Genomic DNA, 144,179 nt, shown 5'->3' on the forward strand with positions numbered 1-144,179 from the left:
ATTTTTTGCTTATAATTCCAAGTTAGGAGGACAATAGATGCTGAAATACTGGACCTTCTGAATTTCTGAAGTTTTGACAGTCTTAATCTTTCAGGGCTACGTGAGAGTATGTTCCATGATTTTAGCCATATGGCCACATCTTACCTATGTAACAACATCTTGTTAGGTCCTAATTCCATGTGTTAGTGCAAATAAGTTATTTTTTTGCTATTAATAATATAGACCAGAATATGATAAGCTTGCAAAACCAAATGTTGTTTCTAATTGGAATATGGACAGAAGATCCAGACAAGGATTTTTATTAGGATAGTATCAGGTTAGCTTGGCCTTGATATTTGAACTCTCTAACTGAATGTTAGATGGCTTGTACCAATGTTTTCCTGGAGAAGTAGAAATGTGTGCTCTTTTTTTTATTTGCCCTGACTTACTATTTAGGTCTAATGAAAGAGCAGGAAGTCAGCTATGGCTTTTGTAGCTGAGACCAGTTTCCTTCTCAGGAAAATGCTTTTATTTAAAAGTTACATATTGTGTACACACATACTCACGCATTGTATTATGGCTTTAAACTTTGTGTTGGCCAGATGTCTGAAATACAAGCTTTTTAGCTATTTTTATGGAAGTATGTCTTCTCAACTTGTGAAGAGCATTTAAACAGCGTAGACCCTGTGCTTACCAAAACCAGCTTTTGAATTGCTTACCGAAGTCCAAGAACTTACAATCAAATGAATTATAGGAGTTGTCCAAGATACTTAAAGATTTATATTTGGTTTTGTTGTTTATGCAAGCATATTTGAAAAAGTGAAGCTTTCTTTCAGAATTTGAAAACCAGCTGAATTTTCTTGGTAATAGGATTTGACATTTTTTGTCTGATTAAAATGAAGATAAATGCTCTGTTCAGACTAAAAAGTTCCCTTTTAAAGGAATGGATGCATCATGCTAAGAGTTACTCTCAAATTGTAAATACATTTTTTGAGATAAACTGAATGTTTTGTTTCGAACATTTGTAATATATTTGTTTACTAAATAAAGTGGAAAAAAAATCATTTTCTAAATAGAAGATGAATACAGCCTACCGATGATTCTTTCCTCCTTCATTTTCAATAATTTCCCCTTTGCATCCAGAATGAAATCCTTTTTGTAGCCACTCTATCACAACTTTCTCCTGTTGCTTACCCACAGGAGTATTATTTTTCTAGAAGTCAAGTCACATGGCCACAGACTGGGCCAGAGGACCACAGACTTTGGAGAAAAGCGTTTGTCAACAAGGCTGCCACTTAAAGCAGTGAACACTGGCTGCTGCATGCCTGTGCTGTAACTGGATGGAGCCAGTCTTGGGCCTGTGCTTGTGTTCCAGCTTCCCTTGTTGGAAACAGAAACCTGAAATTTTGCTTGTAGACCATGAGGCAGTTGTGTTTTTTTAAAAAAAAGGTGTTCCTGGAAGCCAGCTGATTGGCAGGGCCTTGTAGATATTAAAGTACAGTTGCAAAATGAGTGAGCCATGCCAAGCTTGGCAATGCGCGCTGTAATTTATACCAGAGTTTTACTGGCTTAGAATTGCAGTGTAGCTGTACTGGTTCTCTAGTGGCTCAGGTAAATGAGACCTGAATTTCCAGGCATAGCAAATAAAACTTCCTTTATCTCTCCCCCTTTTTTGAAAGGGGAAGAAGAGCCTATCACACAGGCTCTCTGGTCTGCTTTAATGACTGCTGCAAATCCATTCCAACTTGTGTGCTAGTCTCATTGAGCAATGCAGCATATGGTCTTTTGGAGTAATATAAACAATGTCTGCCAATTTGTGTTTTGCAAAATTATTTGCATTATTTATGTTACACAATTGTTTATCATAGACAGTATTTCCATAGACTACAGAATATATGAAAACATACTTGTCATTTTGAGGTGTTATCATACAGGCTATACAGCAAGGAGGTTTCTTTGTTCTTGAGGTTTGTGATTTGTCTGTTCTAGAACTTCCTTATTGTATCTGAAGACCTACAGTGGAGAGAGCCATTTCCCCATCACACTTTGCTTATTCATGTGTCTCAAACCATTTTACAGTTCAGGTAATGTGGGGTGTTTTTTGTTGTTTTAAAGGGTATATTACTGTATTTGAGAAATAAAAGGGGGCAGTTTCCTCAGCACACAAACTCTGTGGATGCCCAAGTGATTTTAGAGTTTCTTTTCTGTCCTACCCAATTTATACTCACTGTACAAAATCAGGATTTCAACAATAAACCGACATCAGTAATTCAGCAGAATTTTTTGACAGCGGTTACTGAGAGCTGTATGCTAATTCTGAATTAGTGGCAAACAACATGCAGATATTTGGATTATGTATATTTAAACTTGCTAATATGGAAGCTAAGCTTTCCATACAAATCTTGTCTGAAGCTGAAAATCTTGCTTGGCTCATCTGATATTGATGGGCAGTGCCAAGTTCAAATACTTGAGCTTCAAACTTGTAGTTTTGATGTCATAAGCCCAGGATTAGGTGCATGTATGTCACACAGAGCTTTTGTTATCCGAGTGAATTTATTAGGATAAAGAATTGAAACGGAATTTCTGCCTTTATTATAATATACTCCTACAGAATCTCTTATCAGATGTTAAAGTGCTTACCCTTTCACAAGGAAACCACAGCAGTGGCTGTTCCCAGGCTGACTTGACAGCACTGCCAGAACGCAGCATGCGATGACATAGTTTTTGTCAGTAGTCTGTTTTGCAAAGGCTGTTCCATACATAACCCAGCTCAGTGGTACAATGTAAGCTGGTTTGAGTCCTCATGTAAATAGATGTCCACCGGTTTACAAAAGCTGCTTCTTGCTTTGGTTTTATCTCTTAAGCCGTTTGTAAACAGTGTTTAAAAAGGTACGTGCGTCGTCTGTGACAGTTCAAGCAAACCCATCTTAAATAATCAGTAGCAGTTTAGCTACTAATACTGCCTATAGATAAGGCTGTAAAAAGACTGCTTTCTCAACGGATCTTGTCTCTTCTCACAGTGTAGCTGCATGCTGAGCACAGCAACTTGTGTGAACGCTCACTGCCTTTGACTCCTGTTAGTTTGGTGAACACTCTAGTAGAGTAAGAATGAACGCGGTGGTCGTCCAGGATTGAGCAGCATCAGCAAAGCCGTTTTAGCTGCTCGTAATCCAGTACGGTTTCTAGCTTTATGTGGCTGTTAATGATCTGAACAGAGTGATATTGCAAGTATGTATCTGGGGTGTAACTTGACCTTTATTATGGTTGGGTGTCATCCAGGAGGCATAGGCCTGTTTCTCGCATTAAGAGGCAGGGTTTATTAGCTCTGAAATGGTGACAGCGGTGTCACAGTTATTAAATTTCTGTGCTGAAGCTGGCTTGTGTTCAGACACTGTCTTGCCACTGGTGCAGCAAGTGCAGGGCTGCGCTCTGTAGACATGCACTTTAGACTTTTGGACCCAGATGAATTCGCAAGCTCAGCTGTACAACCATATAAAATGTTTTTTACTTAACCCAAGAACAAAACTTACGTTTTATATGGAATCACTGAGACACAGTGTAAGGTCAACCAAATAATGCTGCTTGAATGCAACTACATTTTGAAGCAGGTTGTTGTGGTTTAGCCCAGCAGTCAGCTGGAACAACCACAGAGCTATTTGCTCGCTTTCCCCTCTTCCCCGGTGGGATGGGAAAAGAATCTAAAAGGAAAAGGTAAAATTTGTGGGTTGAGATAAAGACAGGTTAATAGGACAGAAAAGGGAGAGAAGCAGCAGCAGATGATGATGATCTACAGAACAAGTGACCACAGCACAGTTACTCACCACCCAGATCTGATGCTCAGCTAGGTCCTGAGTCACACTGCCTCCTAGCCGAACTCCCAGTACTGAGCGTGATGCCATATGGTATGCAATATCCTGTTGACCAGCTCAGGTCAGCTGTCCTAACTTTTGCCTCCCAGATTCTTGGGCACCCCCAGCCTCCTTGCTGGCAGGCCAGCACGAGAAGCTGAAAAGTCCCTGACTGCTTGGCAACAACTAAAACGTTAGCATCTTCTGAATGTTATTCTCATCCTAAATCCAAAACACAGCACTGTACCAGCTGCTACTAAGAAAATTACCTCTCAGTCAAAGCCAGGACACAGATATAAAAGAGCTCTTTCAGACATAAGATAGAGAAAAAGAATTGCCTTTCTTGAGAATAAAGTAAGCTTTGAGAATTAGGAAAGTAGAGTGTTTGGGTAAATAAGATCGGCATACTATAAGAGGGTAATGATAACAAATTATTATCAAATGTTTGTAGAGTGGGATTTCACATTGACTTTGCTTACATATGTAGGCTTTTTTCATTGGTGGGTTAGTATACTAAGTCATAGTATAATTCAATAAACAACAGATTACAGTCTTTTTTGCCTAGGTAGTGCTTATTGTTATTCTGTTATGGCTTTCAGAAGTCAGACTTATTGACCATTCCCACTGTAGTAGCTTCTCTAGCATGATGTTTTCTTTCTGCTGCTCTTACAATCTTAAAATCTTGTTGGGGTAGGAAAAAAAGTGTCATTCTAAGAGTTTGTCTGCATTGGGAATCATTCCATGTAGATTGAAGTACCTGGTCATTACCTCAGACTGACCCATAATGATGAATAAGCAGCCAGTTCAACAGAGAAGAAAACTTAGCACTGATTGACACATACAGGTGCTTATGTAGGGCTTATGTGCATGACTACAGCAGCATGGGCACATTGTTTTTATTTAAGGAACTCTTCAAAGGAGGTAGACAGTCCCGAGTTATTTGTAGGGTGAGAGGAAAGGGCTGGCGACCTTGTGTGTTAAGATATCATCAGTTTTCCAATAATCTGGCACATTTAAGGTGGGAACATTCTCTTTGGAGCAAATGTTCACAAATTAATCAGAGGCTCCAGTGGAGGGAAAGGTGCTTATCGCAGCCACACCTCTGTCAGACCTGCATTCAGCATTATTTCCTCCCTTTTTTTCCCATGGGATTGATTTCTTCTGTTGTTGTTGTTGTCACATACATTCAAAGGTGAGCAGCCAGTGGTGTCCCTGAGCTACTGTAGGCTTGTGGAGAGCATATGAGAGGAGCTGTTGTGTGGCTGGAGATGCTGAATGGTATTGTTGGAACTCTATGATCCTTGGGGTCTCTTCCTATCCAGACCATTCTATGATTCTACTTGGCTTTTCTAGGACAGCCACAGCATTATGGAGGATCCATATAATTGAGCACACCTCCTGTGGTAAAATAGACTAGAGGTAACAGCTAATAGGAATTGAACTTATCATGGGACATGAATAAACGTCTTTCCTTAGTGTACATAACATCCTGTAGAGCCACCTGTTGAAACAAACTGCAGGAAAGTGAACTAGTGGCCTTTCTGGGAACTTGGTGTGTATCTCCTGTTTTCCTTTGGATCAGACTGTGCCCAAGTTGGCTCTTTAAGTCAGTGTTGGCAGTCTTGATTGACAAGAAGTGCTGCTTCTGTCAAGTTCAATCACCTTCTGTTTCCTTCACTTAGCTGGCTGACTTTGTGCTTTCATAAATTCGAGAGCTTGGAATCTTCTGTAGATGTAATCATACCTAGCCAATTGGCTCAGCTCTAACTGAAGACCTATTTTTGGTTTGGTTTTTTTCTTCCCTATTTCATACTCCTCTTTCATATGGAATGTGGTTGGGATCTTCTCTGCTTTCCTATCCATCCATGACCTACATCTCACTCTTGCTGGGGTCTGTACTTCCAGGCTTCTGAAAACCTGGAAAGAGTTTCCATGCATTCCTTCACTTGACTGAGTGTGACAAGTTTTTTGAAATCTGATGATCAAAGACTTCACGTGGGTGAAGTCTTGCTTGGAGACTGATTGGTCCTGCTTTTGCCTGAATTTTCATCGTATGTTACGAGTCCTCAATAGGACTTCCAGTAAACAGCTGTGGATTTTTATTTCCCTTTATGCACACGCTGAGAGGCTTGCTGATAATTGTCTCTGTTTTTTGATGCAATGACAGGGCTACTAATGTTGTGTGAAGAAAAAAAAAGAAGTATGAGCCTTCCATGATGTAGGATAGGCTTGCTCTCTGCAGAGTTGGTGTGAGCAGGGAGTAGGGATGCTGACAGGAGTAAATTCTCAGCAAGAGGCACAACAGAAGAGACCACAGGTGAAATGTTCCTTCTGAACTTAAGCAGATGTGGAAGAGTCATGATCAACCTCTCGCTAGGCTTTTCTTGCTGCCACTCTTCAGCGTGGAAAGGTCTAGTCTCTGGCTTGAGAATGGAAAACCAAGGTATAAAACATTAGGAGCTGATTCTTGGATCATCTGTGGATTTATTGGGTCAGCTAGAACTTGGTTTCTAGAAAAGATACTTGGTGAAGACTTTCTTCCTCCAGTAATGCCAGAGTGAGGAGAATGTAATTCCCCCTCTTAAAGAGTGTTCAATGCAACAGTAGTTTTCAGCAACACGTTGGCCGCTACTTGTTCTCTTCTTTGGTAGCAAAGGATTGTGCAGAACAAGTAGAACGCTTTGTCCCAGCCTACTGAGGCAGTGATGAAGTAACTGACTTGCTGTTCAAGGCCGTTACCTATCTGTCTATGAGGAAGTAATCTCACTCTGTGTTAGTGTAATTAATAGTGGGACTGCTGGAGGAGAGCAAGAAATGCTCAAAAGTTAGCAAGACCTGATGCTAAAGTGGGAGTGACTAGATGATGCACCCTTCCCAGTGGTGTCCTGCAACTGATTTTATCAGGGAACAGGCAGAGTGCTCTCTTGGTAATTTTTTTTCCCTTTTCCCCCTTCTTACCCTCTGCAAAGCACTGTTCTCAGGAGCAGTAAGATTGTGTGATGCTGCTTTTCCTAGTAGCTTCATTCCACTGCTCTGAAAAGTCTGTCACAAAGCAGTTGTTCTTTAGCAGTTTTAAATCACTCTTTTCTTTATTCTTGTCCCCCTACCTCTCAGTCACGAATCCACTGTGGCCATAAAAGAATTGAGAGCAATAATTCTTTGAGCCACACTTAAGTTGAAATACCTGCTGTCAGCTGTACTGTCATGTATTATATTTGATGGTGCTTGCTCCTAGATTTGCATTTGTTTCACTTTATATCTGGATGAAAAGACAGTTGTAGACACACAGCAACAGCATAATAAAAGGGTGTTTTAGCAACATACTTTGTGAGAACCGGTGATGTGTTAAATTCTTCAGCAGTTAGAAAAAGAAGATTTTTTTTTTTTGTGAAATACTGAAGAGTCATTCTTCACATAATGGTACCAGGTAAAATGTAGATCTTAATAGCAAGGATACTCAAGTGCTCTTTGCCTTGGGAGTCATGACAGGTCTGTCATTAGAGGCCTTCGAACAGGTTAGGCAAACATCTGTCAGGATGACAAAGCTGTAGTTGATTTTGCTGAAGCAGGAGGTTAGTCTTGAATAGGCTTTCCAGGGTCCCATCTGTCCTTTTTCTACAGCTGGGATGATTTTGTAATTTCCTTGTGACTTTTTCCTAAGTATTCTGCATAGTGTGCTGTACAAATTTTTCAGATGTATTTCTCTTAGCGGCTGTGGAGATTAAATCACTGAAGAATATGTAGTAATTTTCCATTACTTGCCATAAGACTTGTCTGTGCCCCTCAGGTAATAATATATATATTGCAAATAAAGAGCTGCTTGCTTTACAAAGTTACCTCAAAAATAGCAAAGCTGTGGGCTAAACCTCATTATCGCTTGGCTAGCACAGTTTTTCTCTGAAATCCCACTTAATCCAGAGCATTTATCTCTAAAATAAGTTGTCTGACTAGTTAGTATGTCTTCTCCTGCTCTAGTATTGGTAGCCGTGGACCTTTCAAGGAAATAATTAATTGCTCTTTTGATGGACAGCAAAAAAGCCAGAAAACTTTTAGCATATGTTTTAAGCTTGTTCTTCTTTTTTAAATAAAAATAGCACTGTAGCTACAATAACAGCAAAACAGACTTGTGGGGAGAGATATAGCTTTTCTTAGACAAGCTCACACAATTGATAAAAGTAGATAAGCTTTCAAGCCTGATCTGATACTTCAGCTTGCCCCCTGTAGTTTTCCAACTGCATTAGTTGATCTAATGAAATATGTTATTTAAAAAGAAAACAAACCCTTAATTTTCTTACAGGATTCTTTGGTAAATATTTTGCAAACCAGGAATTTCATATTTGGTGATCTTCATATTTATGCCTATGGGATTTCAGGTCTATAATGCCACTCCATGTGAAATAGATTTCTGCTCAGAATATTACTAATGGAAGGCACATAATAGGGGAGAGACGGAGTGGATGTAAATAGGACTTACCCTCTTCTAATTTGGCCAGAATCGGGGTGTAGCTGTTTCTCTGAGACCACTGACAGCTGGACCTACCCATTCTTGATTTTTAGTGACCTTCTGGTAGATCTTGTGAATAACCAAAGGCTTGATTTTCCTGTCAGTTTGACAATAAGTAATACCTACAACAAGTAATATCTACTGGTTTAAGCAAGAAGGTATGCAAATGTTAGTAACTTCTTTTAAAGGGTTTGAACCTTTTTCCTCTTTCAGAATTTAAATTCAGTTTCACTGTCGCGCCCAAGGAGATTTAAATGGTATTTCTCTAAAACACATTGATGGGGGGAATCTGCCCTGTTCAAACAGGGCACTCTGAAGCACCCCCAGTTCTTGCCCATAGCAGTAGAACACTTCCGAATGGAAAGGGGTACTTGGAAAGGCAGGTTCCTGGGTGTGGAAATACTGTTTAGGAAGGCTATTCTTCAGAGTATGGTGTGCTAAATTACCACAGTAGCAACCCCCTTCTTTGAGTGAATCTGTACATTCCATAAATTTTCTCTATGGGAAATTTGAGGGTGGGAGAAAAGCCCCCCTCCCCCCCCCCCCAAACCCCCTATTTATGTGTTTCCAGGCAACACAGTAAATATTCCTCATAGAATAACCTGAAGTCCGCTCAGAAGCTTGACATATTTGTGTGGCTGGGCTGTGTTTACACAAGCTGCCTAGGTGAGATCACTTGCTTTGCAGCGGGATTGGTACATGACATGCTATTAGCAGCTCTGCTGCATGGAGATCGGGCTATTCATAAATGCCCAAACAACATCATGAGGTTACAGTGACGGAGCCAAACTGCACTTTTTTAGATCATAATCCTCCAACTACGTGCACCGAAGCAGGAGACCTGTGACTAAGAGTCTTAAGGAGTTTCAGTGAGGCAGCTGCCTGACTGCATTCAGATGCAAGGTGTCTTTCAGTTTTTAAGGTTCACCTCATCTTTCATAGCCCTTATGGTCTGGCAGCCCAGTCCTTTTGTTCCCATGTAAGTGTGCAAGGGTGCTAATAACTAGGGATACCCAGCTATCTAACCTGCACTGACTCTGCAGCCCCAACAGGAATTAGTACAAATAAACCCTCATATTTTCAGCAGTAGGAACTGCACAAACAAGTGATGAGCTTTAGGGAGGGGTCGTTTCTGCTGTGTTTATTTCCATCTCCTTGATGTGGATACCCTGGGTATGTCATCCAGAGTAAGGACTGAGCTGTGAGCATGTTGCTGCAAAATGAATAGTCCCGGGCATGATGTGAACGGCAGCATTTGTCTTGTTCTAGGGAACATAAAAGCCACACTTAGAAAATGCAAGGGAAAATTGTCATAAATGTAGAGAGTATACAGTAGACAGATAATTGTATCATGAACTCTGTTGAAGGAGAGGCATTTGTCAGACAATTTGTGCTAGGGCTTTGGTTTTCTCACCTACGTGAAGTTAAGGGAGAGCGAGTAGATTGCTGCTATGGTGGTAGTTTCATGCTCGAGCAGACCACTGAAATGGGGTTGTGTTGACTTACAGTAAAACTGCATTAGCTTTGCAGCCATGAGAGTTAGGTCAGTCTATCTCCTACAGAATTTGAGTGTTTTGTGTGGTTTACACAAATACAGGGAGTAAGCTGATGAGCTATTTGGATCTCCCTAGGGCTACTGTATATTGATGTTCTTCATTTCCGCCCTAGATTTGCATGGAGGCAATGTACTCCCAAGCATCTGTGGCTTCTTTGTTTCTTAAATGTAACTCCTCTTCCCAGTGGAATAGCTGTCCTCTTCTACAAGTAATGTTCTGGTTATATTTATGGAAAGATTTGTGTGAGCCCCTGAAAAAAGCATAGGCTGATAAACATGACAGATAAGCAATCGGAACGTGTTTACAGTGTGTTTTGTGGGGCTGTGTCGGATGCACCTCAACTATCTGGGGCAGGCTGATACAGCACAGTGAAGGACTGTACTAAGCAATGACCCCAAGTCCCAGAAGCCCCCCAGCTTTTGCTGCCTAGCCCTGTGCTACTGTTGGAGCCCTGCGCTGAGATGGTAATACTGCTTCTAGAGCTGGCTTGTTGAGCAGTTCTCTTTGGTGCTGTGTGTCACAGCTAAATAGTCCTTGTGCAGATCAACGCCCCAGATTCTTACAGGGCTTTTTCATAAAGGTCTCATTGTGTCCTGAACGACACCAAAGGAAGCAAATCAAATGTTAGGCTATGTTACAGGCTAGGGAAACCAAGACAAGACATGGTATTGTACATTTTCACCTTGAATGCTCTTTGGCTTTGGCCGTCTTACAAAAGGCACATCACAAATAGGCAACTTAAGTTACCACAATAGGCTGGATTTTGGATGAGATGAGAAGATGAGAAAGGATAGGGGAGGGATTAATGAATGAAAAGAGCTAGTTGTGTGTTCCTGTCTGTCTTATTCTAAGAAATTATACATAAATTAAAAGCCATAATAACTTCTGTGTACAGCAGAATGCTAACAGTATACTTTGGAGGCAAGAGTGGGGAAAACCTTAAAGCCTGGTTTTCATCTCCCACCCTTTCCTCCTCCCAGAAATCCTCACTTGCCTCCCCAGTGTCAATATTTACACTAGTTATATGGAAGGTGTACAGTTATAAAAGTCCTGTGGAGAATAGCAGGATCATCAGTTACATAAAGGAGGGAAAACACCTAATCATTCTAGCATGCCTGGACAGACTCCTGCAATTTGTGTCCGTCCCTGCTATCTGCTAGCTGTACCTGCTAGGGATGGTTAATGGTGATTTTTAGTGTACAGGTTTAAAAGGGGGAGAGAGGGGAGTGAGGGGACACTGTAGCTCAGAACACTGCACAATTACTGAACACCCCTAACACGGAGCCCACCTCACCAGCTACTCATAAGGCAGCCTGGTTTTACCCCTGCTGTGTGCCAGAAGACTGAAACAGAGAGAAGGTTAAACAGCTTGTACAAAATTCAAGGGCACAGTTTCTCTTTGCTTTCTTATCTGTACGGGCTTTTCAATTGACTTTTAATCCTTCTTACATGGGCTGTTTAAATCCCATCAACACTGTTTATAAATGGAGATTTTTATTTTTTTTTTTTTAAATAACTCAGCCTTACCCAAGCAGACAGTTCTCAACTTGCCACTGAACGTTGCTGTGTTCATTAAATCTCTGCCTGTTGCCAGCTGTTCACTATTTCTTGCCTACTGAAAAGCTTTGAGTGTCTCTTTACTTTTGGGCTTAACTGTTTTTGGTAAATTCTGTTGACAGGTACTCCTACAGCTTCTGTCACTGGCCTGGAGGTCAAATGGCAAAGTGAGTGATAGTTACATGTCTCTGAAAATCTGTGTGATAATTAGATGCTCTTTGTAACTGTAATTTATTGTATTTGTTCTGAAGAGGAGAAACAAAGGCGAGCGTCTGGATTTTCTTTCTCAGATGCTGTCTGTTTAACAAAACATAAGGTTGTCTTTAAAGCTGCTGATTTTAGGAGAAAGTCATCATAAAGCCCATAGAGTTCCACTGAAGACTAGTTTTTGTATCTAACTGCTTCTGTGTGAACCCCTGATGTAACCAGCTGGAATTGTCCCAAGCTTGAGTGAGTGTTTGTTCAATGAGGGAAAACAAATACAGTAGCTGCAGTGGAAGGAATAGATAGGCTACTGGGTGGTTTGTTGGTTTTCTGTTTTGTTTTGTTTTCACATTGCATTTGTGTGCTGCTGTTTGCTACCAGCTCTGCTTAATAATAAAACTTGAAAGCTCAATTCTAGGAATTTGGATCCATCTGGAGAGGTTACACACTGCAGCTCTCAGGCCATTGGAGAGAATTTAGTTTCGGGTTGGTCAGAGATTCGAGTAAACCCATGTTTTTCTGTGAAATGCCTGCCCTATCTTAAAACTTCCCTGTTTGAAACTTTGGTGAAGTTGTTCTGTTTTGCGACCACATACCAAACATCACCCCCTTGAAAACTGCTTCTAGTCTGAGATAAGTGGTTTTGACTCGTTGGTGTGCTACACAGCAATTAATGAAACTGCTGCCATGGGTGAGGGGCAGCTCATACTAAGGGGAGCTGTCCCGAAGCCAGACAAGAAGAGGGATGCTTTTCCATAGGAGTCCTTGGCCCCAGATGCTTTCTTACTCTGCCCACCTATAGGCTTTGCCATCCTTCATTTCCAGAACCTTCTGTTTCTGGCATCACACTCTCCCTTGTCCTAAAAGACTAATGGATCCAGCTGCCAGGCACTGAGGAGGAGTGCAGCCTGTTTGCTTCTACTTCTACGTGTATATAATGCACAGGGAGAGTTTTCAACCTCTGCCTCCTGAATTCTTCCAAGGTGGAAGAACGTTGAGATACTAGCTGAAACTCAGCCTGCATTTAGTGAGCGTGTGCAGGTTTGGAGTTCGTTAACAACAAGTTCAAACCCAGATAAATTCTGCCAGACTTTGTGTTTCCTGGGGCAGTCTAGACGTTTTTCAGTTGTGTCAGTGGCTTTGGTAATGAGCAGTTACCAAAGCAGTAACCTGCTCTTGCAGAGCTAGAGGCCTTTTGGAAACAGCCACAACCTGTAGCACAGCAGCACTCAGGCTCTTGCGTACCTTGAAAGAAAGCCTTTGCAGGTGAAGGTTTAGAGGAGCACTGAGGCTGGCTTTGCTTGAAGGGTGTTCTCCTGGAGCTTTAGTACATTGCAAAACCCTATTACAGTTTTAGTTCTCATGTCATGGAGTAGGTGAGCTGGCCTAGTTTGGAAGTGTGGGCAAGAGAGACTGAAACAATAGAATCTTAGAATTGCATTGGTTGGAAGGGACCTTTCAGATCATCAAGGACAACCATCAACCTAACTGGCCAAACCCACCACTAAACCATATGCCTAAGCACTGCATCTGCCTGTTTCTTAAATACCTCCAGGGATGCTGACTCCATCACGTCCCTGGGCAGCCTGTTCCTTCTCCATCTAGATTCCTGTTTAAACTCAGTTTCTCTGCCCTCCACCTTCCCTCTACTGCTCTCTGTTGAAGCCTGCAAACCAGTAGAAAAACATTATCCTATTATTGTGGTCTGTAGAGACAGGACAAGGGGCAATGGCTGCAAGTTGGAGCACAGGAAGATCTGCACCAACATGCGGAAGAACTTTTACACAGTGAGGGTGACAGAGCCCTGGGACAGGCTGCCCAGGGAGGTGGTGGAGTCTCCTTCTCTGGAGATATTCAAGACCCGTCTGGACGCCTATCTGAGTGATATGTCCTAGGGAGCTGCTTTGGCAGGGGGGTTGGACCCGATGATCTCTGGAGGTCCCTTCCAACCCCTACGATTCTGTGATTCTATGATCCTGATTTCTGCCTGGTTTTGTATAACAAAGTGGCTGGTACATGGCATAGAGTGGCACATGTCTGCTTACTGGAACCAGCACATGCTCTGAAGAGAGAACATCCTCTGTTCTGCATGTGACACCACTATGAAATCGCTGCTGCTTATAGTAGTGCTGCCTGGAGTCAGGCAAGCAGGTGTATGATTCAGTGAATTCCAGCCCAACCAACATAACAGTAAGCGACTCAAGACAGGGTAGTAGGAAAAGGAAAATCCGATTTGTTCTACGGTAACTTCTGATTCTTTGAGGCAGAGAAGTAATGGAGGGGAAGGTGGTAAATGATCCTAGGCTGAGAAGAGGGAAGTCAGCTTGTGTCTGAACTCTGAGTTTGCACCAGTCTGAATCTTAAAGCCCCAGCTGTTCTGTATGTAGATTCTCATCTCTCTTACGTGTCTGCTTCAGTAACTGGCTTTCAGGTTCTGAATTTTAATTGTATTTGCTGACAGAGCTTCCTACCAAGGAAGAACTTGGTGTACAAGCCCAACTGGTACATGTGTACTAAGAGGACACACACATAGGTTGATACCATCTAAATGTAAAGAGTTCCGGTATGAACATTTGATTCATGTTTAAACAGATTTCAGTTACATAAAATAGGTCATGAACCCAGGGTCCTGCTGAAATGCCTTTCAGTGTGCACTCTTCTGAGGCTCCTCTCTGTGCTTGGCTGTACTAGCCAGTTTGCAAAAATACCGGGCAAAGGGAAAAGTTGGAAAATAATTTCACAGTGTGGAACAAACATGCAGATTCTCAGGAAAAGTGTCACTTTCCCAGCCCACTTTTCACATAACTGCAACGCTGCTTTAGTAAGTTTTAGAGCTGTTTCAAGGGCACCTAAGATGGGATCCTCTGCTAGATGTAAACTGTTTGTAAGCAGCAAGCCGTGGAGATGAAGTGCTCCTTATCCACACGGAACTGTATGCTTTCCAGGGTAATGTACACAATAGACCAATGTAGCGTTCCAGGTTGTTACCAGACTAAAAATATGTGCTGTATCTCCAGGCAGTTTGCTTAAATCTTCAAATCTAACTTGTTGACTCCAGTTCCCTTCCTTTCACAATGTGCTGTTAGTTACAAACTTTCTGAGCAGCTGCCCACTCCCTTTGCCCCCTGAGACAACTGGGAACGTGGGCTAAAGGTTGTAGATGGTCTGACCGGGGAGTTCACGTTAGTGTCAAATGCAGTTGTGTAGCTTCTCTGACAGTTGGTGGAAGTTTTGTGTGAGGAGAGGAGGAAAACATATTTAGGGAGAGACTCGTATAAAACATATGGGATAAATGGATGCAGCTGTATTCCTTCAAATCTGATGGTGACCAAAATAGCAGGATAAATGCCATTAACATGTAGTTGATACTTTGCTAGTTGACGGAGAAAACATGGAATACATTTGCTTCTAGAGGTTTTATTTACTGTTTGAAAACTATAATGTAAAGTGTTGTTGCTCTATTCTGTCAGCAAACTTCATTATGCAAACAAGTTATGTTCTTGTATTTTATTAAAGAAATGTTTTAACCGTGCATATCTCAGTTAAGAATTTAGTAGGATACTCAAATGCAAAATTCAATTACTTTAAAACAGACAACTCCCATGGAGTGGAAAAGGCATTTACTTGCCAAGTTCAGACTTCTGTTTCCACTGCTGCTTTTGATGACATCCGTAACTTTTAAACAGACTGCAGTCCTTCCCGTGCTCTAGGTGCTTGGGATTGAGAATGTTTTCAGCTACCGCCTGTAACTCTCAACATGGAGCTGGTCACTTTAAGACTGGCTTGGACACCTCTGTGTCCAATGTTCCTTAGTGCTGTACTTTCAGAAAAAAGTATTGCCCAGTGACTTGTTTGTGGTTGTTCTCTCTTTTTTTAATAGCCACATAAATGTCAGGGAGCTGGCACGCCAGGCAGGATGGCAGGGTTGTTGGATAACTGCGGCCAGTACCTTTCTGTCATTCTTGCATCCTTAACTTAACCTCTCTCTTGCAGAGTATGCTTGTGATCCCGCTATACCCGGCCCTGGATTTGTGCCATCTATCCCAAACATGCTGGTTGCTAATTACTAAGTGGGGCTGTCAGTGCTGGAGGATGGAGTGTCCCTCGTTTGGGAAACTTATGGCTGGTAGGGCTTTCTTAAAAATAATTTTTAGAAAAGGATCATTTGTTGACATGTAGAACAGCAATCCAGAGGCAAGAATGTATGTTTTGTTCTATGTGAATGTCTGTCTTGTTATGAGGCAGAGCAGTTGCCTTGCATTTGTTTTCACCACCGAGCACCCATGCAGGGAGTCAGTTTTTAGGATCCCATAAATAGTGCTGTCATTACCCACACACATTCCTGTCCCTTCCACCCCTGCCCTGCCCTCTCCTCCCCTGCTAGAAGATTTTTTCAGATAAGGGGAAGAAAGGGAATTTGGTCACTTGGGGCTTTCTGGTAGCTGGTTACATCATCTCTGTGCAGTGACTGCCACGTGCGTACACCCAGGCGGCTGATGGGCAGGTTCAGGCCTATTATACATGGTGATACTTTGATACTTGGGAGGTCAGAGGCAGTGCCTGGTGAGCTAGGTGTGTTTTAGATCTACTGCAGTTACTTCTCATCGGGTGTTTTTATAAAATTTGTTGGTTTAACATGATGTATGCTGGCCGCCTGGGCTGTGCCCACATTCCCCTCCCAAAATGTGGGGCCCCTATCTAGTGATTTCTTTTACAGAGTCTTCCCCTGCGAATCAGCTCCCCATCTTCCTTTAGCTACTTTCTGCTTCCTTCTGGCCCTCAGAGCAGCTATGTCTGAGAGGTTCCAAGCCGTTAGGAGAAATTGCCCAGTTGTTGTTATTGTGTGAAACAGGGCAAAGTCCTCCACTTCTAACATATTTGCTGTACAAGTTTATATGGGGTTTATCTTTCTTTCCTGGTCAGGTCAGCTTAGGCGTGGTCAGACGGTGAGTTATGATTGCCTGTACAAGATGATTTCCTTCAGCCAGGGCAACGTGCTGCCAGAAACAACCTGAAGCCTCGAGTGACCCTGCTATAAAGCATTCCTTCCCAGCAGTGACTTGGTTGCATTTGAGCAGAAGACTTAATGCAGGACAGCTATTAAGAAAGTGCCTGCCTGTGTGTGTAATGCTGAATTGATGTTCTACAGCCCTGTAAACTAGTTTACGGTGGAAAATATGGCCCTTGCATCTGAAAGAAAGAATATAAATGATATTGCAATATGAATTTGGGGTTTGCTTACTTATTTACTCTGAGAGAGCAGAGAATCAGCCTCGTGGAAATGACAGGAGGGGCCCAGGAGCCCCTCCTTTGCCACATTTGAACCTCCCTTTCTGGATCCTGGTTAGTACAAGCTCTAAACTTCACCTGCTGACCGTGCACATGCAAACACTTTGACTTAGCAAAATGAGGCTTAAGTTTAAATCTAGACAGATGATCCTCAGGAATCCTCTCTCTTTCTCTAGCCCAATACCTGAATCCTGCCCCTCCAGTCTTCGCTGGTTCAAATCCTAACACAGGCCCTGGCTCTGGTTTCTTTGTCAGCCTCAGGTCTAAACCCACCAAAATGATTGCTGCTGGACTCCTCCCAGCCTTGTTTGTTTTAGCCATCATGCAGTGATCCTTGACAACTCCAGATCTAGGCTTTGCCAAGTCCTTATTTGTTACAGCTGTAGGAGTTGGTCTGTGGCCCTTGTTGGCTGCAATCCAAACCTGGCTTAGCCTCAGCCCTACCAGCTTCCAAAGTGTGTGATGGTACCTGTTAATTTCTTTCAATTCAAATTTCATGTTAAGTTGTAAATGATTTGTTACTCTTATGAGATATGTCTTCTAAATTAGATGAGTAAATGCAAATTGTTATGTCCATTTTTTTTTTCTAAAATAATAGAATGAATTATTTTTGTGGTAGTTCTCATGAGGAGAACTTCTCAGGAAGGTAACAAACATGCCCTATGAAAGAGAAATAATCTTCTCTGCTGTTAATAATAAAGGCATGTCAGCAAATAAACCAGAGTTTTTTTGCCAGTAGTTTAGTTTGCAGGCTTCATTGATTGTTGTGGTGTCTTCCTTGCTAGTGAAAATGTGGTCAGGTTCTGCTCAAGCTTCCCTTTGCTGCCTTGTTTTGCTGCCTTGGAATCCCTGCTGAGCATTTAAAGGGCACTTGTCAGGCCAGTGAGAAACAGAGGGATAGGTATAGATGTGCAGCTTTACTGACAAACCCAGAAGGTGTTTGAAAGTTGTAGCTTTGTATCCAGTAAAACAGATTTATAAGCTCAAATGTCAACTGTAGACACCAGACCCCTTATTGACAGACATTATCCTTACTTGTGTGTTTGGTGTGGTGTGTGTGCATTCTTGCTTATTTGCTTGTACTTTCTTTGTTTACTTTGCATTTGAAAAGTGCTGTAAATCAGGCTTTAATGCAAGCTTGGTTGCAAAATATTGATTCTGCTATGGAAATCTGAGAGCACTACTGCTTCTGCAGCACGTCTGCTGCGTGTCTGTTGTGTGTGGTTCCAGCGCGTTTGAGTCTGAGGGGCTACACATGCAGTGCTGGCCTTTCCCAGGACTTCTTAAACACGTGATACCTCAAGTGCTGTATAGTAAGTAGTCAGGGTGGTCTGACAACGGTAGGTGGCCTTTCCTCTCTCACAATAGCAAGTGGTTGATTTGAAATTACGATTGTTAATAAACAGGGAGTTTAAGGCTGAGTTCCAATATTGCGGTTAACAAAAAAAAAAACCCAACCCAAAACCAACAAAAAGTACAAACCAAATAAAAACACTCAACAGTATTTGAACAGAAAGTGCTAGAATTGTTTTCAAGCCTGTTCTGACTCAGTTCCCTGAGCAGATACGCATTTGAGAAGGTAGGTGGGGGAAGGTATTAACAGTTCCACTGTTTGGATGTCATTGTTGCCAACATCGGCATTGCAAAGCCCACAAGGGTTTGTGGTTTTATTGATACCCCAAGCAGCTTGGTTGCAGCAATCTCTCTGCGATTTTACAGTTATCCTGCAGAGTCCCAAAGCCTCTGCGGCCTGTGGAAAAGTGCCAAGGTGGCAGTGGGGGTAGGAGGGTAAGGGGATGGCCCTGCTGGCTGTTTGGTAGCAGGCCAGCTTGTCCCCAGAATCTTGGATTTCTCCAGAGTTTGGAGAGCGCCCCGAGAGACCTCTTCAAGCTCCGGAGAAATTCAAGATTGCAGAGGATGGAAGAAGTGATGCTTTGTTGAACAGGCACATGTTGGTAGTGGCATTGCAGCTTGCTGTGCCCATTCTGGGGCTCATCAGATGGAGTGGTGGCTGTTGCTGACCTGGTCATGGGGAGGGGTGGCCCCCGATGAGCTGTGAGGCTTCTGCTCCCTGCTGTATCCCCTGGACAGTTGCCAGTGTCCTCTTCATTTACAGTAAGAAATGGCATATTAATGCAAATGTCAAAATACTAAAGCATTGTAGGAAAGGGTCTTGGTTGCTGAGTAGGAGGTGGGCCAGATCTTTTAGGATTTGTGTCAGCAGGAAAGCAGTGCTCTTTTTCAGTTCTGTTTCAGAATGCAGAGACCAATAAACTGATTTGGGTTGAAATGTCTTACCCACGTCATCTTCTCAAATAGGGAAGAATGAAGAATGTGGAGCTGTCTGAATTGAGACAAAACACCAATAATAGCTGCTAAAAATGGCAAGAAATACATGATTCATCTGTTTTGTTTTGTGGGGTGGTTTTTTTTTTTTTCATGGTTCTCCTCAGGCAGAGTTCTTGATGGGTTTATCTTTGAATATAAGAGTAAAAAAACCCAGATTTGATATGAAAATGGTGGGTCTGGTATTACCTCTTTTAACTTATAACAATCAGGTGTTGAATAGTACCTGAGGATGATCTGTTTTCTTAACTGCTATCATTAAATCAGTGATGTGGGATGATGGTACATACTTATGTAATTAATTTCTTGCCAAGATAATATTTTAAAGGAGTTGATAAATCCTATAATATTATTGTACTTGGCTCTATACATTAAACAAATATGGAGAGAGATTCAGTCTTGAGGAACTTGCAAACTTCCCATCAAGATAGGTCATTACAGAAAATGCAAGGGGAATACAACTTTATAGGTACTTAGATTTTTTTTCCTAATTAAAAACCCCTTTGGTTTTCCAAAGCTCACAAACTCAGATAAATAATGTCTTGGGTAACAAGTAGACTGTGAAAATTGAAAACTAAAATAACTGATTCTTCTTCTTCCCCCCACCCCCATCTGCTGCTCTGAGGCACAGTTGAGTTTGTACCTAAAAGTGGCAAGAGCAAGAAGCCACAAAACAGTTCCCCAAACTGCAGTTACTGATCTAAGGGTTCCTGAATCTCTACCAGTACTTCCCATATTCGTTTAGTACTATTTCACTTGATTTTATCTCATTGTAACAATCAAGCTATAGAAAAACAGCTGAAAGTCATCTTGAAGTGCATTAAATGACATGACATGCTTTTGTTGCGTTCCATTCTTGTCTTTTTGTGGGGAAAACGTTGAATTTATTTTTTTAAAAATCCAAATCACTGAGGTTTAGGCTGTGCTGTGGACGTATGTGAGATTAAGCATTGACCTGAAGAAGTCTAACAAAGCATTTTATAAATTGCTGGCCTTGTTGCTTGGTGAAGACTCTGCAGAAATAGGCTTTTCATTTGTTGTACCTGCAAAACCAAGTCAGGCTGAGCCCCAGGTCAAGAGTTTCAAGCAATTTTCTAGAAGTACACCTGAGCCCCCAAGGGTAAAGATGGCTCCAAAAAAAACCTCCTGGTGAGAGGAGCTTCTGGGTCGCTTGTCCCTCTGCACTGGTGTATGAAAGTAGGTTTTAGTTGCAGCTTCTTCACAGGCCACTCACACAGCATTTCCTGCCTACTCACTGTATCTCACAGTGATTCAGCTCAGGGTCACTTGCTGTCATGGTCTCACCCAATTCCAATAACCCAGGTGTAACACTCCAGTACTCCTAAAGGCAAAAAATGCTTGCTGGTGTGCCTGATTTCTGACAGAAGCTAATGATGAGAAGCATTTCATTGCTTTTTCTTCTCTTTTCCTGTAAGACTTTCTAAGGTCCAATACAGGTAAAAAAAACCAGAAGCCTTAAACTCACACAGAGAATTCAGCTGGCCTTCCTTTGCTTTGAAGACACGCATTTGCATTGTGTTAAAGGTTTTGTTCACAGTGGGTTGCCCAGAGTGAGAAGGCAACCTCCATCCATGGGCCTTCCAGCAGCATCTTTGCAGGATAGTGGTGAAGTATGGTCAGACAGCATTCCGGATAGCATAGTGAGTAAGGTACTGTGTTGTCTCATTGCTCTTCACAGAATCAATTACAAGGACTAGGAGTTGCAGGAAGTTCCCAAGGGTGAATTTTCCCACAGCTGAGAAAGGATATTAATGTATTTTTCAGTATACATCTTGGGGAGAGGGGGCCTGAGAGAAAGATGGCAAAATGGATCCTGGTTCCGAGGACCTGCACAAATATCTTGGGCATTGGTGTGACCCCACAGTTTTAACTGAAGGGAAGAGGGAAAAGGAAAACCTCTTTAGGCCAAACTAGTTCTAGACAGCTGTGAGCAATGCTAGATTTTATTTTTCTTGATTGAACTCCAAATACACTCTTTTATTAAGGTTAAACTAGGGATTTTTTTAACCTTAATGTTTATTTAGTACTGAGACTGCAGATTGGCTGGCAGCCTGCAGATGTTCCTTTCCCTGGAGAGAGGCAATCTGCAGCTGCACAAGCGATCTTCTCTCCATACACCCTCTAGCCACCAAAAGATCAGAAGTTACCTTGAGTTACCAAGGTCAGCTTTGGAACTACTTAACACAGACTTTCATTTTGGGAGAGCTGGGTTGGGGGGATTTTTGTTAACCAGAGTATCCTTGTGTAGTACGTGAGCCCAGAGCCACCTCAGAATAGTACCAGAAGAACTCAGTTCCCTAATGCTAGATGTTCACAGAAGGCCAGACAAACAACTTTTATGGTTCAGCTACTGTTTATCAGCCTAGGAGGAGCTGTGTGCCCTCATAAAAAAGGGGAAGAATAATCCCGTAAGACATTCTTTCAATCTACTAAGCTTTAGATATGCATCTTTAATCTACCTATTTGTAGAAGTCTTAGAAACCATAAATCTGTTTTCCTGTCCTTGCCAAAGCATGAATAATCTCCAGATCTCAACTTCTTATAGCTCCCTAAATTAAACTTTGTACTCCTGCTACCTAATAACTGGAGAAGGGAATGTTAAATTTGGACAAGCTTTGGGGAGAAAAAACCAAAACAACTTGTGGTTTAGAGGTGGGGGTGAGCCGTACGAATCTTAAAGGCAGAAATTCCCAGAATTACTGTTTCAAGGGGAACTAGAGTCCTGCCTGATCATCCAAATAGTACAGAGAACAAGTAAAACCACTGGAGTTCTTGGAGCTTGGTGAGTAAAGTCAGTCATGTGTGAGAACAACTCAGGTGTGGCAACCAAGTCTCACAGCCTCTTGCAGCTCTGAGAGAAGGGATGCCGGGTCTTTCAGTGGGGATACAGGGTGCTAGAAATGGCCTGATTTGTAATTAATTACTCACAAAACCCCTTTGATTACAAGTAAAGTCATTTGCCCATTAAAGCCAAAGGTGTGGCACATAAGAAAGAGCTAGAAATAGAAAAATAGGGGTTTGAGGATGAATAAGGTTTGAAGAAGAGACAATAAACACAGGCTCTGAATATTGTAAAGTGTTCAGGCTTAGCCAGCTTTGCAGTCCTAAAGACTACAAAAGGAAAGCTTCTATACTGATATATAGAAAAACTTATTTCCTGATGGGGCCAACTGTCAGCCATCCATTCTCCTAAACAACATGGGTTTGTTGTTATTGTAAAGGTGTCAGGTGCAATGTCATTCCTAAAGGGCTGTTCCTTTTTGACACATACGGCAAGAATTCAGACTGTACAAAGAATACAGTTCATCCTCCTCCCTAGGATTATGCACTGCTGCTAATAATAGCGTGTGGTTTTTTGAAGGCTGACAGATCAGACTGTTAAGGTTGAATCGAGAAGAATGCATTGAGATACTGACCGTTTCTTCTCCACTCGCCTGCTGGGATGAAATATTCCATTTAATTTGAATTCCTTCGTGGCTGTAATGAATGGTTCAATTGCTGTGCCTCCCATATTGTTAGCATGATAAAGGTTTTTGCTATTTCAGAAATAACAAGCGTATAATAAAGGGATGGGAGAGAGATTAGGAGATACATTTGAAATTTGTTATGAAAAGGGTAGTGGCTGTGGACAGCGAGGAACGAGAGGAATCCACAGGGAACTGTGCAGAGCGGCTGGTGTGGGGCTGCTTAGTCACTGCTGAAGCACCTGATGGCTTCCGGCCAGGCTAGGTGGAGCTGCTCTGGCTGTTTTGCTTGAAGAGATTCTTGCCCCCCTGCTTTTATGGCTGCTGCTTTGCTAGGAGTTCCATCCCCTGAGATCTGGTCGTTGGTTGTAATGCCTAATTGACTTCATTTTTAAAAAAGCAAACAACCCCCAACCCCACACAGCTGACCGAGCGCTTGCTTTGAAGGTGGGCAGTACTGAGACCTGTTCGCAGCGGCTGGGAGGGCAAGCCTTGGAGAAGAGACCTGTCCCCCCAGGGATGGGTGAGGGGGTGGCGGAATGACACCCAGGTTAGTGCTCTTCATCTGATGAGAGACACCATGCATCTGCAGCTGTTGGGTGTCTCAGGAGTTCAAAGATGCTCGGACCCGAATGCTGGTATTTACATCCGTTCTGCTAAGCTTGCTGCGTCTTGCTGGCACTACCATACCAAACCACAGGAGAGAGAAATCCAGCCCAAAGAACTAGTACAAATCATGTAGCTTACAGCCCTGAAGAATTTTCTGGGCTTACTTGTAAACGTTCCTGGGAAAGAATCGTCTGATCATCCCCCAATACATTAACTTGATGTCCAGGGCATTGCAGTAACAGGCATTCTGAGTGTTCCTGCTTGGATAGCTTTTCTGTGGAAAGAATTCGAGATCTTGGTTTGCCAGTTCTTTGGAGTCATCTGTTTGTGCTGAACTCGACTCAAAAAAGTCGCCCTGTTGGACTGAACTGGAGCTATTCCTAGTTACAGCGGCCAAATGCAGACATATGTGTTCCTGGGGTCGGGCTTTTCACACTGTAATGGCTCGGTCTCCTGTTAGCTTCACCGGGATACTTCTTTAACTGTAGCTATAAAGAAAAACTGCATTTCTGATGACTAAACGCAGAGTGCACAGATGTTGAATGCCATCCTTCTGTGCAAGCAGCTTTTATGGAAGAGCTTACTTGGAAAGAGTATGCTTCCATGCTCAGGTGGTGTTTGCTGTAAGTGGCTGCACGTGTATCTATCACACACTCTCTGGGTGAAAGGAAACTTGGTATCTATCGATATTTCATGTTAAACCTTTGTTGCTGTTTTTCCCCCTGAGGAGCATTTCACCCAATCCTCTGTTTACTTCCATCGGTACATGGTCAAACATACTGTTGTGCTTCCCTGGGGAAGCGCTCAAGTTATGCAAACTGTACTATAGATGTGTCCCCGTGCTCCCCGAGTGCGCTGGCTTCTGCGCTCGTGAACACCCAAACGAGCCCCGTGCCAGTGTCAGACTGTATTCCCTCGGGAAATCGCTTGTGTAGCTTGTCTTACTGGCCCCCAAATGGAAATACTTTCAGTCTACACCTGCGTGCTGATTGATTGATTGATGAGCACATGGCTCAGCTTTTGCTTGTTCTTCGACGTGGAGGAGCTGAGCTTCAGAAATAGTTGGGTGAGGGCTGTGGCGGAGGGAGTGCTCACACCAGACTGGGGTGATGAGATTCTGCTAAGGCAGAGGCACACCTGGAGCCTGAGCAGAGCTTGTGTGCTCAGGCCATATGGGAGAGCTTTTAAGACCATTATTATTTGTTTGCTGCGGCTGTGCAACTTCTTCTTCCCCTTTGTACACACTTATTTTTCCTGACATGCTGTCACTGCCTTCATTTACCCTGATATAGAAAGCAAAGAAGTAGGTAGAATTCCCTACTTTCTGCTGTCGAGTTGGCTGTTCTGTGAAAGATAATTTCCCTTGGACAGTGTCAGAGAAAAAAATCTGTATCTGCCAAGGTTCTTTGTATAGGGACAAATGTTAATGTAAACAGGCTGCTCGCAAATACCCAGGCAGGGCAGTCAGGGGCAGTAGCGGGAAAAGAAAAACACTTCAGGGAACTGAGGACTGAGGAGTGCTGCCTCTTTTTTTTTTTTTTCTCCTTTCTGGGGTGGGTTTTTTTTTTAGTTCTCTCCCCCCTTTTTCTTCCAAGGGTGTTAACAAATTCTCTGGAGGGCTTAACCTTCCATCTGACCTCCAGGAAGACTTCTTATGGTGAGGCATCTTCTTGCATTTCAGCTCTTCAGGTACTTACTCTTGTTTTTAAGAGTTTTCCTGAGTACAAGCCAGTTCATTGCCTCTGATGCAAGAGGAGCCCGTTCCTTCTCTTTTCGTTATGTTTTGTCCTGAAGTAAGGAAGTAGCCAGTGGGAATTAAACAGTGTTCTTCATTAGTTTTTTATTAGCTCACAAAATGCAGCCTTCCTTGCCAGAGTTGCATTCTTCTTTTTCCGTGCTTCTGTTGAGTGTTTTATGAAGAGCAAGTAGGTATGAAGCACGCTTCATTTCTCCTGGAGAAACGTGCCAGCTTAAAGCCAAGGCCCCAAGTAAGGAGCTGTGGTACCCAGGCATCTCTAGGTAATGTAAACGTGTAATTGCTGCTAAACCTTCAGAAGCAGAGTGTCCTTTCCCTCTCCCGCAGTTAATTACATAGCCCAGAGAGGTGGTGGTATTTGGAAAGTGGAGAGGAAAGAGAGCCTTTCAAGCTTTAGCCTCAGAAACACGCAGAACAGCTGCCTTGAGTCACGTTGCCACATTTCCCTGACAGCGCTGTCCTCCGTGTTTTCTGCGTTTCGCTGCGGGGTCCGGACACCGTCGCAGTAAGAGCCTGTAAACAGTTCTGTTCAGTGCTCAGTTTTACATTTAACAGAAGTGTAAAGTTCAGCGCAATGGAATTTCCCTGCTCGGTTGTTGATAGATTGGTAGGGCTCAAAACCCATCAGCAGGGCTCAAAACCCATCAGCCTGAATTGTCGGCAGAAGCTTTCCTCCCCCAAAATGAGTACGTTGAGGGGTTCAGAGCTATCCTGGCCTCCTCCCATGAAAGCTGCAATACACGTTCTCTTGGGCCCTGTCGTGTTTTATTTTTACTCAAAGATGTTTGAAGGAAAATGATCTAACAGAATTCAGCTTTATAAATCTTAGATTGCTTTGGAAGACACACGCACACACAGAGAGAAAAGAAAATACCGTGTGGGCCAGCTCAGGGACTTGTTTCTTTGGAAATAATTGATGCCATGTAATCCCAGACCAGAAGAGGTGGGAGATGTAAGGCATCTGGCAGCGTTTACAGCCCTGGGGGGTCGACCAGAGAAGTACAGCCTGCTGCAAACAAAGGCTGAGTGTTTTGCTGATGTGATTGCAAAACATATGTTTGCCCAGGACTGTTATGATCTTGGGAATAGGCAGCAGGCCAAATTTCTGCAGCAGCATACTTAGTCACACAAATATCTGCAAAATGTGAGCCTCCTGCGATTTCTCAGCTTAAAAGCCTTAATTACTTTGTTGCCTGAAGAGAAGGTAGAAGCTCTTGCATCAGGGACGGGGGAGAGAAAGGGCGGGGGGGGGGAAGCGTTGTCCAAAGCGCTTCTCCGCGCCGGGGCGGAGAGCAGAGCAGGGCAGGCCGGGGTCAGGCGGAGGCGGCTCCCGCACCGCGGCCGCGCTCCCCAGCCGGGCCGGGGGGCAGCGGGGACGAGCGGACCGGGGTGGCCCTGGGTCTCTGCGGGGGTGCTTGTCCCGAGGCCGGGGCTTCCTCCGCGGCAGCGGCTGCTGTCCGGGCGGCAGAGGCGGTCCCGGCGGCTGGCAGACACCAGGGAGCTGGCGCAACCGCGAGCGGGGCCGGGCCGCGGCTAGCAGCTGTCTCCCAGCCGCCGCTCCGCCCCGGCGGGGCAGCGCCCTGCCCGCCGCTCCGCCCGCGGGGAGGGAGGGAGGCCGGGCCGCGGGGCGGGGAGGGCCCGCCCCGGTGGCGCTGGGCAGTACGGCGGCGGGGCTGCGAGCGGAGCGCGGTCAGACTCAGCCCCGCGGCGCTGGCATGAGGGTGGCGAGGCCGGGCCCGCAGCACCAGGTACCCCGCGGGTGGCGAGGGGCTGGGGCCGCGGGGGGCTCCCCTACCGCCTATGCCCTGCGGTGTTGACTCTCCCCGGGCGCGGCGGGTCTTGCTCTCAGGGAGAAGTCCCTCCTGGGAGGTGTGACGGGAGCCCGGGCAGCCCCCACGCGACGAGCCGGTCCCGGCTCAGCTGCGGGGCTGGGGAGGCTGCGCTTCCCTGCGGGCTCCTCGCTCGGCCCATAAAGATGCCGTTCAGAGCTACTGGAGGGGGAACTTTTGGGCATTTGCAGGTCCTTTCTAGCTCCTTGCTACGGGATGCCCAGGTACTGCCTGCAGTGACAGTGCAGATGCTGCCGTTAGCCTCCCCGTTGCCACCCCGTTCCAGAAGCCGCTCCCGTGTGCGGTGGCGGGGGAGCTCTGCTGGGTTTCCAGGCTCGTTCAGTGAGTTTTTGCCTCTGAATTTCCCGGTGTTCGTTCCGTTCTTGCGTGGACTTGGATTGTCCTTTTGAAACGGGGGAGCCCGGTCTTGTGTTCCCGATAGAGGAGAGCTTGCTGTAGCTGTGAGCAGACGCAAGCCGGTAGCCTTCCTGCGGACAGGAATTCAAGCGCTGCTTTGGATCTCTTCTTGTTGCGGGTCGTAGTGTCACCACGTTAAGATGCTGCTTTGAAAGGGAACCTTTAAATCTGCCAATTGCTTCAGGTTGTCACAAAACCGTTCTGTGGGGTTTTTTTCTGATTTGTACGGATCTTGTACCTCTTGGATACAAATTGCTTTGCTTTGACACGATCCGGCGGTACAGCCTACGTAATGCAAACAGGAGCTGTCACGTTACAACTTGTTTCTTTCTCTGTCACTGATTTATTGGTAGTTAATCAGTATTTACGGCATGGAAAATGTTCCTTCCAAATCCTTTGCCCCGTTGTTGTTGTTTCCTTGTACACGTTAGAGAAAACCTGGGCACTGGCCATTGAAATTCAGCCTTGTGCCTTCAGTGAGCTTGTATCAAAAGCGAATTGGGTTGTGGTCTCTGGGCAGTTGTGTCACGAAACCACTTCAGGAAGAGAGATTGCTGCCGAGGAGGAATAGGTAGCACTTAGGGGCCTTGAGACTATCCGGTTGGACCTGCTCTTACTGCTCCATCCTTCCAGATGACCCGGGAAGCGGTGTTAGAGCTTGGAGAGTGAGGAGTGTGGGCTTTGTTGTTATTCCTGTCGGTGGGAACAGGGTGTGTGACTTTGGGGAAACCCTGGCTTGCCTTGATTTCTCCCTTGAATCAAGTCACATAAACTAGTTGGGGATGTTTTTAACAATCTGGTATTTCAAAGGACTTCGAGACAGAGAAAGCACGCTTACTGATACCTCAATTAAAAATAATTTAAGTATTTAAATTCATTTAAGAATAACGTATCATCTGTGAAATAGCAACAGTTCAACCTTTGCTGTGCTCTGATTCCAGTGAAGAGCTGTAGGGCTGTGGAACAAAGTGGTGCTTCTCAGTTCTTTAAACCCATGCAAGTACAGACATGTCTAGTGCTTCAGTTGAATGATGGTCTGAGATGCCCTGAAAGTGGAAGTGGTGCAAAAATGTAGAGTACATGGGCATTTTGGAGATCATTTTTCTGACGGTTTAACATGAATCATGGCTTGTTTGTGAAAACCACAGCAATTGCAGCTACTTCTGGATTAGGTAAAAGCATAAACAAGGAAAAACTGCCAGTTGTGCTCAGCCCTGAGTTTAGAAAAGGTGCAGGATTTGGGGGATTTTTTTATTTATTTGTTTAATTTTTTTTTTAGTGTTTGTAGGAAAAAAATCCTATCGAGTCACTGGCCTTTGTTTCTTAATACCCTCATTTCCAAAAGCTACCCATCTCATAAGGAAACTACAGCAGCTGCTGTATTTAGCAGTGCTGAAAACACAGCTTTTGAACAGAGCATGTATCAGCTTGGTGATGGATAGGATAGCTTGTCCTCGAGGCCAGTTGTGCCAGTCGTTGTCTTTAATATCCTAAACAAGGAAGCTTCAAATCTGTAGCCTGTTAGTGTCACCACCAGTCAGGTTTCACTCTGACCTTTAAAGGGGAAGTAGGAACCAGTCGCAGCGAATGCAGCGGCAACAGCAGCAGCACGGGGCTCTCAGGCTGGTAAGTGCCAAAGTGGGAATGCAGCTTCTTGGACATCCAGGTGCTTTGGGGCATAGTAGCCTAAAGGTCTAAGTGGGTATTTTTTACATCAGCTTCCAGTGAATACCACAGTATATTTTGGCATATTCAGCACTGGCACATTGGGAGGTGTGAGGGGGTGGGGTGTGTTAATTCTGCTAGGAGACTGTGTTGAAGAGCGTGTGACCCGCAGCTCATCGTGCCTTCCTTAACCCTGAGCCTGGATGTGAGTGTGCTTGGAATATGTAAAATGATCGCTGGTCATCCAGGAAAATGTTACCTCCAAAAAAGGTCACCTCAAACTCACTTCCCATCTCAGGTTCCTTCTTTTAGGTTGTTTTATATTGCATTAGAGTGTGTGATTTTCATAGGATTTTGTTTGAACCCAGCAGTATTTACTGCCTCACAGGGGCACACTCAGAGGAAGATGTTAATCCAAATGTGGTTTAGTGAAGTAAATTGAAAATTCTATTTTCACTTTGCCTGTGGCTGGTCTGTGATAAAGTGTTCTTTTTGCCATTTAGAGGAGGCATAAGTACATATGCAAATAAGTGTGTCTGGGAGATATAACATTTGATATTGGTACTGACTGTACTTGAGGGGAGCCAAATGACTCACCGTGCGAACACCAGGGAAGCAGTCTGAAGGTTGTGGTTTGTAGCTCGTGCTCAGCTCATGAATCTTGAGTGTCTGAAAGCCAACAGTTTGGTAAGGGTCCCTGTACTCCTGACAGAACTAGAACTGAGTTTTGGGAGAGGTTTTGTGGTAAGAGGCAGAGCTCTGGCTGCTGGGGCTGGGGGAGGAGGAGGAACAGGGATCAGAAAGGGCATTTTAGGCACAGTGTGGAGCAGGAGCTGTAGCTAAGGTGAGGTTCCTGCTCTAGGCAGAGGCTCTGCACCGCAGCTTATAGCTTTGTTTCTAGGTAGAACTTCTGATATTGGATGTCTGTTTAGAAGTGACTTTTTATTTTTTCCCCTCCTCCTCCTTCACTTACCTTTTAAAGACATTCAGAATGAAAGTACATGATGCTCTGTTACCAACAGAGGTGATGCAAGTTGTACTTTAGTTATTAAAAAACCTCTTCTAAGCATTTGCAGCTCAGTTTCACATTTCAAGCTTTCACTTAAATTTTATAGGAATGCTGTTCTTGACAAGACTCTTTAAAAAAAGTCCCCTAAAAAGTGGGCTTGGCTGGTAGAGTCTTAAGATGCAGAAAGAGAACATAGAGTGAGCTTATATGTGGTTGTGCTTTTAGTGTTCTTCTCTCCACGTTTAAGTAAGTGCATGGGGTACAGATTTTTGGCCTGGCTGGCATTGTGGAACTGGCTGTACTAAAAGGGCCAGACTGGTGATAGAGAATGCTAGCTGGGAAGTATATAATTAAGCTTGCAGGCCTGTCTCATTAACTCTTCTGTCTTAGCCCTGAAAGGCTGCTTCTTGGTGTAAATTTGAATAAAGCACATTTCCTGGTTGAGGAGTCTCTGAAAAGGTGCACAGCCTGATGGTTGGGGCATTGCCCTGTGACTTGAGAGAGCTTAGCTCAGGCTGCCAGTCTTCTGTGGCCCTCTCAGGCATCATGCAGCTTTTCTGTCTCTCAGGGTTTTTTCCTAAGTGGCAGATGATAATACACTTGCCCCACCTCACAGGAATGTTGTGTGAATTAAATGCAGTAGATGAGGTGCTCAGATACAGCAGTGACAAGGGACATGTAGATTCAGAAGTGGGAGGTACCCGGTGGACACAGTTCTCATGGAAATAACAACAGTGGCTGTTCAGAAACATGAGTTATGCTGCATAAAGGGAAAGAAGAGGCTTTTCTGTGACTTCTGGAGTCATCTCTGCCAGCATGGCAATGCAGCATTTATATGGCTAGAGTCTTGTTTCTCTGTCAAGGTGTGTCTGGGAAGGAGCAGCAGAGTGGGTTGCCGCCCGGCAAGGCCCACCTCTCTCCACTAGCCGTGAGCTTCTGGCTGTTGAAGGTGAAACCCATTCAGGCCTTGGTGCTCAGCTTTGCAGCCATCTGAGTGTTCTGGCTTCAGAGTGCCTCTGCTGCATTGCTGCTGCTGCTTATTTGCAGCTGAAGCCTCGGTTGTGGTTGGCTTTCTCCTGAGTTTGGTGCTGTATTCAGCTGCAGCGTTCCTAGGCCGAATGGCAGCGGTGTGGCAAGGTTAGGAGGAGGAAGGGAACCACAAGTCTGATGCAGAGAGCACAGCGCTGAGCAGACCACTTCTGTGTGCAGCTTGGTGATGGGGAGTCGCTGGGAAGTTGTTTATACTTTTGTAAGAACCAAAATAAACAGCAGTTGTGCACAACCACTGCTCGTCCTAGCCCTGGCTGCTTCACTGAGTGCTCCTTGGTGCTGCAGGTGAGGCCTTTAAGAGGAATGTGCAGGAGAGAGAAGTGGTGGTGTGGCTGGTCGGGATGCAGGTCTTGCCTTTGACAGGGAAAGAGCATTGCTCATTGAGTTTGGTGTCTTTGGAGGATGGAGGCTTAGTGAAAGGGCATCCTGGAGCATAGAAGGGTGTTCAGAGTGAAGGGAAGACGCTCTAGGACTGGTTTGAGAGTTACCACTGTGTTGTCAGTGCAGCATTCGAAGTGTTGGGATATGCCTGCTGTTTCTCAAGTACTGGGACAATTGATTGAGTGCTGCTTCTGAAAAAAAGAGGGGGAAAGGGTTTTAATTTAAAAGGCCTGGCATAGCTCGTAACTGAAGAGCAACAATTTTCAGAAGATTTTTAATGCATCAAGATTTATGAAACTCTCATGACTTTGGTAACCATTCAGCTCCTGGCAAGAAGCATATTTCTGTTCTCAGCACCCTCTCTGGAAGAAATGTATTTACCCCCATTTTGCAGATGGAAGACTGAGGCTTCTCCTCACTAATCCTGTGCAAGGTCTCTGGCAGAACAGAGCCTTCAGCCCAGGCCCCTCATGTACTAGGCTGGTGCCGGGGTTTCAGGGGGCTGCTGCTTCTCCTGAGGGAAGACAAAGCAACTTAACTCCATCCTCTGGAAAATGCTAAGTCACTTTGCAGAGAGGGCTTGGTCCCTTCAGCAGTGCAGCACGTTACAATGCAGTGCAATCACAGCAGTTTGACCTCTGCATGCTTTAAAAAAATGTGACGTGTATTGATCCTGCTCTATTTTAGATTGTGAGGCAAAACACCTTAACAGCCTGCTGATTTCAGGTTCTTAAATCATGGGTTGTGTTTTTTTCATCCTGTGCCCTGTTCTGGGAAAGGGGAAGACGGAAACATAGTTGCTGAGGAATTAAACTTCAAGGTATTTCTCTTGGAGTGCTTGTGTTGGCAAACAACTGCAGACATCTGATATGTACAGACCTTTTTTTCCTGCTGTCATTTGGATGTAAGATGATTTCTCTAATTTGCTAGTGTAGTTTGTAGCCGAGATAAGAAGTTGTGCCACAGCTTTGAGGAGGAAGGGTGCTGTTGAGCTACAAATGCCATCCTACAAGTGGCACTGCTGCAGGCTTGGCTGGTGGGCAAGGTTTGTTTGTGAATGTTGGGACCCTTGGCAGGAAAAAGCCACACTGCAGACTTTACTGTCTGAGGGAGAACGTGAAACGAATAGCCCTAAGAGCTGCCCTTTGATCTTGCTTCACCCAAATAAGACTTGAGAAATGAAGGCATCTGATTTAGGATTGAAGGAGACTGTCGGAGTCTGATGGGCTTTAAGTAGTTCTGACTTAAACCTACGCTGATTGTTTCCGGCTCTCTGAAGTTGTTTTTCAATCTTAGGGGAAAGTTCAGGGAACAGTAACTGATTAATAAAATTGCTTCTCGTCCAATGAACCCATGCAAACAGAAACCTCAGCCCAAGACAGAAAAAGAGCAGTAGTGAGTGGGAACCAGCACTGCTTGTTTGTAACAGCCTTGATCTGTGTGGGGAAAACGTGGCGAAGTTTGAAACTGCATTAGGCTGGGAGCTTTTAGGGGCTGCGCTCGCTCTTGCGGCCTAAGCCAGCTGAAGGTGCCTCTGCTCCATTCAGCCTGAACTGGTTCAATACACGGTATTTATTCATCTGAACCCGGCTGAGAACCTGGATCAGGCTGCCAAGGAGTGGTTTGGGCTATGGAACAGAGGCAGTGGGTCTGCTTCAAAAGGTGATGGGAGAAGAGGGACCAGTAAGAGTCCAAAGCTTTAGCTGATGTGCAGCCTCTGGGTTAGCGCTCGGCTCCACGCCCAGCTGTTACAACAGGCCTCCTGGTCTGTAAGTGCTGTGCTGTCAGCTGCCCTGCTGCTTCGTGTGGCAGGGCTCCCACCTCTCCTGGGGGAGCCATGCCCCTGCCAGGGGAGCTGGTTTGCAGGATGAGCTGTGTGCTCGAAGGAGGAGGAGCCTCAGTAGTGATGGGAAGGTGGGCACGTGTGACCATGCGAGGCCAGGCTGTGTCCTGCTGTGCTCCATGCCAGCCCTGCCTTCCCCAAGCTCCAGACGCTGAAGCTGCCCTTGAACCCACAGCTCTCCCCTTCCCAAGGGAGCGGTGTAACCGGCACGGAGGGCACAGATGCACCCAAGGCTTTTCTGCAGTTTGGTCCTTGGCTGCACGAAGGGCCCAGGGAGCTGCAGGCTGGGCAGAAAGTTTCATGTAGCTTAGGGGGAGAGGGAGAGCAGTGAAGTGCTGGAGAGGGATCCAGCCTCCCTCTTACCTGCAGGGCAGCGTGTCTGCAGGAGTGGCTGCTGCCCTTCTGATTGAGCAAAATCCCCTCCTCCTCCCCTCCCAACATGAATAGCTATTTATCCTATCTGAAAAGAAAGCAGATGCAAATGTAGATCAGGTACTTTCAGCAGTTGAAGAGCTCTTTGAGGTTGGGGAAAAAGAAATCTGATTAGGGTTACAGCTGTTTCATTTCCTGACAGATGCACAGAGTGTTATGTGCCGGCGTACTGCGGATGTACACACACACACACACACACACACACATCAGTCTCATTCTGTATCAGTGGCATAACCACAAAGCAGCCGGCTGTGTACTGAACTCCTTGTCCTGGACAGCCTGCCAAAATATGCTTTATGCTGATTCTGAGAGCCAGGTTGTGGAGTGTGTGTGTGTGTGTGTGTGTGCGCCTATAAATGTGTGTGTGTGTGTGTTCTTGGGTTGGCAGGGCCTTTGTTGCTGAGTTTTTTTGTTGCTGGAGCAGGGCAGTGTGCTGTAAACAAGCCTGGCTAATTCTAAAGCTCCCGTGTAAAAAAAAAACTTGATTTGCATTTGTACAAATGGTACCAGTAAAAGTACCCGTCCGTAAGAGCACCGCGAGTGCCCCAGTAAGCCCAGCTCTGAATGCAGGATTCTTTTCTTTCTTGCAACCGCAGCTAAAAAGCTGTTTATAACCAAATGCTGAGATGGTGTAATTTTCTTTTCTAGGAACTTGGAATAAGAATTCCTAGACCACTGGGACACGGACCAAGCAGATTCATCCCCGAGAAGGAGGTGTGGTAGTGTTTTCAAGTACACCGTGAACTTTATGCTTTTAAGGAACACCCTTTGAGTAGTAACCCACATTTGGTTTCAGGACAGCTGCTGAGCTGCAAAACATTTTCAGTCCTGATCACATTCAGTCCTGGTGAGAGTTTGGCCCCAGTTCTAGTGCACAGAAGCAGTGGGAGCCCTGGGGAGCTTTGGAATTGTTGACACCTCCTGTACTGCTGTCTAGCATCAGAGAAACGCAATACTGTTTGCTGTAAGGGTTTCCTTGCGAGCCTCCGGATGTAATTTCCTACTGGTCCGCAAGGCACCTGCCCCCTGGGCTGGGGTTACTTTTTCTTGAGCTGCCTCCACCGTTCTGAATAACATGAGAAGCCTCTGAGTGCTGTGGCTGGGCACTGCTGGTGCTTCTCTTCTCACGGCCTGGTAAGGGAATGTGCAGCGGAGGAAGAGTTAGTGATATGCCTGTGGTTTTCTAGGAATTTTGGAGCCTTGTGTTTCAGTTTCCTGTTCCTCTCTCTTGTCCTCTTGGCTTGTTTTTTACTTTTTTTCCCATCTTTTTCCCTTAGTAAGAATGACTCTTTGTGGGCAGTCATGATAACGAAGGGAGAGCAATTTGGGGCAGCCAGGAAGGTGCAGGCGACAGTTAAAAGTTAGAAGTCAGTGTTGTGCGAGAGCGAATGTGAAGCCAGAAATCTCCTTTTGCTGATACAGCCGCTCGTGACACCTCAGTGAGGGTATTAAGGGGGTTTTATGTGCTTTGCCTTATGCACACTGATTTAATGCCATTAACAGCTTTGTAACGTAATTCCTTTCCCTGTGCTGTGGTAATATATTTACTGTTTTATTGGTACTTCTTGGGCAATGTTGCTAATTGCTCTTTCCCTTCAATCAAGACGATTCAAGTGGGAAACGAAGACGCCATGATGCACGCGCTGTTTGCGGATTCTTTCGCTACGCTGGGCCGACTGGACAACGTTACCTTGGTGATGGTTTTCCACCCACAGTATCTTGAAAGCTTTCTGAAAACTCAGCACTATCTCCTGCAAATGGACGGTCCGCTCCCGCTTCATTACCGACACTACATCGGGATAATGGTAGGTCGGCACGTACAGCGGCAAGCAGAAGCAGCCCCTGTGGCAACGACAGTCTCTGGGCTGGTTTCATAGCTGTGATTAGGGTGTTTTGCAGCTCCTAGTTGGGGAGGAATTTCATGGGGAGCGAAGGGGAAAGGCAGAGTAGGTTGGTTTGTGTCTGGTTTACAGATTGTTTCATAAGAGCAGTACTTTATCTTCGTGGGTTTGGTAGGACTGTGAGAAAGAAGGAGAAAATCTGTTACAAACATAAGACAATTGTTTATTTTTTGTTTCCTTAGTATCTCAGGAACTGTTTTTCAAGAAAGCTTATTTGTGTGTGTGTCCTGTTGAATACACCTCCCTCTGATTCAACAGTCCCATCATCTGTTCCTGAATCTCTAAATTCTACGCACATTTTCTGCCAGAAGTGCTTGATTTCCTAATTTCCAAGCTGTCAGTCTAATCATCTTTGCCTCCTGCAGCCAAATTAAAGTTTTGGGCTGTGTCTTAGTTTGACAGGGAAAGTAAATGGTACTGGGCCTGTGCTTTGCCAAAAGGCTGCCCTCAGCCCCTCTTGCTGTGCGTGTTCTAAACACTGCTGCTGTTTTAGCTGGTCTGGATTCACCCAGAGGCAGCCTTGCTTCTTCCCAGTGCAGCAGGCTGCACTTTCTTCAGGGCGTACAGGAACCTGTGCCCGTGCTTCTGCCTGGATACAGGCACGTAGCGCCTCTAGCCAGGCACCATGTACACCGACGAGGACTATTTATCTCATGGTAACAATAATCAAAACAGGCTGATGCGTTAATCCCAACTTTTTATTTGTTTTTTACTTTAGCCTTTGGTATTCTTGGATGTTTTGAGGAAATGACGACTTAGGGTATTTGTCATAAAGCACAAACTTACTGTAACTGCTTTCTGTATCACGTTTCCTCTCTAGGCTGCAGCACGGCACCAGTGCTCCTACCTTGTTAACCTCCACGTGAATGACTTCCTTCATGTAGGTGGAGACCCTAAATGGTTAAATGGGTTGGAAAATGCACCTCAAAAACTGCAAAATTTAGGAGAGCTGAACAAAATGTTGGCTCATCGACCCTGGCTTATCACCAAGGAACATATTGAGGTAAATCTTTTATGGAGCACTGTGAATGTGCCCGCGTAGTCACAGATTCTGTGGGGGTAAGAGCCAGACAGGGTGAGAGGTGTTCTGTGTTACTGACCTTCCTTTCAGTGCCAAATCACTGAATGATTCTGCATGATATAACATCACTCGTGCCATTGTAAAACTAATGTGATTGTAGCTGGTCTTCAGTGACCAACAAGTTTAACTTAAAACACAGTGATATTTCAGAGTTGCCACTGGTGCCCTGAGCATGTGCTCAGATGCACCCTCAAGGCATGCGCTTCCAGTAGCCAGAACCCCCATGGCATTGCTGCCAGAGGTTGGGCTGACCACCCATCACATATTTGTTTCAGTTGCTGCTGGTTCCAGTGCTTCAGTTTTCAGGCTGAGTTGGAGGGAGCGGGCTGGCAGAACAGAACAGCCCAGGAGAGAGTGATGGTGGTCCAAGCCAGCCAGCACCAAACACCAATAAGCCACCAAGCAGCTGCTCCTGCGCCCCCCCTCCTCTGAGGGCTACCTGCTTCCAGGGACCTGTAGCACTGGCAGCTCTTCAGGGCAGGGAAGTGCCTGCCCCAGGCCTGGCTGTGGCTACTGGAAGAAGTCCTCCTCCTCTGCTCCTTTAACCCTTAGCAAGGAGGAAGAGGGTGCTGGGATGCTCTGGGTGCTGCCTGCCAGGTGGAGCGGTGGTGGCAGGTCATGGTGGGAGGCAGGATGCTGGGCTGCGGGGGAGGCCGTGCTCTGCCAGAAGGCACCAAACCTCCCACACTTTCCTGCCCAAAGCAGAAGTTGGGGTTTGAAGCTTCGTGTCAAACACAGAGCATTCCACCCACAGGGGCGAGATGGAGGGAGCCCGGTCTTGATGCCAGGTTTTTAGAGAGCTGATCTGTAAGGATTTGCCAGGGTTTTCTGAGACTGCAAAGACCAGTTGGAGAAACACGGGACTGTTGTGGTTGTGTCTTCATCAGAGGCGTGAAATTTCAATGCGAATTGGTCTGACCTCAATGCAAACCATATGGTGCAAAATAGAAACCCCAACGGATTCGATAGCTGAGGGCCAGAGAGGGGGGAGCAGTCAGCTTCTGTGTGGCTTAACCATGTGAGCTGTGGCTCCAGGTAGCCTGGGAATGGGACACTGAGCACGCCGGTGCTGGCAGAGTTAGGGAACAGTTGTGGGAAAAGTAATTTTATCTGGTGACTGCACTAAGGTGGGATCATTTCAAGGGCTTTTAAAAATCAATACTTTTGTCTTGCATGACTTTTAAAGCAACTTTTGAAGACTGAAGAGAACAGCTGGTCCCTGGCAGAGCTGATCCACGCCGTCGTTCTCCTTACACACTACCACTCCCTCGCTTCCTTCACGTTTGGCTGTGGAATCAGCCCAGAGATCGACTGTGAAGGGGGTCACACCTTCAGGCCCCCTTCCGTCAGCAACTACTGCATCTGCGATATTGCAAACGGCTACCACGGGGCGGATGACATTCATGCCAGCCCAGCCACGAGCGTGCCGGTAAGTACCTGCCCGGGCAAACAGTCTCCTTCCCTGGTCGCTGCTTCTGTGTGAAGTTAATATGGGGAGGGTGCATTTGGTGAGCGTGGGATTGATTTCCCTAATCCAGGTGAGGGCTAACCAGTGGAAGAGAGATGTTCAGGGGAGCTGAAATGACACTGGCAAGCTGGGAGAAGCTATGGAATGGAGACACACAAATACTATCTCTCAGTTGTCTATTTTTTTTTGCTCTCTTGTCATTCACACTGGCAAACTGAGATGACTCCTGGCCTCAGCTAGTTCATGCTACGTGGCCTGAGCAGCAGCAGTGGCCAGGAATGCTTGCTCTTTTGTTTTGGTTTAGTTTTCCATGGGTGCAATGGAAAGTTGGCTCTTCCTTCAATTCCAGTCTGTGACTTTGTTGCCTTGAATTGTTTGTCAAACATCACACAACAGATCAGTCACAAATTTCTGTCTGTTTCTAGAACTATTTCCTGCCTGCAGCACTTCAGCTCGCTGTTCTGTACTTGTGAACGAAGCGATAGTTAAAGAACAGTGATAAGAGGGTATTTCCCTTGCCATGAGAGACTCTACTGCAGGGGCGTGGGTGGTGGTTAAATTTTGTCTGCTGGAGCTTGCTGGCTCTCTGCAGGAGCAAACCAACTGCAAAGGGTAGAGAGGAAAGGGGCAGAGCTGCATAAATTTAAGGTAACTTTTATTTCACTTTGTGCTGGTGGATTTTTACAAGCCCAGATAGTGAATTAATGGTGTGTTGTGAAATACTCTCTTGCACGAGCCTTCCTTTGAAGCTTTGTTCAATCTGCGTATATGCTCTTCCTTTTTCTTTCAATGTGTTTCTCCTCTCTGAACAGAGAAGGGGAAAAATTACAGTTGGGTAGTAAATTGTGGTTACTTCCTCTGTTGGAATTTCTGTTAGAGCTCCTTGTTTTTCAGTTGTGAAGCATTTAGATTAAGTAAGAGAAATTAACTTTAATGTCAGAACCACTTGTTCCCAAAGGTTGTGATTCTTAAAACATGCTAAAAATGACTCTGAAAAGATGATTGAACATGAACTGTTGGGTCAGTGCAGATTTCTTTCAAGAACTCTTTTCCTCTAGTATTGAGAGATGTAAATGAAGGACACAGCTTAATGTTTCTGGCCTGACAATTTCTGCCCTCTCTGTCAGTTCTTGTGACATGGAAATGAAATGTTTTTCTCTCCTTTTCAAGTCCACGGAGTCTGTCTGTGAAGTTGAAGCTCTCATGGAGAAAATGAAGCAGCTACAGGAGTGCAGAGATGAAGAGGAAGCCAGCCAAGAAGAGATGGCTACGCGTTTTGAAAGGGAGAAGAGAGAAAGCATGTTCGTGTGTTCCTCAGGTAGCGCTGATGTAGCATGTGTACATCTTGACTTAGACTTTTCCAAATCACTTGAAGAAATACTTGCTACCACAGAAGGGAAAAAATATAAGTGGTGTTAGATGTCCCAAAAACATTACCTTTCTTTGAAGGGATCAAGATTTAGGGGTGCTTTGGTTTCTTCTGGGAACACTTAAAAGCAAAGCAGTGCCAAGATCTGTGGCTCCTCTCAAACACCATAATACTCACTGACCTATTTTATGTGCATGAGAAACTTCCAACTGAAATGGAATCTCTCTCTTGAGAGATTTAAAAGTTTCACAAGAGATTGAAGCCTGTCTCCAGGTGATGTAAAAATGAAGTCTGTAACACACTTAGCTATTCCAGTGTATGAAACATTTCAGTGTCATCCAAAAAGTGAGACTCCTTCATCTGATACAAGCTTAGGGTTCCTGGGGCTCTTCAGCAGTGTGGCCCCTAAAATAAACTTGGCATGGAAGTCTTGGAGGTATCTCTAGTTTTTAAATAAGCTCTGTTCCAAACCGGATTTCCCCAGCCCCCTTTAGGAGCAAGGGACTGGTACACAAAGGAAGGGCAAAACACATGCTTGTCTGTTAGAACCTGAGTGGTTTTTACAGAGTAGCCTCTCAAACTGAGCTGAACTTGAGGAACTTTAATCCAGTGAAGCTGTATGTCTGTTTAAAAAGCCCAGAGACTCCCACTGTTCTGCAGGAGTTCTGCTGGCACACATCCAGTTCATTCTTACTGAAATGGGGTGAAATTCTGTTTGAAATTAACAGAAGATGAAGAGTCAGCACCGACAAGAGACGTGTCTCGTCACTTTGAGGATACCAGCTACGGTTACAAAGACTTCTCCAGACATGGAATGCACGTGCCCACCTTTCGTGTTCAGGTAACCAGGATGGGGCGAGCGGGAGGCTCAGCGCGCGGTCTCTTTGTTGTGCCAGATCCCAGACCTGGGGATGGCTGTGCTGTAGCCCCGTGAATGAGAGGGCTTACAGCCAGCAAATGAACAACCCCCCACCCTGCCCTGGATTATCTGCCCTGAGATAAATTCCATTACAGCACTCAGCCTTCACAAGTTCATTTCTGAAGGGCTCCGTTCTGCACTTTTTTTTCCTAAGGATTATTCCTGGGAAGACCATGGCTATTCCTTGGTTAATCGCCTTTACCCAGATGTGGGACAACTACTTGATGAGAAGTTTCACATTGCTTATAATCTGACTTACAACACGATGGCCATGCACAAAGACGTGGATACCTCAATGCTAAGACGGGCTATTTGGAACTACATTCACTGTATGTTTGGAATAAGGTCAGTTTTACTACTTGTTCTAACGCACCAGACGTGGTAGCCTGGGCTGTTGTGTGTGGCTCTTCCTCAGATTGAAGCAAAACTATTTATTAAGCAAACATAAATGTATTTTTAAACGTGTTTTTGTTTAGGGTGGCAGTGGGGGAAGGCTCTACAGCTGACACAGTAACTTATATTGCTTTGGGAACTGAGATGTGGTGCAAGTGAAATAGAGCTGGTTCTTGAAAATGAAAGTGGTTTTCTCTCCATTCTGAACAGATACGACGATTATGACTATGGTGAAATTAATCAGTTGTTGGACCGCAGCTTTAAAGTTTATATCAAGACTGTGGTTTGCACTCCTGAAAAGACCACAAAAAGAATGTACGATAGCTTCTGGAGGCAGTTTGAACACTCTGAGAAGGTACGGTTCTCGGGCGTGGGGAGGGAACACGGGAGGTAGATCTGGTTGCCACCGCACAGCCACAGCTACCCTGTTACCACTTGAGCTGTAGCTGGTGTTACTGGTGCTACCGTGTTCGGTACACGCGGCGGGAGGTGCAGTCTTTCCTTTCTTACCGCGTGCTTGCTGACAGCTGATGCGGGCTGGGCACGCTCTGAGCTGTATCGTGGGGAGGTGAGACACATAAATGGTGCAGCTTCAGCTCCACTGCAGCTTTCTCCTCTGCTATGGGTTCCTGCTGCTCGTGTCCCAGAGGGGCAGAGAACTGCTGTGAGATCCAGCCCAGGGCCTCAGACCCAGTGCAGCTTCCTTGCAGTCCTGCCATTCTTTTTGATGCAAGTTCGCCCCAAAGCAGCTCCTTTGTGCTGAAGTCCTGCTGCTGGGTCAGAGCCTGAATGGCACCTCCCAGTGACACATCTTGCTGTTACCTCCCGGGTGCCTACTCCATCGCCTTCACATCCTCTGTTTGTTCTGGGGAAAAATATTTCTAGGCTCCACTTAAAATGAACACTGTGATAACAGTGCTGAAACACACATGCACCTTAATCAGTGTCTGTACCAGCAGAGGCTTTTTCTTGCTAAACTCCCTGGGCAAGCAGAGATGCCCAGTTGTAACGGGAGTGCTGAAACTACAACCATTTCAGGTTCTTAAGTAATGCTACGTAGGTTTGGTTAGGTTAGACTAACTGATGGACACAAGCTTTTCAAGCACACAGAACCCACTTCAAAGCCCAAAACTCTGCATCCCCATAGCCTTCAAAGTCCAAGGATCGTACGTGTCACTGAGTGCAGTTGCCAGCCACCCTCATGGAAGTCATGCGAATGATACCAAACACAGCTGCTCCATGACAGAACAAACTCACTGCCAACCTGCTGTCAGTGAGAGAATACTTTTCACCCCCTCCCCCCTGTGGTTTCTGATCTCATCCCTAAAGCAGTACAGACGCTTGAGAGGGGCAGGGGAACACAAATTTTTACCTAGGGTAGCTACCTAACACCTCTGTCTCAAAGAAGAGCACAGTTTGAGTGGCACATTACACTTTGTCTTGGGCTTTGCCTCAGCTGTCCACACCACCTGGTTCAGGTGATCATTATCTGTGTGTTTCTCTCACTGTCCCATGGGGGCAAGCGACCTTATGGCCTCTCCCTTTGCTAGGTCCCCCTCTGCTACACAGGTACCAACCACCTTTTTACCTTCAATGGATTAACTTTAGCTAAACCCAAGCAATTCTTTCCAAGCTGTGCATGGTCCGCTGCTGAAGAAGGCCCTGTGTGCTTGAAAGCTTGTCTGGCATTTTCCAATGGACCCAGTTATCTGGTAAAGGATGATTACCTCTTCCCATGAACTTGGCCCCACTGAGGTGTACCTGTGACCCCTCACAGCGCTGTGCCGCAGCACTGCACCTGGTGCTTGTTCAGTCTTCTCCTGCCTCAGCAGGCTTGACAGAGCCTATTATCTGGGTACCTGAAACACAGAGTGCTCCCCCACTGCTATTGCAAGCGCCGATAGGAAAACCACAGGCTCCCGGGGTTCCTCTGGCCAGAGCACGGTACTGTGAGGGTGCTGTTAAAGCCCAACTTCTTTTCTTTCCCAAAGGTCCATGTAAATTTGCTTCTGGTAGAAGCTCGGATGCAAGCCGAACTACTTTACGCTCTGAGAGCTATTACTCGCTATATGACCTGATGTCTCGGGCTGCCTGTCGACGTTGGAATGTTCTGCAGCTGCAGCATGGCAGAGGAAGATACGAAGCCTCAGGACCAAGAGTAGCTATAAGTTAAGATGCCCATTGTGCCATAACTCCTTTAGTTTCAGCTATTTCCGTGTTTGGAATATCACTGCTGCCCCTCAGCAGTGAACGCTTGGCAGTTGAAAAGACAGGGCTGTGCAGAAGCGCTGCCTGCTCGTGGTGTGCTGGCTTTCGGCAGCACAGGACACCACTCTGTGAACTCGTGGCAATGTAGCCGATGATAGATAAGTAGGTCTTGTGTTAAGGCAAATACTACGGGAGTCGGAGCGTGACCAGAAGTGGGACTTGATGACATTTGCTTTCCCTACGAGAATAATTTTAGAAAAATCTTGATGCTGCTATTTGTGCTGGTGGAGTGAACAGACACAGGCTGTTCCGGTTAAGCTAAAAGTGAAAGTGAGCACTGCTATTGTCTGAGCCTTTATTGTGTGTGGTTTCAAAAACAAACAAACAAAAAAAAGCCTTGTTATTTAGATTTCTTTTTTTTTTTTAATCAGAACTAAACCTCTTCTGTCCACACTGATCATTTGAAAGATAGCAGTCAGTTTTCTCACACAGTTCAGCCTTAAAATACGACAGGACACTTGTTCAGCATTATTCAGTGAGCTCCAAAGTGCAATGGTCTTCCTCTGGAGAGAAGAGGACCGGCTCCTCGGGGCTTTTTAGAGCTCTAACTGCGTGAAGTGTCGAGTAGCTTTTTGTCCTGTTTTTCAAGGATGACCCACTCGCCGTTCAGGAGCTCGGATGAGGTGTGGGAATGTTGTTCTAGGCTGCCAAACAGTCCTACTGCATTACCTGCCCAATGCTGGTCTTACTGATTTTTGCAGTTGCTTAAATAACTAGGCTAAAACCCATCTATTTTTAGTAAATCAAAACATGATTACAATGCTGACGTTTAACAGCCGGTGGTTTTGGAGAACACATGAATACTTTTGTATGAGGGTGAATTGCTTTTTAAATTTGTCAGTATTATTGGTATTTTTTAAATAAATAAAGGTAACAACTTTTTCTCTTGGCGGTTTTGCATGGTTCAACTTTACGTTTCTGCTCTTACTGGTTCACTTACTGGTTCAAAGACCATTGAAAAACGTTTGCAACAGTAATTGAGCAACTGTTGTTCGAATGACAAAGCCTGACTCCTTCAACTCAGTCTAAAATAATGGGGGGAAAGCAGAGTTTAAACCACCAGACTGAAATCTTTGCTCAAGTGTCCTCTACTACTCACATATATGATGAGTGTTCCAACGTACTCCGGATGATCCTGCCCAGACCTCCAGCCTTTCTTCATAAACACAATGTCACGTAGGGTTTTTGCTTTCCTCATGGGTGTGATACAATTGGAGATTCCAACTGCACATTTATACTGTCCCTTCTTTCCAGTAACTAGGTCTAAATAGTCTTCTGAGAGTCAAACTGATTCCAAAATCCTTCAGTTGTGAACCTAGTTCCAGATTGGGCTGCTGCTGTTCTCAGGCTTGTGCCAGAAGGGTACCTGACATCAGAGTGGGTCGCAGTCAGGCTGGGGAATGCATGCCAAGAGGCAGGGGATGTGTGTGAAGGAGGGACATACCCTTTTGGATGCACTCCTACAACTGGCTGTAATGGGGGTCACAGCGCAATCCCGTGCGGAAACTCCAACCTGCTCACAGGAAGGCAGGAGCCTGATGCGTAGGGCAGGAGAGAAAGGGATTTTCCCAAGCCCAGGGTAGAATGGAATTAAGGGTCTGCCTAGCTGGCCAGGTCCTCAGTTAGCTCAGACTGGTTCCTCTTATTACAGAGGATTCTGAGAAGAGTTTTAAGCTTGCTGTCCAAGAAGTGGAGAAGATCCGGGGGTGAAAGATTAATAAACTGTCAAAAATTATGACTAACAGGAAGCATCTGCCATTTCCTCTTAACTAAAAATACGGGATTTTTAATGTTCAAAAAACCAGGGAACCTTCCCTCTGTAAGGATATATCATAAAGCTGTGCCTGAGGACAGAGAAACAGCGTCTTCCCAATCTGTAAATGGAGTCTCTACAGCACCTGATCTGCCTGCTGCTTTTGGGGGGGGGATATCAAAGGTAGACCCGAAATCTTCCCAAGAAGCCTAAGTTGACTGGAAGGTTCCTGCAGGTACCCCCCCTCCTTTTCAAGCAGCATCTACCACCATCTGAGTGCTGACAATGCCAACTACCCCCACAGCTACTTACCTTGGAGAAAGGGTGTGAAAATGCTGAGGCAGTTGTGGTCCTCAGTAGGTGATGACCAGCAAGGCTGTTGAGCACAGAACAGCAGAAGACAGTGGTGGGGGTTAAGCCTTTAGAAAACAAGAAAATGGTTTAGTCACCAGATGCTCCAGAAAAGTGTCAGTCACTGCACAGCTGCAGTGTGCAATAGCAGGGCACGAAGAACGAGTCACAGCAGGGCCTCAGCGGTGGGTGGTGTGAGCTGCCCTCCCTTGCTGCAGGCTGTAAGCCCGGACAGCTCCCAGGCAGCTCCTGTGGAGCCTCAGCCTGTGGCTGCCAATTGCAGGAGCCCACCTGTGTGCAGCAGCAGCAGCTTGAGCGCTGCAGAAGTGATGGGACACTCACCCCAAAAGACCACACAGGATCTTCTCAGGCTGTAAATGGAGTTTGTGCAGCACCTGCTTCTCTTGCTGTGCTCTGCCAGACATACCCAAGCTGCTGGGACACCAGGAACGTTGCAGATTTCATTACCTTCACTCAAGTTTTCTCCTCACCATTCACACAACCTTGATGATGAAACCTCCCCTCCCCTGCCCCATCAAGAGGAAAGAAGTCCCCAAAAAATAGAGAAGCGGGGACCCAGACTAGGAAAAACGTTTCTTGGTCCTTCTTATTCCTGCTCTACAACATCCCAGCCTCCTCCCCTTACCTCCTCACCTGGAAGCAGAGGGAGCTCGGACTTGCTACCTCAGGGTAACAAACCCCTCCATCCTCCCCGCAGGGGTTGCCAGGTGGCAGACTTGCTCTCCTGGTGCACACAGCACAGTGTGAGGCTGCTGCCGGGTGACAGCCGGGCGCCTCGCACAGCAGTTCAGCCTGAGGAAGCTGAGGTCAGAGCAGAGACACACGGGTCAGGTCTGCAAAGCCTTCTGTAGCCAGTGGGGCTGCTGGTGCTTGAGGCTGGTGCTGCACCTGCTGAGCTAATCCAGGGGCTACAGGCAGGGACTTCTATGCTCTGAAAGGACGAAAACTGAGCAGTAAACAAGCCAATGGCAGTCGGAAGGAACGCAAGGGATGCAGAACCTTGTTTTGCCCCATGGATGGAGACAAGGCCAGGGCAGACGACCAACCAAGACAGTGCAGGCACACAGGAGGCTTTGGGGGACATGGGAACAGCTGAAAGAAGAACACAGCAGACTAGCTGAAATCTCCTCTTACCTCAGGCATACAGGTGAGGTGTTTTGCCTTTAGATGTGAAGTTCCAATTCAGAAAAGCCGCTTTCCTGCACAGCCAGACTTAAATCCTTCAGGCACCAAGGCAGGAGCCGGGGTACCCAGCCACACTGTATCAGGTAAAGAGAGGGGGAGCCACTTTGCCCCTGACCACTGCCAGCATTCAATCTGAAGAGTGCAGCTTCTGATACAATGCAGCAGACTGGCCCCACAGCATCTGGGTTACTCTGTCGCAGAATCCTATGATGTAACGTAAAAGTGTGCCAAAGCCCACCAAATCCAAAGGTGAGATGTGGCTCCTGTCACATAACATTTTCTTAGAGTGCTCAAAGGCCTTTTTGGTACCACAGGGGTCCAGGCACTGAGGGGTAATTCACCTTTTAAAAATTACAAGTTCAGCAAACAGTTTTGTTTCCTTTTCCCAGCTAAGAAACTATACGGCTAATGAACAAATCACACTGAACAGCTGCTTGATCAGCTCAGATGTATTGTAAAAAATAGTAACACACACACACAATTTTCATACAAGCTTCTCAAAGGATAGCACCCAGCACAAACTCCAGGCTTTCCTGACTCTTTTTAAAGTTAATCACCATGCTCTCCAACGTGCTCACCAATGGTGATGTTACCGACAGGGAGATCAGGAATACAAAAATCAACAAACTACAGCCCAAAAGAAAAACACCCGACTGATTAAAGTGGTGTGATAGTCCCAGAGGGAAGGAAGGAGCGATGGTTCTGAATTCTGCTAAGAAGTTTTTCTGCCACGGGTTTGAACTCTCTTTCCCAGTACAGCTTTTGGCAGTCCCTTAAATCTCTGTCAAGGCTGTAATCCAATGCCAGCTCTTCATCTGTAATCAAGGAAAAGATCGTCATCAGGTCTGAGTAAAAATATACCCAACCGTGTATTTCTGGTGACCACAACACACACAACTTCTCAGCTGCATATGCTGATGGCTTAAAGACACCTCTGTGTTTAGCTAGGGCATCGCTGGCTGAGGGACGCGGCGTTAACAAAAAAGAAAGGGTAAGGTTAGTAAAGCAGCAAAAGGGGCATCGCAGGCCCCGGTATTCTTACACCTCAGAGGTGTAGCTGAACCCTGGCTCGGAGATCAGGCACTGACTGTGACTGCCAGCCTGGGAACTGCTCAGGATTTAACATGACTCACAGCAGGTTTGCTCGCGGAAGTCACCATGTTCCTCTAACTACAGCTATGCCGTTCCTTCACAAACCACCTTGCTCGTGTGATTCACAATGACTCCTTCCATGGAAAGAACCTGAACCACACTGGGTACTGTATTACCCATGCCCTCCCTTCCTCACAAACTCCCAAATTAACAGGACACTCGTCAGAGACAGGCAATGCTAGGAACAAGAGGAAGGCATCACTCATTATTCCCCTGCTGTTTTGCCTGGCATTGGATGTGGCAAAGAAACAAACCCTTGCAGATAAAAAGGTACCAGTCTGCAATCAGAAGCATGTTCCCAAGTGAGGAACCTACAAACAGAGCTGATGATAATGCTGAACAAACACTTTCATGTAGCTGAAGAGGATGTTTGATAGCCTCTAGGCCACAAATGGCTCTAAAAATGAAGGGACAATCCCACACCCAATGGGCAGCATGACTTACCTTTGTCCTAGGCTTCCAAAGAGCACCAGAGTCACCATCTGCTAAATAACCAACTTACTGAGCTTACTGCACAGTCACAGCAGGTAAAAGGCAACTCAGAACTGAAGAGAAACTTCAGTTACCCACATTTTGAGTCAAAATTTGTGTAGAAAAGAGATGCTGAAACAGTAACCATTCCCATGTCAAAGTGTGCCACGGTGCCTATGCAGAGCTGCAACAGCTACAAAGGAAGAGATGATGTTATTCTCACACAGAGATGGGCTCCGCTTCAGAGAAAGTTTCCAGTAAGTGCCAACAAGACCTGACTTCTGTGTCACTACAGTGTTTCTAAATTTCCAAAATCAAAGGGGATTGTGAGGTAGATTCCAAAAGGGATCTGTGTAAAGAGGAGAGGACAGCGAGCAGCTTTCTGTAATAAAAAGATGATTAAAAAAAGCCCAATCATTCATGAAGGAAGACATGTCCAGCCTCAGACATCAGCTCTGTATTCGATGGCATCGCAGGATAATTTAGGCTGGCCAGGACCTCTGAGGCAGAGCCACCGCAGGTGAGGTTGCTCTGGTCCGTGTACGGTTGAGTACTGAGCATCTCTGGGGACAGGGATACCACAGCCGTTCTGGGCAGCCTGCTCCAGCACCTCACCTCTGCCGTGGTGAGAGCTGCTTTTCCTACTGCTGAATTGGAATTTTTCTCAGGGCAACTTGTGCCCATCAGCTCTTGTCCTGTCAGCAGCAGTGACATGGCATATGTAAAATGAATTGCAGCAGCAGAGAAACAAGAGATCCTGAAGAGGGAGATAAGGGGTTATGGGGCTTGTTTTCAGGCAGAATTGCTTTCTCTAGTCCTGAAATGACTTTTCTACCCAAATGAACTCTCGTCTAGCACAGAGCAAGAGAGATTTGTCCCGCTCAGAAGGCAGCTGTGACTGAACGTTTATGGAATTGCTGAGGCTGGGAATTCCAACCCTCAAGAGCAAGGGTCAGAACCAGTTCAAAAGCTGAAGTGTTGAACCAAACCAGTACATTTCCCAAAGCAGAATGTGAGTAACACTGGGGATCAGTGGGGCTCAGTGTTCCACACACAAGCTGTGCATCCTCAGATAATTTAATTTTCCCACAACCCTCCTGAAAACTACTACACTGGGTACTGGCCAAACAGCACAGGTTCTGGCTGCAAGCCCAGGAAGAAGACAAGCACACTGGGCCGACAGGCTATGGTGGAAGCTGAAAACTAGAGTACAGACTCTTGTCTGCAAGGGCTACCCAACCCTGTAACTCCAACAAGACAGGGACCAGGAGCCCCAGAAGCTGGTATCATCGTGCCATGTGAGCATTCACATGTACCAGGATTCAAAAATAACCTCCCTGAATTGATAGCGGAGGTAGAGGTGAGCAGCAGCAAAGTCTGCAAAAAGAGAGGGAGAGAGGAGATCTCACTGAATGACCAAACAAAAGAATATCCTCAAGAGAGGCTCATCTCTGCTGCTGCTCCTGAGGGATGGGGGCAAGGCACAGCTGCTGCCAGGGGCCTGGGAAGACCAGCTTCCAGGACCTCTGAGCCAATCAAGTGTGATGAAACTCAAGAGAAGCTGAAAGAAGGCAAATGACAGTGCCCTTGGAAAGAAGCACCACTGCATCCTGGGCTGCTGGGTCAGGCGGGGAAAAACAAATGGTGCCTTTTGTCCAGCCTTTCCCAGGGCCTCCACTTCCTTTTGGCTCCTTTGTACCTTCTGTCACCTTGTGCCAGGTAGGGGAAAGAGAAACAAAGGGGAGGAGGCCAAGCACAGCAGGTGAACTGATGTACCTGCTGTGCCATGCTCCACTTTTTCTGCTTCCTGAGGGCGTGCTGATGAGTAAGTACAATCCACTGACTGGCAGCAGTTGCCTCTTGCTTCCTGAATGATAGAATCAGAGCAATGACAGTTCAAGGCTGTTACTGGATACAATGGGAGGAGGAAGATGTAGGACAATATTAACCAGCTGCTGTTACTGAAATTTGTTGGCTCTTAACATGCAGAGAAAACAGATCCAATAAATAGGATGTGCTTTTTCTATGGCTTCTCTTCTGACAACAGCATGACAGACCATCCTTGTGCTTTAACTCTGACCTATTTTTAATTAATAGTCATTACAGTTGCATCATGCATGCAATTACAGTTGCATTATACAGCTGCAACTGTACATCAACTTCCAGTTCACAAAATCTGTGCTAGTTAACAAGAGTTCTAATTACCGCCCAGCCAGGACTCTGCAGTCAGATCAACTGCTGGAATAAGCATTAAACGCAGAGGGACAAATAAGCACCCATTTCCCAAACCAAAGAGCTATATTCCTTGCTGCATGTCAGAAAATTCAAGCATAACTGTGGCTGTAAAGGCTGCAGGTCTGTTGCAGAACGTTAAGAAGTGAGCTGTTGATCTTGAAACACGGCGTATTTTGGGATAAATAGATGGAATTGCTGCCCACGTTAAGAAACGCTCTATCATAGCCAGGAATGGAACACAAGGAATGACTACAACAATGAGTAAGAGCAATTCTGCTGTAACTGGGAAAAAAACCCCACAAATCCACCCACTTTTCTGATTGTCTAAGAACCAAAGAGACCACAGGGATCTTGCTTTCTCCATGGGTCTGACTAACAAGCAGCCTTCTCCCCAGCAAGCACTGGAAATTCAGTACATTTCCAATTAAAGCCAAATACAAATTTGTTATGGTTTGTTTCAATTTCCTTTAGGTCATAAAGATTTTTAAAGAGGTTATTGCAAATGACCTAGCCAAAACAAAATCAAAACCAAAGCAATTCTCAGGAAGTAAAAGAGGAACATCAGATATAGAGACTACAGGGCTATTACTTAGCAATTAAACTCTGTAGAATTTGAAGCAAAGAGAAACCTGCAGGTGAAAAGATCCAACTGGGGAAGTGAATCAGGGTCTCAGCATTCACTTGCAGATGCCTTCCAGCCTGTGTCTGTGGTGGAGCACACCTTCCCTTAGCTTACCACGAGAAATGGCACGGATGTTGTCCTTGCCCCCAAGGGGATCATGGTGAGAAGAGACAGGCGGCCAAGGGACACTTGTCACGAGCAGCAAGCTCAGCCTGTTGCCCCACAGGGCCCTGTGTGTCCCCCAGACTGCCCAGTGTGTGCTGTGCAGTAACCAGGTGCATCAGAGCTAAGACCCTGCTTGTGGCACACCTAAGTGACCTCTAAGGCCAGAAGGGCCCACATCCAGTGAAAAGTGTGTCTTGCACTGAAGGTCTGCGGGATAGTTGGCTCAAGCAGACACAGAGGCAGCTGGTGACAAGCACTGGTGGCATGCTAACTAGACAAACCAGAGTGGGGAGTGACCGCGGCCAATTCCACCCTGGCAGCCTGTAAGAGCTGAGGCAGCGTGCTGAATGGCAATGGGCTGCTGTGCTGCTGGGTAGCCTACAGGAGCCAACCACTTAAAGCTGCAGCACAGACTTCCCACCCAAACCGATGCTGCTTTGGTTTTGCTCTTCTGGAGCAAGAGAGACCAAGATCATGAATCTCACCTAAGAGTGATGTGAGCAGCAGCAACAGCACGTCAGTATCTTCTCCAAAGCATGACGCTGCACTTGTGGTATTCTCACTGTAGTTCCACAAGGTTTTGCATATCAAACAAGCCAGCTCCCAGTCAGATGGTCCAAAGTCTCGTAAACAGTCAACTAACCTGCCAGTATCAAACAAAAAGAGTGGTTTGTTCCACATACTTTTCTCATGAGCCCTTCAAAATTGAGGCAGTCTTGAAATGCATGCAGACTTCACAAAAGTTTGCAGGAAAATTACATTGCATGACAATGTGTGACTGTCCCAAATCTGTAGCTGTGACTAGAAGTTGCTGAGTGAGCCAAACTTTATCAGACACAAATAATTTACCTGGAAAAGATGGTATGAATGCAGCAAAAGCTTCAATCAGAATTTCCAGCATATTGCACATCAGAGGATCCGACCAGAAGAGAAAGCCAAAGGAATCTGCTGCTTCCATGACTCACAGAATTACCTCTCACACTCAGTGAAGTCTGAGTATTTTGCAGATCTCACCCCTTTTCTTCAGCCTGCATTCCCAACAGACTCCTCTCAGAAATTCCAGATTTATTAAGGACCACTAGGTTGTTGACCTTTCCTCTAATCTCACTTCCTTGAAGATACCAAATTGCAGGCTAGATCAAAAGCAGGACTCTGAAATTAAGCTATAACTCTTCTGCCCACACCAACTGATGTACAGTAGCTACCCAGAGTTCGCACTACCAAATGGCATTGTTCACAAGTCTTGGGTCAGCAGGAGCAAACTTCATTTTTCACCGGCTGTCCCCAGCGCCCTCTCTAATAGTAACCTTTCACTGCTGTTCCCTTCCCCAACCCTGTGACCTCCTCTTTCCCTCACTTCTCTATATTGTTGTGAGGTTTAGAATCTGGTGATTAGCAAGGGAACGTGGGATAATGTTGTGTTCAGCCATACCTGAATGTCATCAGTAATTGAAAAGCAACCAAAAAGAGGTTTGGTTTTTCTCTGCTCTCTGAAGGCAGTCATCATGGGGGGCATCTAATGAAGAGCCAAAATATCTTGCCCTAATTTTTTGAAGTTTAACTCTCTGATAAGACTAAGTCCATGTTTTATTAGTGCCCCTGTATACTGGTAAAATAACCTCATTTCTTAAATCCACACATCTGGTTTGGCATGGTCAGGATGATCTCCTTAACAATCACTTCCAGATTATCTAGATTTATTCTGCAATGTTACTGTGTTTCCTGCATTCTTCACAAGTTTTCAGAAAGAGTCTAGAAAATTCTCTATGATTCTATATGCTACAGATTATTCCACATAGCAAAATTCTATATAATAGAAATTTCTCATATTTCATAGAATCACAGAATCATAGGAGTTGGAAGGGACCTCCAGAGATCATCGGGTCCAACCCCCCTGTCAAAGCAGCTCCCCAGCTCATATTGCACAGGGAGGTGTCCAGATGGGTCTTGAATATCTTCAGAGAAGGAGACTCCACCACCTCCCTGGGCAGCCTGTCCCAGAGCTCTGTCACCCTCACTGTGAAAAAGTTCTTCCACATGTTGGTGTGGAACTTCCTGTGCTCCAACTTGCAGCCATTGCTCCTTGTCCTGTCTCCACAGACCACTGAAAGGAGGCTGGCTGATTCCCCCTGCATCCCATGCTTAAGATATTTATAAACATTAATAAGGTCCCCCCTTAGTCTTCTTTTCTCAAGGCTGAACAGTCCCAGCTCACTCAGCCTTTCCTCATAGGGGAGATGCTCCAGGCCCTTCATCATCTTTGTAGCCCTTCTCTGGATTCTCTCAAGGAGATCCTTGTCCTTTTTATACCAGGGAGCCCAGAACTGGACACAATACTCCAGGTGGGGCCTGACCAGGGCTGAGTAGAGGGGGAGGATCACCTCCTTTGACCTGCTGGCTACACTCCTCCTGATGTACCCCAGGATCCCATTGGCTCTCTTAGCCACCAGGGCACTCTGCTGGCTCATGGCCAACCTGTCATCATCAACCAGGACCCCCAGGTCCTTCTCCAGAAAGCTCTTCTCCAGCAGGTAATCCTCCAGCCTGTACTGATACTATCAGTTATTCCTTCCCATCTGATTTGCCTGTAACTTATTTTTAGTCTTCTTTTCCAGCTATTTGGTAAGTTCCCTAGAACTTGGAAAGGAAGGCTGAACAGACTATGCATTGTTTACATTGCATACAAAAGTAATTACATGCTGTACGAACAGCAAAGCATTTCAAAGTTGGGCATATTGATTCATGAACGCGGGTTGGATCAACTGCTTTACAAGCACAGGAACATGATCCTTCATGTTACCCCAATTCAGCTGGATCCGCTATTATCCGAACATCAAAGCCACAAGTGCTGCACCTACAGCGCTTTCTCAAGCTCTAACACCACTGACAGTGTAAGAGCCTCAAGCTCACGCTCTGGAGAGAGGAGTCTCCAGAGCTGTTCATTCTCCACCAGGCACAGCCGCCTCCCAGAGCTCTCCCTGCAGTACTAAGTAGTCCCCAAAACTGCAAGAGACCGTGTGGGGTATCACAGAGCTTCAAGCAATCTGCACACATACAACAGGTACACGTGAATGGTGCCTACTACCTGCAGCCCACAGAGAACCCAGTTAAGCCAGGCATAAGCCGCCCTTTGCAGAGCCAGGCCTTAGCTGCTTTGCTGCAGGGTACTCTGCTCTGCTGTGTGTACTGGGGGGGGGGGGGGGGTCATTGGGAAATTATTCTGTGGTCCTTGGCTCTGCAGTCGGCTACACCACTGTAAGGCTTTTGCAAAAAAGATATGAAAGAACATAAAAGGCCTTTTCTTGAAGAACATACTGATTATCTATTAAGTATGCCCTATCAAGCATTATTACAATAGAAACAAATCTGATTGAAACTCTTGGGCTAAACTACTGGAACTTGCCCTTTTCTATAAGCATAATCAGCGACTTACTTTCCAATTACTCCTTCTTCCATCAGGAGAACTCCTCTGTTCTTATCTACCGTGAGATTGAGCAGAACTCCACAGGCAGAAAAACAGACGTCTTGGTTCTTGGCATCAAGCAAAGCTATGATGACCTTGTATACTGGGTTACAAAGGAACAGTATTACTGGGAAGGTGGACTTACCATACAAGTGGCCTTACAACATACTTATTAAACATGTATACCTCAAAAACAGCCAGATGCAGGATACACTACCCAAAAATTTAACCTTATAGCTGATTACTGTGACATACCCTGGTGTATGAGCTAGTGTAACGGCCACTGCTACATCACACTAAATACTGGCTTTCTTCAAAGCAACACATTGTAATTATCAAAATACACCACAAGTCTTGTGAAAATCCAATCAGAAGAGGTTTCATCCACCAAACTGAATGACAGCCAGTTTCTTGAATGCATCAACCTCCTTGCAATCACATAAGTGAGCAGAAACTGCTAGGACTTAGAATCTGGCACTCAGAGAGGGAACTTCTTACCTCCCTGAGTAGCAAGGTTACCCTAAACTGCAACCTGCAGTGCAGCTGGGACTGCTGCAGCCTGGGGCTCCTGTGGGAGACAGGCAAGAAGCAGAGGCTGGCTGTGCAGCATCTCGCAGCACTTGCTGACACTGAACTCCATAGGCAGTGGAAGGCAACCCCAATGAGGGAGTCAGGCTTACCTAATGGAAAGGCAGCCTCTTGGCTCCTCCTGAGCTCAGTGCACTGACATCACAGTCTCTCCAAGGTCGAAAATTCAGTCCTTTGCCTGCGACAGCTCATCAGCAACCGTAGCTACTGAGCGTCAGGCCCCCCTTTCCATATATCCCTGATATGTCCAGCCACAAAAGAAGGGGCTGTATATTTTGGCATATCACCTCACTTCGAGCACTGACAGGTAGGCACAAATTTTTTTACAATGAATTGCTGTTTAATTAAGCCCATGACACACCTTCTGTGGAGAGCAGCGTGGGGTTTTTTTTTCCTCAAAGTTCTTTAGACACCTAAAGCAAAACGACTTGAGAAGACTTGTATCCTACTTCACCCAGAAGCTAATAGGAGGTCTCTCTGTTGAGGTAGTCTAATATGTTAACTCTATGTTACAAAGGACTAACATGCTGTCGAAGATGGGAATCAAAAACCTGTGATTAGGAACCTAAATGAGAGTTAAGTTGTATTTTCATCCTATATCGTATCACTGCTAACCTGTAGGATTTGAGGAACTGAAGAGTAAAGGCACATTTCAGAATTTTAATCTTTAGGAAAAGCAGAGCATTTCTAGCATATACCTTTGTGAAGGCACACCATGGCACATTTTTCCTACTGCTATATTTGCATTTTAATGAAACTGAAATAAAATGGTGTTGATAATGACTACTATTGAATTCTAACATTTGCCTAATTTGCAACACATCAGAGAAGATTACTTCTACCCTTTAACTGAGACAGCTTATTAACAATCTTTCCTTTTTAGAACTATGGGCATTTAAAACCAGGACTCCCACAAATGCAGAAGTAACTCACTCTTTTTCTGTATGATGAAGTCACAGATCTCATGATACTGGGAAAGATTGCCAAAGACTCTGACAGCCTCCACAGTTCCATCCACATTGTTGCTCATTAACAGCTTTAAAAGCACTATTGGTTTGCAAAGAAATGACATAAAAACAATTACTTGTATATCACAAACATGTGCTTGGCTTTTTATCAGTAAATATCAGAATGCAAACTGCAATGGCAATAAATGTAATAAATGGGAACAGTTATCTAACTGTCTGGTTGCAGTGAAGGGGGTGAGCAGATGGTAGAACAAGAGCTAAATTGTGTAGGGCTTTGAAGATGAGACAAAGAGCTCCAATATGGGGCTAAATGCAAAGGAACAGATGAGGAGTTAGGAAGATAGCCTATGCACGGTTGTATTAATGGGAGCCAGTTTTGCTGTACAGTTTTGAGTGGGCTCATGTGAAAATCCAGGAAGACAAAGAAGAAAATAATGTTGCAATATATATATGAGAATTGATTTAGATCCTGAACAGATGGTCTTATGGTGGGATGTCTCCTAAAACTCACATTATTTTCTGACATTAGCTCTATTTTCTCTCAGTGCTGCTATAACAAGCAAACACATTTTCTCTGAACAGCGACTTAATATTGCCCCTGATCTGAAGCATTTACTTCCTTGCTGCTTTCCTGCTTAGCCATTTCACATACAATTAGCCTGGAACTTCAGCAGATAGAATGAGGCCTTCACCCTTTCCTAGGATGAGCTACCGTCATGTAAGTTTTTGGTGCATGTAAAGAAGCAATGTTAGGAAAATTACATCTTACCAGGCTTCTGTGAGTATGAAGTGAACCACTGACATCAGCCCATCACATAAAGGACTCAAGTCAGGGCACCCTTAACCTTCTACCACAGAAAATTGAGAGAAAAAAAAGCAGAGAAAAGAGGTTGGCTTCTTTCCCATTGCTTCCATCTTTGAGTGTTGCAATACTGAACATGCCTTGAACTTAGTCTTTAAGAGACATCTGAAGTTATTTTTTTGTCTTTGGGATCCACCACTTGGATCAAACAGCTAGTGTTGTCATAATGTCTCCTGGAGGAGGAAGCCTGCTGATCTTCCATCAAAAACTCTTCCCTCTCCTCAGGTCAGAGACAGGAAAGGTGATAGGACTGAAGCCACATGCTAACAATGAAAACAGGAGAAGGACAGCGAACGGGACACGCAGAGAGTTAATTTGTTTCCCTACTTCCCTGTCCAGCAATAAAAGACAAGTGCCTTATAGGGGGGTAAAATGACTTGTGACAGAACAGCAGAACTCACTTAGAAAATTATGTCCACCAGTTAGGGCACTAGGCTGATAGCCAGCATATTTTATCCTACTACTCATTCGACCTGTTGTGCAAACGTCAGGCTCTGTCACTCCCTCATGTCTTGTCTGTTCAGGGACTAAGATATACAAGATACAGACTCTCTACCTTTTGTGTAACATTAACTCAGTGAGTGCCAGGACACACATGCAATTTCTACACATCACTAAAATCTGACTGCTGTTGGTAATGTCAGAGGAGAGTGAATCACACAACTCCTACATTGGCAAGGGATTTATAACCCAGAAACAGGTGTAAGTTAGATTTTGCACATCTAGAAGGTATCAAGAAAAAAACCCCAACCTTCTTAACACACTCTTATTAGAACCAAAAAGCAACATTATTACTTCGGTTCAGGCACATGGATTTTGGACAAGTCTAGCAAAAATTGCTAAACTGAAAACAGTATGGCAAATTCTTTTGGGGGAGAAAAGAAGGGGTTTTGCCAACAACCTACTTCCACACGAGTCACAGAATCATGTTCCAAAAAACAAAGAAATCCCTGTGGGAAGAGTTTAGCCCTATGAACCTTTTATTTCTGCAATATGATACCACAACATACTATCAGTGTCTTTATGTAGTGTCAAAAATACATCATCAGTAACTTCCATTTTGAAAAAGCTATACAAGGAGTACTAGTTTAAAAGTCCCTACCTTCAGCAATGTGTAGCTTCCTGTCTTGAACAGCAGAACTCTTCACTTTGTAGTAGGATAAATTGTTGATTGTGGTTGCCGCATTGATGACCAACTCCTCACAGTCATCAACTGACTTGTATTCTGATAGCAAACAAACCCAACATGCATATGTAGAGACACACACACACACGTGAGTAACTTAGTAGTGCATCACAGCTCAGAAGCAAACCAAATCATAGTTTACACAGTCATCACTACAGACAACTATTTTGCTTTTCAGTGGAATGGCAGAAGCTAACAGGAACAGCTGATCCAATGATGGCAATACAAAGTCACTCTTTCCAACTCTTCATCTAAAGAAATCATTGTGACTAAGGCAACATGGTTTAAAACCCAGTTAGTTAAGACACTTTACAGATCCAATTTGCTGTTTTAAGATGGAACTGAGGAGAATCCATATGCAGAAATAGGCCCCTGTGATAGACAGAAATACAAAGGACTATTATACTGAAATGTCAGGTACCAACTGGAAAAAAAGAGACTTCTTTAACAACTTTCTCTCAGAGTTCCTGACAGAACATTAACCAACATGAAACTATGCCAACAAGTCTGAAAGATGTGTATAGTGATTTATCTGAGGTTTCTGCCCTCAGAAACTAAGGGTGAAGGAAATAAGTTCATAAGGAGAGAGAACATTTTGCGGTAAACTAACTCCCCTCAGGAAGAAGGGAGGGTGGCAGAGCGAAGCTTTGAGGCTTGAAAGCCCTTAGACAACAACTATGACAGTTCCAACCAAGGAAGCTCCTAGAGGCCTTAGGAGAGAATGGATGGAGTTGTGAGTGTGCCTTCTCTAATCCCTCACGGCTGGTGGGTAAGATTGGTAAAACAGCATATCATCAGGTTGATTGTCTTGACGTAATATTTAGTAGTCTCATTACACACTAAAATATACTGAGTTCCTCGAGATGGATCTTGTCACTGCTGAACTCTGTTATAACTCCTAGTCTACAATTAAGATTTACAAAGGAATCAGCAAGTGGCAAAGGAACTGCAATCCTAAACCTCTGTTTGGAGAGGAAAGGATACTACTTTCCACCTGAAAAAGATAAAAGGTTGAAAATCTGAAAAAGAAGAAAAAATAGGGGGAAATTTTTCAAGGAAGCTGAAAGTTATGAGTGTGGGGAACAAAAATAATACTTCATCCAGAACAATCACAAGACCTGCAAACCTTAAACACCCCACCACCACCAAACACACATATGAAGCATCTGTTAAGAGCCGGCTTATATGAACTCTCTGTGAGCTCTAAACCAAAACTTGTTTCCTTATCTATAATGATCATATCTGCAAATCTTCTCACTGAATGAAACACTTCTACATCTTTCCCCAGCCATTAAAATGTCAGTACCAAAGCAGCAATGCTTCCACTGTCTCAAACAGGTTTTCTACAGAAACCACGTCATGAGTATCAGCAGACTGACTTCGTTATTTCAGCTGTGGAACCAAATTAGTTACGGCTCAACCTAGATAAACTGGTCAAGTAAGGGTCAAGTAAACGGTTCTGACAAAATGAACCAAGATAACACACAGAGCATGGATGTCATTACCTAGGACTGTAACAAGTAATTCTACAATTCCATGGGCAGCTGCCAGAGCTGCTCCTACACTGAGATGAATGGAGAGATTGGCCAGCACTCTGATCAGTTTTATCAGAACATCTTCTGCTTCTGAAGGATGCTTTGGGTGGTTTCTTCCTTCCCCTTCTCTTTCATGGTACCATTTCTGTGCATTCAGATCAAGTTCATGGTAGGCTTGGAATAACGATATCAAGGTGTTAAGACTTCCTTTCTCTTTGAAAAATTGCTCACGGGCTTGGTTGTTATTTTCTGTTAAATTACCAAGAATGAAGAGGATACGGATAACCAAATCCTGCAATAAAATAAATAAACCATATTACACAGAAAGCATCAGAAGCTATTAGCTGCTTAAAAAGAAGATAATACTTAATTTGCTTCACAATTCAGTTAATAGCAGGTCCAGAGCAACTGAAGGAATGCCAAATACAGTGACTAGAAATAATTGTTTGTGCTATTTTTTCTTAACCCAGTTTACAGAAGAAATCAAAACCATCTGACAGAACTATTATAGCATTGGGGTAATTACTAATGTGCTGTACTTAGTATAGGTCATCTATTTTTACCAAGCCCACAGTAATCTTAAAATATCTTAAACCAGCACTTTATATAACTAGAATAACCATATGGGCCAAAGCTTACTAATCTTTCAAGTAAGCAAATGTCAATTGTGATGGCCAATGACCACCACCTTCCCTTTTTCTAGGTGCCTGTCATCCACCGTAGAGATTAAACTACTACCCCTTGATTTGTTACTGTTAAATCCACAATAAGTCTCACTCATTTCCTTGTTAAGTCCGATTGCTTACAGGCAGAAAATTCCACCTCCTTCTCCTTCTAAAGACAGGTGCCCTACAAACTTGCAATCCTAGATAATTTTTCCATAATCCCAGAGACATTACCTTCTTCTGTCCTTTTGTAAGCATCAAAGGGTAAATTTCATCAGGCCTAGCTGGTTTGAAAACACTTAAATGTTCTACAGCTCATTTTTTAACCATAAAAGAACTCAGGCTGAAGTGGAGATTAATCATTTGATCATAATTTACCCTTTCAGAAAAAGAAGCAAAAAAAAGCATTTCATACTTCACTACTCACAGTGGCATCTGTCAATAATTCTCAACTTCTGAACACTGCAGTAATTATTTCCTTATTATCTTCTCCCCAGTAGTGTACTATAGAAAGTTTTCTTTTTTTTAACGTCTCTTTCTCATTACATCTCATTTTGTGCCTTGTTTTTTTTCTGATTTTCATTTTACATGCTCTTGCTATCCTTTTATCATTGCTAAATGAGACCTACTTTGTATTTTTATACAGTAACTTGAGATCTCATGGTTTAACCAAGTTGCTCTCCTATAACCAAGCTGCATTTCCTATTCCTGCTCTTCAGTGAAATATATAATTAAATCTCTTGTTGCTTCATTTCAGTAAGACTGAGACACAGATATTTTTTGACAACCAGTGGATATTAACTAGGTATTCAACAACAGCCTCAACTTTTTCTTACCCATCTGGATGGAAAAAAGAAAAAAAAATAAAATTCTCAACTAACCCAAGTATAAATTCATGAAAACATTCCCCTCTGTTACTTGCATCAAATCCAACTAATTTCCCAAAAGAAATGCCCATAGCTTTATCTTAACAGTACAGTTAAGTAATAGCATTTCTTCAAGTACAGCACAGCCTTAGCTGCCAAAGTGCTCTACATGCACTAACCATTTTGCTAAACAAGTTACATGGTGTTTTTCTTCAAATACAATAGTTGTATTCTAATCTTCCATGGTATCTGTAATGTAGTTAAGCAGGCACAGCCCAAGTTGTTCAAGTACACATACTAACACTAAAGAAAAGGGATGTGTAAGCAGTGAATCATCACTGTCTTCACCAATACGTTTCAGCTCTCTGCCACAGGACACTGTCAATAACATCCTCTTAGGGCCAAGAAGATGAAAGCTGCTCCTGAATACAAGAAGCAGGCAGTCCCCTAAATGAGGAACAGGTTCTTGCATCCATCGTATTTAATACAATAGCTTCCTAGAACCCACATCCACTACTTTTTAACTAGGCATCATATTTTTGCCAGCATCTAAATGTCATCGAGACCAATTTTTATGAACATTCTTAATGACTAACCACTAAGAGCTTTCACCTTTGCTGGCACAACCCCCAATTCACAAAGGCTGTAAGAATGTGAAACAAACAAGTGATGAATCAGAAGAGAGAAATGAAAAAAGCAGGCAGTCTAGTTTGACTCGTTTATTTTGACCAAAATTAGAAAGTCAATACAGTATAAGCCCAGCAACAGCTCTACCCAATCAGAAAACAGACAAACAGGTACCATACAGCAATCAACTGATATTTTGAGAAGTGTGATCTCAACTGTGCTTTCCACCTACAGGCTAGCAAAACAAACTTATAAAATACTTCTTTTTTAGCTAAGCACATCCGGTTTTATTAGCATATAACCAAAGTTTCATTATCTTCCAATGAAAATTTAACCAGCAGAGGCAAAGTGAAAAGCTGGTACAACTTGTCCTGAGTTGTCTAACACTCAAGGTTTCTTATTATTTTTGGCTACAGTCTTCATGGGGTAAGCACCACAAGAGTCAGAAACACCAGCTCAGAGACACTGTGTAAAAAATACATGTAAGGACAACTGGCATTTTGAAACTGCTTGCAAGACTAAACTTGTACAAGGCCCACAGGCCTTTCTGTACATAACAAAAAATCAGTATAATAAATGAGATTATTATGCATCTCCAAATGCTTGGAGTATTAACTGCATATGGAATTTCAGACATTCTTGCACACTTACAGAAAAAATTACTTACTAGTCATTTATCATATTAATTTATATAATATGTAATTTTTAACATATACCACATTAAAGGCAGATGAAAGAGAGGAGTTACACTCTGTTATCCCTTTTTGTTTTTTTTACAAGGCACTCATGTGAGACCTGCTGTGCACAGAGTGTACCCAAACCTGATTGGAAGGTTATACATGAGACCACATAGCTTCACTTACACAAACAAATCTGAACAAATGTATAAAGAAATGCTTGAGAAGAACTAATTTTCTTCTTTGCTTCCACCCTATGAAGAAACTAGATTGGGTTTTAAGTGGCAATGGCACCATATACTCAACTCAACTTCTTTTTCTGACAACCAGAACTATATATGTTTAATCACTAATATGAAAGACTTCTTTGCTAATCTACTTCTACAATCTATTCCTTGCGCTGCCCTGGTAGCAAAGGTACCCAGTGTACTTGCTGAGTCACAGAAGGTGACAGCAGTTTATCTTGGCAATTAAAACGTACCTGCCCTTCCGTGTCAAGCATGATGAACGCAGAGTACAAACAGCAAAAGGCACAAACAGCATAGGTTTGCTCATCAGTAAGACAGAAAAACTAATTAGGTCATTTATTTCCAACTAAAACATGATAAGGGACAGGAGTCCCTTCTAGAGTTTGTATGGACCAGCCAAGTACCTGTTGTCAGTCTGTTTGGTATCTGGACCCTCACAAGGGGATGGGTCGTATGGGAAAAAATAAATAATCAGATGCCAGCACCTGGGTTCCAATCAAATCTCCAGCTATAATTGAAAAGTGCTTTCCATGTTACACAAATATCCATGGAGGAAGTCAAAATTCTACCACCTGCCCATAAGTATGAACTGTTTCTAGGAATCATTCAAGTCTAATTTACACTTTGTATTTCTGCTTTATTATGTACCTTGCAAAGAAAATGCAAGACTTCTATTTGCAGGGTCTGATAGTCTACTTATAAACAAAGTAACAGTGGTTATGCCATCCTGGACCTAATCTCTTCCAAACACAGTAAGGATTCACCTTGAAGTCATATTCTGGCTGTGAAAATTCCTGGTCAAACCTGGAAATAACAACTGACCTAAAACAAAACTTGATGTAAGGAAGAAAAAATGACGGAGAAGAGGGAGAATATCCTGGAAGCACCAAAAGCAAATGATGTTTTTGACTGAGACACCTGAAATGAGGAGAAGCTTTGCCACAGTGATAGCAGAAAGTACTCTGTCAGCAAAGAGGGAACCTCCTTCCCCTTCAAGTATGAACAAATTTGAGGGGAAGAGACCATCAGAAGCATGCATTTATATTTCTGTGCATCACACACCACAGGATGCAGCCCAATAGTCTCTACACCCAAAAAACTGATCTCTTTAGGGAAACTTTTCAGAAAAGGGTTCATTTGCACTTAGCTATGAAGAGCTTGTGTCCTTCAGTTTCTTTGTAGATCTGGGAAAGGTAATGAAGAAGAGCAAGCACGTCATCACCAGGACAACATTTGACAAAAAGCAGTGTAGACTCTCTAACGAAACACATTTCTGAAATCATTAATTAAAAAAAAGTTGAAAAATATATCCCCCATGGTATTGCTCCAATGATTAGTGATGTCTCTGGTTAAAATCTTTTTTCTTATTACTAGTTTAAATTTTTAGAGTTTCAGCCACTATTTCTTATTATCTGTTTTTTTCTAGATTAAAGTATGGTCTACTAAAAGAAATGTCTTCCTTGTGCAAATTCTATTAATAGGCAACTTCCTAATGGTCTGACCTTTGTCTTAATAAATAATTTTGCTTAATCTTGGGTTGTTTTTTTTAAACTCTAATTCTCTTATCTCTTTTCAGAGCTGTTCCCAAGCTTTCAGCATCTTTTGTAGAAATTAATACCAAAAAATAAGGCAAAATATTTTACTGACAGTTTCTGTCACACAAACAGTAATACCTCCTTATTATTCTTGTTTGATATTCTAACATTTACCTATCTGGTAATTACATTTACTCTCTTGGATCTTTTGATAAAGCAGAACAGCAAGTTCTATCTATATGTTATATGCCAGTGACAGCTGACTGACTGCAAACTATGAGCTCTACATTCCTGATCATTTTACACTCAGAGTACATACCACATATTCTGCAGTTTCCTTACCACTTTTACCTTCTGTCTCAGAAAAAAAATAATAAATCCAAACCAAAGTTATTAGGTAGATGCAAATATACTATCAGCTCAGCAGACTGTCAAAAATCATACCATAGGGAAAAGGTGACCCTTCTGTTACTCAGATTTATCAGCAAGGCAATTCCTTCAGCACTGTCAGAATATTTACCCTAACCCAGATAGTTCCTACTTGAAAGAAACGTTAATTCAGAGAGAATGAACAATCAATTATGAATATCCATGTGCACACACAGAACACAGGAAAAAAATCATTTATTTTCATTCTTTAATGGTCTATTGCTAGGTACCTTTCACAGCTTTTTTTTAATTGTCCAAGGCATGGTTAAACTCTTAAGCTAGAGGAAGAAGGAACACAACTGACAATACGCATTTGTAAATGTAGGCGAAAAGAACCGCATGATCTACGGATGTTCTTCATCAGGTTGCCCTGACAAGCATTTCAGCAGAGGTGGTGGCATAAACATCACCACTTTCCATTCAAGTTATAATCTACTGGCAATAAAATAGCAGGAAAAATTTAAATGCAGATAACCATGAAATGATGCATGTGGAAAACCACAGAACAAGCCATACTGCCATGTATAAAATTACAGCCCTTGAACTAACCATAGCCACTTGGAGAACAATCTTGGGGTTAATGACAGATTCCTCATGGGAGCTTAATGCTTACAGGAGGTAAAAAAAGCAAATGAAATTTAGGGAATTTCTGGGAAATAAAGTTATGTAGGCATGTAAATCTGTGATAAAGCCACATATGAACTACCATGTTCTGGTTTCTTCATCTCAAAAAAAGATACAGGACACATGACTGTAAAAATTTTTGAGAAAAGTAACATGAATGCACCATGGTATGGTACAGCCTCTGTATGTGAAAGGACAAAGTAAACAAGAACTCTTCAGCCTGGAAAAGACATAACTTGAAGAAGATATGAAAAAGGTCTATGAAGTCAGAAGTGGTGCGAAATTAATGACTTGGAATTAAGTATTCAACAATTTTTCAATATAAGTACCAGAGAGAGAGGGAATCAAATAAAGATAGTAAAGGCCAAATTCAAAACAAGCAAAAGGAATTGTTTGTGCAATGGGTAGTTGCCATGGCAATTCCTTGCAAATGGATATGTAAGATGTTAGAAGTTTATATGGGGTAGAGGGCAGACTAGAATTTCATGGAAAAGAAGTCCACTGAGGTTTATGTCATACACAGAGCATCACAGCTGGCTGAGGACGTTTCCAAACTGGAAAGAAGTGGAGGTTTTGTAAGTGTGCACAGGAAGTATCGTATATGTTTGCCCTGTTTTTACTGTTCTCTAGGTATCCGATGTTCACCGCTGCCAAGTATGGATAGTAGGCTGGATGAACCTTTCATGTGACCCAACGGGATTATTCTTTTTCTGAATAAGCAACTGCTGCATCCAGTGATGTCAGATACTTAACAAATGTTTTCTAATTTAAAAAGTAGGCTAGACTAAAGTACAAAGAGACTCTTCTCTACAATAGGCACAAGGATTTGTTCCACACAAATCTTAGTATCACATCATGTGTCTGTGCACTTAAGACTGAAAACAGACTCCTAATTGTATACTGATACAAGATTAGGCAGAAGTTGGCAGGGCCCCAAAATGCCACCTAAGCTCAGGTAGTGCCTGACATACTGATAAAAGCTACTGCCCTATTCAGCTAATCTCCTGGTTCCAAAAGCATGACTACCACCTGGCTTAGGACATTAACCACAGCCTGATAAACTCATCCTTTTATCTGAAAAGCTTGGAGATGATAATGATCTGTGAGAGGGGAACAGCATCTTGTTAAATATTTCTGGAGATGGACAAAAGACTACAACTCTGACTGGAAAAAGAAACATGCAAAGCTCATCCTGCAAGGCAGAGGCTCTACAAGAACACTTCTGACAGCTTTCATGGTATCTGGTAGCCCCCAAGGACTTTTTTGTTATTCCACAGAAGTAAGGTCAACCATAAGTGAAGTTCAACAGAACATGTGCATAGAAGAGCACTGCTGAATTCCCCAAGCCTACCTTGCAGATCCAGCTTTTCCAACCTTATGTACTCCTACCTAAGACTATGACATATGGAATTTGGCAAGTCTTGCCAACTCAATTCCCTCAAATGTGTGTATCAGAGTTAAATTACTACTCTCCCATTCTTCTTGACTCTTTTACTCAAGAGACCAAATGAGCTGAGGGAAAAAAAAAAAAAAAAAAAAAAGAGCTGAAACTGCAGTGTGGTGAGAACAACAGAGAGTATTTGGGTGGCAGCTGTGAAATTCAGTGTGTGGTGTAGTAGCAAGTCATTAATCCTATTTCCAGTGCTCATGTTTTTATCTTCACAATATTTAATGCTTATTTTAAAAGTCATAGTCATTAAAGCACTTGAGAAAGTCTGAATGCTGGTTTTCTTTGAGTTTTTTCCACAGCATGTTCCTGGCTGCCACAACCATCAGTAAAAAAAACCCAATCCCACAAACTTCCTAACCTGAAAATTCAGAAAACACACACACTTCTTTGCTTGACATAGCAGTTCTCAGTCCTAAGGACTTTTAATGCTTTGAGTTAATAGTACTGATTTATCCTCCTCTTTGCTGCTTCTTCCCACAGCAGACAATTTTACTCACACTGCTGTTACTTCTTGTCTTTTCAACACATACCAACTCACGCTATAACTCACTAGCTGTCAGCATTTTAAAAGAAAGATTAGGAGTGCCAACTACACCTCAGGAAAAACATTTGGACTCCTCACAGCTCAAGTGTTTATTACATACTACAGAAAAAAAAAAAGTGGTGCATTACATTATCCCTGTCCCTACTCTTGTTTCTCTAGGGCTTCACTAAGCTGACAGCTGACAGTTGCATGCTTGTTTAAAAACTGCAGTAAGAAATAATTATTCTGAAGACACTGCATATATAATCATCACAACTTAATAACTAAGGGTTGGGTTTTTTTTAACAAACAAGCTATTTCTTTGCTAATTTGTATTTTTATAAAACAACTGACAGTCTAATACAAAAAGCAATGCTGATCTGGTAAGAAAGATACATTTTAGGACCACTTAATAAAGTGGACAAATGAGGAGCTGAACTCTAAACACTACCTGGCAACAAACAATTTGAATTTATAAATGAGCCTACAACTCATTATGACACAAAGCTCAGGAGCCTACAAAAGTTCCCCATAAAATTACAGATAAGGGTTGAAAGAAAGATGTTACTTAATTTAAGTTCCTTATCCCCAGTCACTTTTTCTGTTGAGTTTCTAATGCAGCGCTCACAAGGAAAAATGACTAGTAAAACAGTGTGCCTTTGATATTCCTCATAGTATTTACATAGTGTTTACACAGCGTTTTACTAAAGCGTCTTTGAAGACTACACAATGCAAGAGCAGCCTGAACCTAGAAATACTCAAGGTATGCTGCAGAAATGTTAATCAACGGAGATTTAGAAGAATAGAAACAACTTAATCTTTGTTCCTCTTCCATTCCTCTTTCTCACAGAAAACAGGGAGGCAGGTAAACAGGAAAGGGAGAAATTATTTTTGTATTTGGCAAGAGAAAGAACAGATTGTTCAGCATAGCTGATCTGGTTACCTTCATTAACTGCCCTTAACAATAGCAGCACAAAAGGCCTCCTTCCAACAATTCTCTGGGAATTATTAACCCTGGGATAAATTGAGTAGGATAACTAAATGTCCTCAAACTAGTTCAGATGCTGAGGCAGCCAAAAAAGCACCTTACTTTTACGAATAATCTTAATGTGATTTAATGTTCCATGTGCTGAAACCTTGTTCCACCTTTGAACCTCTGGGCTCTAAATAAAAATTATTTTCTTCTTTAATCTTCCCTGTCAATAGAGCTGAGTAATTTACCAAACATGAGGCACTCTGCTCTTACCAATGTGGCAATCTAAACTCTGATCCTACACCAAAGTCCCAGAGCCTGGTGCTCCAGTAAATGAAGAAAAGATCACTATGACATAGCAGGACAATACAGAAACACCTGATCTTTGAAGTTCTAACAAAGTTGGCTGTAATTATACTCTTATTATGATACTTCATAATATGAGGCATTTGACAAACTCTCAACACTTATTTCTAGGTAAATGTTCCAAATGCAGTATTCTAGGCACACGATTTTGTCTGTAGAGAAGAGAGACGTTCTGATACCTTATGCAGATACCAAAGAGCAATTTTTCCCCTGCTTTCAAATTGCTCACCTCTGGAAAATTCACACTTCTTTTGCAGGGGAGAAGGGCAGAAATCCCAACTATTTTCTACTGTCAAATTTTCAAATAAACTATTTGATTTTAAAAGTATTTTTTGGAACTAAAAGAAAATAATCGAGTACTAAAAGGACTGTTTCCTCACATGCAAGGGACAAATTACTCAACTATGTCTTCTGTATTGCTTTGAATTTTTAATCAAAATTATCTCATTTCAATTGTTTACTACTTAGAAATGCTGTCAACCATTTAAAATTTTTATTTGGTAAATGCATAAAAGTAGGTCACTGCAAACAAGCTTATACACAGTAATACACAGATACATCAGAGGATTAATATATAAAAATCAAGAGATGAAAAAACTGACCTGCTGCTTCTGGTATTTGTTCAGTAGGGCTAAAAATAAGACGTAACATCTGGAGCAGTCTGCTAAAGCTGTACAGAAGTCATCGTATGAGGACAGTTTCCTACAAAGGTACAAAAATAAAATATAAATGAATGAAAGCACTTTTTCCATGCTAGATTAAAAAAAAAAAAACACAAACCCACTCTGCTTTTGACTCCCAAAGCCATGTTTTCCAACAAATGAAATGAATGCCAATACTTTGGCTTCTAGTAGAGGCATATGCAGTTACATAAGAGCACAACAGAAGTCTAGCTATCCTTGCCACAGTGAATTACAGGAACTATGAACATAAGGAGCTTCCCAACCTGCCTGCCATATGGGCACAGTATGCTAACACTAGCACTTCTTAGCAATAAATGGGAGAACTGTATCTTGAAGATGACATAGGAAGTCAGGAGAGGAAATAAAGGGTCCCTTCCTAGTGCACATCTAGTAGAGCCCAGCAACAGCACTAACAGAGCACACCTCTTCATAGCTAATACTGAGAACGTGCCTTCTTGCAGCCGCAACTGCTCCTGTCTTATGCTGCTCACCTTCACCATTACAAAAACTGAGAACCAGATATGCTTTGGTCACAGCAAAAACACTGCAACAACAGAGCAAACTAGGATAACCTCTTACTATGTAGTGAGTACCAGCAAATATCCGTGCTGATGTGCAATTACAGCAAGACTTACAGACTTAAAGAAATGAATAATCTGAGTAGATTGAACATATTCTCTACAAAGAAGCTGCCTAAAGTTACTATCTGAGAGAAAAGAATAATCATTCTGTATTACTAGAAGACAAAACAAAATTCAAATCCGTGCTCTGTACTGCAAAGTATTTTTTCCTTGTGACTGCAATTTCCAGGAAGCTAATTAAATTCATTTTATGGGTAATTTGTATCTTCAGAGCATGCAGTTCACTAAACTTAAGAAAAAAAAAAAATGAAGCAGTAGGAAACTTTAAATAAGACAAATCACTTTTCCTCCATATTGAACTCCAGATCAAGTAAATGTCCTTGTCAGAATTACAGTGTAAGCATCAATTGCATTTAATTACAAACCCATTACCCCACTTTTCATGGCATTTCTCAAGTAAAAGAAATGCTGTCTCCTCAGAATGAGTAAATAGACTCGAAGTACTGTAATCATTGCTAGAACTCAACTAATTTTTAAGAACAAAATTAGAGAAACAGATGTAGACAAGGTGGCATGGAATTGGGGAAGCAAGTTGAAGGCTTTACAGGTGGCACAAACGGCTAAGGACCAGATTTGCCTGGTTTTAGCTGTGGAGAGGAAGGAATGACAGGCCCCTATGCAGCTGCTCTTCAAAGCACCACCTGATCCTACCTAGCAAGGAGAATATGATGGATAGTTTTGAGGGGCTGGACAGGAACAGAAGTCCAAAGCAGAATAACTTCTCAATGAACACAGAGCCACAGGCAACATGACTCAGTACAATAACAAAGCAGCAGTGGCAAATCCTTCATCCAGAAGAGCACTCATAAATTGTGCTTACAACCCAACTCCTCCAGAAATTGCCAACAGTTAATTCCACAACTTCTTCAAACTCCTTAAATTGTTTGCAAATCCATTTAGCATTGGATATTGCAAGCTGGTGCTTGGTAGCTGGAAGATTTTTGACCGAGTATGAAAGGATCTTTTGGGGTGATACAGTCATACGGATCTCCCTCCAAAAACATATCTTGGGAAGCAGCAGCCACTGAGCAGCTCCTAAAACTGAGATTCTTTCAGCACTTCCATCTGTACACTCGAGCCCTGATCCAACAGATTAATCTCCTCAAACACTCTGTGACAGCTCAAAACAATGAACACTGATCACATTTGCTTTCTCCTGCATTTTATTTCACAATACACAGTCCCTGCTAGAACTTAAGCTTGTGGAATTTCTCTAATCATTTTTTTTCTAAAACCATGGCCTAAAATAGTATCAATAAAGACTTAATAAGGTATGCAGTTTTAAAATGTAAGAGTCAATGCTTTAAAAATCTCAGTCAGAATCTGGGATCACAGAACAACATAGAACAAGAACACATTTTTCACAGGGACAACGAATGCAAGTTCATATGGTGATGTTACACATTACACAAACACCAAGCCAAATATTAAACACCACACAGAGCTTTAAAGAAAAATACACCTCGATGTAAATGTTCCAACTTCAGTGCTTGATCCTGCCCCTCGCTGGGCTCACGTGAAGCAGTAGGGCAGCATCGTGTACCATACGTACCCGAGTATCCTGACGATGTAGGTGCAGACGTCCCTATCGCTCGTACGCTGCTCTAGCGCCACGCAGAGCTCAGCGACCGCAGCGCTGCCAGCGAGCTGGCGCCTTGCCGGGGGGAAGTCAGCCAGTCTTCTCAAAGTAGCTGTCAGCTGCGTGCACAAGATTTACAGATTTATTAATCGGGGCCATTTGCTACAGAATCCACGCCGTTCCTAAATCTAATAAAGCCCGTATCACATTTATAACGCCTAAGGCAGCCTGATGCCCTGTGAGCGTTCTGCGGGGAGGCGTCTACCAGCAACACCGGGAGATGTGGAAGTCGCCAAACCGTGCGCACTGAAACCATCTCTGAGAGAGCAAGGCTGGGACCGGTCTTTGCCTGCATGGCATCTCCTCCTCGGAGGGGAAACATGAATCTTTCAGAGGTTTTAAAATCTTGTGTGCATGTGTACAGCCATGTACCAATTGGAAATTAGGAAACCAGGTGAAATGCTGTGGCTGAACATACATTTGCAATTCATACAATTTGAGAATTACTGTAAGTTGCAAACTAAGATGAGCTTCTTATAAAAGCCAATTAAACTTATTTTTATTGAAACATGTAAAAGTCAATCAAGCTCAAGAGAAAGCCACTATCTGAAGAGTATAAAAATGAAAAGCTTAAATCTTCCAAGTTTATTTTGGAAAAACCCAAAATATTTCCACAAGCTACTGTTCTATTTCAAGGTGCTTTAAGCATAAAATATCTCTCACTCATACATGTACAAAGTGGAGGCTATTGAGCATTCTGAAATGCTCTGGTTCTATTCCAAGATAAGGGTATTCAAATGCCAAGGTCAGACAGGCAATGACATGTAAGCAAACTGTTGATCTAAACAGGAACTTACTATAAAATTAAAGTGAAGTCATTTAATCTGAGTATGGGAATTCTTCAAGTTTTCCTTATTCTAAGACTGAAGTATGCAATTTCAATTTGGTTTCAAATGTAGCTTTGTAATGCAAAAAGAGCATCCATTCAAATTCTAAGCACAAAAAAAAAAAATCTAGAAATTAAGTATTTTATCACTCAACTGGACTGCTTGTCCTGTGATACGTTATTGTTAATTTTAAAGGAAAAATCTGACAAAGAGCAGATTAAGTTGTGTTTGAAGAGCTTTTGCTCATAGGAGTCTATGCACAACACTGTCCATTCTCCAGCCAGTTTCAAATTTGGTGTCCTACTTCAAGAAATTTGACAAAAATGCACAAGTCTTCAGTTACCACACAAATGGCAAATGAAAACACAATTCAAGAGGTTCTGTAATGGAATGAGAGGAGACAAAATGGAGAAGCAAGGTACAGAAGAAAAAAAAAACTATGTGATAATGTGAATGTGATACAGTAACATGAAACATACACACTATTCAGAATAAGCAGACACTGAACCTATAGAAGCTATTTGCTTTTACTTCCTATGTTAAGACGACACCTGGAGTTTTTTGTCATTTTAAATAAACAACTGAAAAAAAAAAAATTCCCAGATATGCATTCTTTCAGAAGTCATGATGCTTCACAAATCAGCACAATACCAGAGAAATATTTAAGAATACAAATATCCTGATAAAATACTTTGCCATTCACAAGTTTTGGTGGAAAAATTCCTGCCAAATAAAACAGAGAGAGAAGACTCCTATCAGCACTCACATATGAGATGTTCACAGCCAGCCTAGGATGGTATTGTTGGGCTGTAGCTAAACGTCACAATGAAGAAAATAAAGGATAAACAACGTATTAAAAATGTTGTCCAAACCCAGACTGGGTCTTTCACTGCAGCAGAGACACTTAGATATTAGATGATGAAAAAAAATATATTTTTATCAATAGATAATGGTGCAGAGGTCTCCAAAGAGAGTAAGAGTCGTCACTGCCTGAGACAGATGGTTCAAAATCCTCCAGCAGTAAATTCTATCAAGAGGCATCCTCACACAAAGACAGGAAGAAAAAGCAATACAAAGTAACATATACACTTAAATGTGTGACAGTGAAATTCAGAGGTTCATAAAAGTATATATCCTCAAAAGAATAGCTAGCATACAAAGTGAAACTTGAAGAGTACAAATTAAAAAGTAACAGACAGCAGATGAATTCAAGAGATACCCAATTGCTTTAAGCAGACACCATGATGCAGGGAAAAACGCATTACAGTTGGCTCTGGCAATCCTCACCAGCCTTAATCCTTATGTTGCCAGGAGAAAGATCAAATTCACCCAAACAGAAAATTTAAGAGCAAACAAATGCAATTTTTAAAGGAGAAGATATTTTAAACATGGAATACGTAAGTCTTGTCAGTGACACTTCAAAAGCCTTGGCTTTTGAAAAGACACTACCACACTTCATATAAATACAATCAGATGATCAGGTAAAACAATATAAAATGAATTAAACATAACTTTATTTCATGTCCTCTATTAAGGAAAAGTAATTCTTATTATTAACATTGTTATTATTGTATTGTGAGACTTTTACATATCATGTAACACATTGTGTAACAATGAAGAAGAGGGTCTTCATTCCCACAAAAAGGACCCCGTGTAACAGGCCATCTGCTGATTGTGCAATTACACAGTTCAAGAATGAAGAGGTAGTCCCAGTTAACTGAGATACTTCAGGATTAAGAGATGGCAGAGCCTCCCTCAGAGACCACTGTGGCCATTTAGGGTGTTTTTCTCCTCGGGTGCAATCGTCTATTTCTCAAGACTTGTATTTATTCAGTGTATCTGTATGTCACTGGATATCCAACCTTTTGCTACAATTAAAGTATGCCACAAAACCTTCCTTTATTCTCAAGACGCTTTCTTTGACACTATATCCCTGAAAACACAAGTATTCCTACATCTGTCTATGATGACTGAACAATGAACTCACATGGAAGGAATGGTGCACATTAATGTAGATTTATTGAAGGAACTGACAGAAGAATCACAGAGGAATTCCATAGCAGCAGGAATCACTACTTTTCTTACAAGAGGAAGAAAAAAGAAGTATCTGCACTACTATAGAAGAGAATACAAGGGAAACAGTAACCTCAACAACTGGGACAGGTGTCAGTATTGACTTTTCCACAAAATACTCCAGGCCTTCTTGGAAACAGTCAGTGTATTCAAGCTATGAGAAACAGGTTTGTAATGCCTCCAATCATACTGGAAACAGCAGAGATGATAATAAAAAAAACCAAACTTGTAAAATGAAGTATTCTCCTTTCACACATTCGCAAATTAAAACTTTGATTAAAAAACCAATTTAACCACACAGATATAATGGAAGAAGAAACACTTCTGCAAAGTTGTGGGGAAGTTCAGGCAGCTAGTCAGACAGCTGAAAATAACCTGATTCATTAGCTTTATTACTTGAACATCATTTGTTATTTTTAAATGCCCCAACTTCTTTTTATTATCTACTTAACACAAATGTCCATCCAACAGGATTACCATCATATGCATTAATTACATAAGATTAATGCCAACAGCAGCCAGTAAATGTCAGTAAGTAACACACTTTGCTTTCAAACATCCCCTTCCTGCTTTCAGAAGGGTAAATATATTTAAACTACATAGATATTAAAAGACCTACAGGATACATGTCTCTAATTTAGGTTTTAAAATGCCTGCACAAAACTACCACCTACATTTTCACTCACTGAAATGACTGTACAGCTTCCACAGGCAAGGCATCATACTCTACTTTTCATCTCAACTTACTTTTCTTATCATTTAGGTGTTTTAAGTCACTGTCTATCCCCTCATAAATTACTCTGAGAAAAAAAAAAATCTATTCTGGACCCTCAATCCCCCCTCAATACTTTTCAAAAGGGGTTTCTAACTAAACTGATACAGCCTAAGGCAGCACTGCAGTGGCATCAGCACTTACAAAGTCTAACTAGCAGCATTTAAAAAAAAAATTTAAAATATGGTCATTGAAATCTTAACTGTGTGTACACCTGAGGTTTGTGAACCTTTCCAGCCAAGAAGGCTGGGAAATGCTATTTTTTGTTACAGAAGTATCATATCAACAAAATGGTACAGATTATTTTAGAATTGTTGAGAGAATTCACAAGAAAGTTAACAATCCCAGTTCTAAAGATAGAAGTGTATAAAGGAGAATTTTATAATTCATGTAGGAAGTTAATGATGACAGGACCAGGTAGGAAACAAAACATATTCCCCCAATCTTTTAACAATTTGCCAGTTTGGGGCTTCCTTAGCCAAATCTAAGTATTAAGCCACATAATTTCACTAAGTGCTTCACAGCATCTCTCAATCTGTTTATATCTGTTTTAAGATTATATAGACTATTTTGGAGAGACATACTTACAGCTCCACTAAAAGAAATAGAGAGAAATCAGTAAGAGTAATGTGATGACGTAAGCTACCTTTTTTTTTCATATAATTTCAAGCAGTATAAAATCCCTTGTTTGTAAGATAGTGGAGAATTAAAGAAATCTGGCATAAATATTAGAGAAATTCAGTGTAAACAGAAAAATCGTCTAATTCCTTTTCCTATGATGTCCCAAAAAATCTTAAAATTACACCATTCACTAATCTTTGTATCAGTAATTTCCAAGACACATGCCAGGCAAATTTTATTTACCTTGCAAATTGTTGACAAATACAGAAAACCCTTAAGCTGTGCCTAACTTCAGATTTAGCTACATTGCTTTTCTCTTTTCCTTCCCTAAAACACTAAGGTTTTAATAGTTTTAGGGCAAAGAATTAGTTTTCATAGCCACCACTCATCAAGGTACACCCTATATGTAAAAAGTTTTGTGTCTGCTACCTTCAAAAAGCTTCTAAAAGTATTGGCTTTTACAACTATCTTTTCCTCAAATTCTAGTTCTTCAAAAACACTTTGTCACAGAAATGTAGCTATATTTTCCTATGCATTTTTAAAAATGTGTTTTTCCTGTAATAAAAAGCTTTTTTGCAATCTCCTAGAGTATTGCAGAACAGTTTGTGTAATTCAGTTTAAAGAATTGAGACATTTTAATCTGTTTACTGTAATATCCAGAACACTGTCAACACCATAAGGTAGTAATAAGAAACTGTTTTTATTAGGTACCTAAAAATACTTCTATTAACTTCAAAATTTCTGGAGCCTTAAAAAATGTCTACACAAAAACATCTACGATTATTAAATTTAGGTCCTGAAAAGCTTCATGCAAACCTCTTAAAAAGAAGGTCTATTCAAATATAGGTTCAACTCTGTCAGTGGCATATGGGTTTAGCTTATCTCCTTTCATTACATTTTTAATTTGCCCTTGAAGTGTGCACTTTTAGAAATAAAAGTAAATGCTAACCTGGACTAATAGGTGGCCCAAGTTGGAGAAATGTGTGTCATTTTCTTTTATATTGTTAATCTGCTTCATTAATTCCAGCAATATATCAACAGCTCCTTTGCTGACCATTTCATTTAGGAGTACTGCATTTCCAGACATGAATTTTATAGCTCCCAAGCAATACAGGAGAGCTTCATCGTTTTTTTGTAGATCTCCAGTTCTCAGGACCTCCAGCAAACAATCTAAAAGGAAAATCATTATTCAGAAAGCCTAATATTAACATTTGTATCTGATACAGTCCAGTCAATTAAAAGATTAATAACTGGGGAAAAATGCCTATTGAACTCTTCATAATACATTTCTCGTAAGAAGAGTGGAGAAATTGAGGTTTTGGATTCAAACCAAGAAACAACTATTGATGAATAAGAGAAGGCCTGACTTTTGCTCTCCCAGTCTTCAACAACCAGCACCAGTTGTAAACACATAGTGATAATCACTAAAATCCTCAGTCAAGATCTGCAAAAGCGATTGTGCATGCCTGGAATTTTGTGTACTGAACATGACATTCTAAAGAGATTTATTCCCACTACTTCCTTAAAAATCTTACATCACCTCAAATGGAGCTCTAACGAGCACAGGTGCCTAATACGGATTTCACATTTGCAGTCTGTTCACAGCCTTTTTAGATTAACATTTTATATAGGTAAAAGTTTTGCTTTATGCTCCCAACCTCAGATATGGGAGATGTTAAAATTAGCAGTTGTTAGCACAAGACAAATATATCTTCCACAGTCAAATTGAGACATTCTGAATTTGGTGGGTGTATCTTAAATAAATAAGCTATTTTATACTTTTGAATTTCTAGTACCTGATTGAAACTGGTAATTACTACTGCTTCCTGTGTTCCAACCAGTTGAATAAAAAGATTATCCCATCTCATGAAACTTAAGAGCTGCCTAAAGTTTTCTGTCTCAAGTTGAAACTCTCTCCAAGTGTATGGGTGTGTATGGACAAAGTACCCACACCTCCAAGGCTCCTGCCCAAACTCTCATCCCCACCAACTGCCAAGCAGTCAGCTAAATCACTTGGGTTGTGACAATGTGAGAAATCAGTTTCAGGTCCCTGCTCGGCTCAGTATCAAACAGGGTACTGCTGTCTGTTTTGGGATGAATGATTAATTTATGCTTTCTACTGGAGCCACTCCACTGCACATCAGTCGTTCGCACAGCCAGAGAATGAAAGAGAAATCAAATATATAACTTAGTGACTGCAACAGGAATCTGGGTGATTACAATGATATCCCAGGTTCATGTCTTCAGCCTGGCTTAAAGTGGTTCTAAACCATAAACAGTGAATACACAAAAAACCAAAACCCCATGAAAACCTCTTTTTTCCTTCACTAGTTTTTAAAATAACAAGGAAAGAAGAACAAGTGAAATAAAAGTTGGAAATGAGAGAAAACACCCCAATGCTTACACAGACATAACCACTCAACTTGTCCAGAATTTTGTATGATGCTAATCTCTACAAAACCGTAGTTTTCAGTATCCAAAGTCAGTTGAACGACCTGAGCTGTTCGCTTTTCTCTGAATCTTTTCCTGTTGATCTTACTACTGGAAAAGCACTTCTTTATTTCTGACAACATTCATGTACTATATGACCATGAATACTCTCACCTATTTAAGCAGATATGCACATATGTTTTAACCTGTGTACTTAAGTATAAGCTTGCAAGGTCAAGTGCTACGTTAATAAAATGGAATGAAGTTTCAATGAAGGGAATGAGCATCAACTGATGCTAAGTATCACTCATGCACCGTAAGTTTCTTCATATTTTCTTCACATTGCTCTTATTTGCAAGGCATCTGGGTGTATGACTCAAACACAGTAACAATCATGGAAGCAGTCTTAGAGCCATTGCTGACAAATCTCCAAAACCATTGGCTCAATGTCCAGCAGCAGCTAAAAAAAGCTGATGGATTGTTCTCAATATCCTTCCTGATGATGGCCAACAACACAGAAAGCGTTGTTTCGCTTCTGTAAAATTTGGTGCAGACACATCTTGACTTCTATAGATAGTTTCATTCTGTACATCTCAATAAGGACCTACTGCAGTTGGAGAAGGTATACAGAAAGGTTACTAAAAGAACCCTAAGAGAATGACAAAATATCCTTTCAAAGAGATTACCTAAAGGGCTGAGATGCCTCAGTCTGAAGAGAAGGCAAAGAGAAATGATCACTGCTGTTTAAATAATAATGAAGGTGAAGGTTAAGCTGACTGTAGAAACTCTTACAAATCCTGCAAATCTACATGCAGGGGAATGATGAAAAGTAGATAGGTTTAAAACAGCAGATAGAAAACTTCTGTAACTTGTCACTCTATGAGATTGCAGAGGCAGACAGAATCAGAAAGTTCAAAGAGGAATTAGGCAAATTAATGAACAAAAGACCTATAAAACAGAGACTAAAAAGGATTAGGTGGGGAAGCACCATCTAATGTCTCTAACAGAACGTAACAATTCTGCATGCTGGGGTAGTGCAGGAGAAATGGATCATGGGTGGCTTTCATGTTCTCCCTAATCAGAATCACAGAATCATAGGGGTTGGAAGGGACCTCCAGAGAGCATCGGGTCCAACCCCCCTGTCAAAGCAGCTCCCTAGGACAGGTCGCACAGGGAGGTGTCCAGATGGGTCTTGAATATCTCCAGAGAAGGAGACTCCACCACCTCCCTGGGCAGCCTGTCCCAGGGCTCTGTCACCCTCACTGTGAAAAAGTTCTTCCACATGTTGGTGCAGAACTGCCTGTGCTCCAACTTGCAGCCATTGCCCCTTGTCCTGTCCCCACAGAGCACTGAAAAGAGGCTGGCCATTTCCACCTGCATCCCATACTTAAGATATTTATAAACATTAATAAGATCCCCGTTCTTTCAGCCTACCATCCCCATGTCCATCGTTAGACACTGAATACTGAACTAGATGGACAGATAGTTGGACTTAATAGGCAATTTTTAGTGCACAACTAAGTTACCTCTGAGAATGCTCAATCTAGCTACTGAATTTCAACATCTACCTTGTATACGAGAACAAAATACATACCAGATAATCTATCATTTTGAATGATGTAATCATTTTTTTCATTCCTGCAAACTTTAAATGCAAGCTTGCAAGCACTGAGAAGACTTCTTCCATCCACTTGCATCTGCAACAAAATAAAAGACATAAAAATCACTATTAAAATCTACATACAAATATGCACCATTACATTTTACAAGCTCGGACACCATGACAAACTGTACTGCCACAGTACTATTAAATTCCCACTGAAATTGACAGTACACTGAGCCAAACTGAAAAGTTTACAGAATTAAAGGACTCTGAAAGCAAGCTAGTTTAAGGTCTAACTGTGCTGACTTTAAAATAACAGGTGATATATACATTTTTCATGTATTTTCTGCAGGTAGTATATTAATAACTTTCCCCCTCTAATTCAGTCTGTATTACAAAGAAATTTTGTCAAGATACAATAGTTTGGCATCCATGGCCATCTCACAAACACCTCCAGTACAACAGTACATGTCATAATGAAAGTTATTCTCAAACATGAGAGAACAAAATCCTCTGGTGTACTAGTGGTCATTGAGAGATCATGACAAGGCAGTAAAAGTGTTAAAAACACAAGGACAAACCTCTTCCTTTCCTCTGCCTTTCTTCTCTTGTTAATGGTTTGTAAAAGATCCCACAGAAAAAAAAAAAGTCTGTAACAGAACTAGGTGGGTTGGTTGCTTTTTTTTTCATAAGCACCACTTAAAAACTAGTAGTATCTGAATATATAAATACATCTCCTGATTAAAGTATTACATGCGACCTTAAAGGACAACCTCCCCTACACATACACAAACCAGTAAAATGTTTAAAACACAATGCTAGCTGGCTTCCTTTCACCAGTGACTGTACTTAGCAGAATTTGAACCAGTAGGTTCAAAAGCACCAAAAAGATCTTGGTATTTTCAGATAAAGGTGTTAAAATATGATCAAGATACTATTCAAAAACTAAGCTTTATTTCCATGTGTGATTTTTTAAATTACTGTTTGGTTTAAATCCCTGCATGTGTATCCCAGCTTAGGGCACTGTCTCTTTTCCATAGCTAAGCAATATTCCTGCTAGCTATCCAATTTTGTCTCCCTCCTTCCTCCCTGATACATAACTCTGCAAAATACTGGCTACAACAAATGCCAATCTGGATGAATGGGAGACTAGTATCCATATGGCAAGAACTTGTCCTTTGGAAAGGGTTAGTTCAGACAGTTTAAAATTATAAAATGAGAAATTAAATGCAAGTTGTAATTCACAATTCTGTGCTTCACATTCTATCAAACAGAATTTTAAAACACTTACAGCCAGAATAATTCTTGCCACCTTCAGGCAAAGTGGATCTGAATCAATGTCTACAAGTTTATATAATGTCTTCAGAAGCACGCTGCTTCTTTGAAATCTTTTTCCAAGCATGTTTCCTTCATTCAAGACTTGATAGAGCTTGGTGCAAGCCAGACAAAGATTTTCTATATTGTCTTCTACTTGAAGGGAGCGAGAAGGGACAGGAAAATAAAAAAAGAATTACCAGTTTTCCAGAACATCCCAATAGACAAAGACACAGGAGAACAAAATAAAGAACGGGTTGCACAACAAAAAGCAAGGCACCCAGTAAATCTCTTAAAATGATAATGCAGTACTCAGAAACAGTTTTATTCTGCTCTTTTGAAAAGAGGAGACTCAAGCCAAGAAACCACAAAGCCAAAATAATACCTAAAGATAAAATGAAACTCACTTCTAATGCTTTATAATGAGACTGAGCAAATGTCTAACAGGAAACTGTGAATCTGAATATATGCTTTAGAGGGCTCCACCAAACATTACATGAGAGACACTTAAAAGTATATTTTTCTGACCATATACATAATCTAATATATCAAACCTTGCTGGGATTAAGCACAAGTGGATGTAAAGACTCATTACAACTCTCCAATGCTGAGCATGGCCTGGAAGTGCTCAATACTGAAGGAACAGCAGGGGTTGGTCTAGATGATCTTTCAAGGTCCCTTCCAACCCCTAACACTGTGTGTGTGATTATTCCGTTTCTACTCCCATCATGAAAATTCCAATTCTACTCCCATCATGAAAATTTAACAAATATAGCATGATCCTAAACCCTCTGCTCCAGTAAGCAGTGAAACAGGAACTAAAATTGAAAGGTCCCTACTCCTTTTCATCTAAATTAACAACAAAAATTATTCATTGCTCATTCCATGGGGAATTTTTGAAGTTTATCCTCCCTTGACTACTGGCATGTAACAAAATAAAGTATTTGCTCTTCTAGAAAAAGAGATTTTGGAGTTCTGTTTGATTTTCTCATATGACATCACGAGCTTAATAAGATTTTAGACAATAGTTCAGTTCCACATTGATTTGTTTTTGAACAAAAGTTTTCTGCCAATGTTTTTGAGAGAGAAAGAGGAAGAAAAAGGCTTGATATATCAAAAACTAAATGGGACCTAAATGCATGTGCAGGGAATTTGTTATAAGGTATGAGGCAAGTGACTGCACACAAAAATTAAAAGATTCTGAAATACCAACAGACCCACTCAAAACACTAGAATTATGGAATTCTAATACTCATTTTGATAGGGAAAAACACAATTGTGCAGTAAGCCTAAAATAAAGCAATATGACACGCAGCTGCAGGAGGCAACGATGCAATTCAGTTACAGTCTGTGTGAATACTCAAGCAGCAGCTAAACTCTTAACTTCAAGGTATTTGTAGTACAGCATTCAAGAAATGAGAAAATATCAATAAGAAAATATTCATAAGTATTCATAAGAAAGTATCAGTAGATAATTTCACATATTAGAAAAATGAAGCCATATTCAAGCTTTCTTAAAAAGCTAAAAACAACCCCAACACACTAACCAAATCAAGTAAGAACTGAGGAAAAGGAGCATGAAAGTCGATTTCCATAGTTACATTTATGACAAGGGAAAGGCATGATCAGATTTTACCTCTAAATAGTATTTTGCTCACCTATAAAGAACATTTCACTACGCCAAACTTTAAATTGGTGGCTCATATTTGACAATTTCAGCATTAACCAAGGAAAATGTGAAGGTGCATAGCAGTTTTCAAATTTCCTGATCACTGTTTTTCTACACATTAGTGGCAGATATGGGAATGAGAATCCTGTCTTTTTAAAATAATGATATATTTTGGGAATCACTCAGTACCTCACAGGTGTTTCATACTCATCAGCATCTGCAAAATTATGCAAAAAAGTATGTCTAATCTGTACCATGCTATAATGAACCCTGAAAAAGATCCCGTAAAACAGAATCAATCCCTTTATTTGACATTCACTTTTAACCATTTGTAAAAACAGAATCACAAGGTTGGAAAAGACCTTTGAAGATCAAGTCCAACCATTCCCATTCTAAGATAAACCATGTCCCTAAGTACCTCCTCCACCCTTTTTTTGAACACATCCAGGGAAGGTGACTCAACCCCCTCCCTGGGCAGCCTGTTCCAGGCCCTGACAACTCTTTCAGTAATTATTTTTTTCCTAACATCGAATCTGACCCTGCCCTGGCACAGCTTCATGCCATTGCCCCTTGTCCTATCTCCTGTCACCTGGCTGAAGAGACCATCGCCCACCTCTCTACAACCTCCCTTCAGGTAGTTGTAGGTGGTGATAAGGTCTCCCCTCAGCCTCCTCTTCTCCAGGCTAAACACCCCCAGCTCCCTCAGCCGTTCCTCATAGGATTTGCCCTCCAGCCCCTTCCCCAGCCTGGTTGCCCTTCTCTGCACTTGCTCAAGGACCTCAATGTCCTTTTTATGGTGGGGAGCTCAGAACTGGACACAGCACTCGAGGTGTGGCCTCACCAATGCCGAGGGACACAATTACTTCCCTAGACCTACTGGCCAAATCTACTTCCTATATTCCCAGCATTCAAATAAATGAAATGTCTGTAGAAATCACCTAAACAACCTGTTGAATGAAACAGTAAAATCAATTTCAAATCTTTCAAGCCATACTTAATTTACTCAATTTTCATTCGATATTCTGGATCATTGCATACGTTTTTAGATTTCTAACACTATAAGCACAAAGCAAAATTTTAATTAAGATTTCCTAAGTTTTCTAGAATTCATTGAGACCTTCAAAATACAGTCTATGCTTAAAACAGTAAATCTGTGCAGTCCTTTATTCTTAAAATTATTACCTCATCACTTACTGACAAGTTTGCAGAATTATGTTGTCTAAAATAAGGTAATTTAATCAGACAAGGTCGTCTCTAAATCCTTTTTTCTTTTTTTAACAGAATCAGAAAATGGTTGACATTCTGCAAGTTATCTGGTCCAGCACCCCTGCTCAAGCAGGGCCACCTACAGCAGGTTTCCCAGGCGAGTTTTACACTGAAAAGTCACTGAACATGTGAAAGCATAAAAGGCCACGTAGTTCAACTGCTGCTTGTTTGTAATATAGGAGCCCCGTGTTAACCTGCAGGAAACACTACAAAACCCCCATCCTTTCAAGAACAGTGTCACCCACCTTTATCCAGTTCATGCAGAATTGGTTGGATCTTTATATACCAAAATATTTCTTCCTGTTCCACTTCATTTATTCTTGTTTCACCCTCTAAGCCATCAAAATACATTCAAAACAGAAGCACATATTCAATCAAGATTTCAACTTCTACACAAATAACTAACTACTTGATTCATCAGTCAAAAAAAAACCCCCACACCCTTAAAATATCACATTTTGCTATATTCTGGGTTATTCTACATATTCAAACTTTGGCTTTTATTTACTTTTTCCCCAAAAACCAAAAGTTTCAAACAAAAATAAATGGATAAACCTTTTGATATGTAAAGCTCTGCTGTAAAGCCAGATTTGGTTTTCTTTGCTGACATCAATGTTTCATTTGATCACTGAATTGGGAGGTAATGACTACTTTTACATCAACAAGTCCTACTATTTTTCAGCTGTCTCCACGTGACAGCTTATTTTGTGTTAAAAGAACATCCATGCTGCAGACAATCATCCAGGATTGTGCAATTTTATCTAGTAGTGTGCACAATATTACACGAAGCTTGGTTAACTGACTCTTTGGTCAGTTAGAGAAAAAGAGTCTTGTTAGTTACCACATCCTGTTAGCAATCCTACCACTTCATCCAGTTAGTTTAGAGAACTTCTTGACCAAGATTTTATAAAATGGATGTTTGTCTCCTATTTTTGTTACAACAAGCAATTTCTCCCACAGCACCTTGGGAAACGACTATTAAACTACAAATATCTCAAAGATGTTTTGCCTCCACTAAGTATGGCAGAAGCCTTGAAAACAACTGACTCCCAGTTTTCTTGGCCACCTTCAACTAATTTCCTCTGCAGTGACTGTGAAACCATGTCCACTTCACAAAGAGATTTTTTTTTAATTATTCCAGTTTTCTGATACTTTGCTTCAAAAAGAAAAGGAGAAAAAAAGTCTATCAGCAGACATCAAGTTAAAAATGAGTAGAATAAAAAATCATCAGTCTGGAATTCCTCTGGAAAAAAGACTAGGAACATGGATCTGGACATGGGAGTTGGTGAAACATGGTTTGTTAAACAATGGATTCCAGGTTTGACTTTCACATGGGAATTATTCCAACTTTCTGAACATCCTTTTCACATTCACCTGGCACTACGTGAAGCAACAGAACTCTGGTCTTGACCATTGGCTGAAGAGTGAAAGTTTCTGCAAAACTTGAGTTCTAAAGGATCTGAAAATTGCTTACAAGGTGCATCTAGGCATATTTTGGAGTTCAATACAGGGTTAAGCTCCTTATCTTGCAGAATACTGGTGATTCTCCCCCTCTACTCTCATGAGACCCCATCTGGAGAACTGCATACAGCTCTGGGGTCCTCAGTACATGAAAGACATGGATCTGTTGGAATGAGTCCAGAGGAGGGCCACAAAGATGATCAGAGGGCTAGAGCACATCTCCTGTGAGGACAGGCTGAGATTTGGGTTTGTTCAGCCTGGAGAAGAGAAGGCTCTGGTGAGATCTCAAGGCAGCTTGCCAGTACTTAAAGGGGGCCTACAGGAAAGCTGGAGAGAGGCTGGTTACAAGGGGTACTGGCTTTACACTGAAGGAGGGCAGATTTAGAACAGGTATTATGAAGAATTTCTTCCCTGTGAGGGTGGTGAGGCCCTGGCACAGGCTGCCCAGAGAGGCTATGGCTGCCCTCTCCCTGGCAGTGTTCAGGGCCTGATTGGATGGGGCTTTGGGCAGCCTGGTCTAGTGGAGGGTGTCCCTGCCCATGGCAGGGGGTTGAAACTAGATGAGCTTTAAGATCCCTTCCAACTCAAAGCATTCTATGAGTCTACAGTAACTAATATTAGCATAATAATATTGCCTAACAAAACATATTTATTACTTGTTTTGCATACCTTTTTATTTTCTAGATCAAATGAGTTAACAGTCTTATTTAATAAGCAGCTTAATTAATAAAACACTATGCAGCATTTGCAATGATTAAGTGAAAGTTCTGCTCCGGATAATACTAAGAGCACAGCTGAAAATGAAAACACTAGAATAGTTTGCACTGTTCCTTCCTGCCACAAAACTCACATAATGACACAATGATTTCTTATCAATTTGTAGCTACCTCTCAAACTGAAAATGAGAGTGATTTTCTAACTACAGACACACTTACTTTTATTAACCAAGAAACAGACTAGTTCATGTATGCATTTGCAGATATGACCAGACTTCTCAGTAGAAAATAATTAACAAAGCCATTCAATTTTTAGTTCAGAACAAAAAGAATTGATTTTTGGTGCCACTCTGCAGCAGTAGTCTTTCATCAGAAAAATCTAGCAACCTAAATGTCATAATGGCATAATTTTTTTAAACATCTCTTGTAACTAGGGAAAAAAAAAAAAGATAATCAGCTTTCACTAAACAATATTAATCCTAGAAATAGCAATGAACAGGAAATACATGATTATAAAGAAAGGCAACATTAATAAATTGTAAACTTGCATGTCTCAGTCCTGGGAGATTTTTAAGGTGCTGATGAAAAGCTATGGCAGTAGTTGTATTTTAAAATATTGCAGAAGCTGTCCTGAACCTTCTAAATGAGCACATCACAACTCAACAGCAAAAATACACAAGCAAAAGAATTCAGCAAGTTAAAGTTCGTTGTCTCAGTTTTTCATAGGTCTTAACCACAGCTTTGCATTCTGGTCAAAAAAAAAAAATCTCTAATCAGTCTACATTTATTGGTTGCTGTTTTTAGCATGTAAATACAAGAGCCTTAGCAACACTGAGCTTTCAAAAGCTGTGTACTGCCTGACTTATCATGTTTAGCCTTTTCATGGAATACTGAGTGGCTATGAATATATCAATATTAAAATAGTCTACCTCCTATCGAAAATGTTAAAGCATAGTCACAAATCATATCAGAAAATAGAAATGATCTGTAAATGAGCAATCCCCTCAGGACCCCACGATAAAGAAATGACTGAGAATTTCTACTGCTATCCCACTATTTATTCTAGGATTAAAGACAAAGAAGGCACAAACTAAGGAAGCTACATTACGTTTAAAAAGTACATATTAAAAGAAGCAATCCTAATAACACACAATTTTTTTGTATTCACCAGCACCAATAAAACATCAGAAATACATTAAAAGGCTTAGAAACAGAAAATACAGTCCCACAGAACACTAACTCCTCTAACATGGTAAATACTCTCAGATCCTCTGAAGGAAAACAAAGCACATTACAGCCTTTGCCGGAATCACCAAAAACAATCAATTCCTCAGTTTTGGGGAAAAAAAACAGTAAGAAAGCATAAGACTAGCAGACTAGAGACTTCAGGTTTCCACATCAGACTCTCAAATATGTATTTGCCGTGTATCAAACATGCCAGCTATAAGGAAATATTAATGAAAATCTCTTATGTAAAATTAGCAAAATACATTCCTACAGGGCAAGCCAGAATCTGTATTTCCAGCTAATATAGCTTGGCATAACTTTATTAGTTTCTGTGCAATTATGCCAGTTTACAAAAAGTGATGGGCAAACAATGTGTTAATGGATTGGCAAATTCTTAAGCCTACATATGGGAAAAGCAAGAGAGAAAATACCAACAGATTTTTTTGATTGAAGCTCTCTCAAATATTATTTCTCTTTACCAACAATAGGAAAAAAAAATTACACCTAGAAAAGCAAAAAGACTGTTCCATGAATAAAGAAGAAAGAGACCTTCAAATCACAAAAATTAGAGTAACTGTATTTGACTGTACTTCACATTTTTTGCCCAGAGATTGAAATGCCTTACGAAGTACCTGTTACTCCTCTCTTCCAACCTGTACTCCTTGTGCACGTGGAACTTGTGCCAGGCTTTTTCCTCTGGTCACTACAAGATAACAGCACAGACACACACAAAGCGTGTTAGAATACAGTGCTCTTTCTTCACATGCACTTGGCATGAGATCTGAGGATTAATGCTAATTATTTTACTGAGTTAGTAGGCCCATTCAAAGTGACAGATAAACACAGCTTCCTCCAGTACGTGCCACCGTGCTCCTTCAGAAATACTGACGTATTTACACCACAAGAGGTCACCATTATGGAACACAAAACCCAAAGCATTTCCTTTCCCCACAATAAAACTCAACGCTGAACCAGACTAAAGACAGACACAATTTTTATTTTATCATCAGTTTCACTAATTTAGTATAAACTCAACTAGCTTAAAACTGTAATTTCATCCATTCTCAAGAACAGTGATTCCTTCTGATAGAATTAACACTTTAAAACAGATTTAATAAGAATTACCAAAGAAACAAGCACAATAGTAACCTTTAATGCAAATATTAGAATTTCCAGGCCTGCCTGTGAACTGCTGCTAACTGCAGTGGTCACTGGTTCTGTAAGTGAAAGAAACATACGTGGTTTTGGTTTTTTGTAAGGCAACTGTCCTGGATTCATGAGTAATGACATAATTTCTGCTGATGATATCATTAGTTTTTCTTTGGCTAGAGGAAACTGATATACACATCTGTGATAAGGCTATTCTGTTTGCCTAGCTACACCCTCAAACACCACTCAACAAAAAAAATACACAAGGTTTAGACTCTCATTGCTATTGAATGGGAATCTTTCCTCTAAAATCTGTACTAGATAGACAAAGGTCTTAATTTGTTTTCTCTTCTCAGTGCATGTTTAATTTAACACTTCTTATTCCATTTATAGTCCGTGTACCAATACAACCTAATCTCCTAAATTTCCTTCTAAAGATAACAGTAGTGTGTTAGCAATGTTATTTCAATTTTTTTAACCTGTTAATTTAGTTGCTATAAGGCTTAAAGCTAAACTGTTGTTTAAGTGGTTTGCTGGATTGGTGCCTAAATCCTGTCTGCCAGTCCAGACAGAAGATGTAAGTCATTCTATCAACAGATAGAGACAGAATAAAAGACAAAGCTCTTGTAAGATCACTTCCCTACAAAAGGGACTGGATAGCTCACTGTGATCAGTCAAAAATTTCCCAAGCAATCACATTACAGAGGCACACTTGCTTCATTATGGTTAAGAGTGAACAATGCTTTCTTTTTACAGCATGAGGATTTAAGTGCTTCAAAATCTAAATGCTTATACAAACTGTCTTGAAATTATTTCAGCTCATATATGGCAATTGTTACTCCTCTAGGGAAGCAATGCTTAAAAAAAGACAAATCCTTGCATCTCCAAAATAGACTGACATCTGTAAGAAAGAGGGTTTCTACAGCACGTATTAACTAGAGTTCAGTGTATTAACAGAAATCAACATTTGATGCCATTTACGTGAATGCCTTGTCCTACAAACTTTAAAAGTTGAAGAAACAATTATACAAGGTTCAGCAGTCCTTGAAATCAAGACCATAACATGAAAGGACACTGAATAAGCAGAATAATAACTTCAGTCAACTAATAGTAACCTGGTAATATTCAGAAATCAGTATCTTCAGAATTATATGTAGACATGATGATACTATCTGCTTATATAAAAATGTATGTTTGAGATTGCTTTCACCAGAAAGTTTTTGTAACTATATCCTCTCTATGCCTCTTCTCTTAAAATGTAAATCCACAGGATGAGTCCAAGAAACCTCAATAAAGACAATGCTACAATTTTTGTAGGAAACAAAAGCAGATGAATAGAAAAGATACTGAAACAAAGGATGTGGTAACCTGAACACTTATCAGATAGAAACACCACATATGCAAGATAAGGGGTGAGACCATGTCAAAGTCTGAACTGTGTTAAAAAAAAAACCAACAGTTTGGTTGGATTTGGATGATTTTGCAAGCACCAGTATCAACCAGTTTAGAGACCTATGTGAGTAGGCAAGCAGATTGTTGTGCTGCTGGTATTCACAGAACTATTTATACTTTTGCGAAGCATCCTTGTAAGTTAAACAGCTTAACTGGAATTCTCATTATTTTCAGGAAAAGAATACACTGAATACATACGTAAATGAGACTGACTGGTAGGCAGGCTTCTCTTTAGGGAGTATGTACAACTTAGGAATTCTGTGAGAGATTATAAAACCCCTTTATGTATCTTTACCAGGCTGCCAGCTCCATTTTAGAGACTTTTGCTTCTTTGTTTCACTTTCATGTAGGGCTAAAACTTAAGCAGCAGTATCTTGTTAAGAACTATGCAGTTAAAATGTAATCATCCTACTCTAAAAAATAAGTTACCTACTATTGAAAGGAACTGGCTTGTCAAGAGAGTGGTTGCCTTGGAAACAAAGTTAATTGGCAGAAATCTGATCATCTGATAAGGGACTCATCAAGAAATCAACTGACAGAGGCTCTGATGATTTACAGAGGAAAGAGAACTTGGCAACCGGATCATCTCTATTCTTCTCATAGAAGGGAGATCATAGCAGACCCTATGAGGAACGCTTTCCTGAACGTACGTAGGCTCTGAGGACTTCCAAAAGGAAGGTGAGCTAGCACTGCAGTAGTGTGTTCAGTGTTTTTCCCTGGTGAAAGCAAGCATAATTAAATGAAAACAGCATTTATTCAGAAATCCTGCATGTTTAGACGTTTACTTGCTTGTTCTTGCCCTGAGCCTCTTGTTAATGGTAAATCTGTGAACAGAGCTTTCTACACCCCAGAGGCAAAGAACTGGGCTAGTTCTCTCCAAAGAATCTGCACACAACAGCAAGGTTTGATTCACAAATGTGACCATAAAATCCCAAGAATAGTAGTGTAGACCCTTAAACATCTGAGAATCTGTCTACCTTGTTACTTGTAAAAATGTGTCTGAATTCTGGGCTACACCTTTCTATACAGTTAGGCCCTTAGTGTGATTCACTACTATGGTTTTGGCCAAAGGTAGTACTTTCCTTGACAAATGTCAGGGCACAGGGTACAGACAAGCAGAGGTAGGGACAATCATAGCCAGTACTTTGTGTGATAGGGTTAAAAACACTTCCACTGAATTATTTTCTGCCCAGAAAAGGACCTGGAGGTGTTGGTCAACTGCCAGCTGAGTATGAGCCAACAGTGTGGCCAGGTGGCCAAGAAAGCCAGAAGTATTCTGGCTTGTATCAGAAATAGCGTAGCCAGCAGGACTAGGAAAATGATCTTACCCCTGTACTCAGGACCTCAAGTTCTGTGTTCAGTTCTGGGCCCATCATTGCAAGAAAGACACTGATGTGCTGGAGTGTGCCCAAGGAAAGGCAACAGAGATGGTGAAGGGTCTCCAAAACAAGTCTTATGAGGAGCAGCTGAGGGAACTTAGATTGTTTAGGCTGAGGAAGAAGACCTTATCACTCTCTAGAACTAGCTGAAAGGAGGTTGTAGCTAGGTGGGTGTTGGTCTCTTCTCCCAAGGACAAGAGAAAATAGCCTCAAGTTGTGCCAGGGAAGGTTTAGATTGGCTATCACACATTTTTTTTCATCAAAAGGGTGGTCAAAGATTGGAACAGGCTGCCCAGGGAAGCGTGTGAGTCATCATCCCTGGAGGTATTTGGAAGACATGTACACGTGGTGCTTATGGACATGGTTTAGTGGTGAACTGGCCAGTGCTAGGTTTATGGTTAGACTCAAAGGTCTTTTCCAACCTAAACACAACCCATTACACAGCACTGGCCATCAATGGCAAGACTAAATGTTGGTTTTTTTTATTAATTATGCCAATGTAGCCCTGGTGCCCCATAATTTAGTTACCAGTTAAGATGGAGACATAGCCTAATACTAACAAGTTAATGCTCCTCTACAGAATTGTCTCTAACAAGCACCTTTTGTCAGTGAAGTAACAAAGCTTTAAACAAGGAAATTAAAATCAATTAACAACTTTGTGATCCAGAAGATAATAAGAATCTGCACAGCACCCTTAACTCTGTATTTGTAGGTATATTTTGTTGACAAATTCTACATGACTGCCTAAGGCAACTTTCTTTTGGGGAGGGGGGTGGGGAGGGGGGTGGTAGGGCAGTGATGGTGGTGTGGTTGAAGATATCAGAACCATCAAACTGCGTTCTACTGACAGAAATAGAAGTGATATTATTTTCTCAGTCAGCTCCATATAACTTTCCAAACAGTAGTAAATATCAAACATCAGCAACATTTAAACTAAAAAAGGTAACTTGGAAGATACTTGAAATATCACACAGCACACTGCTTCCTGAAGGTCTGACCCACGGAAACTACAATATTACTAAAAACATTTTTTAATAAGATGTATGTAAACATATGTGTGGCTAAACATATGTAGCAAAATGTGGCTGTTTGCGGTTTCTTTTCTCCTAAATGTGATTTCCAGAGGCTCTGTGACCATCACTGACAGGCTCGGCCTTGGTCAGCAATGACTGCGGCCTTGAGCCAGCTGGCGTTTGCTCTTTGGGGCCTGCAGAGAGCTTCTGGCTGCTTCTTGCAGAAGCCACCCCTGCAGTCCTTCCCTTCTCCACCAGAACCCAGCCATGCAAAACTATGACAACATAAACCAAAACATGGTCTAATTAGTCCAAAAGCTTGTTTTCAACTACCTCTTAGTGTATCAGAAGACAACATAAAGCTGATAAGTACAGACACAGAAAAAACTCTTCAGAAGTTCCTTCCTGATAAGAAGCCTTAGACTGTCGCCGCCACCACGTGAAAGATCTCTTATCATCTACGTGCTCCTGATAAAACATCAGCCTTACTGCTAACTTCTAGAAGCATTCTCTGAAGTCATATTTAGTTGGTGGGTTTATTTTTTAAATACACTAAGGCATTTGACTTGTTACTTTGATGCCCTTTTCTTAAGTCAGAAAACTAGTTGTGAGCATACAATTTCTACACATCTATATCTACAAAGCATTTTCTGTACCAATAGAACCACAACTCTAACCCAAGTTCCTTGGAGTATGACACACCCTATTCATAATTTAGTCTGTTATGTAAATAACAAAAATATGCAAAAGCTGTAATAGGTCACACTAAAAGTCTACCTTGCTCAGTGTCTTCTAACAGTGACCAAAAAGCTTCTCTGATGCCTCTAGCAAATTGAGAGTGCTATTGAGGTGCCCTGCCTCCAGTTCTCCTTCAGTTTCTATCTTCATGCTTTTCACCCTGATGCATTCCCCCACAATCTTTTTTCTTCCATTTTCTTCTGTTTCCCTTTAATTTCTCCCCAGTGTATTTATTTTTTCTTCATTTTCCCCCTTTCAGCCCCCACAAATTTCCTTTCTTCTAGTTAAATCAAAAGCTAAAATTATGGCTACAATTTTTACAAATCTTATTTAGGATCCTTGATTTACTGATGTCTTCAAACTTGTAAGAGAACAATTTCTAACTTTTCACAATACTCAAACAGCTTAAGCACTGCAATAAGTAAAAGATGCAGACATGCAAGCACTGAACATCTGATTTTACAAATATACATTGTGTGGATTGAAAAGACAGACATGATGCATCTACACCCCAAAAGATCACTATGTTTCACTAGGTGATGAGAGGAACAGATTCAGAGCAATGCTAAGCAGATCCTGGAGGCCTCCTCAGGCAAGCCAGGTGTATCAAAAAGGACTAATGGGTAGTTATTCCAGACTAGATCAGCATTCCGTCTCCCCAACCACAGATAACACATCTGTTTCAGAATTATCTAAAAAGACTGTTCTTTGAGATGTTACTGACATGTATGTTCAGGGTCTGACTACATCTACATCTAATCTGGGCTTCTTTCTGATGCTAGCAGTATTCAGGATGGCATGCCTTCTACTGATAAGGATCATTTGGCTATTTAATGAGTTGTGTATTCTCCTTTCAACCAAAGATTCCCAAATTCTATATGGACTACAAAGGGAAAAGCTGCAAGGATGCATTGTGGAAGCATATACAACCAAAACATGTCTAAAAATAAGAGTCACAGGTAAATAACTAGTTTTTCTTCTTTTGAGTGCTTGCCATAGGGAAGAACAAAGAGCTCATCACACAACCAGTGAAGGTATCACAATGCACCCACCCTTCAGATATCAATATGTATAAGTAAGACTCCCTCCTGAGCCTTCTCTTCTTCAGCTAACCAGTCTCAGCTCTGCCAGCCCTTCCTCATGTAAGGAACTCCATCATCTTAGTTGCTGGACTCTTTCCAGCTGCTCCATATTTCAAATGCACTGGGGAGCCCAGAACTGGACCCAGCACTCCAGGTGTGGTGAAGGTTTTCAAGATGCAAGTGAACAGGGTACTAGAAATCTCATCTAGGATCCCTTGTCCACAAAAGATTGGGCCAGATGATCTTCTGATGTCCTTTCCAATTTGAGCTATTTATGAAACTGGTATCCACCAGGATCCCCAGGTCTTTTTCTACCCAGCTGGACAGCACCAGGTATATACTGGTGCCTGAGGTTGTTACCAGGTGCAGGATTTTCCAGTCAATTCATTTCTGCAGCTTGTCAAAGTCCCTCTGAACAAACTGCAGAACCCCCCTGGCATACCAGCCAATGGGCTGCTTATATGCTGACTGACAGTTAACATTTTTCTAAATTATTCACAACTGTGGTCCCATGAACTGCCTGTCGGGTCTCTTGGGAGGAGCACTGGGGAGCACAGTGCAAAGATGCCTATGGCTGCAGACCAAGGGCACAGACTGGGTCAGCAGCTTTATCTCAAGAAGGATGGCAGCTCCAGGGAAAATTTAAAAGGAACTAATGGTGCTCCTGGAAATCAGGGCAAGAAGGATGATGCAGCAGACCCTGAGTCAGCAGCAAGAGACAAGGTGGTACAAGAACCCCAAGGCAAAGGGGAGCCAGATGCATAGCTGGAATAAGAATGACTGATTCTTTCAGACAATGTTCAGTTACACAATATTTAGGAACCACCGCTCTGGGATATTAGCCCTCTTCTACAATGATTTTTTCCATTGCAAGTGTTCAGCCATCAGGAAACAAGAATTCTAAATCTAAACTATAGTTACTGATTTCAATAGCAAGACATTGCACTGTAAAACTTTGAAGCAAGTGTAAAAACATCCTGGTAACTTTGACAAAGCAACTAATAGGAATTGTTTTGAGCTTTTTTGCAAAATGAGAAACATAGTATTTTGCTTTATCATTCACTCTCACAGAAATTAATTTTTCCATATGCCAACTAAGATGTGCATTTTTCATTAATCCATTGATTTGTATATAATTATACTATCCAGACCTCTTATGTTGCCAAAAAGATATCAGAATTAGATTCCTGTATTGTCTTCCATTGGTTGAATACTAGGTAATAAGTTATTGCAGGGTTTGTTTTGTTTTAAAACAAGTAATTGATTTCTTCCCAACACGTAACTTAGCACTTGAAAGGCAGTCTATCTTTTTTAGATGAAGAAGAATTGACCTGCAATGAGCCACTTAAGGAAATGTGTCCCTATTTTCCTCTACTACCACTGAACTTTTCTTTCCATGATGTCATCTCAGGGACAAATAAGATAGATACAAACAACGTCAAAATAAGTAATAGGTATGCCTCAAAGAAAAAAGAATTAATATAGCAGCTCAGTTTTTGAAGACTATTTTCCTTTCAGAAAACATAATGGAGACATAGTAAATTACTTGCATACTGCTTGAAGATATATAAATTAAACTACTAAACCAATTACAGAAACCTCTAGTCAGTCCTGTTTCTCAGCTACAAAGCTTTTCAAACCATGAAAATAATTGTAAAACTGATAAAATAGATGTCCTGCAATTATATCAAAAATTGTAGAGGATTAAATCATAAGTAACACCCCGAGACAAAAACAATAGGAATGAAAACTATAAAAAACTGTAAGTGATACCACTGATACAAGAAAGGATAAATAGTAGAAAGGCAACATATTTTGCAAAAGCATGTTGACAAATAGGCCAACTACACTCTGAGTCATCCTAAAGATGAGCAAAAACCAATTCCTCTATAAACACAATCACAGGCATAGTCCATTACCTATGACAGATCCAGCAATAAAAAAAAAATAACGACAGTATTTTATTTATACAGGTTGCTGATGAAGAACGTCATGCACATGTTAAACAGTATGGCTTAAAAGAATAATAGAGGTTGATGAAAAACTTATATCCTTATCCTTTTTATTCTTTACAGTCATTGCATCTGCTGCCTAATACAGAAAATATCAACAATATCTATTTGTATAGGGTATCTTTAAGAAAGCAGACAACTGACAGCCTAATTCTAACCATAAAAAACCACTTAAAATACTAGCCTAAATACATTGAGTCTGAAAACCACAGCATCTTCATTTTCCTATCCTGAATTTTGCATAAGCATTCCTATTCTAAACAAAAGTTTAATCTAAATCCACTGTTATTACAGTACTCCCTAGACTGAATTGGCATTTCTTCTTTACCAGCATACTTTCCAATTCTAGAATTATCATTCCATTGATCATAAGGGCTCTCAAGACCTGACTCTACCAGATTTGGAGACCAATGACGTTACTCTGAAACTACTGGCTTTGGCATAGGCAGAAAAAACAACCCTAAACTCCACACTCTTTCACAAGTGAGGACAGAGATAAAAGCTATCTGTTGTTCTTTTCTACATGTACTTTGTCTATACAAAGTTTTAAAGAGAAAGAATTCTTCATTACCAGTTTTCTCTCATACTCCCTAACCCTATGCAAAACCAGACACTTTCTTGGAAGGGCAGATATCCTACTTCCTTTGGAAACACTGAAGAAAGCTCCACCGGTGAAAACTTTCCCACTGCTAGATTGTTTCTTTCCTAACTTAGTCTTTTTGATAGCTAGTGGAACTGAGGCAGAAATACCAAAAGACTAGCTAGGAATAAAATAATTTCCTGTTTCCATGTCTTCATGTGAACCCCACAAGTGTGAATATAAATAACAAGACAAATCCTGAAAGCAACCCAGAGAATCTGCAGCAGTATCAGCTAAAACATACAACAGACTAATATCCACACCATGTCATTGATTTCAAAAATTCACCCAGAGCACAAGAGAATATGCATTCCCTTCAGCACAGAAGTCTGTCTCCCCTCTGTAGGAATCCTTTACTTTGAGGAGAAAAGGAATGAACATTTTGGGCACAGATGTGAAGCCAGTTTAAGCAATCAGACAGAAGTGATTTCCAGTATTCACTTGTCTCCTGATTCTATCATTTTCTTTTCAAGCATTCCAAAACAACAAGAAAGTAGTCTTATGGAAGTAGTTGATTAATACCTACCAAAGATTATGTTATACAGACATTTAATAAGGATGGCAATGCTGATAGAAAACAGGGCATAGTATATCTTCTTTACAGCGCCTTCTAATCCTTTTATAGCTATTTATAGAAAACCCTTATTAAATAGAGCAGGTCTCTTGGGAATCAACTGTTTGCCACCAAGCTTTTCCACACTGAAGGCACCTGTGTTTCTAAGGAGCACTGGAATGACACCTAAGCTTTCAGAATACTGAAAAATTGGAGGAGGAGAAAGAAAAATTCATCTTTTCTCACCAGGGAAACTGTTGCTCTTCATCAGCAAATCTGCCATCAGTGTTGACACATCTGTTGAAATATATGAATGCAGAAAACATTTTAGAAGTTTCATTTCTATAGCAATCACAATAGATGGCAAGGCACAATGGCTGGATGAAGATGTAAACCAAACTAAGCTTCCTTACGATTGTCAGAAATTGCTCCTTGTTTTCCTGAGGCAACATGTCAATAAATTCATTCTGCTTCAATTAATGTACCTATTCTATTATAACTAGACAGTTATTTGAAAAAACAGAATTGCAAACAAAAATGCCGCTCACAAGGCCAATGGTATCCTGGGCTCCATCAGAAGAGGGGTGGCCAGCAGGGACAGGGAGGTGATTGTCCCTCTCTACTCTGCCCTCGTGAGGCCCCAGCTGGAGTCCTGTGTCCAGGTCTGGGGCCCCAATACAAGTAGGATGTGGAACTGTTGGAGAGGGTTCAGAGGAGGCCATGAAGATGATTAGAGGGTTGGAGCACCTGCCCTACAAAGAGAGGCTGAGGGAGCTGAGCTTGTTCAGCCTGGAGAAGAGAAGGCTGCAGGGGGACCTCATTGCAGCCTTCCAGTACCTGAAGGGAACATACAAACAGGAGGGGAATCAACTTTTTAAAAGGGTAGATAATGGCAGGAAAAGGGGGAATGGATTAAAGCTAAAGGAGGGCAGGTTTAGATTAGATATTAGGGGGAAGTTTTTTTACAGAGAGAGTGGTGAGGTGCTGGAATGGGCTGCTCAGAGAAGTAGTGGATGCCCCATCCATGGAAGTATTCAAGGCCAGGTTGGATGGGGCCCTGGGCAACCTTGTGTAAATCCAGGCCTGGAGGTTGGTGTCCCTACCTGCGGCAGGGGGGCTGGAGCTCTATGATCCTTGGGATCCCTTCCAACCCATGCCATTCTATGATTCTTCCCATCAGAAGGGCCTTTTCTCTTTCCCCCACTATCTTTATACTTCCAGTATCTTTATAAAGCAGCAGTGATTTCATTAGCACTGTTCATTCTTTTCATTAGTCCTTGAGACAACAAAGGAACCAGAGATGGAAAGTGAGCAAGTCTCTTTCTGGAATAAAATACCTCCCTTTTGCTCCTTTTGAAATAACTGTAATAGCATTAATGGCAGGAATCTGCCATGCTATTTTAGCATGCTCTACAGTTTCATCATTAACAGAAAAACAGCTTTATTAGAAAAGTTATTTTGGTACACAAATAGGAACCGTGGGGAAAGGGGAGTAAGGAGTCTCATGCACTTTCTCCTGTACAAAGCGTACTATTTCTAGAACCCTCTCACCTAATTTCTGCAAGGATTTTAAATTACTGAGATATGGAATTGAGGCTGACAACTGGTTCATATGGAGAATGACAGGGCTCCAAGTAATAAAAGTTCTCTCATCCCTTTAAGCCTTCAGCCAGAATACAATGCACTTTAAATAGAAAATAGCTTTTAATTTCATATAAGATGCCTCAAGTATCTATGGCATAGAAGCAAATGTAATCTAATCATAGCAAACATCTTATACCTGTAAATGTGTTCTGTTGAGAAAGAATGCCAAAACTCTTTTGCTGCGATGACCCCTCTATGGTACTGGAACCTTTTATATACAACTCCTATCAAGACTAAACTCACCAAACTATATTGAAAGACAGGTTTGTGATACCTTTCAACTGCCTTGTCAGATGAAGAATGACATCTCTGAACTCAGAAAAGGATAAAACATATATCAAGGTCTGCCTGATTCATGTAGTAAGGTATAGGAATACTGAACCAACACATTCATTGTCATAAGCCTTAGCAATGAGCTGAGATTACCTGCAGCTGTTCCACTACACAATGGCATGAACTGCCTGGGCTGATATAGATGAGGGGTCTTTGTGCTTTACTAAACAGAATGCTTTTTGTATTATTTTTGTGCATATTGCAGCACTGCAGGTATGCCTCATACTCAAAGCCATACAAGGACCTAAACATTGTTAGTGATCCCTGATGCAAGGGTATAAAGCAGCACTGGTAAAAATCTTCTCATCAAGCCACTCACTCTCAAAAATTATCAAAGATAATCAAGGTAAATCATGACATTCTGTTATTCAGGCTGCCAGGAAACTCAACGATTATGGTCCACAACACCATATGAATGGGTGATTACAAGAAGCACCAGTAACAAAAACCCAAAATGAAAAATTTGCAGAGCTCTCAAGCTTATAAAGGAGAAGCATATTTTGAACAGATAGCAAGGATGCTTAATGAGTGAACTGTTTACTCATACCTGCAAGTTTAAAAATTATAACTCTGAAGGAAGGTAATTCTTTTCAAACAGTAAAGCACCATCTGACCCTTTCTTATTAGAGACACCTGGATAACATCAACTACCTATTTCAACAGTAACACTAAAGTACTTGATACCATACATTTACTGAATAAAAGTCAAGTTACAGTAACTTGTGTAGTATGACAATGCATACAGTCTAACTACAAAGTCTTTTGGATCACTGATTTTAATGGGAGAAAATGATTTTCTATTGAAGCAGTCTCCTTGATGTTTTTTTCAACCACATTTTTCGTTGCTGGGTGTATTTTCTCTCCCTTCATTCTCATGAACCTTTTCTTGGTCCCACAAGTCTCTAGTCTTTCAAAATCTGTTTGTTTGGTTGTGGGGAGGTTTAGAGCTTGTTTGTTTGTTTGTTTTTAAATCCTGGCTTCAAAGAGTCATAATAGCTCTGCTATGTATCATTTGCTGCGACAGCCTCAGTGGACAACATTCTCTAAACTATTCAGTATTATCATCAAATTAGCAAATGAAAGGCATTTAATTTTATAAAATTAAGAATATACTCCTTAATATCAAAGGTGCTTAAGAATATCCAGGGAAATATTTTTTCCTAAGCATAGGAAAAAGATGACATGTACCAGCAAACATTTATATTTAATAGTGACCAAGTGTTTATAGGATGTGTTTTGAAAATAAACTGTTATTCATTCTTTGTTTTAGAGATTGTCAAATCTGTCAATGTTATTAGCACACAATGGTTCCTTGTCCAACTACTAATGCAGCAACCAATACACCTACTGAACACTCCACCATAGATATTCCCACAGGCTATTCCTCCCTGTGCAAGAATTTAGATGTGAATCAAAAGAAATTTTTAAAAAAAGAAGATTTAATTGTAAATTACAGAATGGATGTAATAATCTAGGTTCAATAAAAAGTGCATACAAATAACTCATTTATCTCTTACACCTGCTTGATGATTGAAAAAAATGAACTAAAAATATTTCTAACCCACAAAAAAAAATCTGCTCCTACTGCCAATGAGTTTAAGTCTGGTGGTTGTTTTGTGTATGAGCACCTATTTCCCCAGTACCACAAACCAAAAACATGTCTCTCTCCTCATCTGTGGAGCTGAGGGAAGGAATACGTAGCACCTTAAAGCAACAGGCTTGAAACATAAAAATCAAACACACTGAATTCAAATGAGTATCCCACATGCAGTATTAGAAGATTTAGTTTTGAAATATTCATGATAAAAAAAATTAATGTTATTTCATATAAAAAAACTTCATATCAATACATTTTGGACAAATTAGTCTTTTGAGTGTAGAAATTTCCTCAGAACAGAAATGTAACTATTTTTTCCTAATAATCTAAACAGGTTTAATGCATAAATAGTGCTACCTTCAAATTCCATTAATTCAAACATTTTGATACTTGCATAACTGAGTATCAAAGAAGAGGGTTGTGTAGAACGTAGACGTTACCATAACTTGCACAATACTGACCCTTCTCCCAGCTGAAATGAAGATTTTCCTGCTTTCTCTTTTAGGAAGTCTTCTCTCTCAGATCTGTTGATAACCTTATCACAAATTAATTGTCTAGTTTCATCAGTATATGACCTTTGCTCTGCTAAGCAGTTATTATTACTTCCACAAAGATTATTCACCATAGCAGGTACTCCAGAATCCAGTTTCTCTTCATCTGAAATAGCCAAAAAAGTTACATTTTCTAGAAGTGTTCTTACACAATAAATCCATGCATCAGAGCTCAAAATGAATTACTGTTTGTCATGTTACACTACCAGAATTTGTTTGTGTCAGTTTAAAAGATGAGAAAGTCTAAGACTATTTAGAACAAAGAAGTCAAAATCTTCTCATGAATGTAATTTCTTAAAGCCTTTAGGTTTTGAGTTCTAACACTTCAATCTTTTTTATTTCCTTTTTACAGATAGGTGGATTTTACCTTGTGAAAAAAGTTATTGCATTTTAGGATCTAAATCTTATGATGGAACTCAAGCAAAACATAGCTGTTACTCTTGTACACGTGATATGTGCACAAAAACCACATTATGTAAACATTTGCATGATGCCCAAGGGGGAGAAGAAACAAACTACATTAGATTCTCAACTTCTCCAATTAGTAACATCAACTTCTTATGGATTAAACTACATACAGGAGTACATGATGTAAATATACATTTACAGAATACATATGTAATAATGGAGTATAGCTTCATACTTTTTGTATAAGACTTATTTTGCAATAAGGTAAAAGTGAGATGTTCAGTTCATCATGTAAAGTAACTATGCCAGGCAATGTAAGAATTGTCACTATTACAAATGAGTCTTCATTAAAGACAGACTTCCAGCACATTTTATTATCAGCCAATGTACAGAAAACCAAGATGTCAACTCATTTCCCATCTGCAAGAAAATTACTTTTAAACCCCACGTTTGGCGACCTTTATTAAGTCTCCACTAATGAAACTCTTAACAACAAATAGGATGCAGTTGGAAGCCTGTCAAGACATATTCCCTTTTTATTCCTCCTTTTATACTCAAAAATCCATCATGGAATCTCCTTAGACAATGCCATCTGATTATCCCTTTAAACATTTCAGCATTTAATGTTAATTTTACCCACTAAAGAAACCTTGTGGCAAAAATTCTGTTACTTAGAAACCTATAGGAAAAGAGGCACCTGAGTAGCTTTCAACTCACTTTCCGAAGCAAAAGCCAGTATCATTTTTGGAAATCACATTTTCAAAACTGCCTTAAAGCCAATTAAATATTTTTTAAATTCACTCTGAAAGAACATCCAGGTCCTTTAATATAACATAACAGCTCATGTAATGAACAATATTAAAACCCATCATGCAGTTCTTTTTCTAGGAAATAATATGTATCTAAGCATTCTTACTCTGAGCAGGAGGAACCATTTTAGCAGAAGTGAAATTTTGCTGACAAGTTCTTCTAAATAAGTGTGCCCGAGCACTGCTGACCTTCCTAACCTCTGCAGCATTGGCAGGAGGCTTTGGAAGGAAAATGGAAGCATCTTCATCTTCTGCAGAAATGACTAGCCTTGGTTTCTGTGACAGAGATAAAGATGATGTTTTAATAAAAGCACAGGTAATTTCATGTTAATATAAGGAAACATAATTTAAAACCCTACCCAGTAAACCCACCAAATAAGTTCTAAAAAGGGTTAAATTCAGAATAGTTATATAGGTTTTCTCATTAAGAAATTACTACATTCAGAATGTAATGGTGCCATTCCACTGAACAAGCCAGATATCTATACCATTATCACCACAGAAAGCCATTTGAAAGCAAATCTTCAGGGGTGCAGAAAACAAAAACTAGCCCAAGTAGAGCAAGTGAAACAGATTTATTTCATTCATAAATACTCATGTAACACCATCTGCAGTAAACTTAAAAAACTTCTGTGTCAAAGACTTGCACTAACAATTCTAGAGGAACATCTTTATGATTTCTTTTTGAGCACTGAAGTAGTATTTCCAAAATACTTGAAATGGTACATACAATATGAACACACTTCCTATGAGCTGAGACAAACCATGCAGATCCAGAAGCATGCAAGTTCTAGTTTTCTTTATGTCAGCATCTTGCACCTTAGAGGATGTGACCAACCCCTGAATCTCTGGTACAGAACACTTGTTGGGGCACTACATAAACCTACCACTTTCTATTCTCTACCCATTTCCTTACCATAAAGGATCCATTATAAAGTCTCCAGTCCAATCCTTCAGAGCTCTCCCCAGTACTAGTTGAAGATAGCCAAAAGTTCAGACCCACTCCCCACAACCACCCTGATGAATATAAGCTCTACATTTAGTGCACTAATTTAGCTTCAATGGTAAAGCAGAAAAGGCAATTTTTAATTGGTTTGAACAGTAGCCTTCTGTGTTCCACCCCCTCCATGATAAATAAAAATTTAATGCTAGTATTTAAATCCTGAAGATACATTTAATCTAAATATAAGTATGGCCAGATATATTTTTAATTCATTTAAACCCATTACCTTATTAAAATTACTGAAATAAAACATTTCTTGGAATTTTCCCCCTAATTTCCTACAGATTACTCTCTTGAAGAAATATAGCAAGCAAGTATACTTAACTGCTTTAGCATGCTCTGTTCTCTCAGCTACTAAACACATTATCATGACTGATCTTGTATTTAAAGTTTAAATATAAAAAAACTTAAAGAGCAGATACACTTATAAATGGAAAACAATTAAAAATCTTCAGAGGGGAAAAGGGACTCTTCCAAATAGCTCTATTTGTTTTTTAAATAAACTACAATAATTACATTTTATAAATGTGTAAGTTAAATAGAAAGCACAATCAACCTTACTTTTAAGTTACTGATTACAGAACCACCAAATAGTTGAGGTTGGAAGACACCTCTGGAGGTCATCTTGCACAACCTCCCTGCTCAACTAAGGCCATCCAGAGCCAGTTGCCCACGAAACTTTTGAACATCTCTGGGCAACCTGTGTCAGGGCTTTGTCACCCTCACAGTGGAAAAAATGTTTCCTGAAGTTCAGAGGGAAACTCATGTGTTTCACTCCGGTCATCACTGAGAAGTCCCTGGCACCCTCTTCTTTGCATTTTCCCCTCCAGATATTTACATACACGCCTGAGATTCCCCTGAGCCTTCTTTCCTCCAGGCTGAATGGTCCCAGCTCTCTCAGCCTTGCTTCAGTCTCTTCATCATCTTTGTGGCCCTTCACTGGACTCTCTCCAGTAGCTCCACGTCTCTTTTGTACTGCAGAGCCCAGAACTGAACACAGTACTTCAAGTGTGCCCTTACCAGTGCTAAGGGGAAGGATCACTTCCCACAACCTGCTGGCAACAATGCAGCTCAGCATACCATTAGCTCCCTTCTTAGTGGGAAGGGCATGTTGCTGGCTCACGTTAATGTTTATGACCTTTTTCTATTTTAGTAATCTCACACAAGAAAGCTGACTCAATTATCTGTCTTCTGATTCTTGTTAATGTCACTTAGAATTATGACATGACAGAGCAATATTTTTTAATAGTTTAAATTAGGGTTTGGGGGTGTGTGTGGAGAAAACTGACCTTAAGTTTCAGACTAACATCACAACAGGCTTCCATTTCTCCCCAACCTATCTGAACTGTATTTTTTTCCTAACACTACTGATATACATATTTTTATGTCAGTATGGCATGATTTATTCCCAGAGTACTCACATGATCCAGTGGGCTAAGACGAACACAGGACACTGGTCTTGATTCAGGCAAATCAAAACTGGATGCATGAAGACTAGCAAAAAGAAATTAAACATAATACAAATAAAGCAGACCAAATGTTTTCTGTTGTTTTGGGTTTTAATTGCATGCTTTTTCCCTTTGACAATGAATATAGGGAAGAGGAGGAAGAAAGGAAGAGTGACAACGCACTTCTACACTATCACTCTTCTTCCATGAATACTACTGACTTGGGTATCTGGAAATCCAGCAGCATCAAGGGAGAAGAATGACAAGATTGACTGCACAGCCGCCATGATACAGTTTATTTGATACATATCTATAACAGTCCTCTAATAGAAAGCTAAATTCATGCACAAACCCAATCCTGGTTAGTACTTAAGCCATCTGACACAAGCTGCAGAACACTGCAGGGCAGAAAATGCAGGTTCGTGCAGGCATGACACAGAACAAGAATGGATGTCAGCCAGAAGGACCTCATTACCTGGTCACCATCAAGCAGCCAAGTCATTATCAAGCTCTGTGAATTAGAATAAGTTACAAAACTCCACACAGAAATAACTCTGAAGTACAATTTTTATTTAAAAATTAGCCATTTCAAAGTTCAAGACCTACCATTTTATGTTTAAAAAGATCTGAGAAAGCTCTGAAAAAAGATCTAGCATACCGTTTACATGGAAACAAGCACGTTTTCACAGTTTCTAGGCAAAAGCTGAAGACTATCTCAAGTAAAAGCATGCATTGTCTTAAGAAAAAAGTGAGTTACAGACTATTTTCCTATACTAGTCTCCAGACACAAAACTAGTGTAATGACTGCTTCTGGTAGCTCTAATCCACAAGAACTTCCTGGACATGCAGATTAACACTGCTGGTTTTGGCTGGGATAGAGTCAATGTTCTGCATAGCATTTGGAATGGGGCTGTGTTGGGACGGGTGTTTTAGTCACTGCTGAGCGGTGCGCACACAGAGCCAAGGCCTTTGCTGCTCCTCACCCCACCCCACTAGTGAGGAGGCTGGGGGTGCACAGGGAGTTGGGAGGGGACACAGCCAGCACAGCTCACCCCAGCTGACCACAGGGATAATCCATATCGTATCACATCATGCTTAGCATATAAAGCTGGGGAAGGAAGGAGGAACAGGGGGATTTGGGGTGTGATGGTGTTTCTCTTCCCAAGTCACCATCATGCCTGATGAAGCCCTGCTGTCCTGGGGATGGCTGAACACCTGCCTGCCCATGGGAAGTGGGGGATGAATTCTGTGGTTTTGTTTGCTTGTGTGTAAGGCTTTTGCTTTACCTATTGATCCTGTTTGCATCCCAACCCACGAGTTTTCTCACTTTTACCCTGCCAATTATCTCCCGCATCCCACCAGCAGATGAGTGAGTGTGCAAGTGGCTGTGTGGGGCTTAGTTGCCAGCTGGGGTTAAACCATGACAAACACCAACTGTAAGGATCATTAGAATAAGGCAAAGGATGCGATTAGGAATACAGATTAACACGGGGGCTGGGGGGAGGAATCACTAGAAACATAATTACAGAATCAAATCTCTGGCTGCTAAAGGATATTTGAAAAAAATCTTAAAGCCACAGTACCTGAAAACTGAAGGGGGTCTGTTTTGAGGATCTCGTGAGGATCCAGATCCAAATAATTTCCTTTGATCCTCTGTAGGTGTGAATGGTCTCCGAGTTCTTACTGTTCGTAGAAGACTTCTGGCTTCACTTATAATCTCCGAACTGGTTTTCTGGTTTGGCATTGAGAGCCTGTAGAACGGTTCTGCCCTTTCCATATTTTTATTCTTTGAAGTGTGCATCCCTCTGCAAAGTAGTACATATGAAGAACACTGTACAATATACATGGCAGGTACAGAATATAATGCTAGTTTTCAATTACAAACTATTAATTCATCAGTGGTTATGCTACCACAAATGTAGTTAAAATGGATATCAATACAAAATCCTAGATAGTGCTGACACAGTGGAAAATAAAGCACCTTAATAATGCATTTCTCTATTTCTCAGAATAATAAGAGCAGAAAGCATGTGAGATGGAAGACCTTTAGCTTTGTTAGAAGGAGCTAAAATACACCACACTCAGTACCACACTGCTTTCTGGGCTAAATGTGGTACTCTTCAATACCACAGAAAATCTGTTACTTAATACTTGACCACTTAGAAAACATCATGGTCAAAACAAGAATTCAACAGTATTCTGTAAAGAGCATATTCTTTCCAATGAACTTAGGAAATACCTAACACAAGTTACCAACCTTACCAAGGGCAACTTTCTAATAATTCAAAGAGGTATTATTACCAGTAACTGAAGCGCAGTTATCAGTAATTGATAAGCAGAGACAAGGAAGAAAAAGCAATCTATTTTTTCCCCTCTACCCCAACCCACCCCCAAGCATGTGCAAACAAAGATCACAATAATAGAAGATAAATTACCAACACAAGCTTTCAATCAGCGAAATTAGCAAGCCAAACTTTCAATCAGTTTTCTGTCCTGGTGCATCTTCTGGCAAGTACAGTGGGCAAGGAAAGACTTGCTTCTTAATCTCTTGATTTCACCAAAATCAATCACTATCCTGGTGCAGTTCTCTGTAGAGACCATCCTTGTCATTTTACAACAAACTCGTCATGAGCCTTAAACCATCCAAAACTCCCTTTCTGCTTCTCAAACTTACCTAAAAGAAAGATGTGTTTCAGCACTCTGACTCAGACCATCTGGTAACTTCTATTCTCTCACGCAGTTTATGACAATGAACCGACAGTAGTTCAGACATTACCATCTTGATTATTTCTAAACTATGGAGCAAAAAAAATTCCTATCTATCTGGCTTCTTAGTTCATTTCTTCCTGATCTGCATTTTTGTATTTCCAACCACCTCTTCTGTTCTTTCCTTGAGAGCCTGTATGTTCTGGTACAGTTTCTTTAGTACACATCCCAATCACTTCAGCTGAACTATGCAAGATAAAACTGGATGCTAAGGAGCAGTGCACCAACCTCTTTCACTAAAAGATGCATAATTACAAAACACAGGAACAGATCAGAAGCCTGAGCCTGTCAGGGTTTTTAATCTTTTACCATTGACAGATTACTTTTCTTCACTGTGACTGAATTTGGTTCTCCAGTCTTCCCTGCATTACAACAAGATTCACAAGATTTAAGTAAGGAATTCCACTGCAGTAATTTCTTCAGAGCCATTATACAGCCATTCCTCACTGAATAGTGAGGATAGGTAGATGACCACCCCCTATTCCCCCAGCTACTGGGAGTCAAGATTCTGACCTTTAAGTGCAAGGTCTTCTGTGTAGGCCATATGTCCAATACAGTTATCATCCACCATACATGGAAGCAGTAGCTGTGAATAAACACTAAAACGTAATCAACACAATTCTACAGATCAGAAGTTTGAATTAATTCACATTTCTTCTTTTCTGGTCTATATATTTCCATCCACCTTGCTAAATTTTAAAATAAATCTTCTCAAGCAATCTAATATTTATATTTAAACTCAGAAAGACACAGTTTTCTTTAGTTCTTCAAGTCTCCGTGCTCTGACACTGAAACATGTATTTTATGGGATTTACACATGCATTGTTAAACTAAGAAGCAACCTAAGAGATATGATGTATTGCTTTGGAACAGCTCCATCACAATCAACTTAAGGTTTTGTTAACTCTACTGACAGCTGCAAAATTTCTGTCCTAGAAGTACACTGGTTTGCCACAGTTCCATATAATAACTTTGTATTATACCTCTTCACCTCCTACCCATTATTTTTTTTAACTAGCCAAAAAAAACCCCAAAACTTTACTACTATAAACTTAACTAATTACCAATTACTATTTGGGCACCGTTAGTCCAATCCATTAAAATCGTAATTGTAATAATTAGACTTGCAAAGGGGCCCATGAGTCAGTTTGAATGCCTGTCTGAGCTCACTGCTGCCTTGCTGTTTTTGCGGAGGGGGGGGTGGGGAGCGCGGCCTTGCCCTGGGGCTGGAGCAGCAAGGCTGGCGGGCAGCACCCTCCGCTCCCAGGCGCGGCGGGAACCGTCACCGGGGGGCGGCAGCGAGCACAACGTAACACTCCAAGCCTGACCCTGGGAGCGCGTTACCGCTTCCCGGCGTAAACTGCGCACCTTCAATGTTGTGGTACCAATACACTGTGAATCGACATCCCACAGCTATTGGCTACAGAGCGTAACAGAACACGGAGGAACACGTAAGCAACACCATAAAACGAGACGTGTACGTGTGTGTATATATATATATATATATATATATAACGGAATACGAAAGCTTACTCTTTCTTGCAAGCATTTAAGAACTACAAGTAATTCCTTAAATGTTTGGCTGCTGTGCCATCACAACACAATGACCACCTCTTTCTCAAAAGGAAAATAATTCATCCTCTATAGTGCCCAAGGCTGAAACATTTAAGCATCAAACAACTGCTCTGCTGCAGCCACTCAAGAGGTTTCATCTGCTCTCCAGCATCCCACACTCCGGAGGCTTTGAGGAAGCACCTCCACCTGTACTACACCAGTTCTTTTCCTTAGAAAACAGGGAAAAACCCTCCAGTCACCAGCTTTCTTGACTATGAGGAGTATAAGGTGCCTGGATCGTTCAACTGCAGTGCCAAAGACTAATTTAAAGTAAGGCGCAACAAGCAGAAAGTGGAAGCACAGGGTGAAGGAGCAGCACAGGAGTGGAAGGGGAATGACTGCACTGGCTGCTTGGCCTACAGTCTGGTTCTATGCTTGAGTTTTGTTATTTATATAAGACTAGTTCTGCCTGATTTGTAATTATTTGTAAGAATTTTAGTTTTTTTTTTCCACAAACTCTTCAACACACATTTTTCAAAATAAAGCATCTTAGTGCAAATAAGAAATAATTCTGAGATTTAGTGCTTCTTTTTGAAAATCCAGCAGCATTCCCATTTTGCTCCCCAATCCCAGCACAGGACAATACAGGAGTGTCAATGGGGACAGCGTAACTTGCATGCACAGATCTTGTTCCCCACAGCTGTCACCATCTCCCAGGTAGTCTTTAACTTGCACAGATCTTAGAATCATAGATCCTTTAGAGTTGGAAGGGAACCATAAGGATCAAGTCCAACTCCTGGCTCCACACAGGGACAGCCAGGTCAGAGCACGTGACTGAGCACATCATCCAGACACTTCTTGAACTCAATCAAGTTCGGTGCTGTGATCACTTCCTTGGGGAGCCTGTCTCATTGCCCGATCACCCTCTCAGGAAAGAGCCTCTTCCTAATATCCAACCTAAACCTCCTCAGTTGCAGCTTCATACTGTTCCCTTGGGTTCTATCACTGGTCACCAAAGAGAGGAGACTGGTGCCTGCCCCTTCGCTCTCCCTTGGCTGGAAGCCATAGAGAGCAATGAGATCTCTGTCCAGCAAGAGAACATGAGACACAGTATTGAAAGCCTTACTGAAATCCAAAGAAAATAACAACCAGTTTCCCTTGGCCAACCAGCTGGGTGACCTTGTCATAAATGGAAATAAGATTGGATAGACAGGACCTTCCTCTTCTGAACCCATGTTGGCTGGGACCAATGACTGTGCTGCCCTTTAGGTGTTTTTCAGTAACTCCCAGTATGATTTTCTCCATAATTTTACCAGGCACTGAGGCGAGACTGACAGGCCTGTAATTACCAGGGTCTTCCTTCTCACCTTTCTTGAAAATTGGGACGTTTGCCAGCTTCCAGTCAACTGGGACCTCTCCAGATTCCCAAGACCATTGAAAAATAATTGAGAGGTCTCACAACGACATCAGCCAGCTCCCTGAGTACCCTGGGATGAATCCCATGGGGGCCTATGGACTTACATGGATTCAGGTGGAGCCACAAATCGCTCACACGTTCAGGGTTCACTAGGAGTTAATCATTACTGCAGTCACGGTCCTGCAACTTGAGGCATTTGCAGTCCCAGAGCCCATCGACTGTGTTGAAGACAGAGGCAAAGGCGGCATTTACACATCTCTGCTTGTCTGTGTCCCTGTTAGTAAGGTGACTGTTCTCATCGAGTAACAGACTAATGTGCTTTCTGGTCCTCCTCTTGTTGTTAATGCATTTGAAACCCCCCTTTTTATTGTCTGTCACTGTAGTGGCCAGCCTCAACTCTAACTGAGCTTTGGCCACACAAATTTTCTCCTTACAAAGACAAACAGTGTTCCTGTCATCCTTCCACACTGCCTGACCTTGCTTGCATTTGCTGTACACTTTCTTTTTCCATCTAAGCTCTAGAAGAAGGTCCCTGTTCAGTCAAGCTGACTTCCTACCCTGCCTGCTTGGTTTCTGATGTTTTGGAATTGCCTGTTCCTGCACTTTTACAAGGTGGTACTTAAAAAGTGACCATCATTGACAGACACTGATGACCTCAAAAGCAGTTTCCCAGTGGACCTTACCGAGTAGTTTCCTGTGAAACTCAAAATCTGCTCTCCCCATACCTCATGTTTAAGTTTCAGAGGCAGCTTTCCTCCTCTCACCAAAGATTTTAAATTCCACTACTTCATGGTCACTACGGCCAGGACAGCCACCTACCTCCACTTCTCCTATGAGACCACCTCTGTTTACAAGCAAGAGATCTAGGAGGACATCTTTCCTCATCGGCTCACTTGATATCTGAACGAGGAAGTTATCATCCAGTTGTTTTAGGAATCTCCTGGACCTGTTTGTATTAGTTGTGTAATGTTCCAAGTTAACATCTGACAAGTTGAAGTCCCCCATAAGGACAAGACCAGACGATCTAGAGGTGTCTTTTAGTTCCCTGAAGAATAACTCATCAATGTTGTCATTCTGGCCAGGTGGTCTACAGCAGACTCCCACTACAACATCCCCTTTTTTTGTCTGTCCCTTAATCCATACCCAGAGACTCTCAATGGTGTTGTTGCCAACTGACAGCTCTTTGCAGTCTAACCCCTCCATCACATACAACACCACCCCCTCACCTCTACTGCCCTGCCTGTCTCTTCTGAAGAGCCTGTAACCATCCATCGTACCACACCAGTCACAGGACTCTTCCCACCAGGTTTCATTTAAACCAAATATGCCATACCTCTGTGGTCAAGCCAAGACTTCTGGCTCTTCTCACATGTTCCTCATGCTACGTGCATTGGTGTAAAAGCACATCAGATGTGCTTCAATGTATCCCACACCTCTTAGAGTGGACTTCAGGAACTCACTAAGACACAGCACCTCTGATTGTAGCATTCCATCCTGTATTTTATCACCAGTCCTGTCAATGTTCTTTAGGTGGACTTTTCGTCCCACCCTGACTTTGGGACAGGTGGACCTCATCTGCCACCAGCAATCCTGGTGCCAAATAAACCATCCCATGATCAAAAAACCCCAAATTCCACTGATGTCCCCAGCCTCTTAGCCACAAGTGGATCAGGTGTCTTTTTCTGCTTGGCTGCGTTTTTCTCTGCTTCTTAAGAGATAGAGGAAAACACCACCTGCGATCCCACACTTCTAACTGATCGCCCCAATGCCCTAAAGTCTCTTTTGATAGCCCTCAGGCTTCTCTCTGACACTTCATTGCTGCCAACTTGGAATACCAGGAGTGGGTAGTAGTTGGAGGGCCATACTAGTTTAGGGAGCTGCCTAGTCACGTCCTTGACCCAGGTGCCAGGGAGACAGCAGACTTCCCAGTGGGTAGAGTCTGGGAGACATATCGGCCCATCTGTTCCCCTCAGAAGGGAGTCACCTATGACAATCACCCTTCTTTTGTTTTTCGCAGGGGCACTTTTGAGCTGCTGGTATGACCAACTCACTCTAAGCAACCTCTTGGGTGTGCCATCATCCACATCATCATGTTCCTGCCCCTCGAGGTCCAGAGCAGAAAATCTGTTTTGCAAGGGTACCCAAGAGGGCAAAGATAGCTGGGAGGAGGCGCACCTGCATCTTGGAGTAGGGACCTATCCTCATTCCTCCCTGTCCCTTTGAAGAGATGAAGAGCTCCTCCTCTCTGACTCTCTACTGCAAAGCAGTACTACGCTAGTGTCTAAAAAGCCATACTTGAGTTCTTGTCATTTTTCCCCCAGTTGTTTACTCCAGAGGTGTGATCAATGCTGTACAGGAAGATCTGAAAGCAGAAGACAGCAGCACAGGATGAGAGAACCCCTGATTAGTCCTAACTATCTCCAGAAGTAGGACAGCTGCACCCTCACAGCACCTACCCTAGGTCATTCAGTGCATGAGAGAAGCACAGCTGACTACATCAGATCTGGCACCACGCTGACTCTGCCATCCTATCTCCCATCTCAAAACCAGTGTAATTTAATTGCTGACATACAGAGCGGGTACACTTGCAATCACTAAGTACAACGAGGAGAAACCCTGTAAGCAAGCCACAAGCACTGCACTCACCAACACCTGAATCCAGACCCTAACCCTGCAGGCAAACCTCTAGAATGGTTCGCACACAAACACAGGCTTAGTAAGAGCAAACTAATATTGGGCATTACTAGATATAGTTTTAAACACTGGCAGTTTATCCATCACAACTGATAAAACCTTCAGCTTGGTGAAATTTTGAATCAAAGAGAAATGAGAACGAAGTTATGAGAAACTGAGCCCGCGAGCCCCGATGGAGACAGATTTCCAGCACAGCCGCCAGATAACACGTCCAGGAACTTCCCAAATAAGAAGCACCTGTGGAGTAAAAGCTGAACCGGGCGCTGCAGAGTCACCATCCCAACCCAGGAGGCCAGACTGGCCCCGGACGCTGCAGACACGCAGCTGCCGGGAAACGGAGCGGAGGTCCTGCCTCTGCGGCCACTTCTGCAGAGCTTTCTTCCCCCTCCCCCCGCCCCGACTCACCGCATACCCCAGCGCGGACCTCCGCGCAGCAAGGCAGCAGCCCCCGAGGACGAGCATTACGGCCCTGCCAGCGTAACGGCACCGCCGACTTCCCCTCCCCAGTGGCGGAGCGTCGGGACCCGCCACCGACCCGCCTGGGCCACAGGTCCCCCTCACCCTCCCGCGCACCGGCGGCACCTGTTGTTCCCACGGCAACAGTACACGCCATTAACCACCAGATCGCGGGCAAAGCGCGACCGACCCGGCAGCCCGCCGGAGCCAGCCGGGGTCTCCGCTCACCTCGGCCAAGGCGCACCACGACCTCGCCTCAGTACCGAGACCGTTAAGCCCCGCGCACCGTCCCAACCGTACCTGCGGGGCCGCGAAACCCCCTGAGACGACAAAGCGCCTGCGCGGGCACCTGCTGGCGCATGCGCAGTGTGGCGAGGGCCGGGGCGAAGGCGGTTGAGCGGCGGGCGGGACGAGTAGGGGAGCGTCCCGCCGGAGGAGTCCCGCTGCCTGGCCGAGCCGCCCTCCTCCTGCACCGGGAGCAGAGACAGAAGCCATGAGAAGTCCTGCCCCGTAGGATGGCGTTTTTCTGGTGTAGGGCCCCTCCCCCGGACAGTTAGTGCGTAGTACAGGCGGGAAAAACTCGGGTGAGGGTCGGTTAAAGCGCATTGGGTTTGGAAAGGCTGGGTGTGATGTGTAACGGTGCTTCCCCCCGGGGCGCGGAGTTACAGATCGAAAGAGCTGGAGACGTTGTAAGTTTTCTTCAGTAAAACCAACCCAGGAGACTGGCAGGGTGTCACAGCAGCCATAAGCTCCCGCCCCTGGGTCAGGCTGGTGAGGCGCAGAGGCTGGGGTCGCTCATCTGGGTGGCTTCCCGCCGGGCCAGAAGCGCTGCTGCAGCCGCCGCTCACCTCCTGTCCCCTGGGAGGCCGGCAGAGAGCCGGTTTCGTGTCGCCCGTCAGCAGAGCTTGGCACAGGCAGGTCCCACAGGCTGGAAAGGCACGAACGGGTCGCTTGCCGTGTCTCCCCTGAGCGGCTTCCTGGGCAAGGTGCATCCACATCCAGGTGTTGGGACCCCAGTGTGCCGGGGGCAGTGGACACTTGCTGAACAGCTCCCTCGCGGGCCTCCTGCTACCAGGATGGGTAACACGATCGGGAAATCTCCAGGCAGATAACAACAAAGACAGGCCTGTTGCAGCAGGTGGGTTGTCCATGACTGACAAAGACAGACTTTGTTCACTATCTCTGAATGCATTTTGAAATTGATCTATAGGAGGGTGGTTGGTATCCCTTTCTGAATAACAGAGCACAATAAATGCAGCTCCATTTGACCATGCTTCTTCCCTGGTTCCTTTTTAACATACTTCAGATATATCTGAAAGCACTCTCCAAATAAATTAACCTTGTGTATTATTGAGCTTTAACCCCAGCTGGCAACTAAGCCCCACACAGCCACTTGCTGGTGGGATGGGAGAGATAATTGGAAGGGTAAAAGTGAGAAAACCCATGGGTTGAAATGCAGAAAGATCAATAGGTAAAGCAAAAGCCCTACACACAAGCAAACAAAACCCCAGAATTCATCCCCCACTTCCCATGGGCAGGCAGGTGTTCAGCCATCCCCAGGACAGCAGGGCTTCATCAGGCATGATGGTGACTTGGGAAGACAAACACCATCACACCCAACATCCTCCTGTTCCTCCTTCCTCCCCTATGAGGATGAGCATGACATGATATGGTATGAACTATCTCTGTGGTCAGCTGGGGTGAGCTGTGCTGGCTGTGTCCCCTCCCAACTCCCTGTGCACCCCCAGCCTCCTGGCTGGTGGGGTGGGGTGAGGAGCAGCAAAGGCCTTGGCTCTGTGTGAGCACCGCTCAGCAGTGACTAAAACACCCCTGTGTGAGCAGCGCTGTTTCCAGCTCCATCCCAACACAGCCCCACACCAGCTGTTATGTAGAACATTGAGTCTATCCTAGCCAAAACCAGCACACACACACATATATATATCTTCCTGATCTGAAGTTACTAATTGCTTCCTAACATTGTACCTTTTACTTCCTCATGTTTGTTAAATAAAAACCCTGTGGATATTTTAAATTTTACGTGTCTTCCTGAATATTGCTACAAGCTTGTTATTCTCCTTTCTTCCAGGAACATGTCCTCTTCCAGTTCCTCTTTTGATTATAACAGGCATTATGATAGCAGTAAAAAGATCTCAATGTGTAACCCTACCCAGTTTATATAGCACATTATTATCTCTGCTAGCTTCTGCTTTATCTCTAATTATTAGACACCTAGTCCTTTTTATTCTGCAGCCAAGTTTGATACCTCAGAAGTAATGAAAACCTTGTTAGTATTGTACTTGCTTTTCTTTGTATGTTCTTCCTTAAAAGCCAAAATGATGTGTGCGTGTGTGCGCACATGCGTGTGCATACACGCTATTTTCAGATCATTCCCAGTTACCTCATTCTCTGTTATTTTCTTCTGAACCTTTTTTTTTTCTAGGATAGTACAAGCAATGTTTCATAGCAAAATGTGTAGTTCTGTTTCCTGGCAAATCCAGTTTGAATCTCTTTTTGCTGTTATTATCTCATCATTTTTTAAACAATTTTTAAATCCACCCAGTTAAACCCACTAAGCCTTCCTTCTTGGCTTCTTCTTTAATCCTTTTCATATGCACATTATTTCCCTTCTCTCTATTTTCTAGGTCAGAAAATCGAAGAGTTAATTTTCATTCATTTTCTGAGCTTTGGCAATTATAGGAAATAGTTCTTTTGTGATGTCTCTCTGCTATGTCTCAACTGTTACAACTTTCTAAAATCCATTTTCTCATGTGCTTTTTATTGAATGAACTCTCTCACCACCTATTTTAAATTCAGGTACTTAATTAAATCTCCTTATTTGCAATAACAGTGGTTTAGAAGTATCATCAAAACATATAAACTGCCATGGTCTAGGCAAGCTAGTATTTACTCAAGATACTGCTGAGGTAAAAGCAATGTGTTCCAAGCAATTCTGTCCAAGCTACAAAAAACTGCAAAGTATTCAATTATGTCACATTCACTGAAATTATTTTTTAGATTTGAGAATCCTGAAAGGAATTTTGTGCTGGTATCCAGTCTCAATTTTCAGTTTGCCTAACTTAAAAGTTGCCTAGAAATGAGACTTCTCTGGATACCCAAGTGCATAAGGCCTGTATTTCAGTGCAATTCAGAATTAACTAACACTTTTAAACCGTTTGCCTGCCAAGCATTTCATTGATCTATTTGCTGCTTCTTGTTGCTGACCTGTAAGAGCAGCCTCCAGTGCAAATTCAGCAACATAAGTGGCAACGCAATCCCCATTTCCCCCTGTTTCTTTCCTCTTTTCTCAAAACAAAACAACAGTCCCACCTCCAATCTGGACAAAAATCTTCCTGTCATACTCAACTTTGCATAGACCATCTGGTATGTGCTGTTAAATAAGCTCTGTGTTTCGTATCACTTGTAGCTCATTACAAAGTCAGGTGAAGCAGTTCATTTTGCAGTAGTTAGAAACAACCCCTATACTAGGCGACCTAATAAATTTTAATCAAATATGTTTATGAAGATCTACGTTATATAAGCAGTGGGGAAATGTGGCTCAGGAAAAGAGCACTAGTTATATGATGAGAAGACTAGCTTGGTGGATAAGGGGAGAGCAGTATATGTTGTTTATCATAAGTGAGGCATTTGGCTGCCTTCCGTTATGCCCTCACAGATGAACTGCTGAAGCATCAGACAATGAAGTGGATAGTGAGAAATAAGGCTTAACTGTGGGCTTGAGGTCAGCAGCACAAAATGCAGCTCGAGGCTGGTCATCAGCACTCTGCACCCTCAGCAAGTTTTCTGACAATGCAAAACCAGGAGTAGCAGCGGATACACCAGATGGTTGTGCTGCCATTCAGAGGGACCTTGACAGGCTGCAGAACTGGGCTGACAAGTATCTCAAGAAGGGAAATGTAAAGCCCTGCACTTGGGGAGGAATAATCCCATGCACCGCTGGTATTCTGGGATCCAAGTGGATGGAAAGGAGCTTAGCAGGAAAAGACCTATGGGTCTCGGTTGACACCAAGTTGAACATGAGCAGCCAGTGTCCCCTTGCTGCAAAGGCGGCCCACAATGTCCTGGGCTGCATGAGGAAGGGCAGTGCCAGCAGGTGGAGCAAGGTGATCCTTTTCCTCTGCGCAGCACTGGTGTAGACCACAGCTGGAATACTGGGTCCATTCATGAGCTCCCCACTACAACAGAGACATGGACATACAGGACTAAATGCTGTGAAGTGCCACTAAGATAACTGAGGGACTTAAGCATCATTCATATGAGTAGAGGCTGGGAGAGCTGTGATTCTTCAGCCTGGAGAAGAGCAGGGTCTGGGAAGGGCCTTGCCAGTGTGTATAAATATCTGAAGGGATGGTGCAGAAAAGTTAGAGCAGACAACTTGGTGGTGCCCAGAGAAAGGACAAGAGGCAGTAGGCACAAATTGAAATACAGGACACTACATTTAACACTGAGCAGGTTGCTCAGAGAGGTTTTGTGATCTCCATCTTTGGAGATCTAATTTTGATTAGATTTTTTAGGTCACTGAGTAGGCTGCTGTAATTGACTGCTTTGGGGGGGGGGGTGGACTAGATGATCTACAGAGGTTCCTTTCAACCTTAAATATTCTGTAGTAGGTGTAATTTTAATTTCATTCCTTACATTTTTATTTAGATTTGGCTGAAATTAGAATTTTTGAAATTGCCATGATCAATCTCTAGCTTGTATTTCTCAGTATGATTTGGTCACTATGCCAACACCCTGCAAACTCTCCACTTCACCCTCTGGCCAGCACCTGATTCCCTCCGTGCTCACTGCTCAGTCCCATCAATAAAAAGCCAGAGCTCTCTTGGTGAGGTTACGCTAGTTTCCCAAGTGAAATGCTGACACATGGTGTGCAAAGGTTTCTTGTACCAACTAAGCGTGGTGAGACATTTACCAGCCGCGTGCCTGCTATGCAACTGTCCCTACCTCAGTGACAGCTCTCATCGATTTCCTGTGATTTCTGTGCCTCTGCCAGCGACTGGAAATCCCTGGTGCATCAGTGAAATGCCTGCTGTTCTTACAGTCTGCCTTTTGACCCAACTAGATGGACAGGATTCCACATGACTTTGGTGCTGATACTCAGTTTAAGACACAAGTATCTACAGCTGGAGTAGGAAGGGAAACTTGGGGAAACAAGAATGAATAGTTACAGAAAGAAAATAGGAAGATCATGGAGGCCACTGTGCAATGTAAAGCCAACAAGTCAAGATAAGAGCCAGTGCCAGGTGAAGAAGAAAAAGTGGCTGGTTTTCCCACAAGGCACAACTTAAGTGTACTGGTTTAAGCTGTTCCTTTTATGACCAGGTTGTTGTGCACACCTCATGATGGTTGTGCACTCCTTAGAGACAGGATACTGAGCTGGGATGCTGCTTCCATCATCCACATAATCCTGTGGGGAAGGATACCAAGAACTGGTGAAATCAGAAGAGATTTTTGGGAACAGAGACATGGACAGAGTCAAATATGGAGATACAGAACACCATTGTGATCTCACTGAACACGTGTGGCTAACTGAGGAAGCGAATTCACTGTAATTAACATGATGTTGTTTACTTTCTCAAGGTTTCTGCATCAGCATTGCTTGCTTTCCTCCTAATGCATTCTAGTGTCTACCAACTGCTGGTGGGAGAGTGTATTAAGGGTACCGAATGTCAGTATTCGCCTGAAGTCCAGAGTCAAACCCAAAACTTTCAGGGAGCAGAAACAAAGTGTTTGTGAAGCAGTGAGTGAGCACATTTGTCATTTACAAAACATACTTGCTGTAAACTGGTAACAAGTGGTACCATTGGAATCATAGAATCATAGAATAAACCCACATTACTTCAGATTATTTTTAGTGACAGTGGAACCAAATGGGTGAGTCTATATTTTCAATGATTTGTTCTAGGGAACTTAGCCCTCACGATTTTTATGCAGGAAATCTAAAGCAGCAGTCTCAGCACAGCACACACAGAGTCATGCCAGACCTGCTATGCATGTGTAAAGAGAGTATGTGTGAATATGTGATTCATTGGACATGTCCAGAACACATTGTGCTTACTGCATATATCCAGGCTGCCAAGCAGACCACAGGTGCTGCATGTCCAGAACAAGTCAGACTGATTGTTCTGGAACTCATATTACACGTGGTTATGCAGAGGCCCAGCAGATTCCATGCATGCATATGGTCTCTAAGCTCCATGTTTTTTCCATCCATCTATATATTCTGTATATATTATAGTTATCTAAGGAAATGCACTTGCCTCTAATATCTGGAAATGTCATGGAAATAAACAAAGCACTGCCCCTGACTTTGTGCTGAGTTCAGGAAACAGGATGAAACCCCACTCAGCACATGAAGGGACCTCGTAAGATGCTTCATGATTTTGCAGGAGACTGCTAAATTAGAGTTTTGTGATTTGGTGGGTATTTCTGCTACTTTGTTTCCAGTTAAAGGGGTTTTGTTTTTACAGACACCTTTCCAACCAGAGCTGCCTTGTCCCAGGGCTGGCTTTGTAACTCCATTAATGAAAACAGGATAGGATGGAGAGGTGAGCATGGGCTCTCTCCCAAACTACACTGTTGTAACATACTGTCTAGAGAGATCACCATGGAGAAGCACTGCTTTTATTTTATGTATTCAAAACAAGATGGGACCAAATTAGACGTAAATCTTATTTTCTGTTCCACCACAGTCAGCAAAGGTTCACCTCTTATTCCTAATTCTTTACCCTGCATGAAAAGACCTTACAGCAGGAAATACTTCATTTTATGTAGCTCACTGAAGACCAAGCATCCCAAATTATGTTCACATACCCAGATCAGCACAGCTTTCCAGAAAGATGGCACCATCTACTTCTATATTTTCTCCCCTTCAAGCAGCTTTTAACTCAGGGTACATGTGCTGTTAAGACTGGCACAAACTCGACGTCCAACCCTGAAATTTTCTCTCATCCAGTATTCAAGGTATGACTCCAAACTACAATTTGTTCCTGTTGTTTAGGAACAGGAATATAGTTAGCTACCATTCACTGTCTCTGTGTTCCACTTGCCTGCTGTACCCAGTATTTTAGGATGAAGAAGAGAGTTCTGCTGTTTGTCACAGTCTAGATTTCTGGTAGTGAGAAATCTGCAATATGGAGAAACAACACATATAAAAATAGGTTATTGCACAAGATAGAGGAGTTTTAGAAAATCTGACCCAATATTTACACAAATTTTATGATGTCCCATTGTGCTTCACAGTATACAATGCCAGCTCTGCAATATGCTCCAAAAAAATACCAGAAGGCAGCAAAAAAATTTACCAAACATGGCACAAGGTATCCTGGGTTAGCCTCCCAGAATGCCAGACTTCTTTTGCTGCTTCTCTGAGGACAAGCTGCATCTTTAAAAAGTGGCCAAATATGAACAGAAGAACTTCTGCCAGTAAAACTTTGCAGTTCAAACAAGGCCAGCAGCAGCAACAGCAGCATGTGTGCAGCCTTGGGGTGCCTTGTGAGCGGGCAGCCCAGTGGCTGCGAGCACTGTGGCAGCAGTGCAAGAGGCAAGGGGAGAGCCTGGCTGCCCTTCTCCTCACCAACACCCATGCCAACATGTTTTGCAACCTATATCTTGTCTTCCATAGGCTCTTGTTGCTGGCCTTGTTTGAACAGGGCAGTTTTACTGGCAGAAATTCTGCTGATATCTGCTGATCTGCAGAGGTCCAGGTAACACAGGTGTTATGTAGCTCTTCTCACTGGGCTGCAGTGCAGTGGTCCATCTTACTTTGCTGTACAGCCTCTGTACCCCCCCCTTAGTCCCCTCTCTGTGCTAATGCAGCAAACTGAGCTTCCAGTAGGTCATTCTCTGCTAAATATATTGCCTGTAGCAGTAGGATGAAGGGTAATTGTTTTAAACTAGAAAAGGGGGGGATTGAGGTTGGATATTAGGAAAAACTTCTTCTATATGAGGGTGGTAGATCACTGGAACAGGCTGCCCAGAGAGGTAGTGGAGGCCCCAGCCCTGGAGGCATTCAAGGTCAGTGTTGATGGGGCTCTGAGCAACCTGATCTAGTGAAGATGTCCCTGCTTACTGCCGGAGGGTTGGACTAGATGACCTTTAAATGTCCCTTCCAACCTTACACTTTCTATGATCTGATGATTCCAAATGCTAACAAGAGGCCATCTACACTGCTGGAAAAAAACAATATGTCTTTCACTCTTCTCAGATGGATCAGCAAAATAAATGTAGCTTTAGGCAAAGCTGAGACAGGTGTGAGCTTTGGTTTGACTGCTGTAAAGGAATCTTTTCTTCAAATTTTTTTTCACAAAAGATGATGTACTGCAGTGACAGGCATTTTGCAAATACTACCAGGAAAAAAACCTTAGAATTATTGAAAGATTTTCATTGATTTTACTGATACTGAACTCTCCAAATAGAAAATAGATACAAAGTAGGGAAGGGCTAGGATGCTGTAAATCCAGACGCAGTGTTTCCTGTGAGAAGAATGGGACAACATGGGAAAATTTGAACTTTCAGACCCACAGAGAACAGGAATTCATGGAGAATGTCATCTCAAGCATGGGGATCCTCTTCTCCGTGGAAGCTGTGATTTGCTGGAATAGTATGAAAGTGAAAAATGAATTAAATATAAGACTGGCTAAAGGGTAAAAATATCTTTAAAACAAATATTTTAACTACCAGAATCAAATGCTTAGAAACAAAGTGACCACAACACCATGAGTACAATTTTTCAACTCCAATTTTTTATAGCCATAAAGATGTATGTAAATGAAAATCCTTATTCTAATATTTGAAGTAGGTGTTATTGAATTTTAGGTATTTTCAGGTATGATATAGTTCTGATTTTTGAAGGCAAGCCTTTGGAAAGTTTATATCCACTAGGATCTGAAATTTGATTTTCACTGAGCTGAATTCTATTTCCTGCAAATGTGAAATAGAAGAATTGGGTTTCCACTTATGGTGATACCTGGCTCTGAATGTTATTTTACTAACAGAGCTCCTCAAGGATACATCTTCAGTAGTATTTTTTTTATTATTACCTTAAAACGGGAAGATTGAGTTTGTTACTGAAATTTGCTGATGATACAAAAAGTGGGAGACATCATTAATATAGAAGGGGATGACAATATGATACAGGAAGACCTGAATAACTGTGAGATCTAGGGGAATAGAATGAAACTTAATAGTGCAAACTGCAAGCCTGTGCCCTTACGAGCCAATGCACATTTCTGCCTTAAGTTGCAAGGAGATTGGTTCAGAAACAAGGATATGCAAGTTGTCCCTGGAAATACAAGTTAACCACCAGCTCTGAATGTTAAGGGGATGTGAAAAAGGCAAATTTGACCCGTGGGTGTACTGGGTGAGATATTTCCAGGAGACGGTGCAAGTGAGCGTGGCTGGAGCAAGCAGTGCTGGGAACGCCTCTGGAGCTCGGTGCCATCCACAGCATCCTCCTTTAGGAGAGCAGGATTGAGACACAGATGGGTACAGAGAAAGGTGGTGAGAATGATGAAAGGACAAGCCTGTCATGGCATGAGACTGGACTGCAAAGGCAGGGCTTGTCTATTCTGCCGAAGTGAGGGGTGAGAGAGAGATTCTCTCCATGCCATCTCTTTCAAGAAGCAAGTTATGCTAAGAGAGTGTTGATTCAGGAACAAATGGGTGTTATCTGACCTGGAAGATTCAAAATAGAAACTTTAAAAAAAAGGTTTAAAATTTCTGGAGAGGCAAGAATCTGAAACAGCCTCCCAGGAAGCCTGGAGGAGGCAAAACCTGAACTTTATGAAGAGCTGTATTAAAGCAGTATAAAAAGAATGGGGTGAGATAGTTGCCCAAAATAGCTGGAGCTGAGACCCTCAGTTGTCCAATTCAGTATTGCTGTGGAAAACTTTGAAGTGATTTAGTAGTTAATCACAAAAAAAAAGCAAAAGTGAAGAGCCTTTGTTTACAAATGAGCTCTGCATTAGCATGAATTAGATCCTTTTTCAATTGGTGAGCCAGTTCTTTGTTTTTCTTGGTAATATGAATAGCAGTACCAGGTCCAAAGACAAGATGAATACATGTGGAATTTTGTATTTCTAGTTACACAACTAAAAAAGCAAATAATATTTCTCCTTCAGGTAACACTGAAGTTCTCACTCAGAGCATTACTTGTTCCAGCAGATTGCTGTAAGGCCAGTCACCTGCCTTAGTCAAAGAGATTGCCATCTGAAAGCTCAGGAAAAAGGCAGCATAGCACTGTGAGCCTTGAAAAGAAAACAACTGTTTTCTCTCCCCCTCTCTCTCTGTGTCTCTGTGTTTTCTCTGTTATGGTTTGTTGTGCAACAGCAATAATCTCTATTGCTTTGTAGTATACTCACAATAAATGGCTTTTTAGATTGATTACATGCCTCAACTTTGCTTTGGCTATTAATCAATCTCAGCAGCTGTTTATTGCTTTGTACATTACAAAGCAATAAAGATTATCCCTTAAAGAGCTGTTAATGCCTCATGGAAAAGTTTGAAAACCATTATTTTTAGAAATAGTGCTGCTGATATATAATTTTCTGGCTTTTCATTCTTCCTCCCGTGTTATTTTAAGAGAGCTCAGTGCTTGTGAAATGCACAACCATGTGTCTAACCATCTTTGTTGCTTTTTTGGATTCCTTTCTATTGCCTTGCGTAGCTTTCTTTAAATTGCTAAGCGTGGTGCTCCATTGCCAACAGTGTTTTGAGTAATGGTCTGGATTCGTCCTGAGTCAGCAGTGGATTTTGTGCACGAGGATAACATCCCCAGCACATCCCAGCATCAATACTATTCCTGCTCTTCCTCAGTAATAGTTTTAGGGCTTGTCTACACTGAAAAATGAACCAGTAAAATATATTTATGAATGTGAGGCTCCCTGCGTGGACACTTTCATTCTATGATAAATAAACTGAGGAAGAAGTCATACTTTGTTATTTTGGACCAAGAACTTTCATGGGGGGAGTGATACTATCCTATGTACAAAAATATAATTCTTCCTGTACCATTACACTGGCAAAAAACAAAAAAAAAAACCCCTTTAATTTCTGGCAGCAGCTGCAGCTCAACTATTCATAAGTATTAGAGTGATATCTGTGTGACCTTGCTGCTGTCGTAGATGTGCTCTCTCTGCACCTGAGCCAAGCTCCCCTACTTTTGCAAACCTGCTGGCCTGCTCAGCACCACCTCTGAAGAAGGGTCGGGCTGCTCCATATTTTTGCAGCTGCTCTTTTTCATTACATCTTGTATTCTGCAACCTGCCCCTGAACACAGAAAAGAAGGTTTGGGTGAAAGAATTATTTTTTTCTTCTGTCCTTGTCCCTGTGCATATTTACCCAGCTAGACTACAGTCTGGCCCATCCCGTCTGTCTTAGTGCACAGGAAATTTATTGTCGCTGTTAAACCACAAGCTCAGGTTCTACAAGCTTTTCTGCGGTCTGCTGTCAGCGCAGCCTTCAGTGGTGATGTAAGCGAAACCATTTCTAGTGGTGAGAAGCTGGGTTACAAACAGTCATCTGCTTTGCCTACTCAAAGTACCAACAAAAGCCCAGGATGTGCAAAAACTTTTGCACTAGTTACCCTCTCCTTCAAGACTGGACTGTTACCTGCCCATTCTTATCACATGTACTAAGACCAATAATCAGCCTTTGGTTCAGGCTGAACTTGGTTTCAGTCATGTTAATGATGAATAGGTTTAAATTCATTTGACTGTCAATGCATGTGTAATAGGTACATGCTTATTAGTAATAAAAATACAGACCACACCTAGAAATACTCTCTCACATAGTAGGAGTGTTACCTAGGATATGCAAGAATAAAGAAGAGGGGGAAAAAAGACATACAAAATGGCAATATTAATTTGGTGACAGAAAGCTTATCTAAGGATAGAAATGATAAAATGGAAGCACAGTGAAGAAGAGGAAATAAGTATGAAAGGGTGGATGGAATCCCTCCCCTTTCTTTTTCCTTTTAATTGACAAAGAATGATAGAAGTCTTTTGGAAAAGACCTTTAAAATCAAGTCCAACCACTAACCCAGCACTGCCAAGTCCAACAATTAACCCATGTCCCTAAAGGCACCATATCTGTGCTTGTTTTAAATACCTCTAGGGATGGTGACCTGAGGATTTTTTAAATCCTCAGATATTCTTAGATGATGCAGTTTCACATTGTGTTAGTTGGTGAATGCAGCCCATTCATCTTCAGTTTTGTAAAATTAGTGGCAGAATTCAATCCTGCAGACTGACACATGCAAGAGGAAAAGACTCACTCATCTAAACCCAGCTATTTTTAGTGGCTATATCAAGTGGAATGGATAAATAAAGTAAGTAACATGCCATGATGAATTTTCCTGGTGAACCTCACGTACAACATCTAGAGAACTTACTGTAGACAGAGGGTATGTAGCGGAAGATTACTTATCTTTTGAGACATCACCTGTCATCATCCCTGCTTCTGAGAAGAAGACACAGAATACAGGCAGTGCAATGAATTGCTCCTAAATGATACAACAAATCCTGTTCAGCAAGGTTTAGTATAATCAGAAAAGCCCGTGTTGCCAGCTGCTGTGAAATGTTAATAGTCAATGTTGCATAAAAAGAGCCCTAAAATATGCCCATTCTAGATTAAGTTAAGATTTTTCAGGTACATTTAAGTCTAAGTATGATGGAAGTTAAGTAAGTGCAAGTTGCTAAAACCAACACTACAACATGATCTAAGTTAATTTCTGCAATATAAATACTTCAAAAGTAAATACTTCCTTTCTTTTGAAAGCTGAGGTTATGCATCTGATGGTGAGCCCCGGTCACAGATAATGTGTTTTCATCTTGCAAGGTAGTACTGCCGGCTGCTGCAGCGCCACTCAGCCTGGCCCAGGCAGGACGCACCTAGCAATCAGATTAGACTGTCGACAGAGATCTGTGCAGATAGGTTTTCTTTTGCTGTCCCCAAGGTGTTTACGAATTTCTGTTTCTTTACTGTGAAAATCAAGCAGGCTCCTTGGCATCAAACAACTGAGCCTTGTTTGCTCCACTCCGCTGGTTTAAAAAGTGATCAAGTCCTTCATGCATTAAAAGGATTTGGCACAGATTCAAGCAATGAAAATTTGTCCAAGATGTTTAATCTCTGTAGGTACAGGAGGTCAGCCAGTAACAAGACTATCATTAAGTGTACTCCAGAGTCACGCTAGAAAGATGACCTTTCCCATTTGGCATATGTTTAAACATAGTCGACAGACAGGAAATAAGATAATCACACCCTACGGGGTCTTGCAGCTGCTGACACCTTCATTCCAAAGCCAGGATAATTTTGAAAGGTAGGCATGTCTGGTAGGATAGACTCTGAGAAGCAGGCAAAACGAAGGTACAAGAAACAGCATTGCTAGGTAGGAGGGGTTTAAAACCCCCCCAGTTTTTCTTTTAGCTGTCTTCCTTTATCTCACCACTTTTTTAGATAGTTCCCTTTTACCCTTCAGCTATCCACATACTGCTGCTGGAGCAAGCCTGCACAAAGGGAAAACACAAGAAGTTGTGTTCAGTAGGCTCCCAAATATTCTCTAACCATCTCTGGCTGCGATACAAGCAGAAAAACGTAATATTAATACATGTGGGAAACAAATAAAGATTTCTTATCATATAGTTGCAACCTAAAGATTACAAGTATGTAGCAAAAGATACCTTACTGACAAGCCAAAGCCAGCCTGTCACGTTTTATGGTAACATAGAGTATTGACCAATAATTCTTCTACTTCAGTGGATGCCTAGTCATCTTCAGGACTGTGTGCAACAACAGTTGTAGGTTGTTTTTAGGATGGAACATTAGTTTGCTGGTGTGTTTATACAGCATCTCACAACACGAAGACCTGACCACAACTGGACTTCCAGAGTCTTATCAGTGTGCAAGCAATAGATGAACCAAATAAATGAAGCTGGACCACAGAGAATGGGTTCAAAGTGAAAACAAGGAATCCGTCACTTAAGCCAATTTTCTAACTTTATGAATTTTAGAAGACAATTGTTGGAAACTTCTCAGCTACTGAGGTTTTGTCTTTTGTCTGGGGATATGAAAGGAAAGACATTTATGAAGAACTGGTAGACTTCACTTCTGAAGCAGCTGCACCCTTCCCTTGGAAATTTGACTACTGGCTAGCTAATCAAAAGGGAATTTTGGAGCCATCAAGTTCAATACAGAAGTTCTTTCTTCATAGCCTGGCAGCAATGTCAAATGCTAATAAGAAAATACTTGTTCTAGTCCAAGGAAGTTCTGTGGGGACCCTGATCCCTGAATGATGCATGAATTCACTTTGTTAGGAGCATGTGTTTCCAAGAAAAGGACACACTGCAAATTTGAACTGCAAATTGAACAGTGAATCTAATGGGGGAAAAAAGTGCACAGGAATTAAAAAACTCCAGCATCTACCTTATTCTTACAGAACACTATTAAAGCAATGAAAGTTGCTCTACATACTTTATAAATTAGTCCAATGGTGAAACTTTTAAAAATAAATTAACCACTTACAGGCCATCATCTCACAGTAAGTATTTGTTGGAACTCACAGCTGAAGACAGAGACTTGGTGTCCCATCTCTTGAAGGCCAGTACAGTAACTCAAAGCCAGAAGTGGGGTGCACAACCACAGTCACCTTCATTCCGTGAATGTGAGGACTGAAAACTTCCTCCAGCAGAGAGTGGCAGAGGGAGATGCTCTGGCTAATGGCAGACCATGCAGGCAGCAGAGCCTTTTGTCCCCCACTTCACTGTGCAAGACAGTGCACAGTATTGGAAGCATGATTTCTACCCCATGCTTCCAACACTGAGCCTGTGGGAAGCCCTTTACAGGACACCCAGAGATGGAACAGGCAAAGCTTGCAATAGAAGACTTTTGCCCAGCTAGCAAGGGAAGCAGTGTTTGCACAAAGCTGGAGCTGGGGCAAGTATGAAAATCTTCCCCAAAGAGTTCTCACACTCAGTCTAATGCTTCAACCAAAAGTCTTCTTACCATGAGACCTTACTGCTGTTATGTGTATGCTTTTATAGTAGTTGGAAGCTTGCTCATTTTTTGTTCCAGCATTTCATTACTCTGAACAAACACTAATCAAAACAGTATTTCATGCCTGGCCATTGTTAATCATCCCACAACAATCTGTAGTCAGCAGAACCCAACCATATTTCATCTAAAATCTGGTTTCATTTCTAAAATAAAATTAAACATATTTAACTGATTGATGGGAGGCGCCAGCCCTGAAGCAGGTCTCGAGGCTCTTGTGGAAGATGAATTCTGCACTGGATGAGCAGATGTGGCTTTGGTGGATCGACTTTGCAACAGCAGGAGTCAGGTTTTTTGTTAGTAAAACTCTGACTGACTAAAGAGATAACAACCAGAAAGATCATAGCCTACAACACTACATGGATACTTCATCTCGCATTGACTTGATATGGTTGGGATTATTGGTAAGTAACAGATAATGAAACAGAATCTCATGTTTTAAACATGTGGCAGCAGCTCTTTTACAAATCAATATTTTGGAAGATTCCTCTACCCCCTTTTCTATTGTCCATCCTAATCTTTCCTATCACTGACATTCAAAAATTACTAATTCATCCCCCAGATCATAGCATCAGATCAAAAATTCTTCATGTTTACTGTATCTTTTAATGATTTTTTAAGTATCCTTCTACATCTCGAGCCTTTGTACATTTATATTTTTATCTTTTCTCCAGAAGAACAAGGCTAGAGACACATTATTCCTCAAATGAAAACTGAGAATCTCATGCAAGTCACTTGACCTTTTGAGCTGGTGCATTAATAACTATGATAAATAGCACAAGAGTCAAATACAGTCCCTGATAATGGACTTACCTTGGGAGACAACATTCTCCCTACAGTTCCTAACACTCCCCACTTGACCTTGCACATTTCTCCACCATGGAGTAACTTAAGAACCTCCTGCTGAAAAGCCACAAGCAAACAACAGAACTGGAACCTGAGCTCAGACTTCTGTTGCCACGCTGACAGGAACTTCCCTAATGCATGTTAATGTGAACTCATGAATAATGATCCAAAGGCCAGTTTTTCAGTGCAGCCTCTCTTCCTTTTTTGTACACATCTTCTGACTTCCATTTTTCCTCTGTGAGAATTAAAAGTTTGCACTTAACTTATTTCCTTTATATCAAAATACAAACTGTTCCACAGTGGTAATTAGTGGTGTTTGGAAAATGGTCTAACCTGGCACAAGGCCAAATCAAAACTTCAGAGTTAACATGCCTGTTCTTTGGGGTACTTAGATTGTGTCACTTTGAAAGACAAATTTAAAACAAACATCACCAGACAGGTTTTCCCTCTAAACAGAAGGGGTGAACATCATTACCATGTCTCTCACTGCCACAACCATTTGTGATTAAAACAAAGGAAAGAAAGGGCATGTAGTCTGAGAAAAGGAAAATAAGCTCTCATCTCAGTAATAAACCATTCTAAGTACGTTGTGTCAAATGATGGTTTGTCAGCCCTAGCACACAGGACAGATGCAATGGAACAAACAAAAATACCCAATAATAAAGGCAACTACCTACAATAACACTGTGAGGCTCAGGAACTTAATTTTAGGGGCTCCTTTATCTCACGTGGGATGTGCTACTTAATTACCAGCATGACTGCAGGAGTACATGGTAAAAGATGTTCACTTGCTACACAACCTTTAAAGAAATAGTCAGACTAGTCAATCCTAGATCTCCTGTTACAGTGTCCACGAAGATTTGGATGAACATCTGGAGATGATGGGCACCTGGACACTGGATTCATATATTCCCTGATAATGGACATAACAGCTTCCCTTGCCTATTCTCATCTCACTGTATAAATTTACAAACTTTGTAGCAGCACCTGTATTGCTGTTCATGGAAAGGAAGAGGGTGTGTATGGGGGTGTACAGTCAAAGGCCTAGTTTCTGCCTAAATTTTGCCCCACATTTAGGCAGGTGAGCAACGCTGCAGATGATAGGTCGTTGTTGTTTCTGAGACAGTGCTGATGTGAAGAGGAGTAATATAGAAAACCTTGTGTAAAGGAGACTTCACATGTAACTTGAAAATTACTGGGTTTTAAATTCTGGATCCTGAAAATTATCTCTGGACAGTATTTACTGAAGGATCAGGTTATTTTACAGTATCCTGTGTTTTTTTATTACTTGAAGTATCAAAATTGTCTACATTTTTTCTTTAAAATTTCTTAAGCTTTTAACTGGTGCTGGATGTCACCAGGTACAGCCAATGCATCAACAGCTGTCATTTATCACAGTCTTGGCTCGTCCTTGTAGGGGCCACACAACCTTGTCTACATGAAACTCTGGCCACTTCTTGGCCAACTGGCCCATGGCAAGTGCTAAATAAAACATCAGTAGCCTGATGTAGATGCTGTTCTAGTTCTGGCTATGGTCAAGGGGAGAGATGGGAAGTATGGCAGCACTCAGATTAATAGATTGGGCTGAAATAAGGGCAGGAAAATAAAACACTGACTTGAGCCAAGGTCATTGTCCAGGAATTGCCAAGGGGCTATTATGGGACTAGGTATGCAACTACATAGCCATAAGGAGATATGATCAGCCTCTGTTGTGGTGCCAACTGGTGTGTGCCTCAGACAAACAGCAGAGAGAAATTTGTGTTGGGGGTGGGGTGGGGGGGTGTTGTTTTTCTGAAATTGTACAGTATCTGAAAAGGCTAAACTTGCCTGTCCATTTTAGGAAAGCAATATTTTGGGGTAAGGAATATATGGATTGATATTTTTGTTAAAGTTTAAAACCTTTTCTTTCTCCATTATATTTTCATTCCAGTTTGAGGCTGAATGGTATTTTAGATAAAGTGAGTTTACCACACCACTAAGTGACAGGCTCCCAACAAGAAACCAGTTGGCTCTCTGAGACAATTTCTATACTGGTAAAGTATTCAGGGACAGCATTTAGCCTGGATTCTGGCTTGCCACTATTCATACTGACTGATAGCTGCCATGACTTTTGCTCAGGCCTCAGCACTAACCAGGAAGGATTCCCACTGGCTGTTTGGCTGTTTTTTGCTGTAAGCAGCACAAAATGCAGCCATGCAGCACAGTTACAGACACATCTCTGGGCAGATACTACAAAGCCAGTCATCTAACGCAGGGTTTTTGGTGTGAGAGATTTGCTTGCATTTACCCAAAATACTTGGGGTGAAACTGTGACTTCACTATGTTGAAAGACTTGCTACAGGTTTCAGTGAGACCAGGACTCATCTGATGGACCTGGAGACATTTCAACCCACAGTTGCAACATGTTTCCCCTATCTGTGTGGAGCCTGAGTGCCTCTGCAGGGTGAAAGTTCTGCAGCATTTGATACAGGGTATCTGCCTTGTGGCATAAAGATGTGACTGGAGATGACCAAACCTCAGACACAAGAAAAACCCATGTCCCTTATATTCCTCTTATCTTTTTGCATTTCAAAAGAAATTCTGGTATTTTTTGTTTCCTAACCCCAGAGAAATATGGGCTGCTGAGCAGTAATTCCATTCTGGTAGCTCATCCTAGCAATTTCAAGTAGCAGCATTTCTTATGTAGCCATGTTTATACTGAAGTAACGAATTATCTAAATGCACCATATTTTAAATAATTTCAATTATGATGCTGTCACTTTTTATAATGGATGGTAGCACTGAAAAACAATAGTCCATCAGTGTACCCATGTAAAAAAATTAGTTGTGATTGTGTGAAAAATTGAGCATTTTTTCCTGTGATTTAAGACAGTGGAAACTAGGTTTTTCATATAAAAAGTAAAATTTCACCAATAAATCAGTAAAAGCAGCTTTCAGACATGTGCTCTATACTTCCATTAATACGTTTTTTTAGACTGGGCAAGCATCTTTCTGGTTTGTAATTAACTTATCAAGGAGTAATGGTCTAATTTTAAAAAGCCGACTGGATGACAGAAATACTATTTGTTTTAAATTGAAAATATTTCAGCATCTGCCAAGATTAGATTTCTTTAAATTACCCTTTAAAAACATTGATTTCTAATACAGTATTTCCTTTTCTCAATAAAACAGAAATATGTGTTCAGAGGAAGCTGTTTTTAAGGAGACATTGCTGAGAAACAAAGCAATTCCAGTAATATTAATCCCTCTCCAATGAGCTGCCAAAAATATAGTCTCCATTTAATGCTACAAGTTTGGTGGGTAGTCATTTTTTATTATCCACCAGACTGAGGATCTGAAATTAAATGTTCAGCAATATTTGTATAAATGAAGAAGCCCCCAGCTCTGTACTTTGACATAACTAGGACACTCTAACATAATAACTGTATAAAGATTAATTTTCACCAAAATTAGTGCTTCATAAAAACATATGGCATGGTGTTTACCAGGAGAAAGAGCTCTGGTCTCATATATAGGCGTGTTGCATTCATGGCATATAACCAATGCCACTTGAATGATGCCCTCTGGGTGTTTCATTGCTGTTATCAAGGCAATACCAAACTGAACATAATATCTGAAATATCCTTTACCTGTGCTAACTTCACACTATGCAGCTGAAATTAGAAGGCTCATTAAAGTACTTTATTCTGTTGGGAAAGTATAAGTTAAAATGTCTGTACTTGGACAGACCAAAGGCCTTTGTAGCTTGGTTCTCTCTTCCCCACAGTGGCCAACTGTGGGTGCTTATGAAAAGCTCATTAAATGTATATACTGAGAAATTAATTTTTTCCCCCCAAGTAATCCCAAACTGGAGATTTCTTTCCAGATCACTGTACATATATAGTCTTCAATGAGCCTGTCTCTCAGATGGCACCCACTCCTTTTTTAATCCATTCCCATTTTTGTTACCATAACAGGATGTGTATTCTACAGCCAATTCTGCATTGAGGGATAAATAACCTCCTTGTGTTTTGAACCCAAGAATTTTATAGTCTCCCATTCAGTTTTCTTATTGTGAGGAATCATACATGATTGCTCCCTATCTGCCCTTCTCCAGTCACCTTTCTTCAAACAGAAATGCCTTAGTTTGTTTAGTTTTCATTTACTACCTCCTCACAGGGAAAAAGTTCCACATCTTTGATCATTCCACTTGCTCTTCCTTGCAACCTAGAGAAATAAGAGCTACAGAAAACCAGAGTGGTATACCAACATTTTTCCATTTGTGTTCTCAGTTTCTTTCTTTAACTGTGACTAAGTATTTTTATCAAACTGATCAAAATTATTGCACTCCCTCTTTCTTGAATGATAGCAATGTTAGATTAGAACCCATCAGTCTGTATGGAAAAAAACAGGATTTTTCTAAACTTAACCTAATTTTGTCAGCTCTTCTCTCATTCAGCTATTCACAGTCTGCAACACATCACAGCTGGCTTTTGATTTCAGTATCCTAAAGGACTTGAAATCATCAGTAAACTTAACCACCTTATTCTTCCCCTATTCAACATCACTTAAAAAAAAAAAAAAGACAAACACAGACCCCCAGTGAAATTACAACAAACCTCTGTTTTGAAAAAAAAAAGTAAAATTATCCATTGCTGCATAGCTTTTAAACAGTTACTGACCCACAGAAGACTTTCTCTTACCTTGTCCAAAATTCTTTATGAGCCTTTACAGAGAGGCCTGGTCAAAAGTATTTTGGAAATTTAACTGGATCACTCTGAGCTCCTTGTTCACTTTCATATACTCATCATAAAGAACTCTAAAAAATTTTTGAAGTACAACTTCCCTCTGACAAAGCCATATTTACTCTTCTTATGCTATTCTCTTACTGCATACACTAGCTCTAGCTTTGGTTTCAGCTTTACATTATGTTCTTGGTACAGAAATCACACATACCAGCTTATGCTTACCAAACACATGACACCCTCCACCTTCAATTCATCTGTTACCCAGGCCAATTCAAGTGGCACACCACAAAAAGCAGTACAGTGATTTTGTATTTTGGCTATGATGGAATTCAAGAATGTTTACTGACAAGTCCTGGTACAATTCATTTTTATCAATCTGTTTTAATATCTTTGTTAATGAGACATTTTACCAGTTCAAGTCACTTGCATTGCTGTGACTTTGCTGATAAAGATACAGACAAGCTTATGTCCTGCCCCACAGGACACACGTCCTTATGTCCCATTCCTGCCCACACAGTTTCCTCCTTGCTGTGTGCTAGGACTGGCTCCAGGGAGGTTGTACAGATGGGGAAGGGACCTACCTAAGATGAAAACAAACCCTACCCCCTCTCCAAAAGCAGCTGGTTTTATCAAATCAGGCAGCTGATCTGTGAGTCCACAAGTGTAGGATTACTCGTGCTGCTGGCAGGTGTGGGGCACCAGGGAAGGATACAGCAAAATAGACTGAGAGCAGCCTAGGCTATTTGTGAAACTGCATCCTGATACTTCAGCTTGAGGCAGTTTGCTGTCATTATAGTTTTACTCATGTACGTGCATGAGGGATTTCCACAGAAACCCATGCCAGCAGAAGATTTAAAGATACTGTTAGGAGAGGAGATCAAGTGATGGTCTCCAAGAGCGTGGGACAACTCTTTGACCAGCAACACCACATATAGTATCTCCCTTTGCTACCATGGGCACAAAAGAAATACACTTAGCCAACAGCTGAGAAAAGGAGGAACTCTGCCCATTCAACTGCCAGTTCAAGCAGAATCAGACGAGACATTTTGAATGGGACTTTTTTTCCTGTGCATCTTCCTGAAATCCATAATGAGAACTGAAATTCACCGTAGCAGAGCTTTCATGGTTTGTATGGATACTGAGAACAGGCTTTCAAGCAGAGGTCTCATTCTACTGTTCCTGTGAATTCAGCTATTAATAAATACCCTACTCTTCCCACCTGCCTACAGAGGGGTTCTGCGTTTTGATCACTGGCCTAGGACTATCCGTAAACATCAGTTCATCTCTCATTTGCTCTTCTTACCCATGTGTGTATATAAACCCATCCCTTCTAACACATGCCTGTGAACACATAGGCTTTCATGTACACATAAGTGTGTGAGAGTCTTGCAGAGAACACTTTTGAGCATACTAACAAGATTTCTTTGATGGAAAATAATGGGACTGTACAAGAGTAAAAGGAGTTTACATTAGCAAAACAGATGCATGCACAGGTAGGATGGAGCATACCTCATCTCCAGACTGGGTTATTTTCTCATCTCTCAGGGATGTTAATGTAAGCCAGGCCCCTGATGCAGCATGGCTAGGACTTAGGCTGTGATCTGTGCTTGATGGATCCTGGAAAGCCATAGGTTCATAGAAAGACAGCTGATGAGAAAGCTCTTCTTTATAATCAGATCTAACATTAGGAACAGTCCTAATTCTGGAAGTTACTAAACAGAGTGGGACTTGGAGACAGGGAAATATTTAATATCTGTATCCTGCCCTGTTATCCCCACAGTACATCCAGTATTATGATTTTTGTCAGTTGTGCAGGAAGAACAGTGCTCCTGAGCTGGGGGAACAAAGGACAAACACTGCTCACATTCCACATTCCCACCAGCTCAGGGATTTTCAAGTATTTCTAGGGAGGAAAGCCCCACAATTGGCTTTCTTGGTTTTGTTGATGCTCTTTTATCTTCAAATACATTGATACATTTCTTTAATAGTGTCTGCAGATGCTCAGATGATGAAAAGGTGATGAGTGGTCTACATTGATTTTTTTTTTTTTGGAATGCAGGACTTCACCTATGCCCTGGGAGACAGAGCCTGCTGTTCTAGCCTAAACAACTCTCACCCATCTTCTGCCCCCTCTTTGCTTTGTATCAAGAGTCCTCTGGCATCCTCTTCTTTTCAGCAATGAATAATTAGAGGCTACAGCAAAGCCACGAGGACTTTTTTTTCTAGTCAGAACTGAGTTGATAGAGGAAGACAGATATGAGGTGGGAGACAACTGTGGGCCTTGGAGACAAGCTCAGAACTCCAAGAACATGAGGACCCACCCCTGGGAGGAAGAGATGGGGGCAGGCTGAGAAAGGGAAAAGAGGCTGTACACAGCCTACCCCTCTCCAGGTGTGCCACAGACCCATGACACCTTGATGCTTTCTCCCAGATTCCTTCCCCATCCCTACCTGCATCTCTCAAGCTTCACAAATTCCCTCAGATTTTCCCTTTTACCCCCAGGAACCTGCTACACTGCCACAAAAGCTGCAAAATGGCAACTGCTGCCAAAGATCTTTAAGCTGCAAATTTCTAACAGCATTCCAGCCTGGAGGCTTGCCCCAGGCAAGTAGGTCTGAAGAGTTTTAACCCAAGCTAACTCCCAAACAAGCAATACTGTTGTTTGACAGCTATAGCTGATTGAACCAAGTGTATTGTGGCTGCCTCCTCCTCTGCTAAGCTTCCTCCCGTCCTGCTACCTCTCATCTTGCTGTTATGAGGGACCACAGGCATCAGCATCTGCAGATCCCTGCAGCTGAACTGCCTTTAGTGCTTGCCTCCATGTTGCAGTACAGCCTGCACGTGACTTGTATTCTAGAAATACAACAGATAAAATAATTCTATAAGCAGGTCACAGAATCACAGAACATTAGGAGTTGGAAGGGACCTCAAAAGATCATTTAGTCCAACCCCCCTGCCAGAGCAGGATCACCCAGACTAGATCACCCAGGAACACATCCAGGTGGGTTTTGAATGTCTCCAGAGAAGGAGACTCCACAACCTCTCTGGGCAGCCTGGGCCAGTGCTCTGTGACCCTCACAGTGAAAAAGTTTCTCCTATTATTCACATGGAACCTCCTGTGCTCCAGCTTGCACCCGTTGTCCCTTTTCCTATCACTGGCCATCACTGAGAAGAGCCTGGCTCTGTCCTCCTGACTCTTGCCCTTTACATATTTATAAACATTAATAAGGTCACCCCTCAGTCTCCTCTTCTCCAAGCTAAAGAGGCACAGCTCCCTCAGCCTCTCCTCATAAGGAAGGTGATCCACTCCCATCTTGGTTGCCCTGCACTGGACTCTTTCAAGGAGTTCAATGTCCTTCTTGAACTGAGGGGCCCACAACTGGACACAATATTCCAGGTGTGGTCTCATCAGGGCAGAGCAGAGGGGGAGAAGGACCTCTCCTGACCTACTCACCACACCCCTTCTAATACACCCCAGGATGCCACTGGCCGCCTTAGCCACAAAGGCACATTGCTGGCTCATGGTCTTCCTGCTGTCCACCAGGACCCCCAGGTCCAGGTCTACCACACAAAGCAAACAGCACTCTAGGTAGGATCTTAAACTATATCATAACAATATACCTGTGTTCCATCTTTGCACCCCGTGCTTGATCCCTTCTGCTTCTCCCTGCTGCCCTCTGCTCTTCTCCTCCACTATGAATCCTCTTGCATCGTCCAGCTGTTGCTGTGTCCACTCCAATGCTGTATGCCATTCAGACTCCCATCCCAAGAGTTCTTCAAATAACTTCAAAATTGCCATGAAACAACGCTATGTAGGCATAACAAGCAGAAAGTAGAAGTTAAGATGATAGTAAATGGTCCACACTGGGCTGTTTGGCAAGTACATCCAGCCAGAGACTCTGCCACAGCTCAGTTCCTTCAGCATTTGAATTCTGACTGATGAACATCATGTGACACAAGTTTATGTGCAACACTGCAGCTAACATGAAGTGTCTCACAAGATTTTCCAGCAACACACTTCTCCACATACCCAGCCAGCCTGCTGTGCTGTGTGTGTTATTTCCACCCACACCTACAACACAGTGATACCCTCCAACATCTTACCATAGCTGATTTACCAGTAAATTAAATTTACCTAAATAAATTTAGAGTAACACGTGCCCTTGGCCCTCTGTAGCAGATCACAACTTTTTGGCTCTCATTTCTTTGAGGATGCCATACAGAGTTTTGCCCCTTTTTCTGAGCAGCAGCTGTATTGCCACCAGACGGTTGTTGTAACAATCTATGAGTTTCTTACCCTGAAAAAAGTCATGTAAGATTCAGGCAATTTGGTTAAGTGGGACCATGTTTTTTCCTATTTTCTCCTGCAGCCTAGCCTGTTACATCCCTTAACCACGTCTTTATAAATGCTGTGTGCTTTAGTGCTGTATATCACCTCTCAGATATTGATTGCAATGTACTAAAGCAGGGTACCAAAGCATTTGTGACACTGTTCCCATATATACTTGTTTTCTCTGTTTTGCTTTTTTGATGGGAGTATTTGGATGACTTTGAAATTAAACTTAAACTCTACTCTAAGTGATCATTCTTATCAGACAGCATGAAAAGGGCACTTATTACCCTTCCTACTACTGCACGCTTTGCTGTGCAATAAGCCCATCTCCTTTAACTTACCTGTTACAGATCCTGGCATGCATACTCACTATGGACTAGGGATTGTTTGTGCAAATGAATTATGATTCCCTTGAAAAAACAAAAACAAAACAAGACATCATTCCCACACATGGACACAACTCTTGCTGGGCTCACTCCAGGGGCTTTTGTTCTGTGTTAGGACAAGTTAACCCAGTAGCTGCTCAGGACAAGAAGCTGTGAGTGCTCCTTCTTGCAGGTGTTGCCTTGTGAATGGTTGATGATCCCATTTCAGCCCATAAATTTGATATGCACTTCTCCAGCATGCCGAGGTGTATGAATTGGAAAGCACTGTGTGACTTACAACTCTTAAGGCAACAATTATTCAAAGGATGCAAGAGAAGTTGATGTAGAGAATATGTGTACCAGAGCAAAGATGTACATTTATCTCAGAAATTAAAAGAAATAGCACTAGAGACTTTTTACTCTTCATATCTAATTGGGAGCCAGGCACAATTTCAGTTCTCATGTTAAAATGATCCCTTTCCAAACCAGAAATTCCACAGAAACCAGAGGAATATAGTTTTTTAAGGGACTACAGAAAGGAAAACAGTCCCATGCAAGCATGGCAGAGTACGTAAGTAAACTGAAGACCATGGAAGAGGCTGTATCATGATTTTGTTCATGCCACTAAAGTGAGATCTCTCATCTATTCAGTGGGAATTGTTGTTAGAGGGCAGTGAAGGCCTGATTTCCTCAGAAAATCCTCTAATGGCTGATCATTAGGCAAGAGGTGGACAATAACCATTTCTGTCACTTTGCATTCTTAGCTGGGAATAGCTCTGTGCTGAACTTGGTAAGGTCCATGCATGCTACAGATGCAGCTGTTCTCATGAATCCACCGTGTGTAGGGTTCCAACGGTGTCACAAACGTGGTAGGTGTCTGCAGATGCTCAGATGATGAAAAGGTGATGAGTGGTCTACATTGATTCTTTTTTTTGGAATGCAGTGCTTAAACCCCACCTAGATCATGCTCTAATACCAATACATCCATATGCATATCTATAGGATCCAGGCTTTATTGCAGATATTTTAGGCAAGAATTTATATTAAATGTCACGCTGGTATTTACTGTAACAGCCCACTCCAGACTTAAATTCTATGCTAGATATTGAATAGACTTTTCTGGGAGAAGGAAGACAACACTGAAATGTAAGAGCTAACTCTGGACAATCCTCTTAACATGCTTCAACTTTTGGTCAGCTGTGAATTGGTCAGGCAGTTGGATTAGATGCTCATTGTAGGTCACTTCTAACTATTCTACTCCCCATGTAGGGATTGCATGCACAGGTAATGGTCTGGTGTATAACACAGCTTAGAAAACAAACTGTACCGGCTACCCAAGCAGTGGCTGTGAAATTAAGCAGAGGACTGCTTAGAGCTCTCAGCAACTGGTGCTTCACCAGAGGAGAAAGCTTGGAAGTTCACTTATGCTCTAGGAGAACTTTTGTGTGTCATAGTCATGTTTGGTTAATCATCATTTGTCTCTAATCTAGGGCAGTTTCTTCAGGCTGAGGAGCCCACACCTGGACTTTTTTGGAATACTGAAGCCTCCTGCTGACTGGCTATTAGGTCCAACACACATGAAGACTGAAGCATTTTATTCCTTCAGGAATGGTGCTGCAAATTGCAGCTTTAGGAACACAAAACCATCTCAGAATCCAAAGTTTGTCTCAAAGACAAGGCAACACAACTTTTTTAGGAAAGCAGATGCGACAGTTACCATTCTATGTTGCTTTCCAAAGCCTGCTGCTGTGGCCTGCTAACAGCACAGAGATGAACAGAATCACCCACAGCAGAATCAGGAACATGATTCTGACACAACCTACTCTTCAAAGAGCCTCAGGAACAAAGGCCTGGTCATCAAATGAATTAAAAGGTGATCTTATCCTTCATTCCATAAAGAGAATCATTAGTAACTTCATTTCTGTGAGGAAAGGTTAAATTTGAACAGCTTTTTGTGCCAAAAATCTTCACTCACAATTAGTGTCCATTGGTACATAGGACTAACTCATGCAACAGCAGCTGCAGCAATGATTTTTTCTGTGGCCTGTGAAGAATTTACACTGGAATGTGGAATAAGGCTATGTCAAAGGTAAAATAAACAAACCATCATAGCTAATGCTGGCCAAGAAAATAAGATATAGTACTGCAATCCTTTGTACTCTTGAACCACTCAGTCTCTGGTTTTCACATTTTCAGCTTGTGAAGACTTTTTTCTTTAAACACACAAATGTCTGCTGGGACTGGTAGTAGAAGAAAAGTTGTGGTTAAACCCTTCTGTCCAGCCTCATTCCTTAAATAATCAGATGAAAAAGAAATAAACTATCAAGTCTCTTTTCGAGTGTGTCACAAAATAAATTGTGGTTAATCTATAGCAACAGAACTGTCAGTTACTTCCAGGCAAATGAAATACAAAATATGCAGTAATGCTCAGAGCACTTGCTAATTATTTAACAGAGGGATTTTCCACACAAAATGCATTTAAAAACTGAAAAGCATCAGTGGTCCTGATCAGAACATAGAGATTTTATCAATGATCTTTTGAAACAGAGGACTGCAGCTGACCCCATCTTGCAGCCTCAGTTCAGCTGAATCCTACACAATTATAGACCCTTCTGCAAAAGGTGTTCTTAACAGGTTAAAAACACAGTATCATGCATCACTAATCTGAAGCAGGAATGATTTCTAAAGACTGGCCAGGAAGAAGCAGTATTGAGACTGGGAGCAGATTTGCCTTGTCTGAACTCCATTTACTCACCTACCTCTTAGTTCCTCCGTGCCTCAGTTTATTCAGCCTGAGCAGCAACCTTTGTACGTTCTGTGAAACTCTGGAGCTGGTGTGCTGCAACACACAGAAATTTCCAGAAGCATCATTTATAGTTAACATTTTATCGTTCCTCATTCCCTTTCCTCAAGCATCCTAAAATTTGGGGGTAGCTGGGTTTTGGGTTTTATTTATCAGTCAAGCCACACATATCACTTTATTAATCAGCTGCCCCTATGCTCCTCTTTTGAGCTGATGTCACCACTGCAGCACCACCCATCAATCTTCCCCTGCGTTGTGTGTTCCTTTCCTAGGGGCTACAAACTTCACCTGCTATTAATTTTGTTCATTCACCGTGGTTGTTTAGGAGGGGAAAAAAGAACTATGAGAAAATGCTGACATCACTACTTGCCTTCTTTTCCCAGACCTTTCTTAAACAAATATGTAGGACTGAAAGTGAGGAGGGGTTGGGGATTAGTCTCCCAGAAGAGACTGAGCAAGAAGTAATGGGGTTAAACTGCAGCTAGGGAGTTTCTAATTGGAGGCAATAGAAAACTGTCCTAAAAGAAGAAAAATGGACCACTGGAAGAGATGCCCCAGGAGGTTATAAAGTTCCATACCCTGAAGATCTTTGCATGCTGGGGTATATACTAGGAAAGAGATGGGGAGACTGAATCAGGCTTTGTGGCAACAAAATCTGGGAATGGACCAGACCTTCCCATTCCTTTCTCCCCTATGTCTATGGCATACATGTGAAACTCAGAAAGTCCCATTCATATTTGCCTCTTCCATTTATATATATATTAAAAATCACCCACCACCTAACAAACTTAAGGTTTTTACTACTGCAGGCTGAGTGCTCTGTCCACTTTCCTAACCCCAAAATTGCCAATTTCATTTTACAAAGTGAACCACATACCAACTTGCAAAGGAGGATGAATGCCTCCCCCTTCCCACTCAAAACACCCCTATGTTAAAGAAAAATTTCTTCTCAACTGAAATCTGATCATAAGATTAGTTCCAAGCATGCCAGCAAGATGCATGAGTGAGGAGCAGGACCACCACAAACACCTCCGCCCAGCTTCTCATCTTTTGCTAATGCTGATAGGACATTTCAGAGAAAGGTGACACTTCCCCATGTCACCCAAGGTCACACAGACAGGGACCACAGGGAGAAAATTTAATCAAAATAATTAAAAAATTTTATTTCTTGAGCCTTGAAGGCTGCTGACAGAGTGTGGGATTAATGGACAAATACCATACACAAACAGCACCCTGAGTGTAGCCAGCTTATCTTTCTTCCAAGCAGCTTTTCAAGTAGGGTGGGGAGAGCAAGGAATGGCCAATGGGGCTGCAAAGGCAGACAGTTCCTGAAAAGGGCTCTTATCCTTCTATCTGATCTTTGGTGAAAGAAAGTCCTTATATGAAAAAATCAAATTCACCTCGAGGATCCCAATTTATGACAAGCCTTTCTTTCCCCTCACAGAAGGCACCTCTGTTGTCAGCCTTCCCATGCTATCTCCTATCTCTGTTGCCTTGCCCTGCTACAGTGAAGAAAATTTCCAGACAGCTCCTTCACACGTAACAGTAAGGGCTTTTCATTCTTCCTTGGGGATACCAGCTCCCAATTCCAGCTTTAATTGATATTCCCTAAGTCAAACCTGCTCTCTCATACTAACTGTGCCTGTGAATTTATGAAGCTCCACCATGAAACAGCACAGGCTGTTTGTTCCTGCTGTCCCG

The 144,179-nt window shown here is 42.1% G+C and overlaps 2 protein-coding genes across 2 annotated transcripts; one reads left to right on the forward strand and one right to left on the reverse strand.

The window, feature by feature from the left end:
• Positions 1-34,869: 34,869 nt before the first annotated feature.
• Positions 34,870-44,040, forward strand: SESN1 (sestrin 1). Its single transcript, XM_084261888.1, has 9 exons — positions 34,870-34,893; positions 35,364-35,564; positions 36,481-36,663; positions 37,928-38,170; positions 39,380-39,527; positions 40,307-40,419; positions 40,652-40,842; positions 41,101-41,245; positions 42,882-44,040. The coding sequence occupies exons 2-9, from the start codon at positions 35,391-35,393 to the stop codon at positions 42,966-42,968; spliced, it is 1,284 nt and encodes a 427-aa protein (XP_084118014.1). The 5' UTR covers positions 34,870-34,893; positions 35,364-35,390; the 3' UTR covers positions 42,969-44,040.
• Positions 44,041-47,035: 2,995 nt separating this feature from the next.
• ARMC2 (armadillo repeat containing 2) lies at positions 47,036-107,252 on the reverse strand (the record flags this gene model as incomplete). The annotated part of the gene is made up of 18 exons (XM_084261466.1): positions 47,036-47,283; positions 51,599-51,756; positions 54,547-54,679; positions 56,098-56,211; positions 58,097-58,219; positions 59,686-60,007; positions 69,301-69,400; positions 71,575-71,720; positions 76,904-77,124; positions 79,979-80,081; positions 81,279-81,454; positions 84,482-84,568; positions 88,273-88,343; positions 97,905-97,955; positions 101,694-101,889; positions 103,108-103,276; positions 105,425-105,497; positions 107,035-107,252. 18 exons carry the CDS (start codon positions 107,250-107,252, stop codon positions 47,126-47,128), a joined length of 2,619 nt encoding a protein of 872 aa, XP_084117592.1. The 3' UTR covers positions 47,036-47,125.
• Positions 107,253-144,179: the final 36,927 nt, after the last annotated feature.

Source organism: Gallinula chloropus (assembly GCF_964237585.1).
Source record: "Gallinula chloropus genome assembly, chromosome: 3".
Lineage (NCBI taxonomy): Eukaryota > Metazoa > Chordata > Aves > Gruiformes > Rallidae > Gallinula > Gallinula chloropus.

Bases quoted from the DNA above. Each gene is read 5' to 3' on its own strand.
- SESN1 (XM_084261888.1), top strand. From the start codon at position 35,391: ATGATGCACGCGCTGTTTGCGGATTCTTTCGCTACGCTGGGCCGACTG. The intron at 40,420-40,651 runs GTAACCAGGATG...TTTTTTCCTAAG, and splicing joins TGCCCACCTTTCGTGTTCAG to GATTATTCCTGGGAAGACCA. The intron at 40,843-41,100 runs GTCAGTTTTACT...CATTCTGAACAG, and splicing joins CACTGTATGTTTGGAATAAG to ATACGACGATTATGACTATG.